This window comes from Panthera uncia, assembly GCF_023721935.1.
Source record: "Panthera uncia isolate 11264 chromosome A1 unlocalized genomic scaffold, Puncia_PCG_1.0 HiC_scaffold_17, whole genome shotgun sequence".
Classification (NCBI taxonomy): domain Eukaryota; kingdom Metazoa; phylum Chordata; class Mammalia; order Carnivora; family Felidae; genus Panthera; species Panthera uncia.
The window spans coordinates 102,281,209-102,425,387 of record NW_026057577.1 but is presented as its reverse complement, the minus strand read 5'-3'; the positions used below and the strand labels follow the sequence as shown (position 1 = coordinate 102,425,387).

Genomic DNA, 144,179 nt, shown 5'->3' with positions numbered 1-144,179 from the left:
GAAAACAGGTCCTCTTTACTTGGACCTCCCAACTGGCAGCAAAGCAGTCCTGCTTAATCCTCTCCAGCCACCCAAACATTACTAGGTCATTGTCACCACTGAGACATGCATGGGAATGCATCTGCCAACCGAAGTAAAGAGGCAAGTGGCTTGGCAAGATGGGGTAAGAGTTAATCCTCCAGATCTACGTTCAAAGCCCACCTCTGCCATTTAGTAGCTATGTGACCTTGGGCAGCTCACATCACAGGTGTAAACCTCAGTTTCCTTAACTCTAAAATAAGGATAATAATAGTACTTACCTCAGAGGGACATTAGGCAGATCGAATGAGATCATGAGTATAAATCAACACTATGTCAGTCACTTGGAAACATCCAATGAACTATAGCTACTCTTAGCAAAGGTATTAACTATTCAATACCTCGATGTATGACATTTAGAAAACCTGAATTCATGAACAAAGAAAACAAATTCAGTGTTATTCATCAGAGTCCAGTGTTTTAGGACTCAGGGTCCACCTTGAAGAAGAAAGACACAAGTTTATAATGGAGCAAAAGAATTTTGTATGCTACAGCAGGAAGAAACATGTTACTCAAAGAGGAGAACAGCCCAAGTTTGAAAGGAAAAATGAAATTCAATAAAAGTTATAGAACATTCCAGGGTGACAGAGCCAGAATGGGTGCACGAGAGAAGGCCGGATGTCTTAGGGATTGTGCATCCTGTGATGGGAGGTGGGGCGGGAACAGTGGGTGGCTGGGGGCACACAGAGCTGTGTTCAAGGCTCAGCTCTACTACCTGAACCAGGTACCTTGGCGTCCCTGAGGCCAACCGTCTTGTATGTAAATTGAGAATATGGTTAGCACGTACCCCACAAGTTGGGGATAAAACAAAACATGAAAGAGCTTGGCTCAGAGCAGGCACTATTTTTAGTGTCTGTGTGTGACCTTGTATATCCCCATTCCAGCAGCTTCCCCTTTTCCTGCATCAGCAGCTCCTTTAAGAATCTGATGAAGGAGTGCCTGGGTGGCTCAGTCGGTTAAGCGTTCGACTTTCGGTTTTGGCTCAGGTCATGATCTCACAATTCATGTGTTCTGGCCCGCATTGGGCTCTGCAGTGACAGTGCGGAGTCTGCTTGGGATTATCTCTCTCTCCCTCTCTTTGTCTCTCTCTCTCTCTCTCTTTCTCAAAATAAATAAATAAACTTTAAAAAAAAAAGAATCTGATGAAAACTTGGGGCACCTGGGTGGCTCAGTCAGTTAAGCATCGGGCTCTTGATTTCGGCTCAGGTCATGATCTCACGGTTCATGAGTTCAAACTTCGCATCGGGCTCTACACCAACAGTGGGGAGCCTGCTTGAGATTCTCTTGTGTGTGTGCTCTCTCTTTCTGCCCTTCCCCTGCTTGCATGCTCCCTCTCTGTTTCTCAAAATAAAAAAGCAAATAAACTTAAAAAAAAAAAAAAAAAAGAATCTGATGAAAACCAGAGAAGAGTGTACCAGTCCAAGTTTCACCTACCATTCATGCCCCAAATCTCCCAATGTACACATGGAACCCAGATTATAAACTTCTCAACAGATTCAACTTCCCCAATTTATAGAAGTGGTCGAATCCGGAGACAGGTACACACAGAGATGAATGTCTTCTCTCTCAGGGAGTCAACCCAGCTGACAGGTGGGCAGGCCACCCACCAGGCAGTCCCATTTGAGTGTGTAACAGGAGTCAGGGATCCAGCACCTTCCTCACTTGGTGAGACCCTGAGTGTCAGGTTCCACTTTCCATCTGGAGCTTAGCGGTGATGGTTAGGTTCTTGGAAGGGGTTTGGATGGCACTTGGGCAAAGCATTGAGCATCACTCCTCCTGATGAAGAACTGACCTTATCCTGGCTGCTGTCAGCCTCTTGGTGACAAGAAATAGAACAGCAACCACTCCTCACCTCAGATTCAGGGTCAACTTCCTCCTGGCCCCGGAAGCAGACATGGCGGCCTCTAGCCACCCTACCTCCTCTCAGCAGGTCCCTTCAGGACCCTCTCCATTCTACCTCACCAGCCCAGGGAGACTTTATTTAGTCTGGCTGAGGGTGCGGGGAGTATATGGAGGGAGGTCTGCATCAATGTGGAAGAACTTGCATCCTTCTGCAGTGTTCCCATCTTCTACCTGGCCCTGCCTTCTGAATATTAAAAGCCAAGAATTTGACACTGTTTTCTTCGGCTTTCCCTAGAAAACCTTCCCATAGGTGGCAATGGGCGGCTTACTCCTAGCTGGCTTGGCTAGAGTCAGAGTCTCAGTTTGCAAGTTAATTTGCTGAAGTATGGGTGTTGGGACGTGAGACAGGGCACAGGGGTGCAACTGCTCCCCTTTTGTCTCCTTCTCCCCCTGCACCTTTCCCCATTCTTCCCTCCCCTGAAGCCAGGCTGCCTCTGCCATTCCTCAAGTTGGGGGAGCCCACCTCCTCACTCAGGGCTTCTGCACTTCTGGTCCTCTGACTAAAGTCCCGTCCTCCCTCACCTCCCTCACATCTGTGCTCAAGTGTCACTTCTCATTGGCCATCTGATTTCTCTGACCGTCCTATTAGAAACCGACCTTCCCACTGCCAATGCCTCCCAGCACACCGTGTAGCCCCTCCCACTGTATTTTTCTCTATAGCACTTGCCACTACTTAGCATGTTATATATTTCATCGGTTTATATGTTTGTCTCCTCACACACACACTAGAAATGCATACTTCACGGGGGTGGAGGTTTTTGTCAACTTGTTCACCATTGCAGTCTCAGCCTCTAAAGTGGTGCCTGACACACAGTAGGTGCTCAAATATTTTTGAATGAATGAGTATATATATCCCTAGCATGAGTATGGATGTCTATAATAGGAGTAGAACAGGGAACTAGGGGGGCTCATGGCAGGGACCCCTACCTGATGATGGAGGAAGGGGCACTTCTGATCCCTTCCTGCAGGAAGGTCCCCTGCAGGAAGTGGCAGCTGAAGAGTGTCATGGGCCCCCACCGCCCAACACCCAATGTGCTTCCATTGTTAGTGTTCTCACACGCCCCTCAGTGGAGATGAGAACCTGAAGGCCGGGCCCCCCGTCCCCACTTCTTTCTAGGCCTCTGTCCTCAGACTGCTGCTCAGGAACACTGATCCAGAGACGAGCTGGCCAAGCCCTGCCAGTCTGTGCCTCCAGCTTTTGTTTTCCCCCAATGCACAGTCCTCAGGGACAAGCTGCTTTTGGAGACAACTTTATCGGGACTAGTAAGACAAACAGCTTTGGTTCTTGCTAATGGCCTCATTCAGAGAAGTGACATCTTTATAAGAGGACTGCTTGGGAGAAGAGGAAAGCACTAAAATCTGGTGACTGTCCTCCTGTGTCATGTCAACCACTACAGTCAGAAGCATATTATGTCTCCATCAAGTGTCACCTGAGCCAGCAACCACGTACGCCTGTCGCCTCCACATGCTCCTGCCTCCTGCGCATTATGCTCTCAGTTATTTGTTCTTCCATTTACTCCACAAAAGATCATTGAGCACCTACACAAAGAGGAAGAAAACCCAGCTCTGCCCTCATGAAAACTTCAGGCTAGAAGAGGAAAGTGGACTCAAAATGATGTATACGTCGTGTAGAAAGAGGTCCCTGTGACACAAGAGTTAAGTGTAAGGACCACAGAGCCAGACAGAACCAGGTGAGGACTTTTATTCCCCCATTTATCAGTTTTGTCTACTTGGGAAAATCACCTACTGTCTCTGAGGGGCAGTTTTCATGATCTGTAGAATCGGAGAATCCTACCTGTCTTCGAGGGGTGTTGTGAAAATCAGTTTCAATAGGCCATGTGGTATGTTTAGTACAGTGCCTGGTAGAGGGTTATTGGTCAATAAATGGCAACTGTGATTACTAATATGCCACTGGAGCCATGGAAATAAAGGGTTCAGGAATTTGAGGGAGAAAGGGTTCACATCCACATGCGCAGAATCAGAAACGCTTCATGGAGGAAGCGGCATCTGAGCTGGGTCTGAAAATGTGGCTAAGTAGAGATGAGCAAGAAGCAGGAGCAGAGGAACCCATCTGCTGTTCTGTAAGGAAGCTGAGGCCACATGTAGATGTTTCTGCCAACTGAGGGCCCAGCCAACAGCCAGCCTCAACCACCAGACTGTAAGTGATTCTTGAGTGAGAGCCACTCGACTGAGCCCCATCAACCCCCAGAATCGTGACAGATAATAATAAACCACTGCTTCTGTTTTCCACCACAAGTTTCTTACACAACAACAGATGACTAGAAAGGAAAGAAGTTCTCAGATTTCCACTCAGGCCATCTGACCCTGGAACCCCTGCTCATAACCATTACCCCTAGCATCTAACCAGTGCCCAAAACATGTTCGTGTTCTCTTGACACAGCTAATGAAATGCTGAGCCAGATTTCAGATCTGGCACCTCCTGATCTTGACTTGCCAAGGAGACAGAGGATGATAGGGAAGACTAGGAAATTAGGTCAGGAAGGGATGTGCTTTGTGGTTTGATTCTTTTTCCCCAGATTCATTGAGATACGATTAACAAATAAAAATTGTATGAATTTAAGGTGGACAACTTGATGTTTTGATACATGTATGCATTGTGAAATGGGATTACCCCCCTCAAGCTAATTAACATACCCATCACCTCATGTAGTTTACCTTTTATGTAGATGTGTCAAGAACACTTAAGACCTACTCTCAGCAAATTTCAAGTATATGATGCAGTATTAGTAACTATAGTTACCATGCTCTACGTTAGATCTCCAGAACTTACTCATCCTGCATATCTGGAACTTTGTACCCTTTGGCCAACTTCACCCTTTTCCCCCTACCCGCCCCCAACTGGCAACCACCCTTCTACTCTCCATTTTTATGACTCCAACTTTTGAGATTCCACATACAAGTGAGATCATACGGTATTTGTCTTTCTGTGTCTGGCTTATTTCACTTGGCACGATGTCCTCCAGGTTCATCCATATTGTTTCAAATGGCAGGATTTCTCTCTTTTTTAAGGCTAAATAATATTCTTCTGCATACATCTACCTGGTTTTATTTTTTCCCCAACTAAATTAGGGGAGGTAGATATGTGCTCCCCAACCTCAAGGATCTCCAAAGTTTATTTACTATTGTATTAGTTTTCTAGGGCTGCCATAACAAAGTACAGAAATTTCTTTCCCATAGTCCCGGAGGCTAGAAATGTAAGATCAAGGTGTCAGCAGGGTTGATTTTCTCTGAGGCCTCTCTCCTTGGCTTGTAGATGGACGTCCTCTCCCTGTGTCCTCCCATGGTCCTTCCTCCATGTAGGTCTATGTCCAAATGTCCTCTTCTTATGAGGACACCAGCCATATTGGGTTAGAGCCCATCCTAACAATCTCATTTACATTATTTAACCTCTTTAAAGACCGTATGTCCAAATATAGTCACATTCTGAAGTACTGGAAGTTAGGACTTCAACATGAGTTTGGAGTGGGAGGGATACAAGTCAGCTCACAACAAGCAACCCAGAACCTTAGGACTAAAATCGTAATGCTACAAGAACACATCAATGGGGGTGCCTGGGTGGCTCAGTCAGTTGGGTGTCAGACTTCGGCTTGGGTCATGATCTTGCGGTTTGTGAGTTCGAGCCCTGTGTCAGTCAGTCTCTGTGCTAACAGCTCAGAACCTGGAGCCTGCTTTGGATTCTGTGTCTCTCTCTCTCTCTGCCCCTCCCCTGCTCATGCTCTGTCTCTCAATAATAAATAAACATTATATATATATAAAAAAAGAACACATCAATGAAGTGGGCATTATAATTGTCTCATTTTTAGGCTTAGAGAAGTTTAAGTTGTCCAAAAGGATGTGGCCCCCAGGAGGCAGAGGCAGGATTTGAATCAAGAAGCCTACTATCTTACTCTGCGCATGCCCAGCCTGCAGAAACCCCCTTTGTATGTGGGAAGAAGTTCTTCTCACCCTTCTGCTTCTCCAAGTTCCTTTCTCTTGCCCCCAATTCTGCCCTCTCTCTGGTCTGGGGCTTTCAGAAAACAAAGCCAGGAAACCTTGCATGCTGTTTCTGCTTCCCCCCACCCCCCACGCCTCATGTGAGGGAGGGAAGCACAGAACCTGCTGCCTGCTTGAACGTAAGGAGAGGGATGGGTGGGGCAGAGATGTGGATGAACATCACAAATTATCATCCGTCACTCACTACCCAGATGTCCAAGCCATCACCATCCAAAGGGTGAACCCAGCTGCGAAGATGTTCTGCATGTGTATGTGCACACGTATGAAGGACCAAGCATGCTGACTCGGCCAGGTGTGCAGGGGTCCGGCCCACACAACTAACCCAGCCCAAGGCCATGGCTCTCCAGCTTCTGCAGAGCAGGGCTTGATAAGGAAGTATCTGTTGCAGCTTTCAGAGTGGAAGCAGCCTCTTTCCTTCCCTCCTCACCTGATCCCAGGATGAGCTTGGCAGATTTCTCAGGAAGGGGCTCCAAAGCTAGAAGCTAGTGGCTCCCCGGACACAACAGAGTCTGCAGGGCTTCCCCCAGAGAGCCCCAGGAGTGGGCCAGCCCCCGGCTGTGACCTCTCCAAGGAAACACCTTGGAAGGTCTTCCCTCTCCCCCCCAGCACCGGGAACTACCTGCAGGGAGATGCCAGGGGGCCCAAATGCCTGCTTTCAGGATCTTCCTCATGGCAAGGTTCAAGCTCCAGGTATTCCAGCACGGGTGTGCTGGACCTTCAGCATCGTTCCTAAGGTCCCCAGGGACAGGTATTTTTCAACACCGTTCACCATATACTGCTGAGGGCCTCCTCCAAGCCAGACATGCTCGAGGTATGGTGATGAACTAGACGGAACCACCCAGCCCCTCAGCCTCGGTGATGGGAATGTGGCAGGAGTTGCAGTCAAACCGAATCTGGGATCCATGGTGTGATTGGGCCCACCACACTGGTGGTGGTCCAGGGGCCCTCCCAAGCGTCTGATTGCATAACTTGGCATGCACAGAATCAAAGGAGTCTGCAAGAAGGCCAATTATGTAGGTGGGCATTTAGGGGCAGAGGGACAATAATCCCTTTTGTTCCAGCATCCCCAGTCTTTACCTTTCTCTCTCTGTTGACCCCCAACCCCCGCCTCCCAGCTACCAACCTTCTTCGTTATTTCCCTTTTGTGCTTACATCCATGTCTCCACTCTGTGCCCCACGTTCCCTCTTTACCAGCTACAAGGCTGATTACCAGCATGTCTTTCCAATTTTGCATTCAGTGACATCACACTGGTAGCTTCAAGTCTGCTGCCATGGGAATATTCTACAGAAATCAGCAAACACTACCGATCGGGGCTTTGGTTTTCGTTTTTGGAAGGCAGTCTACCTGCACACCACTTTTCATCTCTGAAGAAGCTCTTTCCTCAAAGGACTGGGGGGCACCTGGGAACCTGAACAATGCTGCCCCTGGGCCGTGGCAACAACACCTGAGCCAGAAACAGGGGCATTCTGCTTGGAACAAAGCATGGCTGGGGCACTGTGAGACCCAAAGGGAAGACACTTCCAGCAGGCCCTTGAAGATTTGCAGCTTTGAGAGGGCTGGGACATAGCCCCAAGGGAGAGAGCTTCGTGGGAAACACCAGGAAACTGAGCTCCAGTGGTTACACTTGTGGTTCCTCTTTCAGGCAGCTTGCAGGAAGCAGTTAGTTATTAAGGAGGTGGTGGGAGATGAGGAATTCACAAGAGCCCCCAGAAATATTTGAGAAGACATTTTAAGAGGGCCCAAGGTTTGGGGCACCTGGGTGGCTCAGTTGGTTAAGCCTCCGACTTCAGCTCAGGTCATGATCTCGCCATTCATGGACTTGAGCCCCACATTGGTCTCTGTGCTGACAGCTCAGAACCTGGAACCTGCTTCGGATTCTGTGTTTCTCTCTCTCCCTGCCCCTTGCCCACTCATTCTCTCTCTCTCTCTCTCTCTTCAAAAATAAATAAGACATTTTAAAAAAATTTTTTAATTAAAAAATTTTGGGGGCGCCTGGGTGGCTCAGTCGGTTAAGCGGCCGACTACAGCTCAGGTCATGATCTCGCAGTCCGTGAGTTCGAGCCCCATGTCGGGCTCTGTGCTGACAGCTCAGAGCCTGGAGCCTGTTTCAGATTCTGTGTCTCCCTCTCTCTGACCCTCCCCCATTCATGCTCTGTCTCTCTCTGTCTCAAAAATAAATAAACGTTAGAAAAAAAAATTTTTTTTTAAGAAAAGAAAAAAAAAAGAAAAATTTTGGGGGCACTTCGGTGGCTCAGTTGGTTGGGCATCTGACTTCGGCTCAGGTCATGATCTTGCGGTCTGGGAGTTCAAGCACCGCATCGGACTCTGCTGACAGCTCAGAGCCTGGAGCCTGCTTTGGATTCTACGACTCCCTCTCTCTGCCCCTCCCCTGCTTGTACTCTGTCTCTCTCTCCCTCCCTCCCTCTCTCTCTCTCTCTCTCTCTCAAAAATAAATAAATGTTAAAAAAAATTTAATTTTAAAAAGAGGGCCTGAGGTTTGATAGGTGGGGACTAGACAAGAACATTGACTCTTCACACTCATGTGGCCTAATTTGCACCCTCCCAAGGTGGGACTAGAGCTAGTCACTTTGCAAGGGGAAGGGTGCTCAGAGGCTGGCTTTTATAGCTAAACTGTCTGCTTTGGGTATCAAGAGCTGGGGCATGGTTCTCAAACTCAGAGTAGAAGAACCACTCAGGGGCTTAATGAGAATACAGACAGACTCACCCCTGGCCTCCTCCCACTGATTTAGTAGGTGACGGTAAAGCCCAGTAATCTGCATTTTCAGCAAACGTCCTGGGTAGTCATTTTGAGAAGCACTGCATGCACCCCCACAGTAAAAGACTAGCTTTTGCTCCCTCAAGATCCCCTACAGGGTCTCCAGTCTTCTGGGAACCACTTGCTAAACACGGAGTTGAAGGAGCAAATTCCTCTCTCCCCAGGCCCTGATAGGGCAGCTTCCAGTACTGACTTGCCTGCCATCTGCCTTAAACTCAGGATGGCTTCAGAGACGGTAAGACTTCCATCTGACCCAGAAGTTTAAAATGGTTGACCTCCTCACCCCTGCCTCCAAGCGAGGAAGGAGCCAGGCCTGGGGGCAAAAGGGCAGTGTTGTTAAGAAGCTCCGGAAACCCATTTCCAGAAATCAAACAGCAGTTGTTCTCACGCTTTAGTTTCAATCATGCCGAGAGGTTTCAATTTCCTCCTTTTGCAGTCTCACAAATATTTGGCATTGGGTTTCTGCGAGTTCTGTGACTGCCTGGAGATCTGACCACTGCCCTCCCCACCCCACGCCCTACCCCCGAGAGAGGTGCGAGGGTCTCTCCTCCGGGCGCCCTGGAGTCTCCAGCTGCACTCAGCAAAGAAGACGAAGCCTCCCTGGGCTTCTCCTTGCGGCCCAGAGCCGGGCATCCTTCCTCCCTACGTGCAGAGACTGGGAAACAGTTCTTTAGACACTGCAGTGACCGCGACCGCTCCACTCTCCCCTCCCCTGAGCAGGTGCTTGGAACCGGGCAAGTTCGGCGTTGAGGAGGACCCCGGCGCCACCTGCCGTCCACCGCGCCTAAGCGACGGAGTGTAAAAGAACAACGCTGCAATTCAGTTTGCACTGCTCTGCCCACTTCCTCTGAGTCCCCATTGGTGGTTCGGCTGCAGCCAGACATTCTAGAAATCTGAGTTAGGACAGAGAGAAAGACATTTGAAGATGCCACACAGCTGACTTTGAAGATGAAGAGAAGGGGACTAAGAGTGGGGAGACATAGGCTGCCTTTGGAAGCTGGAAAGGACACAGAAACTGTTTCTTCTAGAGCCTCCAGAAAGAACTGCGACACCTTGACGTTAACCCAGTGAAACTTATTTCAGACTTCCAACCTCCAGAAATGTAAGAGAACACATTTGTGTTGTTTTATGCCAGTGACTTTGTAGTGACTTGTTACAACAGGAATAGGAAACTCACGTGCATCTTAGCAGGTATCACACCCTCAAAGCGGTTAGAGACTTCATACTCACAGTCCTTTGCAACGCCGAGGGTCTCTATATGACTGGTCCTTCCCCTCTCCAGGAGGAGACAAGTCAAAGAGGCAGAAAGTGCAAGTTAACACCGATTTACTGTACTTCTCCCTTGTGCTAGAGAGCTAAGTCCACATCCGAACCCCTTTCCTGGAGAGCTTTGAGACTAGGCGGGAAGATAAAGCCCAGGCCGCATTTTCCTACCTGGGTTATAGGGAGACGTGCCAGGGACTCCACACCGCTGTAGGGTAAACGCCGGGCAGCTCCTGGAGCAGCGATTTCCTGGACAAGACCAGGTTTGAAACATGTCTAATATAAATCTAGAATTTAAGATAAAACAAGGGACTTCAAAGAAATTTTCCTCTTCTTTAGCCATCTGAAACTGTGTTTCCCAGATATGCATTCACTCTGACCTGCGGTTAGGGACATTTTGGTGGACAAATCCAAAAAGTTATAACCTAAGGACAGGTGATGTTGAACCAATGGTGGAAAGTGCAGTTAGATGAACCTCGACTACACAGCGACCTCCAGGCAGAGGCTGAGGCAGGAGCATATGAGGAGAGGGAACTGCAGCCCACCTCGAAGGATGTGAGAAGGCAAACGGTAGGGGAAGGGAAGGTTTTCCTGGAGGGAGAGACACCCACAAAACAACCCCGCTGTTTGGCTACTGTGTCATTAGAAAAACCATGTGTTGGGTGCCTGGGTGGCTCAGTTGGTTAAGCGTCCGACTCTTGATTTTGGCTCAGGTCGTGATCTCATGTTGCGTGAGTTCGAGCCCCACATCGGGCACCACACTGACTGTGTGGAGCCTGCTTGGGATTCTGTCTCCTTTCTCTGCCTCTCTCTCTCTCTCTCTCTCTCTCTCTCTCAAAGGAAAGAAAGAAAGAAAGAAAGAAAGAAAGAAAGAAAGATACATGTGCAGAGTGGCCTGGGTTCTGAACGACTCTAAAATTACAGCAGGAAATTTTTTTTCATTGACTATCTATTGAGAGTGTAGAGACAGAGGCAACCTCATACAGTGCTAGGGGGTGGTGTGAAGGCACCTCCAAACATTTTGGAGGGCAATTTGACAATGTCTAAAACATTTTTTAAAATTTTTTTAAATGTTTATTTATTTTTAAGAGAGAGAAAAAGGCAGAGCACTAGCGGGGGGGGGGGGAGGGGGGAGGGCAGAGAGAGAGGGAGACACAGAATCTGAAGCAGGCTCCAGCCTCTGAGATGTCAGCGCAGGGCCCGATGCGGGGATCGAACCCATGATCTGTGAGATCGTGACCTGAACCAAAGTTGGACACCTAACCAACTGAGCCACCCAAGTGCCCCTAGTGGCTAAAACTTTTGAAGCAAACACCCTTCAGCAGAGTACATGTAGGCCTCCCACCACGGACATAGTGCTCTAAGAGCACAACAATGTACAAGGGTGTTGCTGCGGCATTGTCTGTAGGAGAGAGAAACAGAGCGATAAACCATCTATCCTCATCTCTCCTCAGCTGTGCAAGAAGGAAGCCGATGCCTGTTATGTTCTTCTGGTCCTAACTTTTTAAGATGCCATAATTGCTCAGGTGATGTGCTTTGCACTGGGCCTACTTCATGATGATTTAAGGGGAAACACTGAATGGGCCATAATACTGAACCTCAGAAATGGCAAAAATCATGATGGGGATATGCTAATGATTGTACTTTGGGAGATGGTAAGTACACTGTTCAATTACTTCTGTTAATTCTCGGGAACTATAGCCCATCAAACCTTTAGAAATTATAGGCTGTGAACAAGGTTCTGGTTTAGACTCAGATTGTACCAGCCCCCATTCATTCACCCCCACACTGTCACTGTAATGGAGCCAGTGGAGTGAGCCAGGGAGGCCTGTGGTTTGGAAATTAAAGCTGAGCAGACAGGAGTTGGCTTCTGGTCCAAGGCTTTTTGAGCTGACCCTGAAGGTAGTTGGGGACTCTGCTGTGATTCCATAGCAGAAATCCTCAGCAGGAGGAGGGATGGCAGTTGGCAAAAATAATGCCTGGTCAATCTCACTGCCTCCAGAATCCCACCTTATCTTCCAGAAGTGAAAGGATCTTCTAGAAATAGGTCTTCATGAGTTGTGCTCTCACTGCTAGCCTAGTTATCTTCCCAAGAGGATGCCACTGGCAGGGTCAGTCTCCAGGGAGAAGTGAGGTCAAGATATTTCTCCAAGCACTCAAAATTTTTCTCGTCATGCATCCTATTCCAAGAGCCCTCAGGGCAGTGATTACTAAGAAGCCCCAAAATGAACACCATCTCTAAATCTAAGATCCAAAGGGCTGTTCATTTTAAGGTGTAACAAAAACAACTGTCTGTGCTTTAACCGTTAGAAAAATCTTCCTAGATAAGACAAAGCATTATGAAGGGTTCCCAATGTCCTTCAGACTGATGCCTTGAAAGCCTGGGATTTTAGAGTAGACAGCTGGATTCAGTAGACAACCAGCTATGTAGCTTCCTGGGGGAAGGGGATGATCTGTAAGAAATGCTAATGCATCACTGGGATAAATTAGTGGAAAAGCTAATTGGTCTCATTACTGCTCCAGAAGACAGTTTTTCCGCGGGGAGATTAAAAAAAATAATAATCCACTCTTTCCTAACACAGACCTAACTCTGTACATGTTCGGTCGGAGTCAACAAAACATTGGTAATCATAGTGAAAAGCATATTTCTTATAGTTCTATTCTGACTGTGTTTGGAAACATTCTCCTACAAATGCTTCTACTCCCTTCATTTTTCTTTTAAAGTTTATTTATTTATTTTGAGAGAGAGAGAAAGACAGTGCATGCATGCTAGCAGGGGAGGAGCAGAGAACGAGGGAGAGGGAGAGAGAATCCCAAGCAGGATCTGCACTGTCAGTGCAGAGCTTGACAAGGGGCTCAATCCCACGAACCATGAGATCAGGACCTGAGCCAAAATCAGAAGTCGGATGCTTAACAGACTGAGCCACCCAGGCTACCCTACCCCCTTTAAAAATAAACTTAAAAAGTAGGTGTTCAAATACTGATTATACTTTGGCTCAAAACGTGTCTCAAATCAAAATACAACTTTGTGCAACCCCCTAGCAGAGCCCGGCCAAAAGAAAGCCCTCATTAATTGAACTCAGCTCCTAGGATAGAATAGCCCTGCTTACAAATGTGGAAGAGATGGGCAGTTAGAAGCTGGTTCCAGGCTGAGGGACAAGACTGGGAATGCAGGCATGGAGGGTCCTTGTCATACCCTGGTACGCTGCTGTGTGTAATCATGGTTGTCATAGCCAACCCCGTCCTCGGTTCTCCCAGACATGGAGAGGGGAATCCAAGTTCTGAACACTGATCCAGCAGGAGCCGCTAACTTTGGATGAGAAAACTCCATCTAAAAAATAGGCACCACTTGGGGCACCTAGGTGGCTCAGTCTGTTAAGCATCCGACTCCTGATTTCACCTCAGGTCATGATCTCGTGGTCCATGGGTTCGAGCCCTGCATCAGACTCTGTGCTGACAGATCAGAACCGGGAGCCTGCTTCAGATTCTGTGTCTCCCTCTCCCTCTGCCCCTCTCCCGCTCATGCTCAAGCTGTCTCGATCTCTCAAATATAAATAAACGTTAAGAAAAAATTTTTTAAAAAATAGGCACCAATCCATGGATCTCTTCTGCTCTAAAGTCAGAAGAATGAAACATAAATAGTTGATGCCATTTTTTGCTGTTCCTTCTTGTCCACACCAGAAAATAATGCAGTTTTCTTCCCAAGTGCCTGCTGGTAAGGGGTGATTAATTCATCTGAACCATGTGGGTGGGCTAGAACAAGAACATGCTGAAAACAATTGACGTTAGGCTCACAAAGTCAATGGGTGCTTCGCAGTAGCTGAAATTCTGAAACTAAATAATGCGTACTGTGGGCCTGTTGCTGGGGAGTGGGTGATTTATGTAATTACATTAATTTTGCACCCTTTAACCTGCTTTCCCAAAAGTTATCTGGTTCAGAGAAACCACAAACGAGACTTAAAGAGAGAATACGTCCATAGAACAACAAGAGATGCTCTCTTGAATTTTTTCTTGGAACGTAAATTCTGCTTTACTAGTGGACGGAGGCACTACTCGGTGATTCATGTCTCCCTGAATTTTTATTTGTGGAACATCAGTTCTTCCTCATCCTCACTAAACAAAATCTGAAGGGCAAAGTTTGACAATTCGCTTTCAGGGTGAATGTGGGCAAACAAATATTTTCATGTAGTACTCATGGGAATGGAAACAAGACTTCTTAAGAGAAGGTACACATTAGCTACCCCCAGGCCAAGGAATTGCAAAAGCTGATTGCCTAACTGGTAAAAGGAGGAAGGGGAAACTATAGAGGGGAAGCACAATGTAACACTTTGATAAATTGTCCTCCTGGTTTATTTATATAATTAAGTCAGTGTATTAGCTAGCTCATGCTGCCATAACAAAATATCACAAACTGGGTGGCTTAAACAAAAGAAATTTATTTTCTCACAGTTCTGAAGGCTCAAAGTTCAAGATCAACATGTCAGCGTGGTTGGTTTCTGCAAAGCCTCTCTCTTTGCCTTGCAGATGGCTGCCTTCTTGCATGTCCTCACGTGGCCTCTTCTCTGACAGTGTGCATCCCTGGTGTCTCTTCCTCCTCTTATTAAGGCCATCAGTCCTTCTGGAGCGAGGCCCCACCCCTGCAGTCTCATTTAAGCTTTATTACCTCCTTTAGGCCCTATTGCCAAATACAGTCCCATTGGGAGTTAGAGCTTCAACATAGGAATTGGGGGAGCATGTAATTCAGTCCATAACAGTGTATTGAAATCTTTTGGAAGGATACACAGCACACTGATGTTAATGTGACTTTGGGGGAATGACACTGGGAATCCAAGTTGGGCCTGTTCTTCTACTGAATTTTTAAAATGGAATTATGTTAAAAGATGTTGGTGATAAAGGGATATTAATTGGAAGGGATGTCAAGTTTTAGCCCTCCCAGTACCTCTCCAGAGGTCCCACTCAGCCCTGAGTTTTGACAGCCATGTGCCTCACTTCTAAGCCCCATGGAGAAGGAAGTCTACTTCAGCAGGCATTAGCATCCCATGTGGTCCCCAGGGACCCATCAGTGAAAAGGGAAGGAAAAGGACCCCGTGGAAAAATAGCATTGTCCTGTGACGCGTCTGTAGGCCAAGCGCATCTTTGGGACCCCGCACTGTATCTTCACCCTTTGGCCCCTTCTAAAGCCTGTGGGCTTCTGCAGGCTGTCACCACCCACAGGGTTCCAGCTCTGATAGCAGAAGGTCCAGCAGAGTGGCCACTGGAGCAGGGCATGGAGTGTGGGGGGTGGGGGGGGCGTTTGGTGTTGAAAGGTCCTTCACAGCCTCCACAACCTCTCCAGTCACTTCTCATGCCACATTCTTCCTATAAAGTCAGCACTGCTAGCAGAAGTCCCTCTCGAGCACTTATGCAAGAAATCTGAGGAATGCAGAGCAGTGGCTTTAGTCCCTGAATTTATATAAACCACCAATTGCCTGTGGTTGTTAGCCGCTAATTATTAGGTGTTTTGTCCCTGTCAGCATTTTCATAAACTGTTCCTTTCTGTGAGACATGATAAGCATTTAATCAACGCTGAATTGGAGGCATGTGTACCAGAGCCGTGGTGAGCGGGTGGGGGAGGGGGGGACTGTGAGGCTGTGTGTGGTTTTGAAGCTAGGAGCCAATCTGGTACTAAGCACACTGCATTGTGAGACACTGAAACAGTAAAGGTAGTAACAGCTGCCTTTTTGTGTGCACTTGAAATTGGGCCAGGCACGGCGTTTAAATCCTCTATATCCTCTATCCCTTGCCAAAAAACCTTGAATGGGGCTGTTATAGAGGAGGGGCTCAGAGAGGCTCAGTCATCCAGCCAGAGAGAGGACTGTGTCAGTGAGGGAGTGAGTTTGGCTGCACATAAGACAACACAAGTAATGGTGGCTTGGACAATCAGAAGATTTTGTTTTTCTCTCATGTAGGAAGTTTGGAGGTAGGCAGTCCAAGGATGGTGTGGCCACCCCATACTGCCAGGAAAGGCCCATGTCCCTCCTAGAGTTTGCCTGTACCATCCTTCTAATGTGGCCATAATGTCCCTCTTCCACTCCCAAAGAGGAAAGGGAGCAGGGCAAAGGCACATTCAGCTGATTCTGTCCCCCTTTTAAGGAGATTTCCAGAAAGTTCCATCTGTGTACTTCTACTGTGTCACATGGGCACTCTTTTCTGCAAGATGGCTATCATGCATCTGATATTGTGGAAAGTATTTACGTGTATTATTCTGTTTATTCCTCATAACAGCTCTTTAAGGAAGGCCTTTTCAACCCCTGGATCCTAGTTTATTTTTTTTAAGTAGGCTCCATATCCAACATGGGGCTTAAACTCACAACCCTGAAATCAAGAGTTGCATGTGACTGAGCCAGCCAGTAGCCCCCCCGCCCCCAACTGCCTGGATTCTAGTTTAATCCCTGCTGTTAAATGCCTAACTCATCCCAGATAAATCTCTTTCCCTCTCTGGCCCTCAGTTTCCCTTCTCATATGTTTATGAGGGATTAGACCAGAGTTAGGAGTTCTTACTTGGGGTCTACAGACCCCACAAGGCCATGGATAACATTCAGGGTGGCGGGGTGTGGGGGGAGGTGGGGCACCTGGATGGCTCAGTCAGTTGAGCGTCTGACTCTTGATTTCAGCTCAGATCATGACCTCATGGTTTTGTGAGATGGTGCCCCACATCAGACTCTGCACCGACAGCACAGAGCCTGCTTGGGATTCTCTCTCTCCCTCTCTTTCTGCCCCTTCCTCACTCAGGCTCGTGCTCTCTCTCTCTCTCTCTCTCAAAATAAATAAATAAAAATTTAAAACAAAATCAGTGGGGAGGGGCATGAATTTGAATGGGGAAAAATATTACATTCTTATTTTCACTGACCTCTAGTTGAAATTTAGCTGCTGCTTCTATTGTAATTGTAGGCAACAGACCACAGTAATATTGGCAGAATCTGTGACTTTTTCACCAAAAAAAAAAAAAAAAAAAAAAAAATCACAGGACTTTTATAGCATGTTATAGTTGTTTTAGATATGTTAAAATATTGTCTATGTTCATCACTACAAAATTATGGTAGCTATTATACCTACCATATTTAATGTGTTAATTATATACATACATATAATAAATGTGATCTATATTACAAAAATATATGTTTTAATAATCCAGTAACTGTATTTCAATATGATTTATTTTGTTCATAATCCTGCGTATTTTGCTTAATGCACTTAAAAACATTTTTCTGAAAGGGCGGTCCATAGGATCAGCAGATCCCCAAAGAAGTTCATAGAACAAATAAAATGAAGAACCCCTGAAGTATGCAACCTCTGCGCCCTTCTGGCTATAAATGAAACTCTGCCACGAGCTATCACGGTCACCCTGAACAAGTCCCCTCAGTTTTCTCTTCTGTGGAATGGTAATAATATATGCATTGCCTAGCTTAGAGCTCTAGGAGAACCAAAGTAATCTACGTAAAGCACACTCAACTGCAAAGCTCATGCATGTTCAGTTACACAGGGTTACCTGCTGAAATGCTAACTAAATGCTGAGTGTTGTCAAATTATCCAACTTTAGACCTATTTTCCAAAGATACTGATATTTTTCTGTCATCTCTGGGGGAGTGTCCTGCTATGGCATATATTTTCTATTGCCGGATTGGGACCAAACTAGTATAAAATTCAATAATAATGAGGGAAGTGCACCTTAAGTGCACCTGGTTGAAGCTACTTAAGACCACAAGGAGATAAAATGAGATTTCACCACTAAGTCGTATAGCTGTAATTATACTTAGACTTTTTGAAAAATTTGAGCCAACATACCATGGTTTAAAGAAAGTCATGGATCACCAGTCATTTCCTTTGGAATCTCAAAACATAGGGATAGTTGGACAAGTGATAGGAATGTTTGGGAAGTTGGTTTCTTTCGTAATCTGTGACTTTAAAATATCTGTGAATACTTATTACATATTTATTCATCCAAGAAGTCTTCCAAGGTGACCATAATTAATGTTTTAAAAGCAAAGTAAAGATCTACAAATATCTTGTTAAGTTATATTCTAGAACGGACCTCAAATTATGTTTGGGACATTACTGAGTGCTTTCACAGTCTTGAACTCAAAAACAAAAGGTACTGTGAGGTAGTCAACTTGGCCAAGAAAGATGCTTCCTAAACAAGCTAGTGTTTTGATAAATTTCCCCAAGGATTTATGCAAGTATGTGCTCTGAGATGTTTTTATTGGGGAGAATATTTGGTTTGCATAATGGAAGCTGCCTTTTCTTCTGGCTTTCAGAGAATTTTAGTCTGATACTGGGGTTTGAGCTATATAGAGAACCCAGCTAAAAGTTAGACTTGGGGAAGATTTTTATGGTGCTAAAAAAGAAAAAGAAAAACTTTATATTTTTTAAAAAACCAGCAGAGAATAAACCCTGGTTTTTTTTAAATCATGAGACTAACAAGAGATCATTCATTCATTCACTCATTCATTTCTTGACAAGTGTTTCCTGACTGCTTACTTTTTCAAGGCACTGTGCCAAGCATTCAGCACACAACTGATGTGGCCCCTGCCCTTGTGAAACTTAAACGCTAACGTTGATGACATTAAACATTTTTAAAGACCCACTCTGTTCTAAGTACTTTACATATGCTAATTTATTTATACTTCCCAATCGCCCTAGAAGGAAAATACTGTTATTATCCCCATGTTATAGTTGGGAATATGAACTTTATTGAAGTTAAGGGGTTTGTCCAAGTTTACAGGACTAGCAGGGGCTGAGTTGCTATTCAGTCTTGCCCAGTATGATGCTACAATCTGTGCTCTAAAACACAGGTCAGCAAACTACAGCCTTCCAGCCACGTCCAGCCTGATACCTGTTAATAAAGTTTTATTGGAACATAAAAATTCTCATTCTTTTACATGGTGTCTATGACTGCTTTCATGTGACAACAGTAGTCCAGCAGTTGCAGCAGAGACCGTATGACCCAGAGGGTCTAAAATATTTACTCCCTGGCCATTTACAGAAAAAGTTTGCCAACTCCTGCTCTAATACTCTGCTATACTTCCTCTTTAGGAAAGGGGGGGGGGGAATAAGAGGTAATTAAAATACTTGAAAATATTTTTTAATGTTTATTTATTTTTGAGACAGAGAGAGAGCATGAACGAGGGAGGGTCAGAGAGAGAGGGGGACACAGAATCCAAAGCAGACTCCAGGCTCTGACCTGTCAGCAGAGCCTGACGCAGGGCTCGAACTCACGGACCATGAGATCATGACCTGAGCCGAAGTCGGACGCTTAACCGACTGAGCCACCCAGGCGCCCCTTGAAAATAATTTTTTAACGTGAATTTCACTCCACTGTGAAATGGAGTGCTGTGAGAGAATAACTGGAGGGAGAAGAGGAAGTTAGAGGCATCCTCTTTAAAATGTGAGCCCCAGAGTAGGGGCCTCACAAGCGGAGATCTGAATCCTGGGATAGAGCTTCTTGCTGAGGAATTTGTACACTATTTAGCTGTCCAAATATCCACTGTTTCTACTTTGACCTGAGCAGAGGATGATAAAGGAACAGTCCCCTTTCCGGAGTGCAAAGGTTTCTTTCTCCTTCAAAGGGAGCCTGGGAGGATTCAGTGACAGATGAAAATGTTCAGCACAGTGCTTGACACCCAGCTGGCACTCCACAAACGTCCCCTTCTTCTTCCTTCTGACACCTGTCCTTGCCACCTGCTGGACCAAAATTGGCCCTCTGAACTTGCAAAGGTTTGTACAGCATGAACACAATGCTTTATGCTTTAAGATGGACATTGACATTTAATATAGCAAAGTGAGGTTGAAAGTGTGGTTGCTAACTCAGAATAAATTATTTGGTCCAGCTGATGAGTCCCAGGGGAAAAATGTGCTAGGTCAGTCATTCCATTTGTAGTTGGGGCACAAATACCCTTTCTTCATCCAAATGACCACGGCTGTAGGCATAAGGAGGTTGGACAGTCAGGCAAGTGGATGTGGGATGCTTGCCTTGGCGGTTTTCTGGATGACTCACCCAAGATATTCAGTCTCCATTTTATATGGGACCTTCATCCATCCATCACAAGCATTAAAGGCCTCATCTTTAACCAGGCTCTGAGCCATTTGCTTGCCACTAAAAAAAACTTATGAGTTTTCCTGCCAAGTGTATATCCACATATATTTTTATACATATAAATCACCTTCAAAACCACTCATTTTTGCATTTAAGGTTACTATATCTGCCCACTCCTTTTGTTCTTTAGAAAAACATACACTTTGTGGTTAGACCTAGCCTTATGTCCTTGTTCTGTTCTACTAGCTGGGTGACCTTGGGGAAAAATTTTAACCTCTTTGAGCCTCAGTCTTATTTGTAATAATAATACTTACCAATGTAATCCATTTATACAATATTTGATTGTCTATTGAGTGCCAGGCTCTGTGCTAGGCTCTAGGAATTTCACAGCAAAAAAAGACAGACAAATCTCTTGTGGCTGTTACAGCCATAAAGGGAGTCATAATACTCAAGTAAGTACTCAAGATCATTACAATGTTATTAAATGATCTAAAGGAAATGTACAGGGTGAAGTATTAGAGTGAAATACATAAGTGATATTAAGGCAAGACCTGAAGAATGAGAATTGTGCAAAGCATAGGAAGCTCTCTTAATGTCTTCAGGCAGAGGGAACATTGAGTACAAAGGTCTGGAGGTGGGGCAGATACTGTTGTGTTTTAGAACAGAAAGTAGTATTGTATCCAAAAGGGAAAGTGGTACAAGAGGAGGTCAGTGAGATGAGTAGAGACCAGATATCATGGGCCTTATGAGTCATGATAAGGAATTTTGGGTTTTATTCTAATCAGAGTGGGAAGTCAATGAAAATGGTTAAGACTTGTACAGGATTCAGGGCACCTGAGTGGCTCAGTTGGTTAAGTGTCCGACTTCAGCTCAGGTCATGATCTCACAGTTCGTGAGTTCAAGCTCAGCATTGGGCTCTGCACTGACAGCTCAGAGCCTGGAGCCTGCTTTGGATTCTGTGTGCGTCTCTTTCTCTCTGACCCTCCCCTGCTTGTGTTTCTCTCTCTCTCTCAAAAATAAACATTTTTTAAAAAGTCTTGGACAGGATTCATGTTTTTAAAGATGAGTCTGGCTACTGCATGGTAAAGGAATGAAGGAATTATAAGAAACAACAGCAAAGGGAGGCCAGGATCATTGCAAGGATTACCTACAATTACAAATGTAAAATAATGAGCACAACCCATGACACATATAAGTTCTTTACGAAAGTTAGTTGGCTGGTGTTCTAGAAAGTTTAAGCCTCATACAGTAGACACTAATCTCATGTGGCTATTGAGCATTTGAAATGTGGCTAGTGCAATCATGGACTTAAATATCTCATTTTATTTTAATAAGAGGAATTTTAAAAATTAATATCTAATTCAGTCATTGGGAAGTATTTTTGAAAAAATTTAGATGTATGTATCTATTTAACCATAATTTTTATGAAATCTGAGTACAGATTCAGGTATTTTCAATGAAAACTTAATGTCTAAATTGAGATGTGCCCTAACAGTGAAATATATATATAATCCCAAAGACTTAGTGTGAAAAAAAGAATGTATAGTATTCTCTTAATTTTTATATTAGTTACATGCTCAAATGAGAATATTTTGGACACATTTTGTTAAAGAAAATATTGCTTAAATTAATTTCACCTCTTTTACTGTTTTTAATGCTGCTACTAGAAAATTTAAAGTTACATATGTGGCAGTCACATTTTATCACTATTAGACATGCTGATCTAAGGGAAAACAGAAATCCAGGAATTTAAATGCACAGAATGTTAGCTTTTGGTTATGTCTCCTATCAGAAATCTCAATTTGAAGATTGGAACTAGGAAAAAATAAAAAGCAATAGCACCTTTTGGAAACACTATAGGACTATAAGATCTACATCTTAATTTTGTATTTTATGTGATATATCTCATCCTCAAGGAATTCTTGTGGCATCCCTGGCTATTCCTGGATGTTGGACCTTGCTTTGGCAAGTTCATGCACCCCAACTCTGGGGAAATGTGGAGAATAGAGCTCAGGACTTAGAAGATCCCAGAGCAGGAAGCTTTATCTTCAAAGCTGGGCTCAGTAAGCCCCATAGTATGAATATATTCGCTCTGGGCACAGAAAAAAACTGAGTCAATACAGCATAAATATCTAGCTCCAGGGAGAGTAGATGCACAGAGCCTCCCAAAAGTTTAGCACAGTGCATACATAACAAGTCATCAGGGGAGGTAGAAGTGATTCCCATCTCTTCCTGAAGATTCTCCACAAAGCAACTTATGTTAAAGTTTGTATGAAAGTCTATAGGAAGTGCTTTAGGTTTGTTATTTTATTTAAGCTTCATGAAACCTTATGAGGTAGGTATCAAGGTTCAGTGACTTCTCTAACATCAGATCACATAGATGCTGAGAGGCTGGGCAGAGAGATTCAGACCAAGGAAGTCTGACTCCAGAGCCCACACTCTTCCACCATACTCAACAGCAATCCTATTGTCATGCCAGTGACCCAAAAGATCACCTTGAGCATAAGACTCCTTCTCTTGTATCATTCCATGCCACCGAGAAATCACCCAGCTGCTCCCCCAGAAAGAAAAGGAAAGAGAAAATGGCTCCTTTGCTATTCTCCTGATTCATTATGTACATGCCACAGGGTCTACTATGATGCCTAGCATTCATTCATTATTCATTCATTCATTCACTCATTCATGTTCAGCTTCCATTCTTTCAACAAATTTAGGGGCTCAATCCTCTGTCTGGGGAGTGTTAATGAAAGCTTCATAAATATTATCACTATTAATATTGATGATCATGAGTAACCCTAGTAAAAATCAAGTACTATTAGTAATTGACCATAATATTGATAATACTGTGAGAACATCATTAATAATAATGATTACAATAACGGCAAATGTTTATTGAGCACTTACTATGTTAAGGGCTGTTACAATTAAAGTATTTTTTTCTATATTGAGCACTTCACTTGTGTTTTAGATAAGACATGACCATTTAATTCTTACAATAATCCTACAAGATAATTCCAGAAGTCTCAAAACCTCTTTATACAACTCATCAGAGCACCAGATTACGCATTGTTTTAGCCATAAATTCTTTTTTTTAATTAATTTATTTTTTGATTTACATCCAAGTTAGTTATCCATAAATTCTTGGAAGAGAACCATTCACCCATGTGATAACAGGATGTTCACTGATCCCTTACAACTGACAACAAGACAGACATGGTCTCTGCCTCAGGAAAATAATAACAGAACGGACTTCTCAATGAAAAACATTTCTTTTCCTTTTATAATAGTGGCTGTAAGCACAAAGACAAAATTTCCACAGTTCCAGGATCTGATTAGTAGGCTTCCATTTGTAAAAATTTGTTTCTTGCTTTGTACTCTATAGCAACATCCAGCTACTTGTCGTTTCCAAAAATAGTCCTGATATTTTTATGATGTCCTTCAGCCTTTCCTGTTTTTTTTTCCTTTTAATTAACTAGTACTCTTTCAACAGCATAACTCAAATATCTTATTAGTGAAGAATTGCTAAAGTGGGCCAATTGGGTGTTGGCCCTTGGTTAAAAAAAAAAAAAAAAAGACTGAGGGGCACCTGGGTGGCTCAGTCAGGTAAGTATCCAACTTCAGCTGAGGTCATGATCTCACGGTTCATGGGTTCAAGCCCCATATCCGGCTCCGTGATGACAGCTCAGAGCCTGGAGCCTGCTTCGAATTCTGTGTCTCCTTCTCTCTCTGCCCCTCCCCTGCACATGCTCTGTTGCTGGCTCTCTCAAAAAAATAAACATTTTAAAAAAAATAAAAAAAAGAGTGGATTGCATCTTCCTTCAGGCTCAGTAGTGCTTTTATCTTATTTCCAGTCTCCCCTTCCCCGACTAGCCTATGCAGTCTTGGGAATGGGAAGGGCAGGGACAGTGTCTTATTAGGTTTCCTGTAACCAGCTACAGTCACAAGACCTGTCACATAATATTATTGTCTCTAACACTCATTAAACACTATGTGTGTGTCAAGCCCTGTTCTCCGAGATTTCACCATTTCTTTCTCCCAAAACTTAATGGTGAGGTATCATTGTTACCCAACCCAATTTTTATATTTGAGGGAAAATTTATATACTAAAGTTTAGAAGAAGCATTTGGGGCTCCTGGGTGGCTCAGTCAGTTAAGTATCCATCTTCGGCTCAGGTCATGATCTCTCCATTCTTGAGTTTGAGCCCCGCTTAGGATCCTCTGTCTTTCCCCTCTGCCTCTACCCCGCTCGCGCTGCACTTTCTCTCAAAAATAAATAAACATTAAAAAATAGAAAGTTTAGAGGCATTAAGTAATTTGCAGCAAAGTCATACAGCTAGTCAAATGGCAGAGCCAAATTAGAATTCAAATAATCAAATAATCCACCTAAAGCATTTTTCACAGCATGTGACACTTAATAAACACATAATAAATGTTAGTTACGAGAATTATAATTCAAAGTTGGACAGCTAGTAAAGTAAAAGAGCTGATATTGTGACTCAAGTTTATTTTATGTATTTTACTTATTTATTTTGCTCCAAAATTCATAGCTTTTCAATTACACCAGAATTTAATTAACAGGACTTATTTTTTTATTATTATTGAAGTATAGTTGACATACAATGTCATATTAGTTTCAGGTGTACGGCATAATGATTCTACAATTCTGTACATTACTCAATGCTTACATAACTGTAGTCACTGTTACCAGATAAAATTATTGCAATATTATTAAGTATATTCCCTATGCTGTACCCTTCATCTCTGTGACTTATTTACTTTATAACTGGAAGTTTGTATCTCTTTGCACCTAAGAAGACTTCTTAAAGGTCATAAAAGGCCTAACTACCAAACAGTTTTTTAGTTCCTGCCATATTAAAAAAAAATTTTAATATTAAAAGGTTTCCAAAATCTGGACAATTCTAAAATTGTCTATTCTATTCTGGAATAGAATTCTAAAAATTCTATTTTTAATGGTTTTTGTATATTAAAGCTTTTGATGTACACAAAAATACGAGGGTATGCATAACTTCATTTAGACACAAATTCAAAAAACAGGTTAGATATCCTTCCTGATAAAGTCCCTCCCAGCTATCTCTGCAATAGGTTCTGTGAGTTAAAGAAAACTAAGTAATCTCTGCTGTTATTACTGATTACCTGTCTGGCTACCTTGAAGGATATTTCAATTCTGTATTCCCAGCATAATGTGTGGGGGTCTAATAAACATTTAGTAAACATTTCTTGAAAGAATGCATTGGACAACAGTTCCCTTTGATTCCAGGACCCCTTTAACACTCAATATTAATGAGGACCACAAAAAGCTTTTATGTGGCTTATACTTACCAATATTTACTATACTAGAAATTAGAACTGAAAAATATTTAGTATTTGTTAATTTAAGATAACAATACACCTATTATATGCCAACATAAATTATCTTGTTATAAATCATTATATTTTCCAAAACAAAAAATGCTATAGTGAAGAGTGGCATTGTTTTATTTATGCAAGTCTCTTGCTTAACAGAAGACTACTGGATTCTCAGAACTCCTTCTGCATTCAAGCCGTTGAGCGATCACATGACACAGCCTCTGGAAAACACTGTATATTCATGAAAGAAGTGTGGGAAAGGCAAATTTAGTGTTATTATGAAAACCGTTTTGATCTAGCAATGGACCCCTTGAAAGGCACAGTTTGAGAATCATTGGAGAGAAAATTTTATTTTGGACAGGGTTTATGCTTCAGGATTCCTTTATACATTGTTAGCATAAGAGGTCAGAGTGACGGAGTAAATGGAACAGCTTGGAGACAACCTTTTTGCCGCAGGTGCTGAGTAATGTGGACTCTCGCCGTAACCCAAGATGGTAACTTCCGCCTGCATTTCAGTCCGTACAATGGCGTCACACACCGCGATAGCGACGTGCTTTCTCCCTGAGGGTGCCACTACATTTCCCAGGATGCTTTGCCAACAGTGATGCCATTGGTTGGCTCCGACGGAAGTGCACTTGGGTGAACGGAAATAGAAGATTTTAGAGGCTGGGAAGGTGAGGACGAGAGGAGCTGGGGAGCTGTGAGTGCCACCTGGGGCTGTCCGCTTAAGGCGTTGGGGGACTCAGAGAACAAACTGTTGGGAAGCGTAGGGTGGCCTCTTCTTAACCCCGGGGACTCAAACTCCTGCATTCTTCCACTAGACCTGGAAGCAGGGGAAACAAAACATTGTGTGGAGGCTAAGTCTTAGTATTAAGGTCTTGTTTTTTTGAAGTTGTCTTGGGACGAGCTGGGACGAATTCGGGCTCTTGTCGCGACACAAGGGGCTTTGGCGTGATTTTGCTGTGACCAGAGGGGTGAGGGGTGGAGCTGCTGACGGTCTGACTCAGCTTCTACAGCAGTGGTTCTCAATTGGCTGTACATTAGAATCACCTGGAATGCCTTTTTTAAAAAATACGAGTATCCTGGGCCTACGCCAGACGCCAAAATCAGAATCTGTGGAGGATAAGATCTGGGTAGCAGTACTTGCTAAAGCGTCCCAAGTATTGTGTTTAGCCAAGGTTGAGAGCCACTCTTTTCGTGCCTGAGTCCTGATGAGGACCAGCTGCGCCACGATTTCCTTTACAGTATAACCTGCGTGGGCTCTACAGCGCGCACTTGGGTGAATTTGACAATCGATGTTTTGGCACTGACTGCATTTTAAGCACCGTCAGATACTTATTCTTGAGCTTCATATCATGGTGCTGGAAAGGCCCGTATTTTTATTTTTATATTTTTATTTATTTATTTTTTTTTTTACGACCTGGCTATTCGTTCTGAATAAAGGTTAGGGGCGTTTCATTTTTCTTACTTTTGTTTTAGCTTATGCCTATTTTTTACAACCCTGACAAAATGTGAGCAGTGGAAAAAGGAAGAGTCACATTAAAATCGTTCTCTTTTGTTGCTTATATGAAGTTCTGAAAGGGGTGTCAGTTAAAATGATGTTTGGCATTATTTATGGGCTTATAACCAAATTTTTCTTTATAATAATTTCAATGAAAGGAAGTTAAGGTGTGTTTTGGGGTTTTGAGGTACAAATTTGTTTAGGTGTAATAGGTAGGATCTTTTTTTAATACAGGTTTCCACTGCTGTCTCAAAAGTTGAGCGTTTATCAAACCTTTCCTGAGCCAAAATGGCATAAAATAAAGATTATCCACACACCCACCACCCCCTGCTTTCCAAAAGGTCGAGTTATACCAGTTTGCTTTTACAAAGACCTGCATTAATATTTACATGTTTTCACTAAAAGAAATCTGAAGGGGATTTTCACTTTTATGAAAAGAGCTATTGCCATGCTAATGTACCATGCTAATGTTAAAAGCGAAGTGGCATAAGGCAGACTTTTGGAAAGTGGTGGATACCTGTATAAGCACCATTACCTAACATATTTTCTCTTTTCCCAGAACTTCAGCTTCACCTTCCTCACTGATCCAGCATGGGGGAGAAGTCAGAAAACTGTAGGGTTCCAGAGGATCTTTTCAATGGTTTGAAAGTTACAGATCCCCAGGAAGCAGAGTGTGCTAGCCCTCCAGTTTCTAATACCAAAGATCACCATTTCCAGAGCAAGTTGCTGAAGGATGTTGAAGCCCATCCCCAGGAGGACCAGGGAGAAGAGGAGTGTTTTCATGACCCTAGCACCTCATTTGAAAAGGAGGAGCCAGGAGTGGACAGGGTTGAGAACAAACCTGATGATAATGTGAATTCCTCTGAACTAGATGAAGAATACCTAATAGAACTGGAAAAAAACATGCCAGATGAAGAGAAACAGGTAAATATTTATTGTGCACTATCTGCCACGATAAACTGCTTTTTAAAATGAATAAATGTGTTTGATACTGTATCACAGATTGGGTCATCTGTGCTGAAAGAGTTACTTGCCCATCTGTGTCCTTATTGCTTTAGTAGTGACAGAGCTGAGATAAATCAGTAGCACGGAGTGTGTCTGCTTAACAGATTTCCTTTTTTTTTTTTTCCTTTTTTTTTTTTTTTTGGTCAACTTTGAGTTCTTCTGTTTGCCTCATATAATTTTATAACATCTGTATATACCTTTTAGCTTTTTTTTTTTTAAAAAATGGCCTTATTGGTGGTTGGCTGCTGAAATTCCTGTAAGGGACGTTTTTTGGTTAGACTTTAGAATTATGGTATGCTGCTTATTTGTATTAATCCCTTGATAGCAAAAAAAAAAAAAAAAAAAAAATATGACTGCCTGAATATTCTGGTGGTGGTTTGGTTGCAGAGGGCAATGACTGGGCCCTGTATTGTTTACATAACATTCTTGAGAAATAGACTTGTATATGATAGTAGTTATCATTTGTTAAGCACCTATAATTTGCCAGCTACTAAACTTAGAAAGTTGTGTTTTCATGTGATCTTTACAACACACCTATGAAACATATACTGTTAGCATTTCCCATAAGAGAACAGAATTTAGTAACTTGCCCAAGATCACATGTGTAATAAATGGCAGAACTGATTCTCAAACCCAGGTCTGATTCCAAAGTATAATGTAGCATTTAATAACAAAAACAGCTGTCTTTCTACAAAGCAAATACACTAAAACAATGTACATTTTCCTGCTTCTTTGCCCCTGGGCCACATCCTTAACTGGGCAAGCCTTCACTTTTGGAGACAGAAGTCTTGGTATCGTCCACATATCCTTCCTTCTCATCTCCTAATCGAGGTCATCTGAATAGTTACCATAATATCTGAGTTCCTTGTCTGCAAGGAACTTGAATGAGATTTGTATCTTAGGCTTCTGAACAACTCACTCACTGAGCAGGTTATGATACATTGGTAATGGGCAGGGATTCTGAATGTGCACTGTAACGGGAATTGGGAAGTAATGTGACATGGAGCATCTTGTCTCTCCTTGGGCATTTTTCATTATTAAGCCTATTGGTTTTATTTTATTTTTTATTTTTTTGAGAGAGAGCACATGCACACCCATGCAAGTGGGGAACAGGGCAGAGAGAATCTTAAGCAGTCTCCATGCTGTCAGAGCCTGATATGGGGTTCCATCCCACAACCGTGAGATTGTGACCTGAGCCAAAATCAAGAGTCGGACGCTTAACCGCCTGAGCCACCCACACACCCCAAGTCTATTAGTTTTAACGTGCATGGTTAGCTTTTGTACTAGTGTGATACGATAAAATAACAATGGCTTAGAAGAGAAGGACAAAGGGCAAAATGAACCAATTTCATAAACTACCTCAGCAGAAATGGCTCAGAAAATTAAATCACATACTGTTCAATAATTAGGGAAATGATTTTCCAGAAAGTGTTTGATTCATATCACAGGTGCAGGCTTTTTAGAAGCATTGATTAAATGTCTGTGTTAAAACGTTAGCAATGCCTTTCTGATACCTTAATGTGTTTTACCCTGATGGTGAATTTTCTACTGTGCCATTGGTTTGACAGTTGTGTGATTTGACTCGAGATGTTACATACTCTGCCTCCCATTCCCAATTTAGTAAAACTTTGTGTCTCCTGGCCAGGAATCACATTTTAAGTTCTATAAATATTTAAAACAATTACTTTTATTGCCTCTAAGTTGAATATTCTAAATGGCACAATGACTTTTAAACTTTTTTCTTCCTTTTAAAAGTTAAGATATAACTTACATATAGTGAAACTGTTTACATTCTGTGTACAGTTCAGTGAGTCTTGACAACTGTATGCACCTGTGTAACTCACACCCTTATTAGGATCCAGAACATAACCATCGTTCCAGAAACTCCCATTGTGTGCATCACCACTCATTTTGTCCCTGCACCCCCACCAACCCAGGGACCCACTGCTCTGATTCCTATTCCATAGGTTGGTTTTTTCCTATTCTAGACTTTTGTGTAAATATAATCACTTTTCAGATATAAACATTTTGTATTTTATATTTGTGTATCAACTTGTATGTTTTTGTAGCTTAATTTGAAAATTTGTAACAATATCTCTTAGAAACAACATGCTGTGGTGATAGCCATTGTTATTTTGTAGAAATGTAAACCATTAATTCCACTAAGGAAACAACCTCCAAGAGTGCAGACTACCTTTACCTAATTGTGGTACTACTCTCTTGGGTATTTTTCTGGTGTTTTGATAAATATCTTTATGAAATTATTAGGAAACCAACAAAACAGATGAAGAAATCTCTCTTCACTGCACACATGGTTTGCTTTTATAGGTCACTAGGAACAGGATACCTTTAAACTTGATTCTTTTAAAATAGAGTTGAGATAATTCAACAACAACAAAATAAACACAAATTGCCAAAAAATGTGAACAGATTTTTAGCCTCACTAATAGTGTTTAAGTGCAGATTAAAACATTACGTCTCGATTTATCTGATGTCAGCAATGAGAGGACACAAAGAGTGCTTGTGCTAATTTTGGGAGTTTAAAGTGCTATGTCATTTCTGTGGGATATAGGTATCACATTTTTAATATGAATATTTCTTTAGACCAAGGCTATCAATAGAACCTTTTGCAGTGATGGGAATGTTCTATGTATACTCTGTTTAGTATGGTAGCTACTGGCCATGATCAACCACATTTTAATAGTCATCAGCTGTGGAGCATTTGAAATGTGGCTAGTAGAGATGAGGAACTGAATTTTACAATTTTTAGTCATTTATTTTAAGGAAGTTATTAGAGATGTGTACAGATGTCTACATAAAGATGTGTCACAACATCATTCATAATTTTGAACATTAGAAATGATGTTCAACAGAGGGTATATTACTTTAAACAGTTTTGCCATTTTTATGCAGTAGCATGTAATGCAGTCATTAAAAAGAAAGATAAATCTTAATATTGATGTGGAAAAAATACCTGTTAATTGAATTAAGCAGGTGTGAAATATGGCTTATAATAACAATTATGTACTTGGGTTTGTCCCAGTTCCTAGCAGAGTTCCTAAACCCTTGGAATTTCCTAATAAGAAATAAGGGTGTGTTTTGTTATTTATAACCAGCCCCTTTCAACCACACACATAGGAGCTTTCCAAAAATCACCTCAAGAATGAGGTCTGGTTGTCAGAGTTTGGAGCTTTCAGCCCCACCTCTGGGGAGGGGACAGAGGCTGGAGGTTGAGTTAATCACTAGTGACCAATGATTTGACCAGTGGTGCTTATGTACTGAAACCTACATTAAAACCCCAGGGGCGCCTGGGTGGCTCAGTCAGTTAAGCGCTCAGGTCATGATCTCACAGGTTGTGAGTTCGAGCCCTGCGTTGGGCTCTGTGCTCACATTGCGAAGCCTGGAGCCCACTTCGAGTTCTGTGTCTCCCTCTCTCTCTGCCCTCTGTCATCCTCTCTGTCTGTCTCTCAAAAATAAATATTTTTTAAAAATTAAAAAATCCATTTTAGTACTATGAGTGTGCAGATAGAATTGAAGTCTGCCTTAAATCTTCAGGAAAAGACCATCTAATTCTAAAAGTAGCATGCATTATCAGTCATAGTAACAGCCATGTGCTAAACTAAATAAAATACCCTAATATTGTGCACTTACCAAAGTACTCAGCTAGTTTTGTTCTTCTTCTTCTTCTTTTTTTTTTTTTTTTTTTTTTTTTTTTAATGTTTATACTTTTGAGAAAGGCAGAGCACAAGCAGGGGAGGGCAGAGAGGGAGGGACACACGGAATCCGAAGCAGACTCCAGGCTCAGAGCTGTCAGCACAGAGCCTGGCACAGGGCTCAAATCCCCAAACCATAAGATCATGACCTGAGCTGAAGTCAGACGCCTAACTGACTGAGCCACCCAAGAGCTCCTGTTTTGTTTTGTTCTTTGATCCTAGGTATCTAATTCTTGTCTTCATAGAACATTAAAGAAAATCTATGTTTTGCTGTCAGCAGAAATGAATGTGTTCACACTAAAATATAAGTTACTAACCTTCATTATATAACAACACTAAACAGTGGGGGAAATTTGGAGGGACTTAACAATGGAAGTTACTTCATTTGATTTTATAAATATTAAAATATTTGGGTATCTTTTAAGCTTGATGATACAAATTTCTATGCTGTTCACTCAGTTCAACCTCATTTGAAAGTATTTAAATCAGAGTACATTTAAATATTTATTTTCATTATTTGGTTCATAGACACTTGAGTTTTCCTCTTACCCCCTTTTTCTTAGGAAAAGAACCTCAAGCAATTAGCAAATTCTAAATCCTGTTGATGAAAAGTTGGGCTTTCTATGATGTAGTAAGAGATATGAGATATCTGTTTATGGCTGGGTAGGACCAGAAATGCACTTTTGCAGAATGTTTAAACCTGTTTGCTATAATATGGAACAGAAACAGGTATCCTTCTTAGTCTGTCTAGCACTGGTTAAAGTTTTTCTCAGGAAGTCTTTCATATTATAACTGTTCACTATCTTTTCCTTATAGCATCATAATTTTCCTTTTTGTGGAGTGAAAATTGGAGTAGCTACTAAATGTATTAAGGGTAATCCTCCAGAAATGCACTAGGAGATGTTATAGTCACAACAACTTCCATTTGGTTTTGGAAGTTGCTAACATAGCATAATCGATGTTTTTAAATCAAACAAAGTGATGGGGTGCCTGGATGGCTCAGTCGGTTGAGCATCCAACTTCAGCTCAGGTCATGATCTCGCGGTCTGTGAGTTTGAGCCCCACGTCGGGGTCTGTGCTGACAGCTCAGAGCTTGGAGCCTGCTTCAGATTCTGTCTCCCTCTCTCTCTACCCCTCCCCCGCTCATGCTCTGTTTCTCACTCTGTCAAAAATAAATAAACATTAAAAAATAAATAAACAAACTGAGTATAACTACGATTTGTACTTGAAACTTATGTTTTGGCATTTGAATAAAACAAAAGTACTCAATGAAAAAACAAATTTAAACAAAAGGGTTCAGAGAGCTTCTGAATTGGGTGAACATGTAGAGGTGCAAGGAGGGTGACATACTCAGAGAGCATGGAAGCTCAGTGCCCCTTCCTGCATACCGTCTCTTCTGTCTGCCTGTGCCCAGAGTTACAGTCTTTTTTTTTTTTTAATTTTTTTTAATGTTTATTTATTTTTGAAGGGGAGAGAGAGCATGAGCAGGGGAGGGGCAGAGAAAGAGGGAGACACAGAATTCAAAGCAGGCTCCAGGCTGTGAGCTGTCAGCACAGAGACTGACTCGGGGCTTGAACTCATGAGCCGTGAGATCATGACCTGAGCCGAAGTCAGACGCTTAACCGACTGAGCCACCCAGGGGCCCCAGAGTTACAACTTTAGAATAAAACAGTAATCTAGTAAGTGAACTGGTTTCTTGAGTTCTGGGAGTCTCTTTAGCAAATTAATTGCAACTGAGGAGGAAGTCATGGGAACTTCCCGTTTATAGCCCAAGGGTCAAAAGCAGAGGTGACAACCTTGACTGGCAGTTGGCATCTGAAGTAGGGGTGGGGTTGGGAGCAAGTCCTTAATTTGTAGGATCTGATGCATCTCCAGGTGGAGTGTGTCCAAAGTGAGTGAAAACGCAGGGCAGCATCTAGTGTCTGCTGTAGAGTTGGAGTTGTTGGTGCAGGGGAAACTCCCACACGTCTGGTCACAGAAGTGTTCGGTGTGTTGGTAGGAGAGGAGACACGCAAGAGGTGTGTTCCCTTTACAGCAGGTTATAGAATAGTCCATGATGATTCCTTTTGAGTTAAAAACTTGTGTAAAAATGTGTTCAGACATGAAAGTTTGGAAAGATACGGGGTGTGATTATTGGGAAACTTTTATTTATGTTTAATATACTTTTTTGAAGTATAGTTGACATACAGAGTTCTATTAGGTTTAGGTGGACAGCATAGTGATTTAACAGTTCCATACATTACTCAGTTCTTGCCATGGTAGTGCTTACCGGTAAGTCTGTCAGCATACAAAGTTATTACGGTATTATTGACTGTATTCCCTATGCTGTGCTTTTCATCCCTGTGACATATTTTATAACTGGAAGTTTGAACCTCTTAATCGCCTTCCCCTGTTTTATTCTCTACTTTTTTTTTATACAGTAAGTGCACATCACATTTATAATCAACAACACAAGTAATTCCATTTTGAGAATATAAATAAAAATTGATTCTTTACCACCAGCATGGATTTTTTACCAGAGCACAGAAAGCTGACCTTTGAGGATTTGGAAAGAAATGCTATTATAGGATCTGTGTATGTTTCTCTTCAGGTAGAATCAAGTATCAATAGCTAAAGCCTGTTATTCAAGCAGACTTGACTTGCCCTGTGGCTGAGCAGATAATCCAGGCTCAATTGGAGTTCCAGTTCTCAGCAGAACTCCTAAATCAGTAATGGAGAAGGGGAGGGAGAGGAGGCAAAAACAAGAGTAATGGAGGAAGAAGGCAGCTAAGATTTTTAAAAACAGGCAAAATCTTTTAAGGAAAGCACTGTGTGTGTGTGTGTGTGTGTGTGTTTCAGCAGTATATCTTAAGTATTTGTGAAAACCTAAATGTTGACATGACTATCCAGAGGAATGGGATTTTAGCAAACATTTGAGGTGTACTGGAACTGTGAAGCAAATAAGTGCTTCTCAAAGGTGTGGCTGATGTAAAGGACAAATCTGGTAGCAGATGAGAATTGTTGTTTTGAAATTATGATACAAAGATGCTTTATAGTATCAGAACCTATAGAACATACTGCATAGGGCTGATCCTGTGAGAAAATCACCTTTTCTGGGGTACTTGTCACAGTGGAGTTTAGTCGTATGTAAATTCCCTAGATAATTCTTATGCGCTCACTGAAGTTTGAAGACCACTGTCTTAAGGCCTTGCACATCATCTTCCTTCACTCAATAGCTGTTGAATAAATACTATGATTATCTCTCCTGTGAAGGTCAGTAATTGATCTTACGAGTTACAGAGAGTTTATCTCATTCATTTATTTATTCCAGAAATACTTGGATTTCTTCCACATACCACGAATTGTTTGAAGCCCTTAAGGATACAGTGGTAAACAGGATGAGAGGGTTTCTCTTCTCTCCTAGCTGCTATATGCTAGTTGGGAGGTATAAAAAATTTTTAAGATGAAGTAATGTAGGGGTGGGGTTGGAAGGATGGGGAGGACTACTTTAGATTGGCTGGTCAGGAAAAGCCTTCTCTGGAGAGGTTGTAGATCAGCAAAGACTTGGAGGGAAAGTCAAATGTGTGACAATCAGAGAGGGAAATGTTCCATGCAATGGGGCAAAGTAGTATACAGCATGATTTCTTAGCTTCAGCTACTGGGTGGATGGTGATTCCATTTACAAATATGGAGAAGATGGAGGGACTTAGAGTTCATCAGGGCTCTAGTGATATAATTCTTGCTATAAATGAAAAGTTTATTTGTAAGCCAAAGTGCAGATGTAGTTACTTTAATGGGTTGGCTCCCTCCTACCAGTTGTTTGCCCATGGTATTCATTTGTAAATAGGTACACCCATAGATCCATTTAAGTACAGAAGTCTGTGTTTGGTAAATGTGGACTCAGAGCACAAGATTTCTGGGATTTTAAGGTGTATTTTGAGAGGAAGAGAAAGAGAGTGAGCGAGAGAGCTCTTGGGGGATGGGGGTGGGGCAGAGAGAGAATACGAAGCAGGCTCCATGCTGCCTGACATGGGGCTTGAACTCACGAACCATGAGATCATGACCTGAGCTGAAACCAAGAGTCAGGTGCTTAACCGACTGAGCCACCCAGGCACCCCAAGATTTCTGGGATTTTAAAACATTTTCCTTAGGCTCTGAAGACATAAAGGATTATTCTTTCCTTCAAGACTTTATCTCTAGCCAGGGACCATTATTGAAGTATTGTTTGGAACAGAAGTTCTTCATCAGTTATTTCCCTCTCATTTTTCCTTAATCTCACAGTACTTAATCCTTTTGATTTCCATGTTTCTGCCTTCTCATTGCGTTATTTTCATAATTGTTATCAATGCTGCTGTAGCAGTGGGCCTGTTTGCAGGGAACATTCTTCTGGTTGCTTCCAGAAAGTTTTCAGTAACTTTTCTATAGTGCCCTGTATATTCTGTTAACCTTATGACAAAACTCTTTCTGATTTGTTTTTTCCTTTTTAATGGGCATCCTTTTGAATTAAGGTTGCCATATTTATTAATTTCTTAAAGTTTACTAGTATTGGATTTAACGAACACTGTTAACAAATGATTAAATAAAATCCTAGAATTTAAGAATTGGAAAGACCTTAGATTTCTGATCCTGAGTTTAAGTCGGGAAATAACTTTTCCAAAATTTTTACTCCCAAAACATTTGGAAGTTAGTGGGATAATTTTAGATTCTTTGCTGATGAAACAGTTAAAGTGGCATTCAGTGTTCCTTGTGTTTATTAAGGAAGATCACTTTATGTAGATCAATGGTTCTCAAACTGTATAGTGCCTAAGAGTCACAGGAAATTTATTAATCATGCAAAGCCCTGAGAAGTGTCTGATAGCACAGACTTGTGAGGTAGCAGCCAGGAATCTGCTTTAACAAACATCTCCAGGTCATTTTGTTATAGGTAGAACTGTGGTCACTCTTTGGGAGACAGAAAGCCAGATTGACAAATATGACCAAGCTTCCAAAACGCAAGTATAACCAGTATACTGACTGCATCTCACATCAGAAGAGTTGACTCATGGGATGTTTTTCTTTTATCTTCCTCTTTGCTCAGGTTCTATAAAAGGTTTGTTGGGCTGAATTTAAACAGTACTAAAATAAGGAAATTTATTTCTATTAAATTGAATTTTGGGAAATAGAACTTTCTGAACTAAGAAACAAGGAAATATTTCCAAGATTAGTTCCTTATAGGTCAGTCATCTATCCTGAGAAAGATAAGACTTAGTGAGAGGTCAGATTCTCACTACAGCTCAAATCCAGAGAACCTCCCTCCAGACTCCCTAGAAGACTTCTAAAAGTAACTTGTGGAAAAAACAAATATGTCTGTATGTGTAAAGCAAATGATGTCTGATTTCAAAGAAAATAAAACTGAAGCTTGTCTTTTTAATGATAAAGGAATTCCCTTCAGGATCATTTGTAGGATGGGTGTCTTCAGTCCTTTCAGTGTGTAGTTGTTCCACCCCACCTAGATAAGACTGAAGCAGCAATGGTACTTGTGCCTCCATTTTCCAACCCTTTAGTAAGTGTGTGGCTTTTTTAACCTTCTCTTTGACCATTAAGTGATCTTTGAACACAGTGCTTGACTTAAAAGTTTATTTTATAGCAATTACTTTACAAAACTGCAGGGGGAAGCAGAGACCTGCTGATAGATTTACAATATGGAAATTAACCTGCTGGTGTGAATCTCTTGATTTTCTCCTTTTTATGTATTAAATCTATGATCATTGCAGGATTGTTAAATGATTTTTTTAAATGTATTTAATGCAAGTTTTTTATCATTTAATGATAGAAGGAGTATACATTTATAAGCTCCAAATTGTTTCTTTTGTATTCACTGATCTTTTTTTTTTTTTTTTTTTTTTTTTTTAATTTTTTTTTTCAACATTTATTTATTTTTGGGACAGAGAGAGACAGAGCATGAACGGGGGAGGGGCAGAGAGAGAGGGAGACAGAATCGGAAACAGGCTCCAGGCTCTGAGCCATCAGCCCAGAGCCTGACGCGGGGCTCGAACTCACGGAGTGCGAGATCGTGACCTGGCTGAAGTCGGACGCCCAACCGACTGCGCCACCCAGGCGCCCCTGTATTCACTGATCTTAAGAATAGGGAATATTCCTAGCTAGCACTGAAAAGGTGGTTGTTTCATGATTAATAAGGGAATTAAGGAGCACCTTCTGACATTTGCCAGTTTACACCAAAATTAAAGTTGTATCAACTTCAATTCTCTAGGATTTGAGGTACAGTTGGAAAGCTATTCCTCACACTGAGATTAAAGAGGAATTCACCTATATCTTCTTCCAATACTTATATGGTTTCACTTTTTATATTTAGATCTCCAGTCTACTTGGAGTTTGCTCTTGTGTAAGATGCAACATATATTCTAGTTTTATCTTTTTCCAAATGACTACCAAGTTGTCCCAGCACCATTTTTAAAAGTCTACTCTTGCTTCAATGATTTGATTAAATTTTAATATCAACTCAGACTGAGTTTGTATTTTTTTTTCCAAATGCTCACCTTCCATCTGTTAAATTATCAGTTAAAACCTAACTTAGTTTATAGTGGTATCATTAATCAAAGTAACCACATTTAGACATGGGTTAGATCACCGTTGAATGATCTCAGTAGCAATTTTTTTTTTAATTTTTTTAATGTTTATTTATTTTTGAGAGAGAGAGAGCAGGGGAGTGGTAGAGAGAGAGGGAGATACAGAATCCAAAGCAGGCTCCAGGCTCTTAGCTGTCAGCACAGAGCCCAACGCGGGGCTCGAACCCACGAACCATGAGATCATGACCTGAGCTGAAGTCAGACGCTTCATGGACTGAGCCACCCGGGCGCCCCTCAGTGGTGATGAAATTTATAAATAACTGGAGAGCAGTACCTGGGTGGCTCAGTCTGTGAACTGTCTGACTTGATTTTTGGCTCAGGTCATGATCTCACGATCATGAGATCGAGCCCTGTGTTGGGCTCCGTGATGGGCGTGGAGCCTGCTTAAGATTCTCTCTCTCCTTCTCCCTCTGCTCCTCCCTACCTCAAAAAATAAGAAATAACTAGATAATTGATTAGTTTAAAAGTATAGAAATGTTTGTTGGGGTCGTGTTTTGCAATATAATACTTCAAAGTTGTTTTGTCTTTAAGAAAATACAGTTCTCTCTATTCTGTGAAATTCTTTTACCCTATAATCCAAGAACATTGTTCCCTGGAAAATAGAATAAAATAAGATCCTAGCATACCTATGTTTGTGAAGGCAAAGAATAGATGTTAAACATTTGCAAACTGAATTGGTCTGTCTGCAAAGAACTCATTTTGCTAATTCAGTGGAAAATGGCCTTGGGTTACCTATAGAAAAACAACTGAAGATCTGTGGTGCGAGTCCCTGATTCAGTGAGGTAGAGGTTTATTGTTTGTTTGTTTATTTATTTATTTATTTATTTTTAATGTTTGTTTATTTTGAAAGAGAGCACATGCCTATGAGCAGGGGGAGGGGCAGAGAGAGGAGAGAGAGAACTCCCAAGCTGACTTCTGCTGTCAGTGTAGAACCTGTCATTGGGCCCAGACTCATGAACCATGACATCGTGGCCTGATCCAGAATCAAGAGTCAGATGCTCAACCAACAGCCACCTAGGTGCCCAGTAAAGGTTTATTTTTAACATAGTTCTCAAAACAACTCGAAGTGAGTTCTCTGGGACTGGATGACATGTTCTAAAGCACTGTCATCCTCTTTACAAGTGTCTTAATTCTTGATAGCAAGGGGATTAAAAATATTTTAAAATTTAAATTTAATTTTTAAAAATTAAAATAGTGCCTTTTATGTTAGATAATTTTTTAGTGTACCATTGTAATATTTCTAATATTTAAACTGTTTCTTAGCTAAATTTATTTAGTGGTTGCTGTATAGATTTATATTATGCATCTTATTAGAGTCTAGTTTAGTTTAATACTTTGTAATTCCAGTAAAATATAGAAATTTTGCTTCAGGATAACTGTTTCTTCTTCCTTGGTGCCACCATTGTCATATACATTATATCAATTATATGTTGTAAACTCATCCACAAAGTATTGTAATTAGTCTTTTTTGTCTTTTAAAGAAATTGAGAAAATAATGTATTTCTAGAACCATTTCTAAATTTTTTTAACGTTTGTTTATTTTTGAGAGAGAGCACGAGAAGGGGAGGGTCAGAGAGAGAGGGAGACACAGAACAGAATCCGAAGCAGGCTCCAGGCTGTGAACTGACAGCACAGAGCCCAATGTGGGGCTCAAACTCACAGACTGTGAGATCATGACCTGAGCCAAAGTTGGAAGCTTAACTGACTGAGCCAACCACCCAGGTCTCCCTATAGAACCATTTCTAAAGCTTTTCATTTCTCCATGTCGATTTGAGTTACCGTCTGGTATCATTTCCTTCCAGTCCAAAGGATTTCCTTTAGTATGTCTTGTAAGGGAGGTTTGGTAGCACTATTTCTGTCTTTATCTGTGAATGTTTTTATTTTGCCTTCATTTTGAGGTACGGTCTTGCTGCATATCTAATTCTTGGTTGACAGTTTTTTTCTTTCAACATTTTGAGTATGTCATCACACTGATTTCTTTGGCGAGAAATCAGATAATAATAATAGTGTTGTTGTTCTGAACCTGATAAGTTGTTTTCCTTCTGTTCGTTCAGATTTTCTCTTTGTCTTTCAACATTTTGACTCTGGTGGTTCTAGATATGGATCTATGTACTTGGGGTTCATTGAGCTGCTTGGATCTTTAGATTAACATTTTTCATCAACATTTTAAAGACTTCAGCCATTATTTCTTCAACTATTTCTTCTGTCCCCTTTCTGGGACTCTCAACACATGTATTGTGAGGGCTCTTCATTTTTCACCATCTTTTTTCTGCTCTCAGTTCTTCAGATTGGGTGTCTATTGCTCTACCTTGAATTTTATTTAATTTTCATGCCAGTTCAAATCTCCTTTCTATGAATTTTTCATTTCAGTTATTGGACTTTTCAACTTTTTCCTTTTAAATAATTTTTGTCCTTTTGTCATGGTTCTCTTTTTTTATTTTTTTTATATTTTATTTTATTTTATTTTATTATTTTATTTTATTTTATTTTCAGTATATGAAATTTATTGTCAAATTGGTTTCCATACAACACCCAGTGCTCATCCCAAAAGGTGCCCTCCTCAATACCCATCCCCCACCCTCCCCTCCCTCCCACCCACCATCAACCCTCAGTTTGTTCTCAGTTTTTAAGAGTCTCTTATGCTTTGGCTCTCTCCCACTCTAACCTCTTTTTTTTTTTTCCTTCCCCTCCCCCATGGGTTTCTGTTAAGTTTCTCAGGATCCACCTAAGAGTGAAAACATATGGTATCTGTCTTACTCTGTATGGCTTATTTCACTTAGCATAACACTCTCCAGTTCCATCCACATTGCTATAAAGGGCCATACTTCATTCTTTCTCGTTGCCACGTAGTACTCCATTGTGTATATAAACCACAATTTCTTTATCCATTCATCAGTTGATGGACATTTAGGCTCTTTCCATAGTTTGGCTATTGTTGAGAGTGCTGCTATAAACATTGGGGTACAAGTGCCCCTATGCATCAGTACTCCTGTATCCCTTGGGTAAATTCCTAGCAGTGCTATTTCTGGGTCGTAGGGTAGATCTATTTTTAATTTTTTGAGGAACCTCCACACTGTTTTCCAGAGCGGCTGCACCAGTTTGCATTCCCACCAACAGTGCAAGAGGGTTCCCGTTTCTCCACATCCTCTCCAGCATCTATAGTCTCCTGATTTGTTCATTTTGGCCACTCTGACTGGCGTGAGGTGATATCTGAGTGTGGTTTTGATTCGTATTTCCCTGATGAGGAGCGACGTTGAGCATCTTTTCATGTGCCTGTTGGCCATCCGGATGTCTTCTTAGAGAAGTGTCTATTCATGTTTTCTGCCCATTTCTTCACTGGGTTATTTGTTTTTCGGGTGTGGAGTTTGGTGAGCTCTTTATAGATTTTGGATACTAGCCCTTTGTCCTATATGTCATTTGCAAATATCTTTTCCCATTCCGTTGGTTGCCTTTTAGTTTTGTTGGTTGTTTCCTTTGCTGTGCAGAAGCTTTTTATCTTCATAAGGTCCCAGTAGTTCATTTTTGCTTTTAATTCTCTTGCCTTTGGGGATGTGTCAAGTAAGAAATTGCTACGGCTGAGGTCAGAGAGGTCTTTTCCTGCTTTCTCCTCTAGGGTTTTGATGGTTTCCTGTCTCACATTCAGGTCCTTTATCCATTTTGAGTTTATTTTTGTGAATGGTGTGAGAAAGTGGTCTAGTTTCAATCTTCTGCATGTTGCCGTCCAGTTCTCCCATTTGTTAAAGAGACTGTCTTTTTTCCATTGGATGTTCTTCCCTGCTTTGTCAAAGATTAGTTGGCCATATGTTTGTGGGTCTAGTTCTGGGGTTTCTATTCTATTCCATTGGTCTATGTGTCTGTTTTTGTGCCAGTGGTTCTCTTTTTTTAATCATTGTCATGCTTTCATTTAAGTCTTTAAACACAATTTTCTTTAGTTCTTTGAACATGTTTATAGCTGCTTTCAAGTCTTTGCTAGATCTAAAATCGGTGATATTCAGATATTTCTGTTTACTGCTCTTTTTGTTTTGTTTTTTTTTCCTGGTTGTGGGTCAAATTTTTCTGTCTCTTTGTATACTTTACAATTTTTTGTTAAAACTGGACGTTTTAAGTAGGGATGTAACAGCTCTGGATTCTGTCCTCTACCACCACCTTCCCTGCTTGCATTATTTTTCCTGTTGCTTTTTTGCAACTGTTGCTTTTTACCTAGTCTCAAGCTGTACAGTCAATTTCTCCTGGTGTCTGTGTGGCCACTGACAGCTCTGCTCAGCTGGGTTTTGTTTTTGTCCTTTTCTTGCTGGTAGTTTTAAATATGACTTTCTTGGGGTTGCTCTTGTTTCTGTACAGCTTAGTGGTCAGCCGATAACTGGTCAGAGATTATGTTCAAACAGCTCAAACCAACAAGGCTTCCACCTACTGATCTGTGTGTGGATTTAGAAGTGTATTACAATTTTAGGAAATTTTCAGGTCAGCCCAGCTGGACCCTCTTGTGTCTCCTCAGCATAGGTGCACAGGTTCCTGATAGGACAAGTGTGAATGAATAGCTTTGGTGCTCTTCATTGCTACCAGGCATGCGCACCATCTCCAGTCCATTAGGGGTACAAGGAGAGCTTATCAGGTACCTCTGTGACTGCCTCTTCTGTCTCCCTGTTACATTTCTGCTTGGTCCATGGGTCCCTTATTTGCCCAGCCAGGGCCACAACCACAAATTAGTAGGACCCCTGACCTTCCCGGTTTGCTTACCACTCAGATTGCTGCTTATTTCTGACAGTACCACTGGGCATGGATTATTTCACCTCCAGTTTGAATCAGCTCAGCCTCCTCAAGCAGTGGTACTGCTGGTTCTTCATGGCCTTCCTTGCTTTATTAGAACTACGGTGTCAAATGATGGGAGGAAGAAGGGGAGCAGGTCCTTGCAAGGAAGCCACAGATTTCACGGCTATTTTCTGAAGTTCAGTAGTTTTTCACTAGTGTTACTCACTTTGCTGTAAGCTTTTAGTCAATTTTTAGGACACTGAAACGGCTGCTGTTAATCATTTTGTCCAGTTTATAGTTATTTTTTACGTTTGCCACATCAGAAGTCCCATCCAGTATTGAGTTTTGACCTGTTCAAATATTTATACATTAAAATTAAACCAGAAAGGATGAGGAAAAAATTAAGCCTTAAAATGGATTAATGAAATTAATGTGATCAAATTGATCACATAGAAAAGATGATTCCAGTAACGTTAAGCACAGTACTCTGGCTGTTCACCCTTAGTAGGATATATTTTAAAGTTACAAAGAACTGCAATGAGGGGTGCCTGGGTGGCTCAGTAGGTTCAGCATGCAAGTCTTGATTTCTCTCATGGTTGTGAGATCGAGCTCTGTGTCAGGCTCTGCGCTGAGCTCGGAGCCTGTTTGGGATTCTCTCTCTCCCTCTGTGCCCCTTCCCTGCTTGTGCACATGCTCTTTCTTTCTCTCTCTAAAATAAAAAATTAATTTAAAAAATTGTTTTAAAGAACTACAATGAAATCTTGAACTTTACATAGTAGGTTCATCATAGGTACTGATATTCATATAGTAACTTCAGAACTTTTCTGTTAATTTTAGGATAGAGCAAATGAGTAAATATATTGCTGTTACTGGGAACCAGAGTTTTCGGTGTGGGAGAAAGTGAGGAAGAATCAGGTGGTGTTCACTTGTCTGACTGCATACAAGATTTCATGTTTATGTATTCTTTGACTTGTGGCGTTTTTGTTTTTTTATTTTTTAAAGTTGTATCTCCTGGATTTCTTACTGAGAGGACCTAAAAACAATGACTTGCTAGTAACAGGGAACGTACTAGCATCCAGATCTTGGTTTCTAAATACCATTCCCCATCAAAAGGATCCAGGACTCCTTGGAAAAATGGCTGATTCCAAGGCTGGAGCACGCGTAGTACAAAGTATCCTATCTGGAACACAGTATGCACTGGCAGCAAAGTCCACCCATAGGAACCCCTGGAAGTGAGCTGGGAGATTTAGGAGCCTGGTCTAAATCCTGGAGCCCCTTGGGAGGAAAGGTGCAATCAGCCAAGGGCCTGGACAGGGGCCCTGGACAGGGCCCCTCTTGCCTTGGTCTGAAGGCTGCACAATGTTTTATTACCCATTGAAGCATGAAGTAACATTCCAAATATTCTGCAGTGTTTGTACACATATGTATTATATAATTATAATTATATAGTTATGTAATATATACCAAATTAGAGGTGACAAGGTACAGTGCATTCACAGAAAGGTCACGCAGGGAAGGAAGCGAAAGGTGGCTGTGCTTGTGTGACTTTGAAAACCCAGAAAATTTTGTTTTTGGGAAAACAGTTGGGAAGAAAATACGGAAGAGAAACAAGTGCATTCCAAGGTGGGGATGCATATACAAAGGAATGGAATGAAGGATAAAAGATAAGCGTGGTAGGTGTTGAGAGACAGTGAAGAGATCAGACTGTCTAAAGGAAGGACTTGTGTTGGGTGGTAATGAGAGGTAAGGTGGAGTAGATTGGAATACAAGTTTGATGTAGTTTAAAAAAAATAGAAAACCAAGAGATATCTGATCTTGATTTTCTTACCTGTAAAATGGGTCATTTAATACTTTCATGCTCACATCTGAGAATTGCCCTGCAAAAAGCAAATGAGCTAATGTACGTGACTGCAGATTTTAAGAAGTAACGTGCTATATCCTGATACAAGTTATATTAAATTTTGAACACCAGGCTGAAAAGTTTGCAGTTGGGGTAATAACTGCTGAAATAAACTCCATTCATCACGAGCATTATCTCTTTGGGGTTTTCCTTGACAGCTCCTGTGATGATTTACAATGCAGAATAATGTCACTGTTTCTTCCTGAGTTTTCCATGATGGGGAGGAGTACTGAGTAAAGAGCTCTGTAAAATTTATTTGGTTTCCATTGTTATGGAAATAAAATTCTAGAGCAGATATTTCTCTGTGAACCCTCTGGAATGTGTTAAAAGACCTTGTGGAAGGGCACCTACCTGGCTGGCTCAATCAGTAGAGTATGCGACTGTTGATCTCTGGGGTCGTGAATGTAAGCCCCACATTGGATATAAAGTTTACTTTAAGGGACCCCTGGGTGGTTCAGTTAGTTAAGCGTCCAAGTTAGGTGGTGATCTCACATTTTGTGAGTTCGAGCCCCTCCGCTTTGGGCTCTGCACTGATAGTTCGGAGCCGGGAACCTGCTTTGGATTCTGTCTGTCTGTCTCGCTGGCTGGCTGTCTGTCGCTCTCTCTCTCAAAAAAAAAAAAAAAAGTGCATTGTAGACACATATGACAGGGCTCCTAACCACATTATACGTTATACCAGAACCTGATAATTTGAACCTGATAATGCTGCTGAATGTCAACACCACCAGCTCATTTATGTGTGTATGTTCTTGGCATTTAGCATGCTAAATAAGACTCCTGATACAATCTGTGCTTGGATTCCAGTAATATTACAGTATGCGTGCCGTCTTTTGGAGAAAGAGAATGTTCTGGCAGCAGCATAAACCCTAGTCTTTGTACTGGGATCAAGATAGTCCCTTGGCACAGCTGGGAGTAGTGCAGCTTTCTCCTAAATGTACTATTTTTAGCTGTTTCCAAGGAGATATTCAGCATGATAGTGATAATTGCATTAATCCTCAATTTACACAATCTGTGGAAACAGCAGCTCTTTTCCAGTGTTTACTACTTAATGGGTCACTGAGTTGTGATTTGTCAGCTGAAAAAATAAAATGCCTTCCTTTGAATAATTGGCTTCAGAAATATGATCTGGATCTCTTCCCTCTGCCAGTTCAACCTTTAGTCCTGGTTACAGAGACACTGAACATAGCATAATGTTTAAACTTGTGGAATCACTATGTTGTGCACCTGAAACTTAATGTAACACTGTGTGTTAGCTACACTCAAGTAAAAAAATATAGTTTGAAAAAAGACACTGTGAGCTTTTCCCAGACTGCCTGCTCAGGCTTGCCATCATCATTAATTCCTTCTGGTATACCTTGGATCTAAGTTTTGCCTACTGGTATGTCAGTGTTCTAAATTTACCAAAGAGTGATTAAACTCTTAACATACGCGCGCGTGCGAGTGCACACACACGCACACACACAACACCCCACACGAGTCTGATCTGGCAGTCTGAGTGATTCATCTGTGTTCATAAAACATTCCTGATGAGTTTGCAATGGAGAACAGATTATAGCTTAGAAAGTAGCTTGAAATTAGAGTTAAAACAGAGGAGACTGAAAGTTCAGAATGGATATTAAACTCTAGTAACTTGATGAGTTGTTCTTCTCTAAAGAATTTTTGTTTTTGCAATAGCCTTTTAAAATATATTAAAGACCTTTAGGACCTATGATGATGTATACCATACCATATTCGTACGATTATGTAATTTTCTCTTTTAACTTATTAATATGCTACCTTACATTAATATGTATTCTAATGTCAAACTTTTCACCGTTAGAACCTAATTGGCCAGTTATGCATTTTGTGTGTATGAATTTAAAACTGACCATGAATTTGCTATTATTTATAGGGCTGTAATTTTACCTTAATTAAAGTTGTTTTCTAATCTTTTTTTCATACCCCCTTCACTCATGTCTCCCACCCCCTAACCCCACCTTTGGCAATTGCCAATCTATTCTCTGTTTCTATGAGCTTGGGATTTTTTTGTGTTTTATTGTTTAGATTCCACATATAAGAAAAATCGTATTTATCTTTTCCTTCATTTAGGGTAATGCCCTCAAGATCAATTTATGTTATTGCAGATGGCAAGATTCCATCTTTTTATGGCTGAATAATATTCAGTTGTGTGTATATATACATCACAATTTCTTTTTCTTCTTGTTTTTTTGTTTGTTTTGTTTTTACTAGGCAAAGAACTTTATTAACCTTGTTTCAAACTTTATCCCCAGGCTTCTTCAGCTTAATTCACTGCAAAGAATGAATTGCGTATGAGCAAAAACTAAAAAGAGCTGCATTGTCCCAGAGGCTTGGGCTTAAACATATTAGAGATCCATGAACAGAATTTTAAAAAGCAGTCATAAAATAGCAGCTCCCAGTAACTTCTTCAAGTTTTATCTTCTCCAGAAGCTGACTCAGTTCAGTTTGCTTCATTCTTGGAAGCTTCATCAAAAACTTTCCACAGGATCTGGAACTTCATCCTCCTCCTCCTCTCTGGTAGCTAGTGGTTCTTCGCCATCCGCAGATCGTGCGGGCAAAGCTTTAGCCCGTCTCTTCTTAAACTAGTCAGACCATCTGCACCGCGCTGGTTCAAGATCCTGGGGAGCATTTCTGTCAGCTCCTTTGTCTCAGCATGCCCTGTGATGTTGAAAAGTGTTCACTGCCAAGAATGGCTGGACTTTAGGGTTGTCAAAGTGGATCACTATACCTTGGTTTGTGAACGTATTCACTTCTTCAATACCAGAGATACTGTTTACCCCCAACTTCTTTAAGGAGAACTGAAGTTTTTCATCATCTGTCGCCATTCCGTGGTCCCCCTTCTTTCAGTGAGCTGCACACTCTGCTTGCAGTTTGGCAAGTTTACCCTGGTTCGTGATAGTTTCTTTCATCTTTTGGGGGCAGAAATGGAACCGAGCAGGGGACTAGGGTTAGCGCTCAGGGAGTCTTGGGCAGAGCAGCTGAGATAAGGTGGTCACACGTGGGGGTGCAAGGTGGCAGCTAGAAGGAGACTGGAATGAGGCCCAATCCACAATTTATCCCTTCATCCGTTGACTGACACTTAGGTTGTTTCCGTATCTTGGCTATTGTAAATAATGCTGCAGTGAGCATAAGGGTGCATATATCTCTTCAAGTTAGTGCTTTCATTTTCTTTGGCTAAATACCCCGAAGTGGAATTGCTGGGTCATATGGTAATTCCATTTTTAATTTTTTAAGGAAACTCCATACAATTTTCCATAGTGATTGTGCCAGTTTACATTCCCACCAACAGTGCATAAGGGTTCTTTTCTCCACATCCTCAACATTTGTTTCTTGTTTTTGTTTTTGTTTTTTTTAAGTAATAACCATTCTAGCAAGTGTGAGTGGTATTTCATTGTGGTTTTTATTTGCATTTCCCTGATGATTAATGATGTTGAACATCTTTTCATGTACTTATTGGCCATCTGTATGTCTTTGGAAAAAAGTCTGTTCACATCTTCTGCCCATTTTTTAATCTGATTGGTTTTGCTATTAAGTTGTATGAGTTGTTTATATAGTTTGGATATTAACCCTTTATTAGATATATGATTTGCCAACATTTTCTCCCATTCAGTAGGTTGCCTTTTCATTTTGTTCATGGTTTCCTTTGCTGAGCAGAAGATTTTTCAGTTTGATATGGCCCCACTTGTTTATTTTTGCTTTTTTTGCCTTCGCTTTTGGTGTCAGGTTCAGAAAATCATCAGCAAGATCTATGTCAAGGAACTTACTGCCTGTATGCTCTTCTAGAAATTTTTTATGGTTTCAGGTGTTACATTAAAGTCTTAATCCATTGTGAGTTAATTTTTGTGTAGAATGTGAGATAGTGGTCCAGTTTCATTCTTTCACAATGTGGCTGTCCAGTTTTCCCAACACCATCTATTGAAGAGACTGTCCTTTCCCCATTGTATATTCTTGGCTCTTTTGTCATAAATTAATTGACTGCATATGCATGCATTTATTTCTTGCCTCTGCGTTCCATTGATCTATGCGTCAGTTTTTATGCTAATACCATACTATTTTAATTAGTATAGCTTTGTAATATAGCTTGAAATCGGACCATGATGCCTCCAGCTTTGTTCTTCTTTGTCAGGGTTGCTTTGGCTCTTCAGGGTGGAAATAACTTTTTTTGAGTATAGTTGACACACTATGTTACGTTAGTTTCAGGTGTACAACATAGTGATCCACCAAGTTTATACATTATGCTATCTATGTTCACCACAATTGTAGCTACCATCTGTCTCCACATATTGCTATTATAATATCATTGACTATGTTCCTTATGCTGTGCCCTTTAATCCTGTGACTTATTCATTCCATAATTGGAAGCCTGTATTTCCCTCTGCCCTTGACCTGTTTTGCCCAACCCCCTACACCCCTCCTCACTGGTAGCTGCCAGTTCTCTGTATTTATAGGTCTGATTCTGCTTTTTGTTTGTTGATTCATTTATTTTTGTTTGTTTAGGTTCCACTTATGACTGAAATCATATGGTATTTGTCTTCCTCTGTCTGACTTATACCACTTAGCATAATACCTGCTAGGTCCATCAACATTGTCTCAAATGGCACTATTTCATCCTTTTTATGGCTGCATAATATTCCACTGTGTCTATATAACATATCTTCCTCATCTATTCATTTAGGTTGCTTCCATATCATGGCTGTTTTTTGAAAACCTCCACACTGGCTGTGCCAATTTACATTCCCACCAACAGTGTACAAGGGTTCCTTTTCTTCACATGTTATTTCTTATCTTTTTGATTTTAGCCATTCTAGCAGGTGTAAGATGATGTCTCGTTTTGATTTACATTTCCCTGATGATTAGTAATGTTGAGCATCTTTTATGTGTCTGTTGGCCATCTGTATGTCTTCTTGAAAAAACTTTTAGCCGAATTTGTTATGGAGTTTTCTTTGCTTCCAGCATCCAACTCCCCTTCCTAGCTGGAAGAATTCTTCTGCATTGTAGTCTTGTTCAGTGGCCTTACCCCGTGTTCCTCATTCTATTCTCTGACAGCTAAGGCATGTGAGCTATGCTTGGCTTATTGGATGCTCCTAAGCAATACTTTGAATTTCGATTGGGGCAAAGAAAAGGAAATAGTTAGGGTTTATTTGCCCCTATTACAGCCCTTCCACTAAAAGACAGTTAGGGAAGCCTAACTGAGCCTGGGTGGCTCAGACAGTTAAGCGTCTGTCTCTTGCTTTCGGCTCGGGTCATGGTCTTGTGGTTCGTGGGTTCAGGCCCACATCGGGCTCTGTGCTGATGATGTGGAGCCTGCTTGGGATTCTCTCTCTCACTCTCGCTCTGTGCTCCCCCCCCCCCCCCCCGGAAAATAAATAAATAAATAAATAGACAGTTAATGCTTTCTTGCTTCTTGACTTAACAGAGCTGCCTTGAATCCTGCCCATTTTCTAAGCCTGTGTTTTTAGGCCTCCCAGTGATTCTGTGAGTACCAGTATCTTTCCAGTGAATCTTCCCTCTTTAAAATTTTTTTTACCTGGGGCGCCTGGGTGGCTTAGTTGGTTGAGCATCCGACTTCAGCTCAGGTCATGATCTCACATTCTGTGAGTTCGAGCCCTGCATCAGGCTCTGTGCTGACAGCTCAGAACCTGGAGCCCGCTTCAGATTCTGTGTCACCCCCTCTCTCTGCCCCTGCCCCCTGCTCATGCTCTGTCTCTCTCTCTCTCTCTCAAAAATAAATAGAAACATTCAATTTTTTTTTACCTAAGATACAGTCTTTTTTGCTTGCATCCATAAATTGTGATACCATAGAGAACATTATGACCTCTCTCCTAGGTAATACTAGGTAACGAAGTGTGACCATATTCTTATATTTTGATTCCCATCACCATCACCCATATTATTTTCTTGTATTCCCTTAGAATAGCCCTGTTCCAGATATGTTATATTTTAGAATGAATTACTGTATCTGTCGTGTATCTGACACATAGTAGATACCATAAAAATGAGATTGATTTTATACTCATCTTTTAGTTTCTTTACTGAGCTTCATCATCTAGAGTATAATAATGTATTTGGGAAGCACCCTGGTCTCAACAGTGTATTTACAAATCTATAGACATATTTTTACTTTGGTTCCTAATCTTTTTTTATATATACATTTTTTAAAGCATTTATGTATGTATGTATGTATGTATGTATATATGTATTTATTGTGAGGGCCAGGGGGGAATGAGAGAGAATGGGTATCCCAAGCAGGCTTCACGCTGCAGCACACAGCCCAACACAGGGCTCCATCTCATGAACCGTGAGATCATGACCTGTGATGAAATACAGAGCTAGACACTTAACTGACTGAGCCAGCCAGGTGCCCCTCTTCGGTTCCTAATCTGAAGAGTCCTAGTTGTTTAGGCTCCATGCTTTTCCTGTGCATGAAATAAGCTGCTAACTGTATTTCCTCCCTTTGAAGTTTTTATTTAGTCAGGAGCTCTCGTCATGATCCCAGAGTCATGGGTTCAAGCTCTGTGTCAGGCTTTGTGCTGAGCAGAGAGCCTGCTTAAGATTCTTTCTCTCTCTCCCTCTGCCCCTCTCCCTCAGTTGCATGTGTGCACTTGCTCGCTCTCTCTCTCTCTCTCTCTCTCTCAAGCTCTTTCAGAAGGTGGCAGGCAGTCACTTCTGCCAGTTCTGCTTGTGCCGACCGTATTGCTAAGATGTTTAGGGCTGGAAGCAAAGCACATGGGGATAGCATGTGCCATCTTTGCAGAATAACGTTCACTCTGCCTTTGAGTATGATGGGTGCTTGGCCATCTGTGTGAATTTCTGAGTTGTTAGAAGCAGCTCAGAAACTAAAGATTTATTTATCTCGGTTTCTTCAGACTTCTTTGTGTTATCCTGTTAACAGAATATTGCCCTGACCCTGCAGATGGGCTTTGTTCCCTGTAACACACTCTACCAGCATTCTGTAGGTCATCTTTATCACGTAAACCACACTTGTAGTTCAGTATATATTAAATTACTTATTTTGCAGAAAAGTAATAGCTCGTATTTATTGTGCCCTTATTTGCCAGGCAGTGTATTGGGTGCTTTATGCACCTTATCACTTTAATCCATAAAACTATAAAGCCTCATTCTTTAGAGGAAGAAACTAAGGCTTAGAAGGATCGGGAACTTGTCCAAAATACATTTAATAAGTAGCAGATTCAGAATTTGAATTTGCAGAGGTGTGCATGCCAGTGGGTATGTTGTTTAGTTTTATTTTGAGTAAAGAGAAATTAAATGATACCTAAATTACTATTCCATGCAAAATATTTAAAAACCGGAAACCCAGGTTTTGTGTTTTAAATATCAAGAATGCAATTGATGATTTGCCAGATGGTCAGGTGTTTTTCTGTATCTGTTTGAGATTTAGATAAAACTGACCCAGTTTTCAAAAGTCAAGCTGAAAAAACAAAATCAGTTACTTCCTGTTGAAAGCCTAATGAAAACTAACCTTTTTGCTCACTTATAACGTTGTGAGAAATGATGTAATTGATCTCTTGCAGAAGAGAAGAGAAGAGAGCACTAGACTAAAGGAGGAGGGGAACGCGCAGTTTAAGAAAGGAGGTAAGGTCGGGTGACTGGGTGGCTCAGTCGGTTAAGCATCTGACTCTTGGTTTTGGTTCAGGTCATGATCTCACAGTTCATGGGATTGAGCCCTGCGTTGGGCTCTGCACTGACAGCACAGAGCTTCCTTCGGATTTTCTCAACCCCCTCCCTCTTTCTCCTTTTCAAAATAAATAATAAACATTTAAAAAAAAAAAAAAAAGAAAGGAGGTAAGGCACCGATGTCTAATCATTTGCGTCCTCATTCTGTTTCAGAGTGTGAAGAAACACCGGAGAACATTTGGGAACACCTAGCAGACCTAAACTACTAACAATACAGTGTTGCTTCCCAGCACCTTGAAATTTTGTTTTTCACCAGGTCCAGATCATTCTCACCTGATAGTGATCAATTACCACATGTCTCTTGGCACAGGCATACTTTTTCTTTTCTGTAATCCACTATAGATCTAAAAGTTAGGAGGGCAGACTCTTCAAATGATGCATTGGAAAACTATCCTGCAAGGTTAAAAGGCTGCTGCCTTCATTAATGTAAAAACAGGATCCCTGTTCCTCAATTGTAATGATGCTGTAAAAACTGGCCCCGTGGTTCCAGTGTGGCCTAGGGAAGTATTTTGCTTATACTTTGGCTGGTCTTTCATGTGCCCTTTTCTTTGGCTGCCTTAAGTAGAGAGATGTTCTCCATGTCCTTCTGCATTTTTTACATTTGCTTAGGAATAACTTGGGTTCATTCGGATATTTTGGGGGAACTATGTGACCTTACAGTAGTATTCTATCACATGTAAAATGTGTATGCTTTAGAAAACTAGGAGTAGTAACATTTTCCTCTCTAGTTATTTTTAAAGTTAAATTTTGTTTTCTTTCTGTTTAGTCATCATCACTTTTTTTTTCTAAGAGAACTAATGTTTCTAATTTTGAAAGCATATCTCTTTGTATTTTAGTGTTAAATATTTCCAACCTGAGAAAGGAGTGAACAATTTTCTTTTAGTGCCCTGACCATGTAATTCTGTGCATAGCAGTGAATAAATGAATTTATCACCATTTTCTCTTTAGGTCTTTAGTCAACCACTGATTTTTACATTGTTGCTTTTAGCTCCATAAAATGTGTCTCCAAGCATTTCAGAGAAGCAGTTTTGGCTGGTGACTCCATAAAAGCACAATGTCTTTAATGAAGATACATACAGAGAATTTTTTTTATCTTAAACCATTAATCCCAACTTTAGTCTCTTTCATCTGTCCAGTTCTCTAATCCCCTTTCAACATTCCTTACTAAATGGGTAAGCCAAATGAAAGTTAAACATACAAAACATTCTGTTTGAGACTTTTGTTCTGTGAATGGAAAGCTATGCATTCTGAGATACTATGGCATACAGTAATAGCAGGGACAAAATCTTAATGACCTCTTTTACCTTATCTTCAGATTATATAGAAGCTGAGAGTTCTTATAGTCAAGCCCTTCAGATGTGCCCATCCTGCTTCCAGAAAGACAGGTCTATTCTGTTTTCAAATAGAGCTGCTGCAAGGATGAAACAGGTATGTGTTTTTAACCCTTTTTTTTTTCTTTTTTCTTTTTAAAAGTTTTTATTTATTTATTTTGAGAGAGAGAGCATATGCACACAAAGATGGGGCAGAGAGAAGGAAAGAGAATGCCAAGCAGGCACTGCACTATCAGTGTGGAGCCCGACCCAGCATGAGGCTCGAACTCAGGAACAATGAGATCATGACCTGAATCGAGATAAAGAGTTGGACACTTAACCAACTGAGCCACCCAGCTGCCCCCTGACCATTTCTTTTTAAGAAGTACATGAACTTGCAGTGTTTCATAGGGTAGCTTTTGTTCCGAAACTAGCATGGGGGCTACAACTCTTGATCTCAGGGTTGTGAGTTCGAACCCCACCTTGGATGTAGAGATTACTAAAAAATAAAATCTTTAAAAAAAAAAAAAAAAAAACGAACAACTAACACAGGGGCTTAAAGTTGCCTCCCTTGTCCTGCCCATGTATTTCCCTGATGTAAAGGGCACAGGGAAGATAGAAAAGTATCTGGGAGTGCCTGGGAGGCTCAGTCAGTTGAGCATCTGACTCTTGATTTCGGTTCAGGTCATGATCTCATGGTCATGGAATCGAGCCACGTGTCCAGCTCCACGCTTAGCATGGAGCCTGCTTGGGATTCTCTCTCCCCCTTTCTCTCTGCCCCTCCCGGGCTCGCATGTGTTCATTCTCTCTCTCTCCCCCTCCCTCCCTCCCTCCCTCCCTCCCTCCCTCCCTCTCCCTCTCTCTCAAAATAAATGTTTTTGTTTGTTTGTTTAAAGGAAAACACTTGAGTCAGATTACTCTTAACATTCCTTGTTGGAGAGGTTGATCGAATGCTTTCATGGGAGGAACACTGACAAATTCTCCACCAAACTAGGGCAGGTTACTCAAGCAAAAAACCAAGTAATGTATATCCTGGAATAGCTGCAGCTGTTTATTTTAGGCCTCTGGAATTCTAGATAAAGACTCAAAGGGACAGGGAAACACTGATTAAAACTCTACACTTCAAAATGCTTATTCCTAGGATTCTGATTTTCTGTCAAAAGTATGGACACAGGCAGAAATCCAACAGTTAAGATGAGAGGCCCCTAAAGTGTAAAGTAAGTGTCCGGGAAAGTTCAAATGCATTTTGTATCTCCAGCGGTTTGAGAACTTCGAACCACAAGAGTGTAGAGAAGAATACAGTTCTATTTGTTTTGTGTTATATTGGTATTAAAAGTTAGATTTCTTGTTGATTTATCTGCTATTACTGTTTAGTCAACATAGTCTATTTTAGTGGATTGAAATGATGTGAGAGTTTTGAAAAAAGCCATACCGATTATTTAAAATTCTGGCTATTTATATCCAAAGCTCAAAGAGCGGGTTATTTAGCATACCTTTAAGCAACCACAAAACATGGTCAGGATTGGCTTAAGTAGTTTTTTGTTTGTTTAGATCAGGTATCTATGTCACTTTATCTTGTTGCCAGAAATTCTCCAGTGCCTCTACCAAAGTCACTTCAGATGAGTAAGGGTGTTTGTTTTTTTTTTTTTTTTTTTAAGGGGGTAGGGTGGGGATTACTTCAGTAATTAGACATGAAAAAAGGTGGGGGGTTTTTGGTATGTTTAAACCTGTATGTTTGATTAGTGGATTCAATTTCCAAGGTGATTTTAGAGTGATTCATGTGGCATGGGAAAAGAAAGAATTCTAGAGTATGCAGACATTTTTTGTTCGAAGAAATAAAATAATTTAGTTTACTTAGAACAGTATTCATTCATATATTTCTACCATTGACCTGAATTCACACCTAACAGTTTTTACTCTTAGCTGGAAAAATCTTTTGCTTTTGCTTCCTGGAGACATCTTGCCACATTCTCAGACTGGAAATTGTCATTGTGAAATAACATCAGGGTTATCTTGAATTTCAGAGAAAAGGCATCATACCCATTTGGCTCCTGAGATTTGGAATTCTTTGTTTCCACAGTTGCCAAGTTACTAATACTGCCTAGGTTGAACTAGTATCATTGACCAGGTTCATGGAATTAGGAAAAGGTATGGTCTTGCTAGTCTTTTGTCTGTCACATCTGAGAAGAACTCAAAAGAGAGTTGTTCTGTGACTGTTTCCTGTACAAAGGATAGCTTTGTTAGCACAGTTGTTTATTCTTTTAAGTTGTACTCTTAATATTTTACGATTCTAAAATTAGAAACATGAAAACTTCCAGGATTAATGCACTGGAAGTGATATAAGGAGCATATTCTGAGTTTTTCAAGAAGTGGTGGGTTAACTGCTTTTAGGATTTCTGAAAGGTAGGCTCAGCATCGCTGACTGAACAACACTGACCAGGCTTTACATTTCACATCTGGTGAGTAAAGGCCAGCTGGAGTTAGGGCAGAGTTTCAGCTCTAGGCCTGGCTACACAAGAGCAGACAAAGCCCTACATTTTTAAAACTGTCCTTATATACAATGTGGTGTGTGTGTGTGTGTGTGTGTGTGTGTGTGTGTGTGTGACTTATGTAAGTTATGAAACGATGGCAAATAGGTTCTGAGTATTTAATTGCATGGCACTTAAAACAATTTTTTTTTTAATATTTATTTTATTTTTGAGAGAGACAGAGACAAATTGTGATTGGAGGAGGGGCAAAGAGATGGAGACACAGAATCTGAAATAGGCTCCAGGCTCTGAGCTGTCAGCACAGAGCCCCATGTGGGGCCTGAACCCACAAACCGTGAGATCGTGGTCTGAAGTCAGATGCTTAACTGACTAAGCTACCCAGGCGCCCCTAATACACAACACCTTGGACTGCCACTCTTAGCAGCAGACAATACCTGGGTGCCCTGAGGTGTTAGTAGACTATAAGCCTCAAACAAAGGATTCCAGAGTAAAATGCCATAATTCCTTGATCTGCAGGGGCTGGTTATTGATAAGGTGCATTGCCACTTAGCGGTTTTTTAGGGGCACAAAGAATACCACCAATATACACATAAGTTGTAAAGATTTACTCCTATTTTAGAAACTTTAAAATATGAAATTGTGGGGGCGCCTGGGTGGCTCAGTTGGTTAAGCGTCCGACTTCAGCTCAGGTCATGATCTCACAGTCTGTGAGTTCGAGCCCCGCGTCAGGCTCTGTGCTGACAGCTCAGAGCCTGGAGCCTGCTTCAGATTCTGTGTCTCCCTCTCTCTCTGCCCCTCCCCTGCTCATGTTCTGTCTCCCTCTGTCTCAAAAAAAAATAAAAACATTAAAAAAAAATTTTTTTTAAGGGTGCCTGGGTGGCTCAGTCGATTGAGCTTCCAACTTCAGTTCAGGTCATGATCTCACAGTCTGTGAGTTCAAGCCCCACGTCGGGCTCTGTGCTGATGGCTCGGAGCCTGGAGCCTGCTTCGGATTCTGTGTCTCCCTCTCTCTCTGCCCCTAACCCACTCACAGCCTGTCTCTGTCTCTCTCAAAAATAAAAAAACATTTAAGATTAAAAAAAAAAAATTTAATATGAAATTGTGTGTTTTAGATTTATGCAAATATGGTGAGTTAGGGAAATACTGACTTACACAAAAGTATACAGATATCTTTACTACGGGACTTCATAGAGCTTTTAATATGTAAATTGTTACGATGAACATTGGAAGAGAGATAATATAGTTAGGGACTCCCAGATGACTCTGAAACCTTTTTTGTTCCTTGTGGGTAAAATGCAAAATAACATAAAACTGACCATTTTAACCATTTTAAACTGTACAATTCAGTATGATTAAATATATACACAATATTATGTAACCATCACCACTGTCTGGTTCCAGAACTTCTTTGTGACCCCAAAAGGAAATCCGGTACCGATTAGGCAGTCACTCCCCACTCCTGGAATTGTTTTTGATTGAATTCTGAAACCCAGTTCAATAGAAATTGCTCTGAAATATTGTGTAAAATATTTAGTGTTTTCTCCAATAGCCATTATAGGAAGTATTGAACATTTATTTGAATTAAAATTTCTGAAATATTGTAGAAAACTTCTGATTTGGGGAAAATAGACATTGCTTGAAGAGTTAAATAGGTTAGTGTCAGAGCTGGATTTCCAGTCTAGTTCTTTTGACATCCAGTATTCTTTCCACTATGCCATTCTTCTAGATTCAGCAAGTTTAATTAGTTAGATATCTTATTTCATGAATTGTTTTGTATTTTTATTTCATCAGTGGATAAATTAAGATTTACAACCGAGACTAACGATAAGCCACAGTGTGTGTCCATAATGCATACTTTCTGGAAGATACCACTTTGGGTGTGAGAATACAACAGCTAGCCAAAGAGGAGGGTTATTAATAGTTATTCATATGTCAATCGTTTACCCTGCTCATTGATCACAACCTTTTCTCAATATCAGCATTCTAATGTGAAGTGCCTTGCAAATATAATAGGTCAATTGCAACAATCTTTAAAGGTGTTAGGAAGAAACTATGAATAATTTGTTGCTAGACAAATCTTTTACATCAGAGCTGTCACCATTAGTTTGAATTTTAGCTTGGAAATATCATGCATGTTTTCACATGATGTCTTTGAAGAGTATTGTGCATCTCCACAAGCAGTTATTAATGATCAGTGTATGTTATTGACTCTTTGAACTATTAAGATAGAACTAGAGTGACACATTAATGTTTTGTTTACTTTTAGGACAAGAAAGAGATGGCCATCGGTGACTGCAACAAAGGTACAACTTTTTAGTCTTGTTGTATGTTAACATATGAGAGCATTAATTACCTCAGCTGAACAAATAGAGTCAGTCAGATATGTGTAGTTGACCCTTGAACAACACAGGTTTGAACTGCATGGGTCTACTTATACGTGGAGTTTTTTCAATAAATACAGTAAAGTGCTCTAAATGTATTTTCTCTTATGATATCTTAATACTTTCTTCTGTTTAGCTTTCCATTGCTGTGAGAATACAGTATATAACATATATACATAGTATGTGTTAATCATCTGTTTGTTACTGGTAAGGCTTCTGGTAAACAGGTCAGCACCCCTGACCCCCACGTTATTCAAAGGTCAACTGTACTTGTACATGTGTGTACCCTTATTCTGGGACCTTTAAAAGAAGAAGCTTTATAGTTCAGCCTTCTTGCAGGTACTATATAGCAGTCACCTTAGTATACATGCTTTTGAATAGATAGTTCTGTCAGTTTATCCTGTGTTAGTAAATATGTGAAGAAAAATTCAAAGAGCTACCTTGGCAACAGAAACCCATGGAACAGGATTCACTTCTGTAGTGTCTAAATTACTTTCTGAGATTGAAATTGAAGATTTTAACTGCTGCTAGGGCATCTGGATATGTGTATTTGTGGAGAGAGAGGCAGCACAGTGGGGGGCAGCTTCTATTGGGGAACTGGTACTCTCTTCACTTGTAATAATTCCTCCAAACCTATTTGCCATCATTTTAATTACATTTTCAGATTCTACACAGTGAACCGAGACTTTACTGTCTGCTACCTGGGTTCCATTATGGTCTTTTCATCTCACCAACATATAGACACACTCCCAGCCATAGGATCACTATTGGGTTGTTGGTTGGTTGGTTGGTTTTTGTTTTTGTTTCAAAAATTTCCTAATAGTCCAGACAGTTGGTTTGGAGAATACACATGATCGCTTTTCCTTGCATCCTACTACTCTCATGAGTTTCTAGGTAATTACTAATTTGGGAAATTTTTTCAGTTTTCCATATTTGGATAGTATTTTCTTTTAGAGAATTGAAGAGTTAGAAGGAAGCTTGTATGTTATCTAGTCCCACTCATGCTCAGCATGAATTCCTCTCTTTTTTTTCTTCACATTAATTAATCACCTTCTTTACTGGCTTTCTTTTCTTTATACTTAGTATTTCTGTATACTTAGTATTTCCTTCTTAATATACTGAAGGAAAGTGTTACTACTTTGAATCTAGCAAAGTACTTTCGACCTATTACTGTGTTGGGCTAGAACTAATTCTGAATATGCTGTTTTGTTTGGAGGAAGGTATTTAACCTTAATTTGTGTGAGATGTGTGGGTTAGAAGGATTTAAATTAGGAACAGTTTGCTGATGTTCAGATCTCCTTTTTCTGTAACCACTCCACCTTTCAAATGGCTGGCTTCCCTCAGATATTCCCTTTTCATAGTCTTTGAGCACTCTCTGAAGTTACCTTATTTTCCTCCCTTCACTTATCTACTAGAATAGCTTAAAGCTTCATGTGAAGGATCTTGTCTGCTTGTTTACCACTATACTCTAGAGAAAATACTACATGAAGTGCATATATTTGGTACTAAAGAAATAGTTACTAAAAGCATGAATGAGTAAAAGTTGAGTATATTACTTGAAGAGAAAAAAGTTCTAGAGCCATGACATTGCTTTCTAACAGAAAAAGAAACAAAAGAATAGGAGAAAGACAGTATATAGTTGATCCAAAACATGGGCAGAGGATTTTTCAAAGGGCAATTGTTGTTGGATAAAGGAAAGGGTGTAATGGGGCACCTGGGTGGCACAGTCGGTTGAGCGTCCGACTTCAGCTCAGGTCATGATCTCACAGCTCGTGAGTTGGAGCCCCATGTTGAACTCTGTGCTGACAGCTCGGAGCCTGGAGCCTGCTTCGGATTCTGTGTCTCCCTCTCTCTCTGCCCCTAACCCACTCACATTCTATCTCTGTCTCTCTCAAAAATAAACATTTAAAAAAATTAAAAAAAAAAAAAAAAAAAAAAAGGAAAGGGTGTTATGCACCAGTGACCTAAAGGTGTTGGAACACAAGTTTGAAGGAACAATGGGGGTTTAGCTAAACATGTAGCCTCAGTAGTTAAGGCGTAACCTCAGTCAATTGAGGCCTAGAAAAAAGGATCATAGCAGAATCTGCCACCAAACTGTTCCTTCAACTCTTTCATTTGTACCTTCAGATTCTTGCTCACTTTGGCACTGTGCACATGGGCTCTGTGTTCTGGCCTGTTCTGAACTAGATGAAGGACAGGTATGTGAAAACAGGACTTTGGGTATAGACCAGGGTTTAGTAAACTATAATCATCAAGCCAAATCCAGCCTGCCACCTGCGTGTGTACGGCCCATGAGCTAAGAATGGCTTTTACATTCTTAAGTGGTTAGAAATCAGAAGGGAAATATTTTGTGATATATGAAAATTATGAAATGCAAATTTCAATGTCCATAAACAAAGGTTTATGGGAACACAGCCATTTATTTATTTATAATAAATATATTTATACATTGTCGTTTCTTTTGTGTTACAGTCACAGAGTTGAGTAGTTGCAAAAAAGATGGTCTGTCCCATAGAGCCTGAGATATTTACTGTCTTGCCCTTTATAAGAAAAAGTTTGCCTGTGCCAGGTGTTGCCTTTGACAAATGATTCTTCCTTTTAGACCTTCGGAGGATGGTTAATAAAGAAACATGATATAGCTAAGGATGTGCAGGCCCTTTTTCCTCATGGTAACAATGATTTCTTCTCTTTTTACAGCTATTCAGTTAAACCCCAGCTATATCAGGGCAATATTGAGGAGAGCGGAGTTGTATGAGAAGACTGATAAGCTAGATGAAGCCCTGGAGGACTATAAATCCATATTAGAAAAAGATCCATCAATACATCAAGCAAGAGAAGCTTGCATGGTAAACCAATTTTTTTAATTTATTTTATTTATTTTGAGAGAGAGATAGCAAGTGGGGGAGGGACAGAGAGGGAGGGAGAGAGAGGGAATCCCAGGCAGGCTCTGTGCTGTCAGCACAGAGCCCAGTGCGGGGTTCAAACTCACGAACCATGAGATCATGACCTGAGCCAAAGTCAGGAGTCAGACGCTTAAGTGACTGAGCCACCCAGGTATCCTGGTAAACCTAATTTTTTTAAGTGGTTTTTTTTTTTTTTTCTGTTCTGTGTATTGCTACTCATTGAATCTTAAAATAATCCTTTGGGACCCAACTACCTTCTGTTTTTTATATATTTATATTATATATATTTTTTCACACTTTTGTCATTTTATTCACCAATCACAAATACGATCTAAGGAGTCAAAGTGATCATGAATAATGGACTAGCACCTGGAACAAAATATATGGGAGATCTAACTTTGTGACCATGTGCCATTTAATCCCCATTCTGTTCATCTGTAGGGTTAATAAGAACTCAGTTTCATTGTTGGACTAGGCAGATCTTGTCCACTGTAGTTGTACAGTTTAGTCCAAAATGAATCTTAGTGTTATAGATCATAAACTCTGGTTTTCTGTCCATCTTTTTCAGTCACTGAGTTTCTAGTTATTATATGGCCAGCATGTTTCCAATTAAATATATTCCAAATTAGCCTCCTTATCTTTCTTAAAATTACTCTTATTCTTGTCCATGGCACCGTAGATCCTTTTGCTTCTAATAAACATCACAGTATTTTTAGGTCAGTTGTCAATTAGCTCCATATTACTGGAGTTCTCCCCTTAAAAATAACCTTGGATCTGTGCCTTTACCTTTAACACCGCTCTTGGTCTCTAATGTGCAGAGCAGTACACCCTCTAACACACGTGCTGCAGAGTTGGATGTGTCTGTATTATCGCCCTCCCAGATAACAGATGTTCAGATACATTTGAGAAACACTGACTTCATTAAACAGTCTTCTTCGCTGCCAAACTTCCCAGCTGGCCACGAGGACAGAGAGGTCTGTCGTGTGCACCAGCACACAGCACAGGTTGCAGGCCTCCAGGAGATGAGACGGCAGGGACGTTTTTTTCATCAAAGGCAGCATTTTAAAATGGGAAGGTTTAGATGAAAATCTAAGTCAGACCCCTCTTAAAAATTGGGAGGTGTGGACATACTGGATCTTTCTTGAATTCCTGTGTCTTGGCATTCGGCTGGAACTCTTCAGTTCCTTGCTGACTATGCTGCTCTCTATTGCCTTACACTGATTGATTTCCTAGGTTACATTTCCTGTCTGGATGCTGAGAGCATTTGAGCAGGGCCCCGCCATGTAGGACTTCCCACTCATTTCACGAGATCATTATTCCACCAAGCAGACCTGAGAGATGTTGACCGATCTCCCTGCATTAATGTCCTAGGTGGTTTGGGTTTTGTTTTGCTTTGTGTTTTTGCACCCTCGAGATGAATTCCTTCAGTAATAACAAATTTTTTATTTATCTAAAAATGGAGCAATGAGAAAAAGACTGATTCGGATCATTAAAATACATAAGTAAATTTGACGCCACTTTTAGTGCTTTATGTGACTTTTAACATCTCTGGTGGTAGTATTGACTTAATTTGACATGGAGAAAAGGAATAGAGTTCTTAAAATCTTGGCTAAATTCTTGGTAGCCTTTATCCTTGGCAAATTAGGTTTAAACCATCTGTAAAAGGAAGCCTTTTATATTAGCTGTCATATGCATAAAGAATATATTTTATTTTGAATTATTATGACTGGGTTATCGCAGAATACTTAGGGCCGATCATAGAGCTAAAAGCAGCCATCTGAGACTCTGATCTAGATCAGTGATTTTCAGCTGGCATGATTTGGGATGGGTTGCCAGGGACATGTGGCAATGTCTGAAGATACTTTGGTTGTCATGACCAGGATGGTACTCTTGGCATCTAGTGGCCAGGGATGCTCTAAACATCCTGCACAAGATGCACAAGACAACCCCCACAACAAAGAATTACGTAGTCCAGGATATCATGTTGCCAAGATTGAAAAAACCTGAGCGAGTTGATCATTTAGGAACATCCAATATTGATCTGACCCCTTCTTAGCAAATTAGATTATATTAATAAAGGACTTCAAGTTAAAAAATATAAATGAACCAAAAAAAATTTTTTTAATATATAAACTATAATCCTACCACCTAAATATTACCACTGTAAACATCTGGTATGTGTTCTTTCAGAAATTTTTTTATGTGTATATTCACCAAATTTTTATTGAGATTCTTCCCAGGCCACTGGGCCAAGAACTGGGAGTATAGCAGTGAACCAGACAAAACTCCTTTGTGTAGCTCACCCACAAATATTTGTGGGTTTTTTTTCTGTATTTAACAGGATCATATATATGTACATCACCTGCTCTGACTTTCACATTAAGTGTGTGTTGCTCAATTTCAAAACAAAGCCAGAAGATTTTTCACCAGCTCTTCTTGTTTCTCCTCTTTTCCCCTCAGAGATTACCTAAGCAGATTGAAGAACGTAATGAAAAGCTAAAGGCAGAGATGTTAGGTAAGTTTGCGCCCCTTACTTTCCCACGGCCCTGGTAGCTGGGAGGCAGGATGCGGGACAGCAGGATTTGGTACTTGCTGGAGGAGAATACAACAGTGAGAAATAGCTCTGGGGCCCTTCATTTGTTGTGTGAGCCAAACCATGGCCCTAGTGAGTTTGAGCTGTTTTGGACTCCAGGAGGTTTAGAGTGGTTTAGAGAGGGTGTCAGCTTTTCAAAAACTAAACTTCTATTTAGTTTTCCTGCCTTCAAGAATGTAAAATGTGATTCAACCTGGCATCCCACTAACAACTATTTCAGATCATGAATTTCATGAAAAGAGTTGAATTTCTTCATGGAGTAAATGACTTATGTTTTTCATTTCATTAGAGTATAGTCACTACCAGCCGATACTGTGTCAGAACTAAGGGAATTTTTGTTTTGAAAATGGCATGAGAGTCCCTTCAGTGTTTGAGAAGACATGAGAAGTCAGGAATGAGGAATAAATGGTGAGGAGAACAAAGGAGTGTGAGTGAAGCATACGTCAAATGGATTCATGGTTTATTTCTCTTATTTGCCGAAGCATTTTATAGTTGGGGTCAGAGAAGCCGTCCCATGAACAGCCTATTTGACTCAAGGGAGTCAAGTTTCCTAGACAGAGAGCTCTCCAGCACATTCTGCTTATAACCTGTCTTGTATTTCCCTGCTCAAGATCTGCTTTGTGTTTTACCTTATGAATATTTTCTAAATCTACTATGTGAATTGAATTTAATATATTGCCATCAGGTGGGCCTAAACGAAAAATCTTAAAATAAATTGGACTTGGCCATTTATGGCCACTGCATAGGTGTCAGTATCCAGAGAATGAGAACATAGTTTCCAAAGGATCAGTCTGATAGCAGAACTGATTGAGAACAAGCCATTAAACCTGGACAATCCAAAACCTCTCGCTCCTGCTAAGAACTGTTTTAGAGTTGGGGACACTTCTGGAGCATTCCCCAGAAAAGGCTCTTTCTTTCCCTAATTTACACCTACTTGACAGTTTTCCCTAATTGACACCTTGTTTGAGCAAAAAAAAAATTATTTTAGAGGTACTCTTTCTTCAAAGAAAAGGGAAAAGAGAATTTTTCACCTATTCTAACAGTGACTCTTTGTTTTAGAAAAAAGCTAGTATCTGTACTTAGCTGAGCCAGATTCAGGCTGGAGGAGATTTGGGGTGGCCACAGTGCACTTGGAAAAGACCCTTGTTGTTCTTCGGATCTGTTTCTTTGAGCCAGTTTGAAACCGTGAAGGGATGGATGTAGATGGAATCTTATAGCCATTGTCAACTCCCGATGGAATCAAAACTTCCATTTCTCCTTGCCTGGCTGGCTGAGTCCCTCTAGATTCTCATGAGCCAAAATTTCTGTCTCTGTAGCTTTGGGTTTTACCTATATTGTCCCCTTCGTTTGAAATATTCAAGTTGAATTCATTCTCAGTTGCTTCTGTCATGACTTCTCCCCTCATCGGATTTCAGCAGTTTAAGTTGCTTGGTAAATCATATGTCAGTTTGTTGTTAAACATGAAAAGTATGAATAACTAGACTCCTTTACCTTCTTACTCAGTAGAAGGATCATGAATAAGATACTGCCTCTAGGTGTTCCCCACTGTAGGAGAGCCTAAAAGGGAGAGAGCACTCTTCAAGTGGAATCACAGCCCCACAAGAGCATTCCGGACTTCTTCCCTCCCCCTTACAGGTGCCATGGCTGTGCTTCCTCTGCTGGGGGGTCCTCGGGAGCCACTCACGGCAGAATAATCTCACCCCTAGACATTCTGAGCAAGCTTCTGCAGTGGACCACACAATTTTTAGTGCTGGTTTCTCTAGAATGCTGGCTTCTGCTAAAAACTGGCAGTTAAAGATTTTAAAAGCCTGCTCAATACCACTTGTCATTGGCATTTACAAAGTGAGGTCATTATTTAACAAAATGAGCTTTTTTATTTAAGGTTGCTCAGTTATCTCTGACTTTTTCTTTTCTTTTTCTTTTGTCAGTAAGTTGACTGCCTTTTTGTTAGAAAAAAGAGCCATAAAGCTGCCTCCGTGAAGGAAAAAATCCTAATTGGACTAATGAAAGGGTGAACATCCTTGCTTCTCCCTTTCTAGCCTGTTATTGAGAAAATTATTAGAAAAAAAAGTACATAAATCATTAGAACAACCCCAGTAATGCTTCCCTCTCATAGGCACCTGCGGCTGCTTCCTGCCCAGCCACTGTGGCACACCGCCTGGGCCTTGTTCCCATCCAGCCCAGCTCTTCCACTCATACCATCACCTCCTTACACCCTCTTGGAACATATTTCTGCTCTCCTGATTCCTGAAGCTTCTCAGGTGTTCACTCCTGGCCACTAGCAACCTAACGAGTGCACATTTGTGAACTGAATTAAGAACACCATCTTGTATGATGCCGTGATCAAGAGCTACATAAGGTCACTTAGAAGTAACCTGTCCGTTGTCTTTGCAAAGATTTGACACGTTCTTTTGGCTCTTTCCGTGCATTAGGTGCTTCTCTGCTCTGCATAGTAGAGGGTCCTAGAACCAGCTCCCTCACCCAACGTCATAAGAAAGCCTTGACGTTGTCACTGTCTCTTAAAACTGCTGAAGTCATAGGGGCGCCTGGGTGGCTCAGTTGGTTGAGCGTCCAACTTCGGCTCAGGTCATGATTTCACGGTTTGTGAGTTTGAGCACCACGTCAGGCTCTGGTGCTGACAGCCCAGAGCCTGGAGCCTGCTTTGGATTCTGTGTCCCCCTTTCCACCCCACCCCTGCTTGTGCTCTGTCTCTCTCTGTCTTTCAAAAATGAATAAACATTAAAAAAAAAACAAACTGCTGAAGTCCTACATGTGAGTATGGAAATCCAGGGTCGTTTTTTCATATTTCTTTTCATGCCACTCTGCCTGATGCTCGTTAGAGACTCCACATGCAGTGTGCTCTGGCCACATGAGTGTCTCTAAACCAATCCCTTGCTGTCATTATTCCCTCAGAGAGTATCAGTTTGTAGATTTTCACTGCCCTGCTTTCTGCCTCATTCCCTGGTTGCTGCTTCTCCAGCTCCTCTCAAGAGAGTCACTCCTGGGGCGCCTGGCTGGCCCAGTCGGTTAAGTGTCTGACTTCGGCTCAGGTCATGATCTCACGGTTTGTGAGTACGAGCCCCCCATCCAGCTCTCTGCTGTTAGCACAGAGCCCACTTCAGGTCCTCTGTCCCCTTCTTGTTCTGCCCCTCCCCCACTTGCATTCTCTCTGTCTCTTTAAATAAGTAAACTTTAAAGAAAAAAAAAAAAAAGTCACTCCTGCTTCTTTGACAGTTCTTGGGAAGGCTTATTTCAGCCTCCGCTTTCACCCAAAAGCTAATGTAGGTATTTAATTTGGCTGTGAATTATTTTATCTTCCATATTCTGTGCTTGATTTGCCTTTTGCTCAAAGGAAAGCAAGAGGCAGCTGCATGGCTTAGTTTTCCTGCCTCATAAGAGGAAATGCAGTGAGTGGGGATTCAGTTGTGTCCTGCTGGGCCCAAACCCCAGCTGTCTTTAAGGAAGTGAAAACAAATGGCATTCCTGGCCCTCCTCAGGGTGAATGGACTGCCACACAGTATCTCCAAGGAGAAGTTATGTGTAAGAGTCCATTGGGTTATTGTGACACAGTGTTGCTTGGAGGCATAGAAACTAACACTTATCAGATCTGGATCCAGTGACAAGCGTTGATCTCTAGTCATAAACATTCCTGTCTGAGCACAAGCAATTTGGGACTCTTCTCTTTGCCTGCAGTTAGTCTAATAGATGAGATCCTAACACGGACATGTTGACACGTCCCAGCTGAGTGATGGTGCCAGATCTGCTCCAAGTGGAAATAAGAAAATCTGACTGATTACTGCCTAGATAGGGAAGGCGTACAATTTGGCAGCCAGTGGAAAGGGTGGCAGATAGGCTAATGTGGCAGATCCTGTCCGAGAGGCCAGGAAGCTGCATTAGTCTCTGAGCATCCAACCGGACTCTAAACAGCAGCAGGGAAACTCCTGAGGGTGAGTGTGAGTATATTTATGAGCATGATCTCTACCGAAGGTGCTTCTTCTCTACTGTAACCATAAACAGCAAAAGATGCATTTTTCAATCATCTTTCAACCAAAAAATCATTGGTTCTACCATAATGTTTTGCTCTGTTCCCTTATATTCTCACTGGCCTCAGTCTGATTTCAGAGCTTTTTTTCTTCTTCCTTTTTAAGATTTTATTTTTAAGTAATCTGTATACCCAGTGTGGGTCTCAAACTCGCAACCCCGCGATCAAGAGTTGTACGTTCCACCAACTGAGCCAGCCTTGCACCCCTCAGAACTTCTTTACCCAGCATTATAGGCATTCAGATATTTGTTCAGTGAATAAATAAATGGCTGCTTTCCCAGAATGTTGCACTAACTTTCTGTCAGGACCACCTCCAGGCTCTCCTTTTCATTCTTCCTTTGCCACAGCATTATTAACCCTTAAAGCTCAGTTCTCAAATCTTCAGTGGCCTTCCCCGTGGCACAAGAACCATAGACTCTGGCCTGGCTCATAAGAACCTGCCCGAGCCCACTGGACACATTGCTTGCCCTTGCCCACCCCTCTCTATACATTTATCCAAACCATTTTGCCAGCCCTGCCCGCTCCCTCTGTCTCAAATGACTACAGTCCTGTCTGTCCTCTGATGATGATTCCCATGGACACTCTTACACGAGAAGCTCTGGCAGGGCTCCCCCCTCCCCACCCCCAGGAAGGAATCTTCTTACTGACTCTCCTGGCACTCATATCTCAGCTTCCCTGTGAACTGGCTTATGTGTGTGTGTGTGTGTCTTGTCTTCCCCATCGTATCTCAGCTTATTCTGGTGAAGTGACTGTCTCCTGTCTCTGCCTCCCTACCACACAGCGAGATGCCACACTTGTGAACTTAGGACTGTTGGTCAGATTCAAGTCTGGGAACCTCAGGTCGTCTCTAACATGGAGACTTTTTCATCGTGTCTTTATCAGGTGTCTCAAGCACTTTGTGTGCATTGTCTCACGTAGCAGGCAGAACTTCCCACATTCTCATCTGGAGATCACATAGTAAAACTATTGCGGAATGTTAGAAAGGCCGAGAACGGAAGGAAGGAGAATGATAGCCTGTGTGCAGGCTGAGTCCTCAGAGAAACAGAAGCAGGATCGGATTAGATGTACAAGAAACCCATCGGGGAAACACCTGGAAGGGGAAGTGGGGCAGAGGGGTGGGAGCTGTCAGATGGCTGTGGAGGATAGAGGGAAGCGGAGTAGGAAGTCTCACCCAGCATGTAGTGCTCAGAAAGTTCCAGCAAAGCCATTGGGGAGCCCCACTCACCTGTCAGAGCACCTGGTCTGCCCCTACCGAGCTCAGTCGGTCATTGACTGGGACATGCAGGTGTCGGCAGAGGGCATCTGGGGAAGCACGTTTTCATGAATGCCGTCCAGAGAATCAGTTAAGCTAAAAGTGCAAGGCTCACTGTGGTGGGCACCTTCTTCAGCAGGGCAAGCAAAGTGAGAACCTGCAGAAGGCCCTAATTGTCCCTCTCCATCTGCAGTTTAAAGTCCTGTCCCCTTGCCATCCACGGAACACAGTGGCATGCCAGCGTCCTGCCCCTCTCAGTTCTTCAGCGCGCTGCAGTGTAGTCTCTCTTGAGGTGCCTCTCACCCCCGCACAGGCGGAGAGCTCTTCCCCCGGGGCTCGGGGCGCACCTCGCTCCTGTGTCTGCCTCCCCACTAGACCGAGAGCATCTCCGAAGTCTGTAGTTCCCATTGCATCACATGGCAGAGCCCGTACAGTTGGCGCTCTCACGGGTTGCTGTGCAGTGAGATGGGCTTGCAGCAAGACCTCCATCCAGGGGGCACCCGGGGCTCAGTCGCCAGTCCAGAGTGGCCCTCTAACAGAGGAGGCTGCCAGATGGCGCTGCTGCTTTTGGGAAGCGTGGTGTGACCATCCCTTGAGATTCATTCTCCTTTCATTCACTCCATGTCAGAAGAGCCAAGGGTTGTGCCAGCAGTGACCTTTTAGTTGGCTTCTTTAAATGTGTGTTTCCCCCCTGCCCTCCTTCCTCAACCCCAGGACAGACCGCCGAGGTCCTGGGTGACTCATGCTTACCTGAGGATGCCCCCTCCTTTGTTTGTTGTGGCCCCTACCTGGGCATCCATCCACTTGAGGCTGTGCTCTGGACGGCACCTGGGTGTGGGGATGGGCTGCCAGTGCCTCTCCTCAAACAGGCGTACTCAGCATGTGTGATCCAGGTTTAAGTTTGGGAAGCCTGTCTGGAGACTGGTCAGCCTGGGTCTGGGAGCTTCCGGGGGATAAGTCTTAGACTGAGACCAAAAGTTCTTTCAACGAGTTACTAGAAAAGGCCTTGACATGTGAAGGCCATGCATCTGTAAGTTCTCTGCTTGGGCTTTGCCTCAAGGTGGGAGGCCTCAGAGAGAGAAAGCTGCTAACAAGTGGGACGGTGGGAAGGAACCCGTAGCTCTGACAGTTAGGGGCTTCTTCCCCTTTACCCCCACACTCCTCTCCATTGGAAGTGTACCTGCAAGAACAATTGTTCAGAAAGAGTTGAAACTGTGTATTCACCTGTTCCAGCCAAAGATTTTCCAAAATGCTCCTACCTTCAAATATTCCATCCCATTGCCCCATAAGTCCCTATAAATCTCCAGCTGTTGACATACAAACTCTGTGGCACTCTTATATGTAGAATCCACATAAAACTCCTTGTTTATACCACGTGTCTCAATTTTGGTTTTTGAAACGTGAATGCACCTGTGATTAATGAGTAAAGCCCGAATCTTAGGGAGAAGAGACTGGACTATTGAGGTGGGTGGTGCCATCAAAGGAATAAGAACCCCTGTTTCCTGAGAAGCAGCGAGTTTGGTGTAGAAGCTAAGGCTTTCCCTAGTAAAGCAGGAAGCTCTTCAGTGTGAACCCTGGCTCAGTAGAAGTCTGCTGAGTGGAATTGGATGCAGCAGGTGGCTGCTGCTTTTTCCACAGAGAACAGACTTGGAGGGGCCACCACCCTTAGCACCAGGCCCTGGGGCTCGGCAGTATGCTTTCAGCCCCCCTGGGAGCAGCAGTCGCTTTGGCCATCACTCATCCCAGGGCCTGTGTCCTTTGTTGGTCCTGGCCTGTTTGGACAGGAAGATCATCTACAAAGTACAGGCTTAGGGGTGGTGCCTGGGTGGCTCAGTCGGTTAGGTGTCCAACTTCAGCTCAGGTCACGATCTCACGGTTCATGAGTTCGAACCCCACATCGGGCTCTGTGCTGACAGCTCAGAGCCTGGATCCTGCTCTGGAATCTGTGTCTCCCTCTCTCTCTCTCTCTCCCCCCCCTCCCCCACTTGCTCTCTCCAAATAAACTTAAAAAAAAAAAAAAAAGGCTTGGGGATGGGTGGCCCTAAAGTGTGACCACACTGCTGAGGGGGCTAAAGTTTTCATAATTTTAAAAGCGGGAGTTTCTTTAACTGAAGAGAGATGTTCTTTATATTTTGTAATCAGATAGGAAGGCAGGATCAGTCGAGGTCTTCCTGCATCTGTTTATTCCCCATATTTATTTGAATTTCCACTTTTACATTGCAGGTAAACTAAAAGATCTTGGAAACTTGGTTCTTCGACCTTTTGGACTCTCCACCGAAAATTTCCAGATCAAACAGGATTCCTCTACTGGTTCCTACTCCATCAATTTTGTTCAAAATCCAAATAATAACAGATAACAAAGTTTACAGTAGCTTTTAAAGCTGGCTTGGAGATTGTATGCTGCTCGCTGTTAGCAAGGGGGAAGGCTCTGCCAATATTTAACTTTCAAAAGCATCTTATCTCAAAGACAGGCTATCTGCTAGGGCCCAGTGCTCCCTTCTCCCTCTTGTTTTATGATCCAGGTCAAATGCACTTCTGATGTAATAAGCCTAATTTGATTTCCGTTTTAAGGTGGTGTCTATGCATCTGTTACCCTTGATTCTGGCTGACCTTTGCTTTGTCCGGGCAGAAGCCTGCTTGTCAAAGCTGACCTCCCCGAGCTATACACACAAGCCCAGCCAAAGTGTCTCCTGGCCCGAGCCAGGTTCAGAGACTACCCAGACATGATTCATGAGGCTCCCGCCTGCTGCCCCCTCTCCCTGATTACTCACATTGCTCAGGCCGCCGGGCATGGGCTCCAGCATCTCCTGGTTTCCTCTGTGGTAATAAACGCTTTCTTTGACGGTCTGAGCTGGCTTGTGAATTTTGTCCCCATAATGACAGCTAAAGCAGAAGGCTCCTCTGGCTTCAGGCTCAGTGTTGCTGAATGTTACCAGCATCCACAGATCTGCCCACAGTCTTAGTTGTCACCTCGAAGATGATCTTGAAGAACTGACCATTCCGCCAGGTACTAGAATGCAGAAACCACCTCACACAGTGTCTTGGGCCTCTTCATGTTTGTGCAGATCATGATGAGATCAGTGTTTTTGCCCAAGCATCAGTCTTAACAGTTTCAACTTAAAGTAGCTCCATTCAAGAAGAGCGGTATGTGAATCCCAGACAAAACCATATTCTTTTAGACTACACGAACCCAGAGGTTTCAAAGGTAGGTTTGGGCTTTCTTAGTCATCACTGATTGTTGGTGAAAGCTTTCAGTTCTGGTTTGAGTGTCAAAGGCAGTGACTTGCAGGTTTCATCTCAGAACTGAAGTGCCCATATAATTCTGTAAGTGACATTGCAGCAGTCCTGCTCCGTGTCCACATGTGCCACAGCTCTGATCTGTTCCTCAGAGCTCCTTAGAGTGCAGTGCGTTGGTCGGTCGCAGAATGATGTGCAGTGTTAACTCTGTGCTATGCTAAGCCTCTCTTCCAGATTTTGAAATGGAATTAAGGGGGAAAGGAGAGGGGGAAAGCGCGTGGTTACTTTTGCTTTGCTGTCTTTATGATAAATCTGGCATCTGAAGTTCTCAAAAAAGTGTGTGTGAGGAATCACAGCGATTGTGCAGGAGCTTTGGCCAAAAGGCCTGTGTCCGGCTCTCGGTGGTGATGGCGTCCTGTGCAGCCGTTTTGCCAGAGCAGCGATTCCCAGGTCGCTCACCTCAGGACCCTCACACTCCAGAGCGTTTGAAGAGTGTTTGGGGTTATGTGGATTTTATCCATTGATGTTTACCAGATGAGAAATTAAAACTGAGAAGTCCCTTAAATACTTAGTTAATTCCTTTAAAAATAGCAAATATATTTCTTGTTTATATATATATATTTTTTTTTTAAAAACAATATTTTTAGAAAACTGTCTTCCAAAACAAAAACATGACATCATTTTACATTTCTGTAAATCTCTTTCACGTGTGGCTTAGTAGAGGCTAGCAGGATTCAGATCTGCTTCTGCACTCAGGTTGTCACAGTATCCCGTCACGTAGCCTGGCGAATCCTACACCGTGCACACCCATGACAGTGTGACAGTGAGAAAAGCAGTTGACCTACCTCTTAGTATTAGCGAAGATAGCTTTGACTTCTTGGAGACCTGAAAGGGTCTCAGGAATTCCTGGAAGGCCTCAGGGCACTTTTTTTCTTCTTTAATAGAGCTCTACACCCAACATGGGGTTTGAATCACAACCCCAAGATCAAGAGTCGCATGCTCTACCAACTGAGCCAGCCAGGCTCCCCTCAGACCACATTTTGAGAGCTACTTTGCCAGATTCTGACTTTGGGCTCAACAGCTGAGACTCAGCCAAGGTCGGAGCTGAGATTCCTGAGCACCTGTCTGAACCTCCAGGGAGTGAGGAAATAGACATGTTTGCCTAGATACAGCCTTCCTTAAGACATTGTCATTGCCACAGCCTCCAGAGGTTTTTGTTTTGTTTTGTTTTGTTTTTGTTTTTGTTTTTTTAGTCTGTTTTCAGAGAGCACGAGCATGAGCAATGGAGGGGCAGGGAAAGAGGGAGAGAGAGAATCCCAAGCAGGCTCCGCACTTGGGACCAGTGCGGAGGCTCCGCACTCCGAACCAGACGCAGGGCTTGAACTCACAAACCATGAGATCATGACCTGAGCTGAAATCAAGAGCCGGACACTCAACTGACTGAGCTACTCAGGTGCCCAGGTTTTGCTTCTTAGGCCTTCCTCTCTGCTTCCTCTCCCTTCTCCACCACCTCCACCCTGCTGAAATCTCACAATGAATCTTGAAAGAAAAGAAAGAGAATCTAACTAGGTGTGAAATTTTTTTTTTTAATTTTTTTAACGTTTATTTTTGAGAGAGTGCAAGCAGTGGAGGGACAGAGAGAGAAGGAGACACAGAATCCGAAGCAGGCTCCAGGCTGAGCTGTCAGTGCAGAGCCCGATGCGGGACTCAAACCCATGAACTGTGAGATCATGACCCGAGCCGAAGTCAGACACTCAACCGACTGAGCCACCCACACACCCCTAAGTGTGAAATTTGGAGGTTTTTTTTTTTTTTAATCAACCACAATTATTTCTCTGTTTACAAATCTGGAAGAAAAAATAGATTCAACCTTTTGAAAATAGTTGACATTAGAATGAATGGAATAGAATTGAAGCATTTGATTCTGTATATGTTCTTATTCCGACAATATCATGATGGATCAAAATAATTTTGGATCTCCTTCAACAGTTTCCTTGAAGACTATTAAGATACATTTTATTTAAATAGTATCTATTCCCTGCCTCCATGAGCTCCTGGAAGGTAAGGGCCATGTTTATTTTTTTAATAGCACCAACACCTACCGCTCTACCAGAAACCCAGTTAATTGGTATTAAAGAGCATTCTATAAGAAGTGTTTTCAATGTGAATAACCATCACAATCCAGAAGTCTCCAGTATCTGTACCCTTTGATTAGTACCTGATTTTTAAAATGTCTCCTTTACTAACCGTTATATGTTATCTCAAGGTAAGTAGAAACTAGTCATTTCCTCAAAATCTTAAGATCCAGCAAGTGTTTTTAATGTCATTCAGGTTTATGTGCTATTTTTCACCTTCCAAAGAATATGGTGGGAGGCAATGAAAGATAATAGCTTGGTTTCACCTAGTCGAGACCAGTGGATTGATCTGGGACTTCCCTGTGTATTGCCCAGAATGGCCTTAACACCCTACAGTTAATGGTCCCAGAACTTTCTACAGTAGTGTTTTTATTTGGATAGGTGTGCAGTTCTGGCTAATTTAGAGGGCTCAGCTAGGATTTCTCAACAGTGAATCCAGTACTTATACACTGTGAAGCTTAAAAAGACACTTTGTAAAGAAAGTCACTTTAAGCCAGTGGGGAGCCCATCTTGTGCAGCCATGTAAAATGTCCTGAGATGTTGAGCATTCAGTCTGGCTTGTAAGCATATGTCTTCTCATCTGTAAATTTTCATTTTTGCATCTTTGTCTTGAGACTTTCAGAAATCCCCACCTTGTTCTGTAGTTTCAGCCTCCCCACCCTCTCCCAGATCACATTTCCACTGAATCTTGTGTTCTCTGTATTTCCATACTATGTCTTAACCACCCCTCTAACTTTGACATGAGCGACTTTTCTGTTCACAGGAGGCTCACCCAGGAAACTGGGACTATTCCTACAACAAAGTCCTACTCATCTAGTGCTTTTTCTGTGGAGTGCACTGTAGATTAGTTCCTTTTCCTCATGTCATGCATCTGAGCTATGGTTATATTCTGTTCTTAAGATCCAACCTCTTTTCCTAAGAACTCTGACTTTCTGTATATGATTCCCTTCCATCAGAAGCACTGCCCCTGGGTTCCCTTCCCCCCACCCTTTTGCCCCTTGTCTCACCCCCCAGAACTCCATATCTTATTACAAGTTATTGTGCTTGTAGGAATAGAGAATATTACACCATGCCGAGATGTGGAGGCTGGGGAGTGGCTGAGCCTACTAGCTAATGACCTGAACATCGTGGCACTGGGCCTACATTTGAACTTCAGTAAAATGGCAAGACCTCACACATTGGACCTTCAGAGTTAACTCAGGTATAGTCAAAGGCATGAATGCTTGTTCAGTCTTAAATGACGAAAGTCCCTATTTCTCGCAACATTTTGTGTCGTTAAAAGTAGGGAACTGCTCTTGGAAATGTTGTTGGGCCTGGTGATTATTTCTGGTGCTGTGGGTCGCTGAGCTGGCCTCCGAGCCTACTGGAAATGTAATTGAATTCCTTTTACACAGCTCTGAAGCTGGAATCCAGACTGATTTAGAAAGACAGAGGGAGGGATTTTACTGAGTAAAATATCATGGGCTAGAGAACTGGCAGCAGGTATTAAATGTAAACCTGATTGGGAGACGTATTTGCCGAGTTGTCTGTCTGATCCTAAGAGCTAACCAGACCTGTGAATCCTGTCTTTTACAACCTGTTTAGCAAAAATTGAAATGTCAAAGGGGAAGATCAAGGAGGATGGGAACAGCTGTGCAGGTGAATGGCTGCTTTAATATCCTTAAGGTCTTTAAAGGGCAAGGTCCAGTAACCCTCTAAGACCAGGGTGCCAATCTGAGAAACCTCCTAGGACAGGAAGAATAAGTGCTTTAAGCCTCTGTCCCTTTTCCTCTGTTATCTGAACTTTCCCTTAAGCTTGCTGTTGGCCTACAAGGCAGCATAGAGTTGCTGGAGCTCAGTCTTCCAGGGGCAGCCCTGGGGGTCACTGCCAGCTCGGCTGTTGCCTGTTCTGTGTCTGTGTTGCTGTGATCACTTCCTGTCGTAAGCCAGCCTTTCCCTTCATCGCCCCCTCATTTCTGAAGGCATTGAACTCTTCCTCTAATATGTCTTTTGGGGTGTACTGCGTGCTTGATACCCCCAAACCCTGGTAAAAATCTTGGAACACTTTTAGCGAGGTGTGTATGCTCCTTTTCACCCTGCAACCCACTCCCCCCCCGCCCCTCCCCCCTACTTCAATAGTTATGAGCTTAGTTAGTCCTTCTATCACCTGCATTTCCTTTAAAAGAGGAAGCATGTGCACATTGTACCAGAAGGGGCTAGGAAGTCTGTACCTTCAGGAAACTGTACAGTTAAAAGCCGGACAGAAAAAGGAGGTGATCGTTTCCATTTGCTTCCTGCTGTCTGCCAAGAGCTGCCCTGAGTCCCCACTAGAACAAGCCCATTAGTGCTTCTGAAAGTGAGCAATGGACTGCTTGCTACCAGTCAACCCGAGAGGTGGGGCTAAAATAACCCTAGAGTATCAGAACAATTGCTTCAAACCCTTCAAGGGGAGTCAAGAAACTAGTAACATGAGTATATGAAAACTAGTCAGCATGGCCCTCATACTTCAGAGCATTAAACGTTTCAGTCCTCCTGGCTACAAGCTGCTAATTGTTGAAACTAGGGTTGGATACATGGGGTTTGTTAGTTATGCTAGTCTACTTTACAGATGTTTAGAATATTCTATAATAAGAATTTTCCAACTCTGTGAGGTCTGCAAACTAGGAATAAACTCCATCACATAGGAGTTAAGCTCTATCAGCCAGAACTAGAAATATGACTCCTTACCTTCTTTTTGCTTTCACTCAGGAGGCAACTTTGGAAGCCCACACTTCCCTCTTAGCTAAAGCACGGCACGGCCTGCTGTCCCATTGCCCAGGAAGCGCATAGCTAACCACTCTCAGCCATGATTTGGTCCCAGCTCCTAGAGCTCTGGCTTGCTGAAAAAATACAGCCCAACCAGATGGGAACTCCTGCCTGGCACTGGGGCTTCTAAGCCATCAGGCATCATGGCGGATGTGAAGGGAACCAACTCAGAAGCCTCTCCGGGAAATCAGTGCCAAAGGTGAGGAGCTAGATATGAAGATACTGGAAGCTTGTTGTCCCCCTGTGGGATGCTGTCAGGTGGATGTCTACATCAGGCACCCTACCTGAACACCCACCTGGCAGCCACCTAAGGCCACCTGAGCACCCAAGTGCCCTCCAATTCCCCAAATGTAACAAGTTAGAAATCCACAGATGGTAAAGTCTTCAGGCAGACTAAAGACAGAAGTCCTCAGGGAGGCCAGGAATGGGAAGCAAGGGAATGGAGTGAAGTAGGGAGAACAGTGTTTACATTTCAAAGAATGTAGGCTTTGGTGGACGGTCTCTGGTACTTGGTCTGACGTACACAACATTGTTTTGTGGAATAGTTTGACTAGCCCAAAATAGAATACGCTATTTACAACTTTATTTCACGAAGTTAACTGGGAGAGAAGGTCGGGTGATTTCCTGAGGCAGCATGACATTGATGAGGTCCTGCCTTGGCAGCGCTGACATCAGAGGTCAAGAGTAACTGCCTTGTTTTCTACAGGTGTTAGAGCAGCTTCATTTAAACATGTGAAGGACCCCCAGCCCCATCCCTGTCTTCCACAAGGTTGCTTTGTGTCTTACTGAAGCCCCTGGCTGTGCTTTTCTGGAACAGTGACACAGCAGACACTCCTTTACCTCAAGGTACTTCAGACTGATGATATGGTTCACCTGCTTTAGATCACAGATCTGAGCTGTCCACTCAGGAATCACACACTGAGCTTAGAATTCAGAAGCACAAAATTATAGACTAGTTCACTCAAGGGAAAAAAATTCCATCTTCCATGGTTTTGGCCAGTGAGGTTACCGTGTGAGTCTTCTGTCAGGAAGGTGACTGGTAGACCTTAGATTAGAATCCGAACCTGTAAAGCAGGTTATCTGTATAGAAACATCTTCTTAATGTCACCATCTCACTTTGCCTCCCTTGCGTCAGAAGGTTGCTTCTACAAATGTGCTTCACAAAGGAATCGGGAAAGGACTAATCCCAGAAGTATGCTTAAGTACGGTGACCTAGCAGCTTGGGTTTGGCCAGCTCTTTCTTCCTCTGACACAGTATTCCTGACGTATACTCTTTCCTTCCAGGTTCATTACCTTCTTGATATGATACCTACTTGTTTAGGCCATGAAATTTCACTGTGAATAAGCAAAGATTTGGCAGGATGTTCACCACTAGAGCAAGGTATGCTTAAAGAAAACACAGCTCTATTCAAAGCACTGAGGGAAGAATCATTACTTGAAAGAAGAAAAATGAGTTCTTAGGTATAAAAGCAGGAAAACAGCTTAATTTTATCTGTAGGGCATATTTGCAGTGACATACCCAGCATGTCCATGGAGGTACTGGTACATTCTATACAGGATTCCCGGGCATGAATCCAAACTTACATTTCCTTATATGAAGACCAGAAAGGTCCTGAGTTGTATCCATGGGTTTCATCACTCATCCCCTCTCCTTTGTTAAGAGGGGCGTCTGTAAACATACTGACACATGTATATAACACGATCTGGACTGTATTGGGGCGGGGTGGATGTCATGTGGCGGCCTTCCAGATGATGTGTGCATGGCTTCTTTACCTTGGTTCTCTCTAGTTCCATTTCCATTAGTAGGAAACTTCAGGGGGGGATACAAAATATAAACAGAGCCATAATCCAGTGGCCTCGTCTTTACACTTACATAAACTGAAATGGGAGAATATTTGAGCCTAAAGATTCTGTATATACTCTGGAATAACAGGCAGCCTTCTAAAGAATTGCTTATCTCAAATGAGGGGGTGAGACACAGTAACTTAAGTTTTTGGGTCTGAAAAATCTCAGCTCTCTGGTAGGCTTTAAAAGGCTAATTTTTTCCTGAAAACGAGTGTTTCTGCTCAAACACATTGGACATGCTAGGCCTTTTATTTTTTTAAGTTTATTTTGAGAGAGAAAGAGAGATCACAAGTGGGGGAGGGTCAGAGAGAAGGAGAGACGGAATCTCAAGCAGGCTCTGCACCATCAGTGCAGAGCCCGATGTGGGGCCCGAACCCACAAAGCGTGAGATCATGACCTGAACCGAGATCAAGAGTCGGACGCTTAACCGACTGCGCCATCCAGGTGCCCCAGACATGCTGGGCTTTTAAAGAAGCAACCATTTATCCATAAGGGCAGGACTTCTTAAAATTAAACCTACCAGTAGATACTTAATCACATCCAACTCTGAATGGTAGTAAATTTGTTTCCATCAGAAAAGAAAACCGTATACTCCTGAAAACAATATTACAGTATATGTCAACTAGAATTTGAAGAAAACCAGTAATGTCTATGTACAGGGTCCTAATTAAACTATTCACCCTTCTTCTATCCTTTGGTCATAGAGGGTCCCATAAAATCTCCCGGTGATTAAATAAAAACTTACAGGCTGTTCGCCTAAGGAGGCAGTGATACTTAAAACAGCTCCATAAAGAACAACAGTGGTTGAGTCCTAATAGTTAAAAAAAAATCTAACTCTTAAAAAGTAAACAAAAGTTTTTAGATAACTAAATTTTAAAAAATCAAGACTTTATTGGATAAATGTTACACAACATTCTTTAACATTGAAGTCTTAGCATACTTTAGATGAGAAACAATTTTTGTCATTCAAGTCTACAAAATGAAATAGGCTTGTGAAGATTTGAAATACAAAGGTAGCATGAAGCAAAGCTTAAATATTAAGCAACTAAAGCAATGAAAAGTGAAATAGCAACATGGTATGTCTAGGTTTTAAACACCACCAAATTTCATTTATTAAAAAATGAAAATGTGGTTTATAACAAAATGCCTTTGAGAGTTTTGTCATGAGAAAAAATAGATACTTAAAAAGAATTGGGAGAGATCAGGTTTTGCCTTTGTATTATTTCTTGGTCATTTCCATCACTGCGCAAAGAATTCTAAAGCTTAATTACAAATCCTTATTGTGCAACCCACCATGGCTTAGAGTTCTCTGGTTCTTAAAGTGAGCCTGAAAGGTACTGCTGGTGTTCAACATCTGAAAGAACAAGATGGACCCAAGTCTAAGAGGGCGCCACAGAAGTACATGTAATCTTTAGAACTCCCTGCTGCTAGCTAGTTCCTGAGCTTTTTCAGATTTGATCAAACGTGTGTAATGACTTCATGGAAGAACTTTCCAAAAAGACTTTAGAATGCACTCCAAACTTAATTATTTGCAGTGTAATCAAAATTTGTTTAAGCTCACTAGAAGACTGTTCACCTTTTCTTCTTGAGTTGTAAAACAAGTCCTAGTCAAGTATATTAAATGTTTCCCAACTCTTACCCAGACCCTTTTCTTAATCCTGAGTGTGGGGTTAAGTAATTCCAAACCTATACAGTAAGATTATGGAAAGTCTGAACACTGGAGCCAAATGTTCAGTTATGTTCCTTCAAATGAATTTTGTATTTTATTTTTTGGCATTTTTCCCTTTTTTTTGTATTAAGTAATCAATATGGATTATCTTGTAAAAAATAAATCAGCATTGCCACTAAAAAACTTCAGTATTATTAAAAGTACGGCACCATCAAATATAAAATGCCTTAAAAATGTAGTAGTAATAGGTCCATCTGGTTTTCTCATGTTTTCTCCATTCATTAAAAAGAAAAATTAAAGTTTTTCATAATATGTATTTTCCAAAGACCAAAACAACAGTATGGTCTCCATTAATAAGAATTCATTTTCCATGCGTGAAAGCTCTTTATGGGTCTGTTCCTACTACGTGTTCCCAGGGTCAAGTCCCACCTGACACCTGGGAGAATGAGTATCTTGCACTTGGAAGGGCTCTCCATGAGAGAGGTCCACATCACAATTCAGGGCAAAAGCCTTTCCACCTCAGTAGGATTAAGAACTAGCTCTTAGAGTATACATTTTCACTCTAAGATCAACACTAGCCTATCCACTTTGAGTCAGAATTTAAAAGGTAAGAATGCTGTTATGAAAATGTGCACAAATGTTAAATACTGGTGGCAAATAAATACATCTTAATATGTTCTAACAAGCAAACGTATATTCAAGATAATACAGCCCTGCTTTATTAAAGAAAGAAAAAGGTCCAAAATCTCTTTGCTGGGTGGAGTGGGGCACTTTGCCATCCTTTTAGCAGGATGTTAGATCATCTTTTCTGTTGTTTCCACCAGCACCTGAAGGAAACCTTGGCCTCACCTCGGCATATGTGACTATTGCTGTTTCACAGGAGATCCATTCTAGAAATGCCTTTGCTCATAGCTGAACTGATTAACAAAACCTTGAAGAAAGCACAAAGTTTTAGTTCAAAAAATAATCCAGCTTCTCTGTCATCATCCCTTGCCTTCTTAGGCCTGTCCAAACTGTACTGGTAAGAACTTCACATTCAAAAAAAGTTACGGTCAGTGATTCTTCATACATAAAATTCAAGTGATTTCCTTGCGTGTTTCGTATCACTTTTCTCCTCCTCTCATGCATAACTTACTGCAATGGTTTATTTTTTTATAAAACATTCCCCTAATGCCTTGTCTTCGGTTTAATATAGCACAATTTGCAAGTGCCCCTTTATAGACTGTTGGGTTTTAACCACTGCCTTAACATTTACTTCTTAGTGCAGCTTTAAAAATCTGAATCTCCAATTTCATTCAGTCCTGATGCTCTGGTGTTCTGTGTCACTGTGGTACAGGTCCATGAAACCAGCAGCCTGCTAATGTCTTTGTGCTGAAATACAGTAAAGAAAAGGAAGAAAAGGTAGTTAAGCACAAGTAAATAGGAGAAAAATTATGTCCTTGTTGTTTAAATTCAGCCCTGCATAGATTATAGGATCATACTTTTTTCTTTTAAATCAGCTAAACTTAACCAACATTTGAGAAAACAATTTACTTCCACTTTAAACCAGCAGAAGCGTTCATTTTATTTCCAAGGTACATCTGGCCAAATTCCAACACAAAACTTGTCACCTTCACACAATCTGCACTTGAGTATATTTTTTAAAATACCTGATGAACATTTGCCTAATAAAGGGGGGATTTTCGCTTTGTTCTTTGTGCGGCTTTATGTTCTTTACCTCACCAGAAACAATACTAAACTCTGTGAATCCTCAGCTGCTGTGGACTGCTCTGAAGCACTAGAGGCCTTCCTCTAGCACAGGCTGCCTACACACGGGAGCAAATTTATATAACAAATCAAGCTACGTGCAAGTCAGCTGCACAGCATACTGTCTACATATGTATAAAGAGCAAAAAAGGGGGGTGGAGGGTGCCTTCCCAAAGCTACACACAGCACATCAGAAGGCATCAAGAGCGCCATTTCGCTACTCAAAGGCCACTTATGTACACTCATTAGATACAGCGTCCCTTATCACACCAGATCATGAGCAGAGGCCCTCTTCACCATACCTCCAAAAAAAAGCAAGCCTGAGCAAAACATTTATAAAGGGCAAAGCTTATAAAAATGATTGCCAGGAAGCACGACCAGAATTTCTGCCCAACATTATCAACTTCCCTTTAATACCAAGTGGTAAGAACCCCATTGAAACCCTCTATAATCCCTGGTTAACGCCTCTCAAGCCTGGGAGACTAGTACCAATAAGAGCCTCAATTCCAAAAGAGGTGATTGTGGAGAGAATGACGACTTTTTGGTCAAATGTACTTTTAAGCCAAAGGTCTATGGTGTTTTCAGTGGAATAATAACTGACAAAACAAACACAGAATGCAGGAAAGGAAAGAAAAACCACCCCCATCCTTCCCAATGTTTAACTTCCAGATATTTCAAAGTAGGTGTCTTTCCCACTCTTTGCTAGCACTCTTGCTCTTATGTTAAGCTTCCCAGTGCTGCCTCACTGACTTACTAGATCAAGGCCTATAAAATAAACTTACAGGGCATTCTATCATGCTTTTTCGCAAGCAATGAAAAATGGCTTCTACACTGCACACATCAGAATGGAAGGTGAATGTAGTCTTTGCTTCTAAAGAAACAATGATTAACACTTTTAGAACTGACATTGAACTAAGAAAAGTTCATCTGTTAAAACCAACAATCGTAATACTATTTAGACCCACACAGAACTCTGGAAGTAAACTGAAAGAGAAGAAAAAAGTAAACAGTCAATCCCATATACAATTTCATTTCCTTCTATTTATGACTCAATGTTTGGCTTCAACCTTAGGCCTAATCAGGTTGACAGGAAAGCCAAGGATTGAAGCATGTCTTATGATTCCTATGAGAGGTACAGAAAATTAAAACATGATTTTTCCTCAAGAAATCACCATAAGGGTAGCTACCATCCCTGCAATCCAGGTAAGAGTCCAAAATATCCCAGCCTCCATCTCTGATCCAAAATGTGCCATTGTGACTCAGCTTGCAAATTATAGCTTATCTGCAGTGATACAGCCCAATTACAGCTCACCACCAGCTGCACACACCAGAGGGTTAAACAGCCTTAATTCAAGGAAGCAAAAAGAGATCGTAAGTTCAGAAGCAGTACATCAGAAATCCTTAAACCTTCCCAGCTGTAGAAGAGTCCCAAATAAGCCGTTAAGGCGTTATCCAGAGAAGTTTCAATAAATGTACTTAAAAAGATTATGGCCACATTTCAGGATTATCTTTTGCCCCCCTCTGAATTTTGACTTTCCTTATGTAAATGACAATGGTTCTGAGGTTAGTTCGCTAAGAATATATATATGTTCATAGATGTATATATATATATTCTTATATATACACACATTAAGAGTGACTAAGAAGTTAAATGAATATAAAAGTGACAAAGACTGAGATAGTGAAAAGATAGAGAAATCCACTATTTGGCTTTCCACGGAGACTCTGTTGCTAGTTGACAGAATTCTACAACCTGATACTCAACTTTTACTGCCCTAGGAGAAACTCGTTTCACGGAAGCTCACAGGAGGCTGGCTCTACTTGTTTTTAGCACAGCTGGTAATACCAATTGAAAGTTACTTTCATTCAGTAAAACGGTCACCTATATGAGATACACCCAGCTACAAAGGTCAATGAAAACTCAGGAAAAAGAACTAATGAACTCTTTTATGTCTAGCCTAACCTACTTCAGAATGATCAAGTGGTGACATGATGCCCTCTTCACTTTGTGGCAGGGCTTAGCACAGACAGACCTGCCCGTTTCACTGTTAACTTCAATGCTCCCAGTCTGAATCCACAGTGGTCTGTCAGACACTGTAAGGGAGCAGCAGGACTCGTCACTGTCTGATGTAATAGCTGCCATTTGTTGAGACCTATGGTAGAAAAAACCAAGTTAACAAAAATAGAGCAGTCATTTGAGTTCTTTTAAATCCATTTTACAAAAAAAAAATTTTAAAAATAAAACCAAAATTCAGTTGAATTTTCATCATGAATGTATTCTGGATAACTTGCGGACTTCACAGGAAGTGAAGCTTGGATACTAAAAGAAAACAGATTTGAGGTGTGTACACACCAGTATTGGCCAGGAGAGGGCACTCTCCAGAACAAGTCAATTCAGCAGCAAGACGCCTTGGGCGCACACACTAAGATGCTGCCCTCCAATACTAGCTCCCATGTAATGTTCCTGCTAAAAAATTTCTTCTAGCCTACCCCTAACCTAGGGCTGGAGTAGTCCTGATCAGCGAGGGCCGAAGTTGTCATCCTTGTCCATGTTAACTTCATTAATGAGTTCAGAGACCCTATTTTGCAGAATGACCAAAAACTACCTGAATCCTTTTGTCCTTTTAATGTCCGTGACCTCCTATGTATACTACTCAGGACCTGGCATTCCTGTGTGAGTTAATACCTGCTCGAAAGAAGTCTGAGAAGATAAGCTTTCTCACTGGGGCTTTTAGAACAGAGATTTCAAATACAAAGAATAACTCAAATGAAGGATTGCTCTTCTAAGCCTTATTTTTAACATATTTATTTGTCTGCTTCCCTATTTTAAGTATAAATTCATCGCATCCATAAAGTCAACTCTAGGATCACTTATTTAGATGATTTTCAGTCCTTATAATGATTTTTAGAATGCTAAGGTACATCAGAAACAGTAACAATCAAAACTTTTAAAAAGGCTTTTCTGACATTGAAAAGGAGAAACCTCATACACCTGATCTATAATTACTTCTGAATTTTAACTCAAAGGAGAACAATTTTCTTAAATGAGATTTAATAAGGTTATGTGCCCTTTTGTTCATGGGAAACAAATATACTAAGTATGTTTTATATATTATTAATTGTAATCCAACAGCAATCACAGAAGAAAAAAAGGAGTCTTGAGTGCACAAAAGAATTTAACTTTGAACCTCTTCCTCCAGAAGTAAAACTTGTTAGGTTTTCAACCATCATTCTAAATCTCTTGGATTCTAGTTAAGAGAGTCAAGAAGCTCTATCAAAAAATGATCTCTTGCTGTGCATTTGCCCCTCCCACCCCCTGAAACACCATATAAAATATCAACACGCCAGTCCCAGTCCACAGAACCTGGCTAAGAAGTCTTTTGTGCTAATATTTAAGATGAGTTTCCCCTCAGTGCTTTTAGGGCCTTGGGTTTCTCTTTAGAAACGGACCACACATACATGATCCATTAGAAAAAGCCACGGAGCCCTAGCAGTGATACCCACATGAAAGGCAGCAATTTCACTTGAAATTACTTATTTTGTCCTTTAAGAAAAAGCTTATTTGCAACAATGGCAACTATTCCTGGGAGGCAGAACTATAAATGGGCAGATCAGAATGGGGGGAAGTCATGAAAGAAGGAAGTAGAGGTCATGCTCTTAGAGCAAAGTTCAGCATTAAAAACTAACGAATTAAGATTATATACTTGTACCTGTTATCTTGCTGAACACTCAATATAAGTTTTCTTTGAATATAGTGTAGTATCAGGGCACCTGGGTGGCTCAGTCGGTTAAGTGTCTGACTCTTGATCTTGGCTCAGGTCATAATCTCATGGTTTGTGCGAGAGAGCAAGCCCCGCATTGGGCTCTATACTGACAGCACACAGCCTACTTAGGATTCTCTCTCTCTCTGCCCCTCACCCACTCATTCATTCTCTCTCGCTCCCCCCCCCCCCCCCCAAAAACAACAACAACAAAAAACACACTGTAGAATCATGCAACATGAACAAATAGGAAAAGCACAGTGTCTCATTTTACAGTAGACATTCTGTTTTTCTAGCCTTGGTGCTGTTTTTCTAACCAGTTATAATAGGGTTTTCGACAAACTGCACACAGTTCTTCCCAGCATACCAGGACTCACACTAAGATGCCACTCCCAGCCAGATTCCCTACTAAAAACTAAATGGGGGGGGGGGGGGCAATCATAGGTTTGTAATTAACATCTCAAAATTGAGCCATGGGTAAAGATAACTACCTTCTGGAAAATATGGCCACAGCACACACAGATCAAGGCCTTGGAATGTGTGGTATTTCCCTCCTAAAAAGTGGAAACTATCTACTCAGTCATACCAGTAGCAATAAACAATAAAAAGGAATTTTCAAATTAACAGCCACTTTTTACCATTTGGCAAAAAATATTAAAACACCAGGGTCCCAAGGGAATATGGCATTTGTGCAAATCAGCTAACTGACTCACTTAAAAGCTGACATGCAAAGCTTTGTGGTTCTGATGCCTTTATAAAGCTCTCCTAGGAGGACCTCTACTCACTCCACTGAGCCCCACCAGTGCAGATAGTTCCCACACGTCTTTGAAATGATTTGGGATGTGCCAGGCTTCTGAGATGGTGATTGGTCATTAGTATATACCTGTCGGAACCAGAATTACTTTTCCTCATTCATTCACAAGTAGACATCATTTCTCCTTTGTCAGGCCCTGTGCTTGGCATAAAGGAGAGAAGTGGGAGAGGAACAGACTGGAATTTATGCAGTACGTAAGTGAATGAGGGGAGGGTTGAAATGCAAGGTTAATGCAGTTTTCCCTTCACTATAAATCCCTGTTGCTCCCCACAAATGCCTGTTAGAAATAGTTCAGCCTACTTCTAGATATTTATGGATGATCATACTATGATTGTTGAAATCTCAGGTAATAACACTGTTATTATAACAGTTTATAAATGAATGTATGTCGCACAAAGCTTATTTCAAAAGCTACCAGAAATGAAATTTCTATGCCATACACAGAAAGCAGTGGTTGTGGAAATGATAGCAAGTTATTTCTATAGGTCTTGTGCTAGGCACTTTATGGCTTTAAATTCTCACAATTACCTTCTGAGGAGGTACTATTTATTCTCCCCATATCACAGAGGATGACAGTAAGGTAACCTAAGATCACACAGCTAGCTTCTAAGGAACAGATCCATGCCTGCCATTGAATCCAGGAAGAAATCTGGCTCAAGACCCTGTACTTTCAGCCATGTCCCTGAAAAGTGAGAAAGAATGCTTCTTGGCTCTGGGGGTCTGGCCGGCTCAGTCAGGAGCATGCAACTCTTGATCTCAGGGTTGTGAGTTCGAACCCCATGTTGGGTGTGAAGGTTACTTAAAACCAAATAAAACTTAAAAAAAGAATGATTCTTTGCTCAATACAAGCCTGGTATAGAGCACTGCTGGTCACTGGCAAGTTATATACTCACAAGTATCCATTTCTATATTTTACACTCAACAGGATAACCCTCACATTCTTATAAAAACATTCTCTCCAGGCAAGCAAAAAACTGTTTTACTAGGGGAAAATTATATCCCTTCTAGACTTTTTCAGTAACTTTTAAGTGAATCTTTGTGTTATAATGAGTACATGTGTATAATGATATACATTATAATTACAACTTTTTTAGTTTATTTTTGAGGAAGAAAGAAGGAATGAGCAGGGTGGGGGGGGCAGAGAGAAAGGGGGATAGAGGGTCTGAAGCAGGTTCTGTGCTGACAGCACAAACCATGAGATCATGACCTGAGCCAAAGTCAGATGCTTAACAGAGTGAGCCACCCAGGTGCCCCACAATTTTTTTTAGTTTAAATGAAAAGGGAAAAAGTGTTATAATAACAGCCTAATGCTTTAGCTATGGCATAGGTAGTTTTCCTTCTAGATACAGGCACTAGGATAGAAAAAATTATGAGTTTTAAATCATAATTTCTGGTTAAGACTTAGATTTCTAAAGTAGTAAAAAGCAGCTACCTGTCACATTCTTATGATTACAAGGAAAATGCCATATAAATTATGGCTGTGTTTTCAACGTATTTTTAATGAGGCCTTATACAAATGTCAGGAATTTAAAGAAAAAAATTTTAATTCACATTTAAACCAAGTTTTAAGACTAGGTATTTTTAAACTGGTCTGTTTTGAACATCAAAGTTTTAAGAAATTGTTTTATAAACCAAAGTGTCCAATAGTAGAAGGCTATAAACTGGACAACATACACTATAAGCCATCAAACTTATTCAGTTAGAAAATAAGAATCTGACTCAGAAATTCAGTATTTTGATAAATCCTTGTAATTTTTGATTCTATGGTTTCTTTTCCTTTATACCTCCCTGTATCCAATCTTGTGCCACAATAACACAGAAATCTTTAAGAAAAATTCAAGTTCAGCAATTGCTTTTTTCAGAAATTAGATGCATTAAAATTTGACTCAATCCATCCCAAACTGGACTTAAAGGCAGGATATAAAAACTAATTTACTTTAGCATTTCCTACCAGAGTGTGGTACACAAAATCATCTTAGAATTTTAGAATTTTAATAGTATGTATGTCAAGGAGTATGTGTTTTTCATTAACTGTACTGACATAAAAAGTGTAAAAGTGGGGGTGCCTGGGTGGCTCTGTCGGTTGAGCGTCCAACTTCGGCTTAGGTCATGATCTCACAGTTTGCAAGTTGGAGCCCCGCATCGGTCTCTGTGCTGACAGCTCCAAGCCTGGAGCCTCCTTTGGATTGTGTGTCTCCCTCTCTCTCTGCTCCTCCCCTGCTCACGCTCTCTCTCTCTCTCACAAATAAAGATTCAAAAAAAAAAATTTTTTTAAGTGTCAAAGGGAGTAACAGTAAACAAATTTGAAAATATGGCAAAAAGTGTGATGGTATGTAAATAATTTAAGTTTTGGGGGCGCCTGGGTGGCTCAGTCGGTTGAGCGTCCGACTTCGGCTCAGGTCATGATCTCACGGTCCCTGGGTTCAGGGCCCTGCGTCGGGCTCTGTGCTGACAGCTCAGAGCCTGGAGCCTGTTTCAGATTCTGTGTCTCCCTCTTTCTCTGACCCTCTTCATGCTCTCTGTCTCAAAAATAAATAAATGTTAAAAAAGAATAATAATAATAATAATAATAATAATTTAAGTTTTGGAAGCTAATTAATTCCATTAGTAAAATAATTTCAATGATTTCCATGTTCATAAAATTGTCCAAAACAACTGTTTTTGTCACTGGGAGGGAATGGTTTTAACTTAAAACTTACCCTTAAGTGATTTTAATAGGCAAATGCAGTCACACTAACTCATCTAAAAATTTTACCACAAGGCAGTTACAGCTCTAGCACTAACCAGGCTGATCAGGAAGGAATCCTGGAAGCCAGGCACCAACGTGCATGTTCCAGTCATGGTGCTTGACCAAGAAAAACACTCCCGTGACTTACTGTTCTAGAAGCTATTTGGAAATTATCAGTCCAGATGTAAAAGATTTCGATCAAAATCCAAATTACAAGTGGAAAGATGGTGATGGGTACACAATGTGAATGTACTTAATGACACAGAGCCATACACTTTTTTAAAAAAACGGTTAAAATAAATTTTATGTGAGGTGTACTTAATTTTTAAAATACAAAACAAAACAAAAACCCTAACAAATTATAGTGTTCTGTGTATATGAAGGAAGAAAATAATTTCCACCAAAAGTCACAAGGAAAGGTAAAAAATCCTTGAGTCTATACTGGGGCTCCTGGGTGGCTCAGTTGGTTAAGCATCCGACTTCAGCTCAGGTCATGATCTCAGTCCATGGGTTCGAGCCTTGCATCGGGCTCTGTGCTGACAGCTCAGAGCCTGGAGCCTACTTTGGATTCTGTGTCTCCCTCTCTCTCTGCCCCTCTCCCGCTCATGCTCTGTCTCTCAAAAATAAGTAAATGTTCAAAAAAAAAAAAAAATCCTTGAGTCTATAAATATGAAGTCTCTTGAGTAGAGACTAAACAAGAAGACTTGCTTCTCTTCTTGGTACCAACTATCCATGGGAGAGACACTAAGACATCCTGGAAAACTAACCCTACAGAGACCATCTATATCACTATGACTTTAAACCTTCCATTCCTTTATTCAGAATAGCACAACAGAGCACATAAATTGCTAAAGCTTTCTTTCTTTAAATTCTATGCACTCTGTATAGTGAGGGCATACACGAACTGTAAACACAGACTATGAAGGGCCTATTAACTCCGTCAGAACCAGGTAAAAGTAAGTAATTCAGCTTAGCTGTTTTTATTTTCTCCTGGCAGTTGGCATGGCACCAGCTCCTCCTGGTTCTATTTCTGAATTCCCTGTATCAGGCATCTCAATCAGAGATGATCTTCACTGCCACCATCCTAATACCATCCCAAAGCAAACGCTAAATTTGCCCCAACTGAGGGTCTTCATTCTCTTCTAGCAAATCCCCTATGGAGGCCTTCACTGGGCCCAAATCCAAACAATATCCTGAATCAAAACATTATCAACTTTTCTAGACATTTGCCAGTCCCTTCTCTGCTAGGAGTACTAAACAAAAATGAACCAACACAGCAGAAACCATAGAAAAATTCACAAGTTAAAAGGAAAAATCTAATTTTAGATCCAAATTATAGATTTCTTAAGGTACAGGCATACCTCGTTTTATTGCGCTTCACTTTACTACGCTTCGCAGATACTGCTTTTTTTACAAATTGAAGGTTCAAGACTTCAGTGGAGGAAGTAACTGCAGATGTGGCAGAAATAGCAAGAGAACTAGAATTAGAAGTGGAGCCTGAAGATGGGACTGAGTTGCTGCAATCTCGTGATAAAACTTTAACAGATGAGGAGGTGCTTCTTATGGATGAGCAAAGAAAGTGTTTCTTGAGATGGAATCTACTCCTGGTGGAGACGCTGTGAAGAGTGTGGACACGACAACAAAAGATTTAGACTATGACATCAACGTAGCTGATAAACGGACTTTGAGAGGACTGACTCCAGTTTCGAAAGTTCTTCTGTGGGTAAAATGCCATCTAACAACATCACATGCCACAAAGAGATAAATCGTTCATGAAAAGCAGAGTCAATCGATGTGGCAAACTTCACTATTTTCTTATTTTAAGAAAATTGCCACAGCCACCCCAACCTTCAGCAACCACCACCCTGATCGGTCAGCAGCTATCCACATTGAACCCAGACCCTCCACACCAGGAAAAAGACCCACTGAAAGCTCAGATGGTTAGCAATTTTTGGCAATAAAGCTATTTTTTAAATTAAGATATACATTATTTAGACACAATGCTATTGCACACTTAACAGACTGTAACAGAATAGAAATAACTTGTATATATGCACTAAGAAACCAAAAAATTAATGACTCACTTTATTGGGTGGTCTGAACCGAACCCAGTATCTGAGGTAGGCCTGTTTTCTAATTCCCAATTCAGTTATTCTATATAAAGAACTTGTATATGTAGGTAAAGGAATGCAAATGTGTATCTTTCCTTCAACATAACCAACGTTAAGTATGACCTGTTCAAAATAGGGGTGCAAGTCAATATTTTTGTTAAGTCAGAAATTCAAACCCACTAATGAAGATACACATTTAGTTGATTTTGGTAGCACTTTCATTTTCTTTGCCTTCAGTCTGTCTTCATATCTATATTCTTGTCTATTCTACTTAGTATGAACTTAAAGTTACTATTCATAGATTTTTCCCTTCAAAAGCACATAGGACATACATGTCCATCCGGTCATATGAGTGGGCTCCAGACTAATGAATTCTACTTTCCCTATTTTGCTGATCTCTGGTTCCACATCTATAAATGAGTCGAAAAGATACCCCTTTTAGATTAACACTTGGCTGTTCTGGGAAACTAGAGAAAAATACTCTGATGCTTTAAATTTCTGACCAATTCTAGAAATAAAGATATCTTTTGCTGTTACACCTCTTATTTTTACTTGGTTTCTCCCCTTGTTAATCCTTTATTCTAAGCCACTTTTTTTTAGACCACTGGAGATGTGATTTGGCCTAAGCCTAGTTTTCTCTCTGCCAGGGGAAAAAAACACTTTTGGTTATCTCCATACAAAGAGTACATGCCTCCTTCTTGACCACTTTAAAGAAAAATGTAAAAGGAAAATGGCTACAATGATCCAATTCACCTCTATCTCCATCTCTACTGGATACATTAAGCTGTTTAAGAAATTTCTATTTGGTATAACGTACAGAGAAAATGAATCACTATGCTGTACACCTGAAACTAATGTAACACTGTGTGTCAACTATACTCAAAATTTTTTTCAATCTCCATTTGAATGAAACACTACTATGCAGCTGTTGGGTTAGTGTTTAGAATATACAGATTTTAAGATTAAGCAGTTCTTTAAAGCTTCTTCCCCTATGGAAACTTCAAATGAAATGTGCCACAGTTAAAACAGAGGGAGTATTTGGCAAGATAATTAGAGATCATGCACATTACTGATTATATTTGATTATATTTCAACATTTCCCTCAGTGGTACGGACTACATAAAATTCGATGTTATTTTACGCAACAACCAGGACTTTGTTACTCTTTTTCTCCATGGCTTCTGAAATAAATCAAATTCGGTTTATGCAACCAGAGCACATATGCCAAAGCTTCTGACTATTTATTAGCAATATCCATAGTCAAACCCACTGCGTTAAGATAAAACTCACCTGGATCATTACATGAAGCCTTGAAATTACATATTTTAAGGGACTTTTTGCTTTGCCCTGTTTAAATCTTTCTGAACCTTAGATTTCAAACTTTCAAAAATATCTGAATGAACAAGTTCATTAATCTGAAACAAATACCCAAAAAAATATTTTAATTCCTTAAAACCCCTCAATCACGCTATGAACGTCTTTCAACCTGTTATAATCAAAGAATTTTAAAAATAGTATAGTTGTTTCTGTTTGCAGGAAAGAATATGTTCTATTCAAGTGCAACATTGTTTTTTTCAATTGTGTGTTTATTATAATCAAAAAGCATTGACTGAGTTCCCCAGAAGAAATTCTACTTGCTTTTGCAGAAATCAGTGCATAAATCATAGAAGTCCATAACCTTAAGGAAGCTGACAGATTATGGATTTTAATCTCCATTAATTCCATAGGTAACTAAGAGATTTCAAATTGGATTACTTAGAATTACACAAAAAGTTGCTCTACTTAAAATTTTCAATTTTCCATGTCAAATTGATATTGCATCAAATTTAAAGGTAAGTTAGACACACACAAAAAAATGAAAGCAACTTGAAAAGTCTTGGGATAAACTTGCCTCCACAGGCAATCAGATCTATTTTTCACTAACAATGAAAAGCTAAAAATGGAAAGTTAAATCTACATGGACCATGTAGAAAAACAGTGATCTAAATTACTAGCCCCAAAAGCAAGGATACCTGAGGCAGAAGACCAGGTGGAAGAGAGACTGGTTGTAATTACAAGAACCATGTGATGAAATATTAAGGCTAAAAATGAGGAAAATTAAACCCACACGTTTATGAGAAATTGGCGGGAAGAGTGTCTCAAATCTAGAAGCACATCAGACCTATATGCTATAAAACTTCATTTTAAGATTATGAGGATCACTTACTTGAATTTCATCTATACTCAGATATTTTCTCTGATAGGACAAATACGAAAATAAAAGTTTGATTTTTTTCATCTCCTCTACACACTAACAAATAATTTTCTACCATCTTGAAATTTTTCAAAGCTTTTTGAGAAACACACACAAATAATTTGGATTTAGTCGATTTTATTTACAGCTTTTTTTTTTTTTTTTTACATTTCAGAGCATTACACAATTACATTTTCTCATTTTCTGACCTGCAAACAGATACCTTAAACGGAAATATCTTTTAAAAATTATCAAATTAGGTACATCCAAAATGCAACAATTACACATATGACAATTAATTCACAAAGTGTAATTTACCAGGACGTATCCTAAGAATTTAGGAACAGCCAGTCAGGAGAAATCTGACCAAATTTAGCAATCAACTATTTACACATCCAAAGACAAACCTACCTAAACTCCCAAACCAGAAATTTGAAAGTTTTTGTTAAATCCCCATTGGACAAAAGAGAGTGATGATTCAAAAACCTAGTCAGCCTTGAAAGTCTTAACCCCAAATACCGGGCTCTTTCCCCAGTCTGCAACTGAATAGCAAGCATCTCAGTCTGTCAAACACCTAAGTATCAAACTCTTGCGCCCATTATGCACATAGAAAGGCTAAGTGTTCATTAATTAAAAACAAGACGTCATTAAATATCCACACTATTACCACCCCCCGCCCCCAGCTCACCAGCCCTTACTGCAATCCCAAATATGCAACCTGTGTCACATAGTGACAGGCTCTATCTTATATATATATATACACACATACATATATATGTGTATGTGTGTATGTATGTATATATGTATGTATGCATATACACACATATATGTATGTGTGTGTATATATATAAATATACACACATACAGTACAAGGTACAAATGGCAATTAACAGTCCCTGCAAAAATTCATTTTCAGTTGAGGCTATGGCTCCTATGCCTTGGGATGGTTTGACTTCAAAACTGAAAAATACTGCTGAAATCTCACTTCCTTAAGACAAATTGATTGCTTGTTCAATTTTAGCTTCTCAGTCTAAAAATGGCTATAAGGTAAGTATAAAAAAGCAGCCAACTGAGTACAATTTCTCTCTCCGATTTGGCCAAGCTATTTTGTAGAAGTTACTCCTAACTAGACTAGAAAATCTGTGGCGCCTTCCGATGGTTCTTGCCTACCTTACTGTCCATGTTCACGTTTCAAACTGTGTCAACAGAGCCCGCACTTCAGGGGTCAGCTGCTTGGCAGCCTTAGCCGCCTCTGTGATAGCCTTGCGATACAGGCCCTTTCTCTTCTTATTAAAGCGTGACTGGAAGTTTTCTAAAAAGGGGGAGAGTTGCGAAAGAGCAAGAAAAGAGGTTGTTGGAGACCCAAACCATGAAATACGGGCCTCCTGTCGGACTAAAAGGCCGCTATCTTTCCGGCTCACAGTTATAGTAAGAATACGGGCTGGCCACCAAGGAAAGCCATAGATCTTGGCCCAAACAATGTCCCCTACACATATGGTCCTGCCATCTGGTGTGACGCATTTAGAGACGTTTTTGGAAAAGACTTTCATTTTCAAGGAATTACTGAGCTTTTTCTCTTCCTTTGAAGAGGAGGAAGTGGAGGAGGTGGAAGGTGCATGCATACTGCCTGGAGGAAAATCAAAGCTTTCAGAAGAACTACACTCAGAGTTGGAGGATTTCAAATCATCTGTGCTATCAATGCTACACACGGAAGCACTGGAAGAGTCAGGTTTCTTTTGATTTAGGGTCATGTAAACAGAGATACTGCTTTTGCTGCCCTTTTTGCCCAGTGTCTGTGGTTCATCCCGCTCACCAGGCACAAGCACGTCATTGGTGTCCTGAACCTCACTGCTGGCCTCTTCGGGGCCTTTTGAGGGACTCTGATTTTCTGAAGGGGCCTCACCTGCTGAGCGGGTGGAGGTGCAGCGAGACTGGGGCTTGGGTGCCATCTTGCCACTCCGCATTTTCTCAAGTCCTGTCTTCAAAGAAGAGTCATTCTCTTCGTTCCTGTACCTCTGTGGTTTTAAACGAACCCGGGGTGGAAGGGAACCTGAGCTAGGACTCTGATATCGACGTGTGAAATGGACTTTTGAGTGTGCATTTTTGGATGTAGAGGTTTCGCTCTGCTTCTTCTGTGCCTTTTCTTTGGCAATTTTCAACACTTCCCGAGCTTTTGCATGATCCATGTTCTTACTCTGGAGCACTTTTTTAGTACTTAACTGAGCTTTTGATGTATTTGCCTGAGCAGAAACTTTGACTACTCTGCCTCTGCTGTGAGCAATACTGGAAACCTTAACCACAGTATTTCTTCTCTGGCTTTCATTTTGGTTTTTCCCATCCACTTTATGGTCAGTTTTCAGTTTTTTGTTCACAGTAGTTACACTTTCGTTTTTCCGTTTCTTGTCTTCATATTTAGAAGAGTCACTTGCACTGCTACCTTTTCTAATTTCCTTTTTTTCAGCAACAACACTGTTTTTACATTTGTCACACAGGACTTGCCTGGGTCGTAGTTTAATAGCATTCATTATTGAAGTAGGCTCTTCCCTGTACATTTTTCGTTTGGGTCGCTTGATTTTCCGAGGAGGTGGCTGAGGTATTGACTGGTTATATGTGTCCCTGATAAACAAAGGGGGAGGATAAGGTGCTCCTTCATGGAAGAGAGGTGGTGGTTTGCAAGTCCACAGGCTTTCAGCCAGGCTCGGCTCGGGAGGCGAGACTGGAGAAGAGTCATCAGGAACAGCACCGCTCACTTCACGCTGGACTTCCGCCCCTTCTTGGAATGTATTACTTTGGAGCTGCATGGCTTCAGGTTTGTCCTTATATTCCCTTTTGGGAAATACTGTCACAGGGATCCCATGGGGCCCAAACCTTGGAAAGAAATGACAGAAAAAAAGAAGTCATTAAGTAAGGGTCTAAGATTCAGTTTCTTAAACTGCAACACCACCTAATGTTTGTTTGTATGGCTTTCCTGAAAACTATTTCATATTAAAGAATAAAAACAAATACCAACTGACCACCTCACCCCCAAAATCCCAAAGCCCTTCAATTTTTCATTGGTCCCATATCTTAGGGCTAAACAGATTCTATGTCTAGGTATAAACTCAAACGATTGTTCTAAGCAGTGCCAGAATAACTGAGATTATTTAAAATAGACCTTTCAGTCTTGGATCAGAAAGGCATTCACTCTATCAGATAGCTTAATATGAAATGACATTGGATATTACATTCGCTGGACTACGGACAAGTCTAGTAAATGCGACTATGAATCTGCAACATACATCTCTCTCTCTGGTTATATGAGCTTTCAAAAGCTTCACAAAACAAATTCAGCCTTAACTACCCCAAAACACTGAATCAGTAAAACCCCATCTCAACTTTGTTTAATCACTAAAGACTCAAAGACAGCTGTGCTCCTTTACTCATCTTGCACCCTAACTCTTCAGCCCTTCATCTACCTCCTGCCCCGCAAAATCATAAAAATATGAGACATTCAGATGCTCAAGTTAGCACACAAGCAGACAGGTATAGAGCTGTGGCTTTCTAACTGTTTAAAACACACATCACACATTAAAAAAGTATTTTCACACTGCAATCTAAAACATTTATGTATACATGCATGTATACATATATAAATAGACACTTATGCCACAGTTTCACTAAATACTTTTAACCTCATATTATGTGCTATGACACATTACATGGATTTTAAAACTGGTCCCGACCAAATTTGCAAAGCACTGGTACAGAACACGAATCTTTACAATTCTCCGTTTCTAATAAAACAGGGGTCAACATGACCTTGTTTCTCATGTAGACTTAGAAATCACTGTGGTTTAATCCTCCTGGGCTAAACATCAAGAACTCTTAAAGCTAAACTTGCCACACTCAGATTCCTGCACATAAAAATAAAGTCACACTACCAAAAAAACGTCATCATATACATGTTAACACATTACTTTTAAGCACTATTTGATGCTGTTTGAATACCAGTGAATACAATTCTAATGTCAATCCTTTAAGGCAGAGGTGCTTGGAACCCACGGACCGGCTTCAGGCAGCCTGAACTCATAAGATGCAAATGTTTTACATGTCTGTTTTTCATGAGAAGGAGTCTTGGTTCTCATACTCTCTACTCTCTAAAATGTCCTTATGTCCCCCAAAGGGTTCATAATATCTCTGTTGGGAAGAAATGTTGAGATTACATTCTTAGGACTATAAACACACCCAAACGCGGACAGGGATATAGTAAGAGCCAACACCACTAAGTTCTATCTGGTTCTAACACCCAAATCATTTTCTTCCTGAAGTCTTCTATTTGGTGACCACAAACCAACAGTTTGAGAGAAATACTTACAAACTACAAAGGAAGAGGAAAGCTTTTACCTAGGGTGGGACAAATTTGAATCTGGGCTAATCCACAAAGGACACTCTCCTCTATCAGACTCTGCCAAGTGGCTTTCTATTCTAGTATCTGGTACTTAATGTTGGCTTCCTATTTACTTGCAAGGCACTCTGGGCATTTAGCCTGTTCTCTTATATGCTCAATGACCACTTTTTCAAGATGACAGAACAAGACAGGTGATTCTTGGATTTTATCATAGAGCTATATAAAACAATGTAACTTATCTAAGGTGAGATCCACAATTGGTATTAGCAATAAAATTTCTACCACTTAAGAAGCTATCATTTTGCCCCCCTGCACTCTCACGTGGTGTTTTCACAGTGGAACAAAAAAAACATGCCATTCCTTTATTAGGCATAACTAAAACCATAATCATCCTAATGTCTGAGGTAAACTTTCACACCTGTTCTTACCAACTCTATATCCATAGGTGTTACTAAACCTCACTAGATAATAGTTTTTGTGTAAATGGGTAACACTATTTCCTACCACTAAGGATTCAGGTAAGGATTAACAGGAAAATGCCAGCCATTTTTCTTGACTAAAATTTACTTCATTTAATTAATTTGATCCTATTTTCAACTAATTTACTAGACTTAAGGAACATTTCTATAACCTTAATTTATAATCTCAAAGTGGGATGATCTAGCCAATTATTTTAGAACTTTATATCAAATAAGCTGTGGAATCTGATATTTTTCCTCAGAGAGTTTAATAAAAACATTAACTTCATACCTGGGGTTTTTCCCTCGCCTTTCCCTCTTAAGCATATAAAATACAAGCATTAAATGTTTTTTTTACTAACACAGGAAGGCACTTCATTGTGTAATATGGCACTGAAAGAGGGGGTGGGGGTGGGGGGAGCCAAGCTGGTAACTGTGAGTGGTGCAAGACTGGCAAAAGCAGAAAAATATTTGTTAAGGAAACTTTCTCAAAGGACCAGAAAGATTAAATCACTTTAAGAAGAAAAGGGGTATCAATGTACCACTCCATCTCAGTTGTCTCCCTAATATGTCTCCCTAACATGGGCAACACTTAGTAACTAAGGGTGGAGATGCTGGTTGAGATATCAATTTCTAGGATCACAACTATGATTTAAATTTTTAAAATCAGAGTGTAAATATATGAAACTGCAATGAATCCGTTTCATCTATGTATGTATATACAGATGCTCACATAAAATATATTTGTAACTATGCTCAAAAGTTTGAAAACCACTAATTTACGATACTGTAACCTTAATAAGAATATAAAGTAGCTACAAAACTATACCCTCTTGGGGCACCTGGCTGGCTCAGTCAGTAGAGCATGTGACTCTTGATCTCAGTCAGAGTCATGAGTTCAAGCCTCAGGTTGGGCATGGATTTAAAAAAAAAAAAAAAAAAAAAAAAAAAGGTCATGCCTTAAAAAAAAAAAAAAAAAATCACAAAATCTAATTTCTCAAAATCTGCAACATAATACTCTGTGGTGGTTGAAAATGGAGATTCCTAAGCCCTTGCCACAAGGCAATCCTAAGACCCTCCCCTAGGGTGGAAAGCAGAATTTAAATTTTTAACAAGAACTTTTGCTTTAGCTTTTTCTAAGGTGAAGGTATTTAGGTCTCCTTTGAGTGTTCAAAGGGTGACCTCAGCAGAGAAAGACTTCAATCACGGAGAGGTGAAGGCTGACTAACATCCCTTGCCTGAGCTTTTTCTAAAAGAACTTTTCACAAATACTTGAGTAATAAATAAGACACAAAGCATCTTTCCTCTTTTCCTCACCCCTTCTTTGTGCAGCACGAAGGTATTAATGTATCAGGGACTCATCCTAACCCTTACCTATTTTCAGTAATCTTTAACCACTACCCAAAAACTCTAAAGGAAAAATATTCAGGTATTATAGCTTAATTAAAAATAGCGCCTGGGTACCTTGGCTGGTTCAGTCAGTAAAGTATCCCAACTTTGGCTCAGCTCATGATCTCATGGCCTGTGAGTTCAAGCCCCTGCAGTGGGCTCTGTGCTGACAGCTGACAGCCTGGATTCTGCTTCAGGTTCTGTGTCTCCCTCTCTCTCTGCCCCTCCCCTGCTCGCTCGCTCTCTCTCGCTCTCAAAAATAAGTAAACCTTTAAAAAAAATTAAGAAAAAAAGAAAAAGCTACTGGGGCACCTGGCTGGCTCAGTTGGTGGAATATGTGACTTTGGATCTCAGGATTGTGAGTTTGAGCCTCATGTTGGGTACAGAGATTACTTTAAAAATCTTTTAAAGAAATTAATAGTAAAAATAAAAATAATCTTTTAAAGAGGTGCCTGGTGGCTCAGTCAGTTAGTTCAGCACCTAACTTTAGCTCAGGTCATGACCTCGTGGTTTGTGAGTTTGAGCCCCACATCGGGCTCTGCACTATCAGAGTCTGCTTGGGATTCTCTCTCTCCCTCTGCCCCTTCCCCACCTAAGCTGCCTCTCTCAAAATAAACTTTAAAAAAATTTGGTTTTTAATCTTTTAAAAACTTTTTTAAAAAATAAAAATAGCTTCCGAGGAAAACCAGGTGAAGTACACCAGAGACCTCTCTGAACTATCCTGGCAAATTCCTGTGAATCTATAAAATTAAGTTTTAAAACTAGTTATCTTCTTAATAATTTTGGAGTAATGAATGCCAAAATCTTGAGGAGGGAGAATACTGGTGCTTGTTATTTTGTGTCAAGGCAAGAAAGAAAGGAAAAGTATCCTCAGCTAATGTAAAGGTGAAACCAATGTAATTTTATAAAGTATTTAATACAGCAAAATTCAAAATGTGACTATTAGAGGAATGATAAGAATGTTTTCTAATATTTGGGTTCTACTTTAGAGGTCTGAATTCCATGGAGGATTCTAGCTTTGACTTAATGAAGCTCTTAATCACCCACTAATAAAATTATGATATTTGCTTGCTTAAGATTTCTAGCATTACCAATCAATCCTATACCTAAATTAGGCATCACTCCTTAGAGTAAAAATTATCATTCAAATTCCCTTTCCACAGGAACACTTCAAACAAAGCAAAAAATGTTTACCAACAACTCTTACCTCTTATTCTGAAAGTGTTTTTTAAATGCCGGTATTTTGTTTATCTGCATTAACTTCACAGCAACCTCAATCACCTCATCTCTGACCTAGGATTATACTCTTTTCCTTCCTGTTTACAACAGCTTAACAGTGCACAACTGATTCTCATTTTCTTCCTTCAAATTCTGGTTGCCAAGCTCCAACTGTAGGAGGAAATTCTTTTAAAAATATTGTACAGTAAAAATAAAGAAACAAAAAACTAAGGTATTACTATTTTAGGCAAGCAAACAGGGGTCCCGAGGAATTCAACACTCAGAAAATAATTCAGGAGGTTAGCTGAGACAGACCCCAGTGTTCTGGCTGAACCAGACCTCCCTCCAATAAACAGAAAACAAAAAGAAACTTTTCCTTCCCAGAATTATGTTCTCTTAAAGAATCTACAGTAGGGAAAAATTATATGCAGTTAACCACTTGAAAAATAATAATCCTGATTTATTTCAACTCAAGTAGATGTTTTCAAAAATTACTTCTTCCTTAAATTAGCAACAGGCTAACTCATAAAGGAGGAAACCATAAAGCACGATTTTGGTTCACATTACATCTCTGGAGATTGGTTATCATGTCAAAATTTAATCTTAGGACAAATGAAATTAATAAGCTGTACACAACAGAAAATTTTACAAAATAAAAATGTGCCTCTAAGCCCCCCAAAATTAAAACTTCACGCCTGTACACACAGTTCTGGGTATATATCCAAAATAACTGAAAACAGGGTCTCAAAGAGATAATTGCACACCCGTGTTCATAGCAGCATTATTCACAATAGCTAAGAAGTGGAAACAATCCAAGTGCCCATCAAAAGACAGATGGGTAAATAAATGCGGTATGTACATACAATGGAATATTATTCAGCCTTAAAATGTAAATTGTCACATGTTACAACATAGATAAAGATAAACCTTGACATTATGCTAAGTGCAGTAAGTCAAAACAGATACCATATGATTCCACTATAAGACATCTAAGTCAATCAAATTCAGAGAAACAAAGTAGAATGGTGGTTGTCAGGGGCTGGGGGAAGGGGAAATGGGAGTTATTTCATGGGTCTAGAGTTGTAGTTTTAGAAGACTGAAAAGTTCTGGAGATCTGTTTCACAACGATGTGAACCTACTTAACACTAGTTACGGAACTACACACTTAAAACTGGTTAGGATGGAACACAATATGCGCCTTTTAAAATTTAAAAAGAATTTTTAATTATATATCTACCTAATACAGAAGGGAAAAGTTTGATGAGCAGTATATTTTCATGGTAGTAATGGAATGATTAGTGCAAGGGAAAGAGTCACTACACTGAGGAATAACAGAACAATACCTTGACCTGAGGACAATCCAAGTGAACAGCACCAATGAGGGCAAATAAGGATTATGTGCCTGCAGACGTGGCGCCCTGAGAACACCGCCCTGCCTGTATAGCTTGAACCTCACGTAAGCAACTATCAGACAAACCAATATTGAGGAACAGTCCCTATTACATGTAGCCTATATTATATGGCAACTAAATACAATACATGGTCATTTACTGGAGGAGGAAAAAAGCTTTAAAGGACATTGGGAAAATTGACAAAATTAAATATGGGCTGCAAATTAAAGTCCTCTGTGAATGTTTCCTGGATTTGAAAACTATATTGATTTAAGAAATGAATGCACAAGTATTAAGAGGTAAAGGACAATGATGTATGCAACCTACTCTCAAAATAGTTCAAGAAAAAAATACATTGAAAGAATAATAAAGCAAACATGGCAAAATGCTAAAAAATTAGTGAATCTAGATAAAGGGCTTATAAGAGTTCTCTGCTGTGTTTGAAATTATTTTAAGATAAAAAGGTTTTAAAAATTAATTGGGGCACCTGGGTGGCTCAGTCGGTTAAGCGCCCGACTCCGGCTTAGGTCATGATCTCGCAGTTTGTGAGTTCGAGCCCCGCATCGGGCTGTGTGCAGACAGCTCAGAGCCTGGAGCCTGCTTCGGCTTCTGTGTCTCTCTCTCTCTGCCCCTTCCCCACTTGCGCTCTGTCTCTCAAAAATAAATAAACATTAAAAAAAATTTTTTAATTAGTTTTTAAAAGGTATAATCTTAAATTTAGTTCACCTCAACTCCACCAAAACATTTAAGCAAAGAAGGTACATAAAAAAGAAAAATTGGAGGCACCCGGCTGGCTCAGTCAGTAGAGCACTCAACTCTCGTTCTCAGGGTCATAAGTTCAAGCCTCACAGTGATTCGGAGCCTACTTAAAAAAAAAAAAAACTTGTCCTACTTAAGCAGAAATGCCAACAAATGCACTTCAAGTACCACTAAGCACAAAATCTATATTCAGATACAACTATGCTAATTATTCACAGTATAAAACCAAGCCTCAGTCCTAGAACCCAACTTCAGTAGGCAAGACCAGAATGTAATACTTGTTGCCAAAAGAAACTACAGACTTGAGAGGGAAGAAATCACAGTGGATTAGTGACCAGGCAATGAGCTTTGTAGGAAATGGCCTACACCGAGAAGGACCTAGACAGATTTACTGAAGAGTGAAACAGGGAGTGGTAAAAAGTGGTTACCCATTTGTGAATGCTGGTAACCAATTTAAGCTGGTTTAAAAAAGTGAAACACTGGGACGACTGGGTGGCTCAGTCGGTTAAGTGTCCATCTTCGGCTCAGGTCATGATCTCACAGCTGGTGGGTTTGAGCCCCAGGCCAGGCTCTGTGCTGACAACTCAGAGCCTGGAGCCTGCATCAGATTCTATGTCTCCCTCTTTCTCTCTCTGCCTCTCCCCCACTTGTTCTATCTCTCAAAAATGAAAGAAAGGAAGAGAAAGAAAGAAAGAAAGAAAGAAAGAAAGAAAGAAAGAAAAGAAAAGAAAGAAAGAAGAAAGAAACAGTGAACAGGTGTCACAAAAAAATCAGCAGATGGCAAGATGCACTAGGAGTCACCACAGAGCAACCTGATTCCCTATTCCATAGGAGAGAGGTAAGAATTCAGCTTACACAGGCAATAACAAAGATAATCCATCTGGCGGAAAGAGAATGCATGCCAGAGACACTGTGCATGAGGGAGGGCACTGCTATGAAAGTTCGGTGACAGGATGGTGAAGGGAGAAAACTAGTCACTTAAAACAAAACCAAGAAAGGGGCACCTGGATGGCTGAGTCCACTAAGCATCTGACTTTGGCTCAGGTCATGATCTTGAGGTTCCTGAGTTCCAGCCCTGAGTTGGGCTTTCTGCTGTCAGCATAGAGCCTGTTTTGGATCTCCTCTCTCTCTCTCTCTCTCTCTCTCTCTCTCTCTCTCTCTCACTCTGCCCCTCTCTCTTGCTCTCTGCCACTCCCCCACTCACACTCTCAAAACTAAACATTTTTTTTAATTGCCCCCCCCCCCCCCCCCCAAAAAGGACAAGACCAATGAAGGCTTCTGATTGTACAGTGATGGGATCAGAAGGGTCTCCATCATTTTGATAAAACTTTAGCTCAGAGACTACCTGGGTGGCTCAGTCAGTTAAGTAACTGACTGTTGGTTTCAGCTAGGGTCATGATCTCACAGTCACAGGACCAAGGTCCAGCTCTCCGCCCCCCCCACCCCACCTCTGCTCTTCCCCTGCTTGTGCTTTCCCTCTCTCAAACAAATTTTAAAAAATAAAAACAGGCTCAGCCATGCTAGTCTGGTTCTATCATTTAATAAGTGTAAAGAAAAGCACAAAATTATATTCTTTTCCCTCACTGAAATATGTCATTCTCAAAGCTAAGCCCTATTCAATGTTTTAAAAGCATATAGAGTAAGTAGAAACACTATAAGGACTAAATTTCTCTGAGACTGTAACTTTTTCTTCATGACAAAGCCCAAAATTTCCTCAAAAGCCATTTGCCCCAAGCGGCAGTGCGTAAAAAAAAAAAAAAAAAAAAAAAATACACGACACCATATATTTTGCAAGCATCTCCTACTTACTCATTCCCTAGTAAAATGTAAATGTCACTCTTCTTTATTAAAAAGGCCAAGTTATACGTCACAGATATCACCTGAAGCTTCTACGGTCCTTTTAAGGTGTTTTAAAGGTAAAGATTACACTGCAACATAACAGGATTTAGGGTGAGTGTCTAGTCAAGCAAACCCATATTGCTTACATCTGCCACTTAGTTAACACATATAGCACTTACTATATGCTAACAACTATTCTAATATATACTTATTTTCACTAATTGATTTCATCACCACAACGCTTTTAGTGAAGTGTTAGACCTGTCCCCATTTTAGACAGGGTTAAGTGATCTTCCCACGATCACACGGCCGGTACGTAGTAGAGCCAGTACATGAATCCATGCAGTTAACCAAAGTCAGGTTCCTCACTGCTGCTGCTACGACCACCACCTCCATTTCATCAAGTTACTTATCCTCTTTCTTCCACCTCCACTCCCCACTAAGGGAGTGGAGGAGCTGACAGCTCCATACGCTCTTTTCAGAACCCTGTGGAGATAGACAGGCTTCCCAGTTCAGAATTTTTCTGGTTTTTGAGATAACAAGCAGCCTATCATCAAGCATATTAATACTTCAGCAATGAAATGAAAGAAAATTCACACTAAATGGGATAAGTAGATGTAAAGGTTTGATAGATAAATAGATGAAACAGTCACCAAAAAAGTAACAAAAAAGTTCAGTTTTAAGAGCTTTTTCGATACTGGAACTGCAGTTAAGTAACTTCAAAGAACTGTCATCTAGATTGAGAATATGCATAATCGCTCACCTTAGGGCCTAGAACATAATAAGTAGGCACAATATATGGTAACTATTAAAGTTAAAATGTATTCATTTTATTAAATATAAGTGAATATGGATCATGTTTTTAATTAAAAACTACAAGTATTAAAAGAGCAATCTGCAGGGACTATGGGTACCCAAATGGGCAAGGAGGGAGGGAGGATGACTTTAGCAACAGAAAAACAAAACATGCACCAATTATGAACTAGAATCCCAGGAAATATCTTTTAAAATTAACTGGTAGGGAGAGAGGCTGCATAAAAATTTTTAAGTAACATCTAAATTAAAAAAATATACTCAATCTTTGAAAAGTCTATTCAACCCTCTTATAAAATATGGATAGCTTTTGGAGGGGTCAGGGAGTTAAACACTAATAATTTCGATTTTAAGCTCCCAATCATGTACCTTCAACCAATCCTCTAAAAACCTACCTGGATAACTAAGTTTGGAAATAAAGATGGAGAGAACTCTGGATAGACTTATGCTTCAGTCTTTTTTTTTTTTTTTTTTATTATTTTTTTTTATTGTTTATTTTTGAGAGAGAGAGAGAGAGACATAGTGCAAGCAGGGGAGCAGCAAAGAGAGGGAGACACAGAATCTGAAGCAGGCTCCAGGCTCTGAGCTGTCAGTACAGGGCCTGATGCAGGGCTCGAACCCACAAACTGCGAGATCATGACCTGAGCTGAAGTCAGAAGCTTAACTGACTGAGCCATCCGGGCGCCCCTATGCTTCAGTCTTTTTCAAAGTAAAAATAGTAATAAAATCTGTATGGTAGTCAAATTATTTAACTCCTTAATAGTAAACTCTTGATTTTTTTTTTAAATGTTTATTTTTGAGAGAGCGTGCACAAGCTGGGGAGAGAGACGGACAGAGGATTCGAAGCAGGCTCTGTGCTGACAGCAGGGAGCCCAGTGAAGGGCTCGGAACTCAGGAAGCATGTGTCAAGTCGGCTGCTCAACACCAGTCAAGAGCAGACAAATCTTGACTTCACTTTTATACATCACGTGGAGCAACACAGTTGACATTTTCCCAAGAAAATGAACACTGGTATCAAAGGATCCTTTTCATTAATGTGAACACTCATCAGTTTGCAAACTTTATATTATGAATTCTAAGTACTTTTAATATCTCTTTTGTATTATGTCTAATGGGGTCCACCACACAGAGGCCTAAATGATTTCTCAACAGACTTTTTTAAGACAATTTATTCAATTTATTTTTCTATTCGTATTTTACCAAAAACCGGCTGTTCAACAACTTACAATATTTTAGTCTTCAAATTATTTTCCAATTAAGCTATTCAGTAGTTGGCAAAACATCCCAGGACCATATATGAAGTAACCCCATTTCCAAAAATGCCCAAAGTATTCACTAAATTGGAGTGAAGAGCAATCCCGCCCCCCCTTTTTTTTTTAAGAGACAGAGCAAGCCAGGGAGAGGCGCAGGAGAGATGTAATTTCAAGAAGGCTCCACTCCACCCTCAGCTCGCAGCCTGATGTGAAGCCCTTGAACCCACAACCCTAAGATCACACCCCTAGGCGAAACCAAGAGTCAAACACTCAACCAAACCACCCAGGCGCTCCAAGCAATTCATTTTTTTTTTTTTTTTAAGTTTACTTATTTGAGAGAGAGAGCACACACGCACAAGCAGGAGAAGGGCAGAGCAAGAGGGAGAGACAATCCCAAGCAGGCCCTGTGCTGTCAGCACCGAGCCCCAACACGGGGCTCGAACTCACAAACCTGAACTGAAATCATGACCTGAGCCTAAATCAAGAGTCAGATGCTTAACTGACTGAGTTAAGTTAACTCAGTCTCAGTTAACTCAGATGCTTAACTGACTGAGCCACCTGGCACCACTCACCCCCCAGCAATTCATATTTTAAAAGCAAGCAACTATTGCCCGGTTGAGAGAAGAACAAGGAATCTATCATTTCTACCCACCCCATCAAAATCTTAAGCTAAATGGTAATGATAAAAACAGTGAAGTGTATTAGACTTAGACCATGATTGTTTTCCAATCTTAGAGAATTGCATATTGTTCAAAAAGGGCATCTGTAAACTACCTACTAATATCTACCACTTAGAATTTCAGGCAATTTACTTAATCTCTCTGTGCCTTAGTGTCTTTATCTGTGAAATGGGGATTAGCGGAATTTACTTCATTGGATTTTCCAGAGAGTCAAGTGAAAACAATGTATACAAAGTGCTTGGCCTAGGACCTAGTTTAAGAGTGGGAAATACATAGTGGCTACTGTTAATTACAGAAAGTAAAGATTGGCAACCTTCCTAGAAGATGGGAATATGCAGACAGTGAAATCAAATATTTCGGAGGTATGAGTTTTAAAAAGCTAAAAACCACTATTCTATTTTAAGGTGACTATATAAAACTGGTCCAAGGAAAAAAGATAAAAGTTATAGACTACTAAATTTCTAGTGATTAACCAGATTTAGGATACCTATTTGCCAGTTCTATACTAAGGATCTAGATTTGCCACCCAAGTGGCCCATCTCCACATGTACTGCTTACTTTGTAATTACATCCCAATCAAAATTAACCAGTAACTTTTAAAACAGGTTTAACAAATTTATGGTCCTACTATTTTGGCAAAACCACTCCTTAAATATTAGTTATCTCCAAATATGGTACAAGAATCACCTGCATCAGAATCATCTTGGTTAAAACTGCAAATTGGAGCTTAAGCACATTTGTTTGGAGAACCACTGCCCAACATGTTTAGCAAAAACATTCTTTTAAATCCACCCAGTGTAACTTAACCTCCACTTACTCTCTTGCAAGATCAGACACTAACTAGAGCAAGCTCTGTTCTGCTGGTAATGTGTGCCTGAATTAATCTGGAATTTAGGAAGAACAGGGCCAATATCAAGAAATAAGGATGTACTTCATAGGCACAAATAACTATGAAGAACTTTTTTTTTAATCAATGTGACATCAACTCAGCCATAACAGAGAAGATGAGCACATACTACACAAACTCTTTAATAGCTCCCCACAGAAAAACAGATCTTAGGAAGATTAAGCCGATTTTCATCAACAACTTTGCTTTAAAACAGTATATAGCGAAGTATGGTCTGTCTTACATATAAAAGGCTGAAAATTAGCCTCATTAGAAACCCCAAGTCCAATAAAACATGCCTGGCATAGTTTGTGTCTACATCTAGTTTATCTAGTTTATAAAATTTAGCTTTAAAATCTGTTTTTAATAGCATGATGTTACAGGATTCTTTACACTCAAACTAGGTTTTTAATGTCCAACAATTATCACCTCTTAAAAAGAAAATCCTTGCAGTCCAACATGCTATGGAAGAGCGCACTCTCAATACAACATATATATTGATTTAGTAGTGGGTGTCCTAAAACTGTCTGGGTCAGAAAGTAGTTGGCACTTGCCTCTGTGCTATCTTACTATGGGAACCTTTTATCAACACCTTGGGATATAAGCAGTATAATCACCAAAAAAAAATAAATAAAATAAAAATTTAAGTGTTTTAAATATGTACAACTCAACACAAGCATTCAAGCATACTACTTCAGGACCTAAATTCTCAACCTGGATGCTTAATATAAGCTACTAATACCACTACTCACTGCTTCACCAGAATGGCTGTATATTTTTCCCACCAAAAGTAGAGCTATTGCACCATACGTTTCATGGTCTCTGTAAAGAAAGAAAATCATTGTCTTGGTTTATATTTCCTTAAAAAAAAAACAAATAAATTTTCTACAAACTGTTTTAAGAACTTAGTGAAATCTGAAGTTTTTTAAAGAAATCACCTCAATTCTTTTTAATGCAACAGTACCCCATAGACACACACAAGTCAATATTTGTAAAAGGTCAAGTCTAAAATGTAACTAGCTGCAACTTTTAATAAGCATGTACCACAAAATTAAAATGCACAGGGTTTTTAGGCATAAACATTTACTTCATGACTCCTTAATTCATATCAGATCAAATAAAATAGAATTCAGAGAGATTTTTCAGGATTTCAAAGTAGCTTTAGAACTACTTTTTAAGATGTGGAGAGCAGTAATAAACAATTTAAATGATCCCTCTGTGTAGTTAGAAACCATAGGTCCCGGTATACACTGTTCCTTCAGGTAGGGATTGAGAAGGCTGAAACTATGTTTTCAGAAACTGGGGCTGCAGCCTTTTGCCCTCTGCAGAAAATCTTCACTGGTTAAATTTTTCTATATTTGGAGTTATTAAAGTTGGAAGTGTGTTTAAGCGATAGGTCTACAGTGTGCAAGCAGGCAAGTGATACCTGTATCATTTCTACTGACCCAAACTAGGGAAGAGAGGCTTTCGAAAGAGGTCCTCAGGGGACTCTGGCTGTTGCACCTTCAGTTTGCCCCTGAAGGAAAAGAACTACTTTTAAAAATCATGAAAATTCATCCAATGGGATGCAACTGCAAAAAAATCCAGAATGTGGAAAGTTCTGCCAAAGTCAACAGTTTAACAAATAAACTGCAAGGGAATAAATTGAAGAGAACTACCAAAGAAAAACTTATGAAACTCATCAACCAATTACTAAGTATAAACTTTATTTGGATTCTAATTTGAACAAAACTTAGATACTGAGATGTTAATTTTGAGATGCACTATGAAATTTTTACACTGACTGGCCACAGGATAATAGAAAGGAACTGCTGCCATTATTTGGGCTGTGGTAACAACAGTACAATTATGGTTTTAAAGTCCTTATCTTTTCAGAGATCTATACCAAAATTCTTATGGTAAAGAAATAGGTTTAGAATTTGCTTCAAAATAATCCAGTGGAGGTGGGCATATGATGAAAGGAGTGTGACTAAGAATTGATAAACGTCAAAGCAAGAATGATACGTACAAGGAGGTTCATTTCCCATAATAAAATACAAAACAAAATTATGGTACAACCACTGATTTATTATTCTGTCTAAAATAATCACTAAGACAGTTTAGCAACCTGAAGGAATGCTTATTATATAATGCTAAATGAAACAAATGTACTTATGTCAAAATTTCAAAAGCTTAAGGTAAGGTTAAGGAAGAAAAGGGAGTAAGAAAACCAAACTGAATTTGTGGGTTAGTTGATTATTTTTATCTGCTAGTATTAGATTATTGTCATTACATATTGCTAATGAAATCAGAAGTAGGCATGTAATTTAAACTACCTAAGAGAGCTGGGTATAAAACAACAGTGGAGGAACCTAGAATAAACTAAAGAATGCCTTAAAGGGTATTCAGTTTCATAAATCCTAAGCTACATAAAAGCAGTTTTTAACCAGATATTCAAGTATCTTCATTTTTAGGGTGACCATGTCATTTAAATAGTAGCCAAAGCAAGCTACTTTGAAGATATGAGGAGGAAGTAATCAAACTGGGGTGGTACAGGAAAACCAGACCTCCTGGTCACCCTATTTATTTTACAAAAATACATAAACTGAGGCATGAAGTTTGTTTAATGTTTGGGTTTGTGAACTGCCTAAAGTCAAAATGAATTAGCCTCACAGACTACAGACTGGAGCCCAAAGAAGCATAAAGATTTGCCCAAAGTTATAGTGTTAACTAGAAAGCCTGGCACCAGGAGTCAGACCCCAATTACTCTGACACTCTGCCCAGATCAATCTACTTTTCAGTAAGTGGTACTACCACTTTCTTTTTTCTTTTTCAATCACATGTGTCCTATTCCTTTTCTCCACAAAAAAGATTCTCCTCAAAAATGTGTTCTTCAATCAAATAACTAAAAATAAGGCAAAAAATAATACAATGACAGGAGGGTGAAGAACATCAAATGCTTACAAAAGCAGACTCCGGATCAATCCATATATATGAAAAGCTGTACACTAGGACTGAACACTTTTCTACACAGTGAACAACTCTTCCAACGTTAAAAGACATTTCTGTACCATTCATATGTCAGAATAAAATAATCAAAAGCATTAACTGGCCCTTTTAAAGATTGAAGAAAACCATGCACATACATTGAGGCACTTAGGAGTCTCCCAAATGTAATTCTTTCCTGACTGTCTCCTTGAACAAGAACCAAGACTTCAGAGACTGCTTTGTGTTCTGCAATTTACAGCTAAGGAAATGGGGAAGGTGCAGAGCAGAAGGGTCTCATGGCTATTACCTGACTGAAGAATCTGCTTGGCTCCAACACTCATACCCTCTGTATTATCCCATATAACTACTGAAATCAAGATAGGCACTAAATTTCAGAAATCTGCAATTCTTTACTTACTGTTTAAAAGAAAATTTGCCAGCCCAACTGTCTAATATGAAAATAGAAAATGTATAGGCTTCAGAATCAGATCAACCTACACTTGAATCCTTACTTTGCCATAGGCGCACTGACTGGCCAAATTAAATGAACTTCAATTTCCTCCTATATAAATGAAAAATACCACCAGAGTTATAAAGACTAAAGCAAGTGGTACAATGCCTGGTACATAATAAGCACTCAATAGGAAGTTCTTGTTATTTTTAGCCAAAGGTTTAATTAAACAGCCAATTCAAATAGGATACAAACTGTTTTTAAAGCAGCTGATTACTATAGTCATGGTATAATCTATGAACACTATCTCCTGGATCATCAGTTAACCCCAAACTGCACATGCAAGTATGCAATCAAGGTAAAGCACAGATTACAAAATATATGGACAGATCCATTTTTCCAAATTATATTATGAAAAAGAGATACCCAACTAGTCAATCATTTGTCCAATAATAATTCCTTCAAGTGCTAAATTTTAAAAACTCTGTTATTTCCTCACCAATTCCACAACGGCTACCTCCCATATATAAGCTTCCAGAAGGCAGGGACTGTATCTCATAACATTCAAAACACTAAGAGGTGCCTTAGTCACAGATGTGTTCAATAAGTATTTGTTGAAAGGTTGATATGGTTTCCTTAACGACCTTTTAAAAAAAAACTTCAATGACAGAATCCTTTCACTTTAAAACATTAAAATGCAAAAGGTTTGCAATAAAAATACCTCCTTCAAGCAAAGAAATTGCTGTCTATAAGAAGCATGGTTAGCAAAGTAGAACTCAAACAACAAATTGCAATTTCCTATCAAAGAAAATTTTTTTAAATAAAATACCAACACCATGAGCACCTCAACAGAGAAAAGCACTATCCATTCCATTGCCAGGAACAACTTACCTTTTTGCACCTTCCTTTTGCAGATTTGAAATCCAGATTCTCACACAATCACTGGCCTTCATTTCTGTTTGATTCAATAGCATACACACTACTGAGTCTCTCTCCACTATTAAACACATCAGTAGAAAGCACACTGGTCTTATTCTGCTTTCTAACTATGAAAACAAAAGTGCAAAAAGTCCTAATCCAAAATTCTCAAAAAAAGAAAAACCAAAAAAAAAAAAAAAAAAAAATTTGAGATTACACAATGTACAGAAGTAATTAATTGTAAAGGCTCCGGCTCCCATCTTCCCCCCTGCCCAAACACCCTACTTCAACATTTCTTTTTTTTTTTTTTTTTTTTTTACAAGCGCTTTCAGTATTTTAAATGGTTTTTTTTTTTTTCTCCCAAATAGGAAAAGGACTCTGGTATCTTGATGGGAGGACAAGAAATTTAAAATAAAACATATTAAAATAAGCCATTTCCAAACAGGTGAGATACCCATCAGAGTGTGTGCTGTTTCAGGAAACAGAATGGAGAGCCGTGAATGGGAGTCTCTGCACTTCATATCTGCAAAAGAAGAGAATAAAAAGATTAACTTTACTCTAGACTTAGAATACCTTCTTTACCTATTTAAAGCAATGCCCTTAAACATTTTAAATCAGAGATGAAAATGACTAAGACAAAGGCTTATGGGTGAACTCAACCTTCTTGCCCTTAATACATAAATTTATACTATATCTACAGTATTAGAAGTCAATATTTGAACAGTTTTATACCACACCATCTTGATATTACAGGGTAAAAAAAAAAATCTCTCTTCTTTAGGCTTTTCTTAAAACCATCACTTCAATTAGACAAATGTGCTTCCCTATTGCACAGTTATCTAGTGAGAATTAGTTCTAACAGTAAGAAAAACAGTCTGGAGGTTCATTTCTAACAAATACTCTTCCCCCTATAAGGAGTGACAGTTAACCTTCTGGGGACCCCAACGCACAACCCCTTTCTTCAACCTCGTTAAAGGTTAAGAAGAAAAGTGTCCCACAAGCAACGTCCCCCCACCCCCGCACCAGGTTCTCCGCAAAACTCCCGCATTTCGCGTTAACCCACCAGCCCCCAGAGGGGGTACACCAGGGCCACGTCAGGGACGGAGCTCGGGGGTGAGGGATGAGCTCCGCGAGCCCGTCAGGCACCCGCGTCCCCACCTGGTGACACACCTGCCCTCGCAGGCGCCCACCTGGGGCAGGGACCGCCCTCTCCCGGGCTCGCGCTGATGCCCCACTCGGAGCGCGCGCCCCGCGCCGCACGGGACCCGAGGGCGTGCAGGCGGCGGGAGCCGGGGATGCAGGGGTCGTCCCGGCTCGCTCCCTCCCTAGGGACCAAGCGGGCCTGGGGGCGTGCTGGGGCGGGCGCAGTACCTTTTGGACAGATCCATGAGGACACCGGAGAAGAGCTTCTCCCCTAGACGGAACGACACGACGAGCGCGTCCTCGATGATGTGGTCCAGCGTGACCCGCACCTCCGAGCCGGGAATCAGCTGCGACACCGCGGAGTCCCCGCCCGCCGGCGGCACGAGCGCCGGGGCTGCGGGCTGGGGCAGCGGCGGTTCCTGGCGCTCCTCGGGAGCGGGGGGCTGCTCGGGCTGCGGTGCAGGGGAAGGTGGAAGCTCGGGCCCTCCCTGAGGCGCGGCTGCCGCCGGCTCCGCCACCCGAGCGGGCAGCTTCTCCTCAGCTTCCAGCTCTGGCCCCGCCGCCTCCGGGCTGCGGGAGAGCTCCCCCGGCGGCGGCGGTGGCGGCGGGAGCGGCGGCTCGTCGGCCTGGGGAGAAGACTGCTGCCCGTCGGCCTCGCCGTCCGGCACAGATGCTTCAGTCGCCGTGACCGGGAGGGGGTCAGTGCCAGCCTCGCTGCCGGGGATGGGCTCCATCTCCGGCTCGGCCTCGCCGGCGCCCCCCTCCCCGGGGGACGCTGCAGTCGCTGCCGCCTCTGCAGCCACGGCCGCCATTTTCTTCCTGGCTTCTCCCTCCTCCAGCTCGGGCTGCAGCGGCGGCAGCAGCGCTGCTTGGTTCCCTGGGCCTTCCCCTCCCTCCCTTGAACAGTTTCGTCCCGCCCTTTTCTGCTGCTCGTTATTGGCACCGCGCCATTGGTTGCGCCCTATACCCCTCCCGCACTTGTGATACTCCATTGGCCAGGTGCAGGCGTCTATCACCCAGTCAGTCCCTCCCCTCCATGCAGAGTAGGAACTTCTCATTGGCGGGATGAGTTGTCAAATGTTGAATCTTAGAGGAGGAGTGAGGGGACGAGGGAAGTCACAAAAGCTGAGCCACATACTTGTCGCCTCTTTCTATTGGCTGGAAGAGGAACTAAAGTTTTATGGTTGGTCTACGCTCTTGCCCATTATCAGTCAGGCTTTCAGAGGTGGGATAAAGGAGAGAATCACGTAGCGTGCTAGTTCTTTCAAAGGCGACCGAGGGGAGGAGTAAGGGGAGTATGCGAGGGGAACAGCTTCCCAAGAATCCCTGCGCGGAGGCCCTTAGAATAAATGTTATTTCTAGGCGCGGACCTGCTTGCGGCCGCGTGTACGCACGACAAGCTTCTTTGGAAGGCCATCTAAAGTTTGAAAATAATTCTTCAAACATGTTTTGAGCTCCTACTAGGGTAGGAACCGTGCTAGGTGTTGGAGATAGAATGATGTCAAGACATTCTCCATAACCCCGTCACAGACACTCCAGCCCACACACAGGAGTGTTTTCCTTGACTTCTCTCCACTTTCTAGGAACAATGCACCTACTTATTTCAAAGTAGGAAAATGCTAATGAAAAGAGGAGGGACACCATGCACACTGTGTTCAGCTGATGAATGTTCCAAAGAGCAGTCCTGAGGCATTTAGGGGCTTACATGTGAACATTGTTTGCTGTCTCCAAATTCACTGGAAAGTGGACGCACCTGGTTCCTTGCTTAAACCTTTTTCTTTCCTGGTCTCTCTGCCACAGGCTCAAAAACTCTTTTCAGTGTCCTAATGCTCCCACCTTAACGCTCTTCCTGTTTTAAGTCTCTTCATTTGTTATGTCTAGAAGAATCTACTGAAGCCATTTATTTCAGATTGCACCTCAGAATCAGCCTATTCTCCAGAAGAGGTTGTAGGCACTGCGATTGCCAACAGAGGGAGGAAAGAAAAGTTGACAGTATTAAGGGGAGTAAAAAAATGAAATTCTAAATAATCATAGCTAACAATTATTGAGCACCTGTGTACCAGGCCCTAGTACAAACCCTTAATATAGCATCTCATTTAAGCCTTATGCTACTTCTATGAAGTAGGTACTATTACACCCATTTTAGAGATAAATTGAAGCACAAAGAGGTCACTCAGCTAGTAAATTTCAGGGACAAAATTCCAATTTTACATTGAAAAGGACCAAAAATGGAAAAAACTAAATATCACCATATGTTCTATTTCAAGTCACGGGGCTCTTGGGAAAAGCCAATAGGAAATCCTAGTCAGGGCAGGTTTAGCATCTCCAAAGTAGCAGAAGGAAATGAAATTACTGACTGTCCAGTCTGTGTCAGAGATTTTTCCCATAAGCTCTCATTTAAAATCCTGTGAATTAAATCCTCTCCCTCTTTTCCAGATGAGAAAACTGACCCTTAGCCAGGTTAAAGATCTCAGAGGTCACACGCCTAACAGCAGGTCCAATCTAACACACCTCTGCCAAGGTGCACGACTATTCCACTCACTCATTCATTGAACAAATAATTTATCTCCTGCAGGCCAGATGCCTGCAGTAAACAGACATGGATCCCACCTTACAGGGTTTTCACCATGACCACTTGGTCTATAATTCACTATAGTCAATTAAGTATTACATATAATTCTATAAAACTCCTAGATCCATGCTGAGTTCCCACACTGTATAACCTCTCAGAAGAAAAAAAATGCAGCTCAGGTCCTAGGACCTGATTAACTCTTACAGTAATTCATCGCAAGATGCTGCAGTGAATCGCTTAAATTAAGCATTTATGGCAGACTGCCGCATACCAAGTCCTCCCTCTAAATCACCGTTTTCATCCTGCAACCCAAGAGCCTCTACTGGGTCTCTATGTTCACATCAAGCGTAACCCCTTCTGCTTGTCTGTCAAGGCCCTCTCTGTTCCTCCTCTATCTTTCAGGTTTGTTTTGTAGTACTCCTCAAGCTTGTTAATACTGGGAAGATCTTTCATCCATTTATTCAACAAATAAATATTGAAGACCTACTATGTGCCAGTTACTGGGCTTACCAGGCCGAAGGCATGTAGAAAGAACATAAGAAACTTAATGCCTGGCCTCCTGGGGCTTATTTTTCTAATTAGGGAGTTAGAAAATAAGCAATGAGTAAACAAGATGATTACAGATTGTGAGAAATGCCATAAAAAAAACAGGATGAGTGATAAGCAATCATTTCTAGCAGGGGGCAGAGAGTGTCTTCTTTAGATAAGGTGGTCAGAAAAAGTCCCTCTGGTGATAAGACATTTTAACTAAAATGCAAAGGATAAGACAGAGCCAGTTATTGACTGTTGTATGACTTCAGCAATTGCTGAAGTCCTTAGGCCAAAGGGGGCTTAATTCATTCCAGAAACAGAAAGAGACCAGTGTTGTTGAAGAGGAATGAGCAAGAACATAGCTTGGTGAAATAAGATTGGAAAGGAATACAGAGCCAAATCATATTTTATGTACTGAAGATATAAAAACAAGAGATTCTACCCTCAGGGAGTTTCAAGTCTATTGGGAACCTAAGCTGTTGTATCCTAGTCAACCCTGCATTCAGCCTCTTCCTGGCATAGAATCAGCATAGAAGAAGCCCTTGGTGTTTATGGAATGGATAGCCACATGGTATCTGAGATTAGATGGATGGTTAGATGAATGGATGAGGGTTGGATGGATGGTTGAAAGGTTGGATGATGTCTTAATCCATTCAGTCTTCTAGAACAAAATGCCACAGACTGGGTAGCTTACAAACAACAGAAATGTATTTCCTACAGTTCTGGAGACTGGAAGTACAAGCTCAGGGTGCCACCATGGTTTGGGTGATAGCCCTCTTCCAGGTTGCAGACTTCTGATATACTCGCATGGTAGGAAGGGACAAGGGAGCTCTCTTGGGCCTCTTTTACTTCTCTCATTCATGAGGGTCCCACCCTCATGACCTAATCACCTTCCAAAGACCCCCATCTGTTAATACCATCAACATGAGGGTTTAGGATTTCAACATATGAATTTTGGAGGGACACAAACATTCAGACCATAGCAGGTAGATAAATGGTGATTAAACAGATCACTGAATGGATGGACAGATAAATGGCAGGGATAAGGAACATAGCTGACTACTCAAGTGGATCTTCACTGTCACAAGAAGACTTTGATCTTGAGCTCTGTGGGGTACTACAGTTCAGTAGCTAAAAACTCAAAGTGGAAGTGAATGAAACTGTATGTGACTCCCCAGTTGGCCTCTGACTAGCTATATGATCTGGGCATGATCTTAGGCTAGTTGATTAATCTCTGTTTCCTCATTTACAAAATATCTAAATAATAACTACATAAGGGTGTGCTTGTTTTTAAGTGATATATGTAAAGTGTTTAACATAGAACCTAAATCATAGTAAGCACACTGCCATTATTATTAGCAACTAGATCTAGAAATTCAGTCTTTTTTTAAAAGCATTATTTATTTTCTTTAGTAATCTCTGTACACAATGTGGGACTCAAATTTACAACCCCAAGATTAAGAGTTGGATGCTCTTCCAACTGAGCCAGCCAGGTGCCCTTAGATATTCAGTCTTATTACATCTGGTGTTAATCATATTCTAGGGGCTCTGACTCCCACTAACCAACCTTGTGAAAGACTAAATAAAACCCCAAACACTGGGGTGTTGGTTCATGGAGAGTTTTAAATATGGCTAATTGTGGTTATTTTTTTCCGGGCTTGGTTTCTCAGGAAATCAAATTATAGACAAAAAATAGCATGGGGAGCAGAGACCCACCACAAAAGGAACTAACTCACTGAACATGGCTGCAAAACCATGGTCACTGAATGAATTGCTCCTCCTTTTCTAGAATGATTTCTGTCCAGTAACCAATATTTCTCTTCTAAAATCAAATCACCTACTCTCAGATCAAGACAGTGATTGATAACTAGTGACAAACATGTCAATCATTGGCTCTCTTTCCATGCATCTCAGTGGTTCTAAATGTATCAAGGGATCTGAGAATCTGCTCAAAAAAAGATATTTTACATATTGTATGACTCCATTCACATAAGGTACCAAAACAAGCAAAGCAAATGTATGCTCTCAGAAGTCAGGATAGAGGTTATTTTTGACCAGGGAAGGGGAACAGGACAGTTCAGCTAATGACTACTACAAGCTAATATGAGTAGGGTTTTCTAGGATTCTGATAAGTTTCTGTTTCTTCATCTACCTACTTGTTTCACAGGAATGTTCAGTTTATAAAAGTTCATCAAGCCATGCACTTATGTGTGCTTTTCTGTATATAGATTTATATTAGTTATCTATTACTGCTAGTGTCTTAAACATCATACATGTATTTTATCACAGTGCCTCTGGGCAGAAATTCAGGCATAGCTTAGTTGGATCCTTTGTTTAGGGTCTCTCTTAAAACGTAACCAAGATGCCAACAGGGGCTGCAATCTCACCTGAAAGCTAGATTAGGGAAGGGCCTACTTCCAAGCTCACTAACATGATTCTTGGAGGAGTCAATTCCTTCATTGCTGTTGGCTAGAGGCTGCCTTCACCTCTTTGTCACATGGGCCTGTCCATAGGACAGTTCATGATTTACAGTTTGCTTCATCAGAGAAAAATGGAGCAAGCAATAGAGAAGTCACAGTCATTTATAGCCTAATCTCAGAATAGGCATCTCATCACTTGTGCTATGGTCTATTCAGAAGCAAGTCTGTAGGTCAAGGGGTGCTTGGGTGACTCAGTGGGTTAAGCATCCAACTTTGGCTCAGATCATGATCTTGTGGTTCGTGGGTTTGAGCCCCGTGTCGGGCTCCGTGCTGACAGCTCAGGGTCTGGAGCCTGCTTCGGATTCTGTGTCCCCCCCCCCACTCTCTCTGCCCCACCCCCTCTCACGCCCTATCTCACTCTGTGTCTCCAAAAATGAATAAGTGTTTAAAAAAAAAAAAAAAGAAGCAAGTCAGTAGGTCAAGCCCAAACACTAGGAGAGAAGATTATGCAAGAGCATGAGTATCAAGAGGCAAGGATCACTGGGAGCTGATTACCACACAATTTAAAGATTTTTTTTTAATTTTTTTTAACGTTTATTTATTTTTGAGACAGGGAGAGACAAAGCATGAACTGGGGAGAGTCAGAGAGAGGGAGACACAGAATCTGAAACAGGCTCCAGTCTCTGAGCTGTCAGCACAGAGCCCGACGCGGGGCTCGAACTCACGGACCACGAGATCGTGACCTGAGCCAAAGTCGGCCGCTTAACCGACTGAGCCACCCAGGCGCCCTTTAAAGATTTTTAAAAATGACAGGTGCCCGGGTGGCTCAGTTGGTTAAGTGTCTGACTTCGGTTCAGGTCATGATCTCACGGTTTGTGAGTTCAAGCCCCGCGTCGGGCTCTGTGCTGACAGCTCCAAGCCTGGAGCCTGCTTCAGATTCTGTGTCTCCCTCTCCCTCTGCCCCTCCCCAGCTGGCACTCTGTCTCTGTCTCTGTCTCTGTCTCTCTCTCTCTCTCAAAAAATAAATAAACATTAAAAAAAAATTTTAAGATTTAAAAAAATGAAAATGAAAAATATTTGAGATATTTCCCTAAATCTTCCCCCACCCCACATACTCATCCACAGACTGTGTTAAAGCCTCTTGTTCTATGTAGATGCTGTACATCCCATACCACCAGCCCCTTAGTAACAGATGCACACCTCAGATAGGCAGGTGGAAGAGGCCATCATATTACAAAGGTCAATCCTAATATTGAGAACAGTCCCTATAAGGAGAGCCATCATTGATCTGTGAGTACCTCCTATGTGCCAGATGGAGACAGCAGCCAGGTAAGCCTGGGGAGGATAAGTACATCAAAGGTGGGTACTGTCCTGAGACATCTTCGTCTACAGTCTTGGGTGTTTTTTCACATGCTCCCCCTCCCTTCTTTGTATATTTTCAACAGCTGCCATGTCAACATAGTTCCTTAAAATTGCACTTCAAGGACACTGCTTTAGAGGGGGTGGTTCTATGTTGACCATCTTGGTTTGCCTGGACCGAAGGGTTTTCTGGAATGTAGGACATTCAGCTTAAAAGTGGGACAGTCCTGGGGCGCCTGGGTGGCTCAGTCGGTTAAGCGGCCGACTTCGGCTCAGGTCATGATCTCGCGGTCCGTGAGTTCGAGCCCCGCGTCGGGCTCTGTGCTGACAGCTCAGAGCCTGGAGCCTGTTTCAGATTCTGTGTCTCCCTCTCTCTGACCCTCCCCTGTTCATGCTCTGTCTCTCCTTGTCTCAAAAATAAATAAAACGTTAAAAAAAAATTAAAAAAAAAAAAAAAGTGGGACAGTCCTGGGCAAATGGAGATAGTTGGCCAGGATTCATGCTGGGTGTCTTGCAGAAATGAATGCTGATCCTTGCAAGAACCCAGAAGGAAAGGGAGCCTTGGAGAGGTCAAAGAAAACTTCTAAAGCTGGAAAATGGGATTAGGATGGGCACCAGGTCTCTGAGTCTCCAAAGATGTGCTCTTGGCAACTTTGATCTCTTGGCTATTTCTTCTATTTCCTTCACCATCCTCCAGGACAGGATTTTTGGATAAAAGGCATATCAGTGTGCATTTTTTGTCCAGCCTTCTAGTTGCAAGCCCACAAGTTAAACCTGACCTTAGATTCTACCTTGATTGTATCCACCCTCTCAAAAAAAATTCTAAGAACATTTATGTATTTGATTATTTCTCTCAGTTGGGTTCTTCTATCATTTTAAAGGTAGCAGGTCTTAGATTATGAGACTCTCTTTTTTTCAATGTTTATTTAAATTTTTTTTAAATGTTTATTTTTGACAGAGAGAGACAGAGCATGAGCGGGGGAGGGGGAGAGAGAGAGAGACAGAGAGAGACACAGAATCTGAAGCAGGCTCTAGGCTCTGAGCTATCAGCAGAGAGCCCGACGCGGGGCTCAAACCCACAAGCCACAAGATCATGACCAGGGCTGAAGTCAGACACTTAACAGACTGAGCCACCCAGGTGCCCCTTAGATTATGAGACTCTTAAAAAGATTTCATTTTATAGCTTCCTTAGACTAGTGCTTATCCAAGTAATGGTATTTAATCTCTATCATGTGCTTACTTCTTATCAGGCATGAAATCACTTAAACCATATTATATCCTAATTAGGTACATTCCATAATTATCACCATTACAGATTAGGATACTGAGGCACATCTAGGTATTGGATGGGGTGCCTGGATGGCTCAGTCAGAAGAGCATGCAACTCTTGATCTTGGGGTTGTGAGTTTGAGCCCCACATTGGGTGCAGAGATCACTAAAAAAATAAAAAAATAAAAAAAATAAAAATAGGCATCAGAGATCAATACCTATTTGCTCATTGATTACAAGGAGCTCCTGACCTTATGTGAAGATTTCTGAAAAACAGGTGGAAACGTCAGCTAAAGAGGTACATGTGATACGAGGGCCAATCTTGAGAAACCACAACCCCCAGATCATTTTGATAGAATTGCTCCTCTGTCCTCATTATTTACCTCTGTTTCAGTTTCCTCGTTTGTAATACAGGAATGATCATCATCATCTCTACCTCAAATAGCTGCTGTGAAGATTACATTAAATTGGATCATGTGGGGCACCTGGGTGGCTCAGTCGGTTAAGCGTCCGACTTCAGCTCAGGTCACGATCTCACGCTCCGTGAGTTCGAGCCCCGCGTCGGGCTCTGGGCCGATGGCTCGGAGCCTGGAGCCTGCTTCCGATTCTGTGTCTCCCTCTCTCTCTGCCCCTCCCCCATTCATGCTCTGTCTCTCTCTGTCTCAAAAATAAATAAGTGTTAAAATAAATAAATAAATAAATAATTGGATCATGTCTATAGGTGGTAACAGTTCTAATTATCCCTCCCAGAGGTCTGGAGGCCTGGGTGGAAGCATGGAAGTCATTTGGTTCATCCGAAGTAAATTCTGAGCCAGAAGCCAGGGACCAGGCACTAGTGTTAGCATTTATTTTAGGGCTATTCCAGTGTTTACCCCCAGCCAGTGCTCTGACTACATATGCAAATACAGGTCTAAACTGCTTTGGTACATTCTTATGCCAAATTCCTACTCTGTTTTATTTGTAGTTGTTTGTTTTAAAAACAGCCCACATGGTTTAGGAAGGAATGTGTGTCTAGCTATACCTAGGAAAAAAAAAAAAAAAGACCCTTGTGATGTCTGTCTTGTTCATCACTGCATCTCTCCCATGTGTAGCACAGTGCCTGGCACATGGCAGGCTTTCAAAAAACATTTGTAGAATTCATAAACAAATGACTAGGCAAGTGAATAGTTATTTCCAGGGGGTAGAATCAATGTGGGTTTTCTTTTCTTTTTGCTCATCTGCATGTCCCAGTTGTCCTAATTTTCTCGTTTTTCTATAATGCACATGTATTTAAGAAATGTTTAAATCCTTACTTCAGCAAATAAATATATAACTAAGTGAATTTTTTAAAAAAGGCTAGGATAGTCTTTTAATAGGAGGATTCCTTTTTTTGTTTGTTTTAATGTTTATTTGTTTATTTATTTTTTAGAGAGAGAGAGAGAGAGACAGAGTGCAAGCGGGGGAGGGGCAGAGAGAGAGACTGGCACAGAATCTGAAGCAGGTTCCAGGCTCCCAGCTGTCAGCACAGAGCCTTAGGTGGGCTGAAACTCACCAACTGGGGAATCAGGACCTGGGCCACCCAGGATGACCTGAGCCATCCTCCCTCCCAAACACGGAATCTCTGGACAGGGTGTGCAGAGCAGTAGGCCTGAGTGGGTTGCCCAGGAGCTAATGGGGAGGAGGGATAAGAGAGTCCGCATCCTAGATCCCAGAGGCTTCAGCAGCCTGCCCTTCTCCGTTGGGTCACAACACACAACATATTTTACTTTGGTGTGCATGCTGGGTGAAGGCGAGAAGCAAGTCCCAGAAGAGTTTTTCAGGGACTCTAAATGATTCATAAGGAGTTCTCCTCGGGAAACGGAGACCTGGGTGTTGGGTGCACTGAATTGGAGGTGGCATAGCTCCTGACCCCTCCCCACTCCACCAGGCAGTGAACCTTCAGAGGTGACCCCCTTCTGTAGGAGTTTTTGGCCCCTGTATCCAAATCCGAATTCCTTGCAGGCTTAGCCCACTCCCACCCTGGTCCGTGGTTGCTGACGAAGACGGGAATAGACAAGCCAATTTAGTTGTCGTTCTCTCTTTGTTCCCTTGACCTTGAGGCATCTAACGCAGCAGAGCCCGCGGTGCCGGGAGCCTGGCAGAGTTCTGGAATGAAAGGCAGGAGACCTTGGAGGGCTCTCGGAGCCCACACTCGTTTTCTCTGCTTTGGTCACCATAGTGACTTCTCTCTGAAGCCCCAATTCTGTGGGTTTTGCTAGATATTCATTCATAATAAGGCCACCCCTGCGTTTTCCGCCCACTGGGGAATAGAGCGCCGCGTGCATTTGTAGTCACGTGGCTCATGCGCTGGGCCTTTAAACTCTGCGTGCGTGTGTGTGTGTGTGTGTGTGCGCGCGCTCGCGCGCGCGCGTGAAGCGGCGGGGGGCGGGCGCGCGCACTGCGAGGTCCTCTTCTCTGTGGAGGGAAGGGTCAGAGCTGGGAAGGAATTCAGATCCCCTCTGGTCTTGTTCTCATTGTTTACAGAGAAAGGACCTGCCCAAAGTTTCCTAGCCTTGCGAGAGACGCCCCCACTAGAACAGAAGTGTCCTGACTCCTGGCCCAGTGCTCACTGCACTCCATCACACAGGGACGTGCAAGGCCCACGGGCTCATCCCAGATTTTCTAACTTCTTGGCCTTTTGTGCCAAGCACTGGAGTCACACTTCCTGACACCGTCACTAAAGGATCCAAAAATTTATGATAACCAGATCGTGAACCTCTCTAGTGAAAGGCCAAAACTAGAGCTCTGATAGTGAGACAAAGCACTTCCATTTCCAGTACAGATTTGCAAGTAAATTAGCTCATTTGATACTCTGGATTACCCTGCAAAGTGACTACTATTATTCCCTTTTAAATTGAGAAACTTGTGGCTTCAGATTGGTAGTATGAATCAACTAGGGAGTCAGAGGTGAATTTGAATCCTAACTCTGCAATTTGCTAATGATAAAGAATAGCATAAAAGCTCATCAATATAGACCCTGAGTTCAAATTCAATGAGATCCAGTGTCCCTGTCATTTCCCTGCTGTGTGACTTTAGGCAAGTTACTTAACTTCTCTGAGCTTCTATTTTCCATCTGTAAAAACAGCTTAATAGCACCTATTTCACACTGTCTTTGTGAGGATCAAATAAAGCAATACATGGAAATCACTTAGCACTGTACTGGATACTTAATAAGTGGTTTCTATTATTCCAAAATTAGAAAGTACTCTCCTACAAGAACTGCTGGTCACAGACAAAAAGAAAAAAATCTACATCCCACATCCAGGCTCACCCAGAGCCCAATACCTTCCTTTGTGTCAGCCAAGGAAATGAGTACTTGAAAAAAAGACATCCCAAAGAGAGGAAATGAATTTGAAAGATGTTTTTCATAGCTTGATTTTGCATTTCTAAAAGATTCAGACTTCGGAAGGGAAGGGAGGAATTGGATTCAGTGTTTCTCTATAGCTTTGCTTCCAATACTCTCCAAAACTATGCTGCCCAACAGGGTGGGCCCCCAGCCTCTTGTGGTTATTGAACACATTAAATACACCTGCTCCAGATTGAGATGTGCTGTAAGTATAAAATGCATCCCAGATCTTAAAGACTTAGTGGGAAAAATTTTAAAACACTTTTAGAATTAATTTCACCCATGTCTTTTGATGTTTCTAATATGGCTATCAGAAATTTTTCAGTTCTGTATGTGGCTCAACATTATGTTTCTGTAAGACAGAGCTGCTACAGGTAGAACACGGAATCCCAGCTCAGGCCATCTGTGTAGGGCACCTCCCGTGTCTCTCTCCTTTAATTCTTACAACAATATTGTCTGGAAGGTATTGTTATTTACATTCCACTCCTGAAGGGCAAATTTAGGGATGCCAACCCTTCGTTTTACCAGGTAAGGTCACCAAACCCACTATTACTATGTACTAATATCATTCCACAAGAGAGGGACTTCGTAATACCAACAACACTGAACATTTCAACTGCATCAAACAGTACATTGCCCCCTCAGTAATAAAAGTAGCTGGCATTTCTTAAGAGCTTATTATTTTAAAGGCACTGAGCTAATATATGCTTTAGCTTTTCAGTTCTGTAAAACCCATGAGGTCGGTTCCATTATCATCCCCATTTAAAAGATAAAGTGAGTGATAGGGCACCTGGGTGGCTCAGTCAGGCGCCACAAAATCAAAGACTCTTGATTTCGACTCAGGTTATGATGTCGTGGTTAGTGAGATGGAGCCCCATGGTTGGTGAGATCGAGACCCACGACAGGCTCCATGCTAACAGCACTGAACCTGCTTGGGATTCTCTCTCTCCCCCCGCCCTCCCCCTCAAAATAAATAAATAAACATTAAAAAAAAAAAAAAAAAAAGATAAGGAGACCAAGGCTCTGAGAGGCACGGGCTAATAAGTGGGGACTGTAGGATTTGAACTCACAAACGATAAACTCTAAAGCCTGTTCTCCATCAGTTGTGCCTGCCCATAATAGTCCCAGGAAGTGACTGAAGTTTGCATTTGGCTATAAATTTGATGAGGTGTTTTTGTTTTTGTTTTTAGAATTCTATTATACATTCATACCCTCTCCCTTTCAACTCCGCCCCAGTCTGTACTTGAATTTGGGAAAAGATAATTACAGTTGAAGTGACACGGGTATTTAAAAGGAAATCAACACATCTGCCTTCATCCTGCATGAATATGGAAGAGGATTTCTATCTAGCCAGCCCTTCTCGTGTTCTCTTTCAATGGAAAATGTCAGCAAGCTCCGGAGACCAAATTGAGCCCGCTGGGAAGGCCCTGGTGCCCCACGTCCAATGAGGACCAGGCTGTAGTCGGGCTGCTTGACTCCTTCTCATCCACAGCTTGATCTACACCTTCCACACAGTGGGAGCTCAGATGCTGCGAGGGGGTCATCGCTCTACTCCACCAATTTTCCACCTGATAGGGGATTTAGAACCGAGTTTCCCATGGCTGAGTTACAATTCATTTCTGACTTGGCCATCTCTCAGCTTTCAGCTTTCAGTAGCACAGCCCTCCTGGAGATCACGCCTGACTTCTAAAGCTGAGGGGAAACCTTCTCAGCATTAACCTTCTCCAAGTCGAAATTCAAATCCCTAAATTGTAGATTTGCAGGGTGGGGGATTAGGGAAGCTGGCATTTTGAAGCTACAGGATAAGGGGAGGCCATAATAATCACGTCTTTCAGTCATGTTGGGCTTTGTGACTATACTGACTATTACTTGCTAGGAGCTTTGCAGACATGGTATCACTCAGTCCTCATAGCAACCTACGAGGTCCATCTTAATCATCATACAAAGGGGAAAACGGAGGCTAAAAGAAGTGAAGTGACTTGCTCAAGGTCACACAGTTGCTAATGGCTGAGCCCTAAGACCCCAAACCTGGTCTCAGACTCTATAGCTTAGAACTGTGGACTAGTTTGGGGCACCTGGGTGACTCAGTCGGTTAAGCATCCGACTGCAGCTCAGGTCATGATCTCACGGTTTGTGAGCCCCGCATGGGGCTTTGCACTGATAATGCAGAGCCTGCTTGGGATTCTCTCTCTGCCCTTCCCCTCCCACTCTCTTTCAAAACAAATAAACTTAAAAAAAAAAAACAAAACATGTGGTTAGTTTGCTCAAGTTCACATCATAGCTGGTAAGTGATAGAGCCAAAATTCCAGTGAAGATAAAAATGAGAGAACATGCCCTTCCCAGCAATCTTGTAGAGATTTAAAAAAAGATAATACCAAAAATGAGTCAAGGTGAGGTGAGATGAGCATTCTTTCAAGCACTCAAACCTCTGCAATTTGATATTTCCCTTTTGAAAAGCAATTTGATAATTATACAAGGACCTTAATTTTTCTTTTTTATGTATTGCCCCCACCCCTGCACTTAGAACAGTCCCCGACAGTCGTAGTCCTCAATAAAGATTTGTAGAAGGAATAAATTCACTCCTACCCTGACATTCCCCTAAGGCCAAAGTGCTGTTAGGTTCACTTAAAATCAGTAAATTCAAAGAAGAGAAATGGAGAAGGGAAGGACAAGAACTTAATTTGAGATTATGTTTGATCCACCTGGCAGCCAGTATAAGAATCATTGCCAGCCAACAAAGGGTCAGGACACCCATAATAGATCATTCTCACTGCCAATCTTACCAAAAGAATATTCCACTGTTAGCCAAAAATGCTAATAAAAATAATTACCATATTTGGAATGTTTATATGCCAAGGACTCATGTATTAATATCATTTCGTCTTCATAATAGCCTTATAGATAGATAGTATTATTTTCATTGAAGAAACTGGGTCTCAGAGAGGTTAAATAAATTGCCCAGAGCCACCTAGAGGGTCGGTGATGGAGCCAGGATTCAGCCAGTACTAGGGTTTTCATTCCTGGCTAAGCATGAGAAAATGGAGATTTCTAGACCTCCCCTAAAGTCACCAACTTGGGACTTCCTGGATTGTGGCCCTGGGATGTATTGAAAAGTTTCCACAGATGACCTGAAACCTACCAAAAGTTAAAGACCTAGACCTAGTTCAGTCTTAACCCAAAACTCACCTTTTAACTTCTCACTGGCCTTGGATCCAGTACTAATCAGTCTGCCCCAGAAGAATCTTTACTTGGGAGAACCACTGATGGTCTTTGTGAAGGCTTTGGTCCAATGATCAGCTTTCAGGATGAGACTTTGTCCACAGAGTAATAGACAAAAGCACACAGGCTCAGAGGATTCTAACAAAAGGGCTTCAAAAAGTCAGGCAATCTAGTATCTTCTCACCCCAGGTACATGCCTTTCACTTACCCCGGAGCCCTGTGCCCTCCTCCTTGCCTCTTTGTTTCCATCCATTCATCTTTCGGATGGCAACTTCCTGCCTGATCATATGAACTATGTACCTCACACACAGCTCTTTCTGTTTATTTGTGTGATTATTTACTTGTTTCCCCTTGCATGAGACCAAAGAAAGCAGGGACCAGGCCTTGTTTTGCTCACCTTCAAACACTATCCCTAGGCCTAGCATGCAGTAGGCACTCAGTAAATAAGAGCTGACCTTTACAGGTCTCCTACCATGTACCAAGCTCTGTAGTGAGCACTTCGTATATATGAATCCTTACAACACCCTGATGCCACTTCACAGATGAACAAACGAAGGTATGGAAAGACTAAGTGGTCACTTAAATGTCTAAATGGCTGAAATACACCAAGTTAGTCTGTGGCAAAGCCCAGATTCAAACCTAAGCAGTAAAACTCCCAAGCTGAAACTCTTGATTAATTCATGTTCTGGTGGTTGACTGATTGATGGTTCATTAACGGCCTCTGGAGCCACCACACCCACAATTCATCTGCTGGAGACCAGAGCTAATGCCTGACCCCACAGGGCTGATCTGAGTATCCCAGCAACGTGGCCAGAGTACCAGCCCTCAGAGGTGCAAGGTATGCTGGGAGAGAACAGGCTTTGGGAGCAGCCTTGAGATTGCATCCTAGTTGCATTACTTGCCTCTCTGGGCCCCAGTTCTCCCATCTGCTGCATGGGTTAATAATTGCTGCCCTCAAGAATCTTATGAAGATGAGATGACCTAGTATACATGAAACAGCCTACCATGATGCATCATACCCAGCAGAGGGTCCACCACACATTTGTTTCCTTTCCTGAATCAATCTCTCTTTCTGTCATCTCAGCCTAAAGCCTATTCTAATAAGGCTCTAGCTTTTTCCAACAAACATTCTCCAGCTGAGATTCAGAGGCAGCTGTGTCCTCTGCTCCTGTCTGCCTGCTCCCTCACAGAACACTCCCCTGCTATTTCTAGCTCCTTTCTCATCAAGGTCCTTTCCCGTTTTCCAAGGTAGCTAGGATACAGACTTGTTAGGCCTGGCCCTGAATTCCCTGCGGAGGCTGGTGCAGGGCCTTTGGGCAGGTGGCCACATGGGGAAGCTGAAAAGGACAGAATCAATAGAAACAAATTTGTCCTGACAATGAGGGCAAGGCCCACCATGCCCTTTGCTTTGACAGCATCTCAGAATCAGAACGGGGAGAAAAAGTTCTTCTTTCTCTCTTTCTTCTTCCCTTCCTCCTCCCTCCCTCCCTTTTTCCCTTTCTTCCTCCCTTTCTCCATTCCTTGCTTCCTTCCTTTCTTCATTCTGTCTTTCCTTCCATCCTTCCTTTTCTTCTTCCTCCTTCCCTTCCTCCCTTGCTTTCTTTCTAGATAAAGGTCAGTGTTTTTAAAAGGACTGAAGGTTTGGGACTCCAGATGACCTGATATTGACGAGGACCCATGACAAACTAGGAAGAACAGTGTCTCGGGAGGAGCAGGCTATTATGGCATGTGTGAGCATAAGAAAACATCAGAATCAAAAGTAACTCCCCGGGGTGCCTGAGTGGCTCAGTAGGTTAAGCGCCTGACTCTAGATTTCAGCTCAGTTCATGATCTTGAGGTTTGTGGGATCAAGACCTACATCAGGCTCCATGGAGCCTGCTTGGGATTTTCCTTCCCTCTCTCTCTCTGCCCCTTCCCCACTCATGATCTCTCTCAAAATAAATAAACTTAAAAAACAAAGTAACTCCCCATGTGTCTTTGTTTGAGTAAACTTCCTGCTTGGCAATGAAGACAACTAGCAGAACCTGGCCTACTAGGGCAATGGACCACTTATTTCTGGAGTCCCTCCCGAGCACCAGTGAGAACGGAAGAATGGGTATAGAGAGAGCTCAGGCAAGGACCTAGATTCCAATATCCTCTCCTTATAGGCGGGCCTCCTGATTTCCTCTTCTTTTTCTTTTCTGATTAAAACATTTTTCTTTTTTTTTTAAAAATTTTTTTTAATGTTTTTTATTTATTTTTGAGACAGAGAGAGACAGAGCATGAACAGGGGAGGGGCAGAGAGAGAGGGAGACACAGAATCCGAAACAGGCTCCAGGCTCTGAGCTGTCAGCACAGAGCCCAACGCGGGGCTCGAACCCACGAACCATGAAATCATGACCTGAGCCGAAGTCGGACGCTTAACCGACTGAGCCACCCAGGCACCCCTTAAAACATTTTTCTAATGGACACATGTACATAATGAATAATTCAGACCACTCAGAAGAATAGAGGGAAAGATATGCCTTCTTTCCATCCCAGTTCTCAAGTTCTCGGGTACAACTATTGGTTTCTTCTTCTTCATCTTTTTTAAAGTAATTACTACACCCAACACAGGGATTGAACTCATGACCCTGAGATCAACAGTCGCATGCTCCACCAACTGAGCCAGCCAGGTGCCCCACAATAATTGTCTTCTTTCCCCCAGTGTATTACATACCTTCAGATCTCCTAGTCCAAGCATTTAACTTCTCATGAATAATGTCAATCACCAAATATGTATGGAGCTTCTTCCATGTGGCAGACACTGGACTAGACACTGAGGATACCATGATAAGTACAGTCCCTGGCCTCAGGGAGCCTACAGGCTAGTACATCAATAGACAGGTAATTTCATATGCATAATTATTGAACTATAATTGTGAGAAGCATCATAAAGGAAAATCACAAGCATATAATATGACTGGCCAAGGAAATGGCATTTAAGCTGGTTTCAGAAGGATGTGTAGGAGTTAAAACAAGAGGGAAAAAGTGTTCTTGCTAGTGGAAACAACATATGCAAAGGCCCTGCAGAGGGAAGGTGTTTGGCAGGAGGGACTGGGAGAAGGCAGGTGTGGCCTCACAGAGTGAGAGTGTTTGTGAGGTGAGGTTAAAGGGCAGGCAGGGCTGGCTCAGCCAAAGATCTAAAAGCTCTGGCAACCAGCCCAAAGCTTTCCTGAGTTGTCATCATAACAAGTCCCTGTGCCAAGCACTTTGGAGAAATCAAACACCTTCCAGAAATTATCTGAAAAAATAAAATAGAGACAAATGAAACGAAGGCCAACAGCCCTTGGAATTGGAGCCAGGTGGCAGAATAGTCCTCAGGTGGGCTAGGAGCTGGGCAGGAAGGTTTCATGAAGCTGGAAGTGGAGGGAATGTGGTTTTGGAATCAAGCAAAGATATCATGAGGTTGTGGAATAGGGGCTGACATGATGAGAACAATTTGCTCGATTTTTTTAAATTCAAATTTCTATTGAGATAACTGTAGATTAACATACAGTTAAGAAATAATACAGAAAAATCCTTTGTACACTTCAATGGTAGCATGTTACAAAACTATAGTATAGTTTTGTATACTATACAAAACTCTTGCTTTGACTCCTACTTATTCTTCAGACACCAGCTTCAATGCTATTTCTGTGGCCAGCCATGTTACATGCCTGTAATTTTCCTTTATGGCACTTTTCACGATTGTAGTTGAATAATCATGCATGTGCAATTACTTATCTATTGATGCTTTCTGTTGATGTCTAGTGAAAGGGTCTTAAAGAGATATTTGTACCACCCATGTTCATAACAACATTAATCACAATAGCCCAGAAGTAGAAGCAATCCAAATGTCCACTGATGGATGGATGGATAAACAAAATGTGGCATCCACACACAGTGGAATATTATTCAGCCTTAAAAATAAGGGGGCATTATACTAAGTGAAATAAGAGAGTCACAAAAAAGACAGATACTATACGATTCCACTTATATGAGGTTCCTAGAGTAGTCAAATTCAGAGAGACAGAAAGTAGAATGGTGGTTGCCAGGGGCTGGGGGGGGGAGGAGGCATAGGGTGTTATTCTTTAATAGGTACAGAATTTTGGTTCAGCAAGATGCAAAGCGCTCTGGGGATTGGTTGTATAACAGTGTGAATGAATGTACTTAACATTACTGAACTGTAAGCTTAAACATGGTTAAGATAGTAAATTTTTTAAAGCTATTTATTAAGTTTATTTTTGAGAAATTTATTTTTTTAAGTTTTTGAAATTTATTTATTTTGAGAGAGAGAGAGAAAGAGAGAGCAGGGGAAGGGCAGAGAGAGACAGGGAGAGAGAGAGAGAGAGAGAGAGAGAGAATCCCAAGCAGGGTCCACGCTGTCAGCGCAGAGCCTGATGCAGGACTCAAACCCACGAACCACAAGACAGTGACTTGAGCCGAAATCAAGAGTTGGACGCTCAACTAACTGAGCCACCCAGGTGCCCCTATTTATTTTGAGAGAGAGAGAGAGCAGGGGAGGCTCAGGGAGAGAGGAAGAGAGAATCCCAAGCTGACTCCATACTGTCAGTGCAGAGCCCTACGAGGGGCTCGAACTCAGGAACCATGAGATCATGACCTGTGCCGAAATCAAGAGTGAGATGCTTAACTGACTGAACCACGCAGGCACCCCAGTTGGTAAATTTTATATGTGTTTTACCACAATTAAAAAAAAACTATAGTATAATATCACTATCAGGATACTGCTCATTTTGTTTAGATTTCCCCAGTTTTACTTGTACTCTTATTTTGTGTTTGTGTATTAACTCTATACAGTGTATCACTTGTATAAACTCCTGTGTCCATACCACAGTCAAGATGCAAAGCATTCCATCACCACAAGTTTCCCTTGTGTTGCCCTATTGTAACCACACCCATCTCCTTTTCATCTCCCCTCTTCATCCCTCTATTCATTTGTCCTCCATTTCTAAAATTTTATCATTTCAAAATGTTACATAAATAGAATCATGCAGTATGCAATCTTTTGGAACTGATTTTTTTTCTCCTAAATTCCCTGGAATACATCCAGGCTGTTGCATGGATCAATAGTTTATTCCTTTATGTTATTACATAGTATTCCATGATGGGTATGTACTTCAGTTTGTTTGACTGTTCACCCCATTGAAGGACATCTAGGTTGATTCCAGTTTTTGTCTATTATGGATAATGTTGCCATGAGAACTTGTATATTGGCTTTTTGTGTAAACAAAAGGTTTTATTTCTTAGGGATAAATGTTTGGGAGTGCTATCGCTGGGTTATATGGTAGTTGAATGTTTTTATTATATTTTTATGAATCTGCTAAACTGTTTTCCACAGTCAGTATACCATTTACATTCCCACCACTAATGCAAGAGTCACCGGGATGCCCTGTATCCTCACCAGCATCTGATGTCATCACTATTTTTATTGTAGCCATTCTGATAGGTGTGTAGTGACATCTCATAACAATTTCAATTTGCATTTCTTAATAGTTAATGATGTTAAATATGAAATGTACTTGTCCCCTTGTATATACTTTTGATGAGCTTTTTCTTTACGGCTTTTACTTCTATTCTCATTGGCGGATTGCTTATTTTTTCACTACTGAGTTTGAGAGTTCTTTCTATATTTTAGGTATTAGTCCTTTGTCAGATACGTGGTTGCAAATATTTTCTTCTACTGGGTATTTTGTCTTTTCATTGTCTTCACATGGGCTTTTATATAGCAGAAGTTTTATATTCTAATGAGATCTAATGTGCCAGTTTTTCTTATTATGAATCATGCTTTTCTTTTTCCTAAAGTTTTATTTGTAAATAATCTCTACATCCAACATGGGACTAGAACTCACAACCCTGAGATCAAGAGTCACATTCTCTACTGACTGAGCCAGCAGGTACCCCATGAATCACACTTTTTTTTATGTCAAGTCTAAGAACTCCTTGTCTCACCCTAGATACTGAATTCTCACCTATTTTTGTTCTAAAAGTTTTATGGTTTTACATTTTACAGTTAAGTCTATGACCCATTTTGATTTAACTTTTGTATAAGCTATGAGGTTTACATTGAAGTTCATTTTTTAACCTATGAATCTCTGTTAGATTTGCTTGACTTTTTATAAGACACAATTATTCAGAGTCATGATCAGACTATTTACATTTAGCAATCAATAGATTGGTTGGATCAATGGATGCCAAAAAAAAAAAAAAATCTACATTAAAACCCTTCATTGCAATGCTCCACAGAGCAGAGACTAAAATAACCTGTTTTATACTTAGTCACAAATAGCACTTGATTTTTTTTTTGCCCATGCACATGAGTATTGTCTAAAACACGTCTTCTTCTTTGTAGCAGCCTTGTCACCACGATGGTTGGCTGCGTTCACAAATCTGTTGTAACCTGTAGCTTCCCTGTCACTTCTCTGGCTTCACCGCTGAACTTTACTTCTTGGCTGAAATTAAAACCTTCTGCCACTGTCACAGCTATTGCTGCTGCTGGAGCTACCATAGTCACCTTGGTTTTGTGGTTTGGCAAACTATTGGCCTCTACCAAGCTTTTACTTCCAAAGTTTCCTTCTTTCATGGGACCAAAATTTGATGATTAATTGTAATGGTCAAAATTATTTCAGCTTCTGCTACCTCCCAAATTCCTTCCATTATTACCAAATAAATATGTTGTAGCTATCCACACTGCCACCATATCCACCACCACCACCATGGCTGCTACCAAAGCCACCTCAGCCCCTGAAATTTCCTTCATGACCGAAGCTCTAATGCCTATCAAAACCACCACTGGGTCAGGGCGCCTGGGAGTCTCAGTCGGCTAAGCATCCAACTCTTGGTTTTGGCTCAGGACATGATCTCACGGTTTTGTGGGTTCGAGCCCCGCATTGCAAGTTCGGAGCCTCCTTGGGATTCTCTGTCTCTGTCTCTCTCTCTCTCTCTGCCACTCCCTGACTTGCTCTGTCTCTGTCTCTCTCAAAATAAATAAATAAACTTAAAAAAAGAAAAAACAGACTGGGGTGCCTAGGTAGCTCAGCCGGTTAAGTGTCTGACTTCAGCTCAGGTTATGATCTCATGGTTCTTGAGTTCAAGCCCTGCATCAGGGTCTGTGCTGACAGCTCAGAGCCTGGAGCCTGCTTTGGATTCTGTGTCACCCTCTCTCTCTGCCCTTCTCCTGTTTGTGCTCTCTCTCTCTCAAAAATAAATAAACATTTAAAAATGTAAAACAAAACAAAACAAAACAAAACCAGAAACACAAAAATCACCACTACAACCACCATCAAAGTTCCCACACTTACTTCAAGCTCTTTGGCTGAAGGAAACACTAGCCATCTCTTGATTATATAGGGTTACCTTACTTCATAGTTGTGGCCATTCACAGTATGGTATTTCTCTTTTTCTTCCAGCTTTCTTGAGATATAGTTGACAAATAACATTATGTAAGTTTAAGGTGTATTATGTGATGATTTGATATACATATATACTGTGAAATATATATTTACCACATTAAGGTTGGTTACCACATCCATCACCCCAAGTGTGTGTGTGTGTGTGTGTGTGTGTGCCAAGAACATTTAATTTCAATTTCAAATATATAACACAGTTCTGTAAACTAAAGTCACCATGCTGCACATTAGACCCCCTGAGTTTATTCATCTTATGACTGAAAGTTTGTGCCCTTTTCACAGTATGGTGCTCCTGAACGACAACCTTGCAGTTAGTTATGGTCCTCAAAAGTTCAAAAGCAAAGCCCCTCTTCTTGCCACTGCCTTGGTCAGTCATGATTTCAATCACTTTGATTTTCCCATTATTTTTTTTTCTTTTAAGTTTATTTATTTGGGTAAGCATGAGCCCTGCTTCTGGTCAAACATGAACTCCATGAGCCCCACTTCTCTCTCTCTCTCTGCCCCTCGCTCACCTGTGCCCTCTCTCTGTCTCTCTCTCAAAAAAAAGTTTATTTATTTATTTTGGGAGAGACAGACACAGAGACAGAGAGTGCAGAGGAGGGGCAGAGAGAGAGGGAGAGAGAGAGAATCCCAAGCAGGCGCCACACGGTCTCCAAAGAGCTCGATGCAGGGCTTGATCCCAGGAACCTGAAATCATGACCTGAGCCAAGATCAAGAGTCTGACACTTAACCAACTAAGCCACCCAGACGCCCTGATTTTCCCATTCTGTTTAAAAAACATCTCTTAGGTGATGGTCTTCAGTGTCTTTTTGAGTGCTGCCAATGAAAATCTTTTTCTCAGTTAAGTGGGCACCTTGCCTTTGAGAACCTTCTCTTAAGACAGTCCATTTTGGTTCTACAACACTTCCGTCCACCTCGTGTGGCCTCACATTCATATCTGCATTCACCTCTTCACAGTGACAACGCAGGTGTCAAACCCAACGCTCCCCGAGCGCTTCCTGAATGGGCCTCGCCCTACCACCGAGTCCCTGCATGGTCCCCACAACTCAAAATGGCTCCTCACACCCTCCTGAGTTGTTTCAAAACCCCGCCTCCCGTTAAGAGCTTCTGCAGCTGCGCTGTTCTGCTCTCCGGAGCCTCTGACTAAACAGCAGCAGGAAGGAGCCTTTAAGGATGCTCACTGGGCAGTGGCCACCGACAGAAAGTGGATTTGCTTGATTTCTAATTATCACCTCTCTCTTCCCCACTACTTATTCCCAACACACTGCTGTTCCCCTCCTCTGACTCCTTTAGAGCATGCAGGAGTAGGTTCAGATTTATCTAAAACAAATGTATTTTAACTCTGCTAAGAGATATTTACACAATTCGCTAGGTGTCCCCAAAACAAATTTGGGAACCATTGCACCAGAAGCCTTTGGGAGTTTGGTGTATTGTTGCTTTTCTGATTTATTTGTTGATGCTAGTTTATAATTAATGATGCTAGAAGTTACCATGTATGGTGTCCAGGCATGTGCCAATTACTTTGCACTATTCATCTCTTTTTATCTTCACAGTACGCCTGCAAGGGAAGTACTTTTATGCCTATTTTACTAATAAGGACATTGAAGATGAGAGAAGTTAAGTAACTTGCCTAAGAGGAGACCCAAATTTTGAACCCACTCTTTCTGATTTTAAAGCTCATGTTGAAAGTGAAAAACAACCCATAGAAGAGAAGAAAATTTTTGCAAATCACATGTCTGATTAGGGAGTTGTATCTAGAATATATAACACACTCTTAGAACTCAACAGTAAAAAGACAACCCAATTTAAAAATGGGCAAACACATTGAGTAAACATTTCTCCGAAAGGGTTATGCACATGGTCAATAAGCACAGAAAAGATGCTCAATGCCATCAGCCATCAGGTAAATGCAAAGTGAAACTACAAGATAACACTGATACCCACTAGAATGGCTTTAATACTTAAAAGACACAGAATATGGGGCACCTGGCTGGCATATGACTCTTGATCTCAAGGTTGTGAGTTCAAGCCCCTACTTTAAACACACACACACACACACACACACACACACACAGAATAATAGGTTTTGGTCAGGATGTGGAAACACTGGAACCCTCATACACTCTTCATGGGAATGTAACAAAGTACAGCTGCTTCGGAAAACAATCCGGTCATACCTCAAAAGTGTAAAACATGAGTTACCATATGACACAGTAATTCCAAGCCTAGGTAAATACCCAGGAGAAATGGAAACATATGTCTACACAAACGTTTGTATGTGAAAGATCATAGCGGCACTATTCCTAATCTCCAAAAAGTGGAAACAACTCAAATGTCTATCAACTGAAGAATGAATAAATAAAATGTGGTATATCTATACAATGGAATACTATTTGGCAATAAAAATAAATGAAGTATTCCATTTGCAGCGACATGGATAGAGCTAGAGGGTATAATGCTAGGCAAAACAAGTCAATCAAAGAAAGATAAATACCATGTGATTTCACTCATATGTGGAACTTAAGAAACAAACAAAAAAATGAGCAAAGGAAATAAAAAGAGACAAATCAAGATGCTAGCACTTAACCATAGATAGAGAACACACTGATGGTTACCAGTGGGGAGGTGGGTTGGGGGATGGATGAAATAGGTGATGGGGATTAAGGAGGGCACTGCTCCTTGATGAGCAGTGAGTGGTGTATGGAATTGTTGAATCACCGTATTATACACCTGAAATTAATATAACACTGTATGTTAACTATCCTGGAATTTAACATATACACATTCACACATTCATACATAAAGTACTGATACATGCTATAACCTGGATGGACCTTGAACACATTATGCTGACTGAAAGAGAAGTTAGTCACAAAGGACCACATATAGAAAGGCTTCATTTATATGAAATGTGCAGAATAGGCAAATGCATAGAGACAAAGCAGATTAATGGTTACCTAGGTCTGGGGGGAGGGGAGGGGTTGGGGGGAAAAGGCTAGTAACTGCTAATGAGTTGAGGTTTCTTTCTAAGATGAAAATATTCTAAAATTGATTTTGGTGATAGTCACATAGCTCTATGAATATACTAAAAAGCGCTAACCTGTATACTTTAAATGGATAAGTGGTACTTGAATTATATCTCAATAGAGCTGTTATAAAAAATAATAAGGTATGTGTTACCACATGGCTTCTCAGGGACTTAGTTCCTTATTCAGTCAGACCTTCAACAAATATTTATTAAATACCTACCATGTGCCAGGCACTGTTCTGGCCACTGAGGATACAGTGGTTTATAAGGTAGACAAGGGCCCTGACCTTAGAAGGCTTATATTCTAATGAAGAAAGCAGAATATAAACAAATAAATTTTAGAGATATTGATACATGCTATAAAGAAATTAATGGGAGTTTTAAGATAGAAAGTGACTGGGATAAAGAGGAAGTGAGCTATTTTATTTCTTTATTTTTAAATGCTTATTTATTTATCTTTGAGAGGGAGAGAGAGTGCGTGTGAGTGGGGGAGGGACAGAGAGAGAGAGAGAGAGGGAGACAGAGAATCTCAAGCAGGCTCTGCACTATCAGTAGCTGATGCAGGGCTCAAACTCATGAACTGGGAGACCATGACCTGAGCTGAAACTGAGAGTCAGATACCTAGCTGACTGAGCCACCCAGGTGCCCCGGTGAGGTATTTTAAATAGGATTGCCAAGCAAGGCTTCTTTGAGGAGGTGGGCTTTGATTGATTTATTTATGCATGCATTCAACAGACTCCTCCGAGCTCCCACAGGCACTATGATAGGAATTTCTTCCATTGTTAACTCAGCTTCAACCAATGCTTTTTCTGATTGAATGATCTGTTTTCTTGCTCTAGTCAGTGGGCACTGAGTTGTGAAATGTCTTTATGGCATCTTTCCCTTTCTCTGTCTGGTGGGAGGGAGGAAGGGAGGTAGTGAAATTACTTCCCCCTGGGACAACAATGAAGTAAAAATCAGCAGTTGCAGAGAAAACCAGAATATAAAGCCAAACATTTTCTCAAAGTCTGTGCCATGGACTAAACACATTGGTTTTGTTCAAATGCCTGGGAATTCCCCTCATTCTCCAACAAGCTGGTTGACAAATGAGAAATAGCCCCGAGGGGTAAAGCTTAGGGGGAGAATTGGTCAGGCTGTGACGTCTGTTCAGTCCCAGTGGGCCCTTTTGAACAGCTCTGTGTGAGTTCGTGGCTTTCCCTATCAGGAGTCTAATCCTAGTCCAATAGTGCATGTAGAACTGGGTACCCTGAGATCCCTGACCTCTGAAGGCTCACCACCAAGTTGAATGCCACCAGAAGTGCGTTTTTCTGAGCTTAGGTACAGCAAGCAGCTCCTTTGCCGGGATCTGAGGCCGGGGGCACAAAAAGCAGACTGACCTCAGAAGACAATGGGGAGAATTGGTTGCCCAAATTCTGGCCCTAGTTCTGCCACTGACTAACCCTGTATCTTACTTAAGTCCTACTACTTTGGGAGGTCCTAGTTTCTCCATTTGTGAAGTGAGGGGATTGGGCCAGTGTTCTGGGATAACTAAGACCAGATCTACATTCTGCCATACATACCCCTGTCATGGTGGACGTCACTCATCCATCATGGCCCTCTTGGGAATCAGTCTCAGAATCCTTTTCAACACAATATTCACCACCACCAATAGCTACCACCAATGGATCAGGGGTGGCACATAGTTTGGCACCTACTAGCCATGGCCTGAACTGGGTCACTTCTAAGGGCCTATCCAGCTCTGATATTCTGATGAGTTTGAACCCTTAGGTTTGTAATCACATCAGAAGTGAGGCATGGGAGTGGTAGGAAAGGGAGGGACATGGGCATTAGAATCAGAAAGTCCTGGGTTTGAATCCCAGCCATGCCACTTACTAGTGATGCAATCTTAGGTGAATTAGTTCTCTTTGAACTTGAGTTTACTTTTCTCTATAAAATGGAATCAGAGTCTCTAATAAATAAGGGGTCGTACAAATTAAATTAGATAATGCTTGTACTGTACCTTAACATAAACATAACACTAACATAAACATAAACAGACACACTCAGCGTATGTGCACACTGAGACACTTGACTTCTAGCCTGCTAGTGCTACTCTCCCCATCCCAGACAGCTGCATGACAAGTGGCTTCTGACTTGTGTCACCTAGCGTGCCCTCCTCCCAGGCCTGTCTTTTCTGCCATTGTCAGATTGTTCTCTGCCCTCCCAAAGCTCCCTGGGGCCTGCTGGCATGTCAGGGAACTCAGAGAAGCCTCCCAGTCTTCTGGGTGAGGTAGAACCATCAGAGAACCATCAGAGTGAGTGAACCGTGGGCTTTCCTCTTGGTTTTCATTCTTGGCCTCTGCTTAATGACAACAGGCATCAGATGTTGGATTCAGGTGGGAATATAGTTTCTTAGAAGCAGGGCTGTAGCTGGGCTGTTTTTTGTCATTTGGTATAGGTACAAGAGGCCACTGTGAGAAAACTTGGTTTGTAACTTCCCTAGACCCTAGATGGCAAATTCATGGCCCAAGAACCACAAAACCCTAGCTTCTACCCTCACCACCACCATGCTGTCTTCAACCTGGGTTCTCAGGGAAGTAGACTCTGAGACAGACATTTGCATGCAGGAGATTTACTGAGATGATGTCAGGAACAGCAGCTGTGGGGAGGGAGCAAAGCAGGATGGGGCAGGGGAGAAGTTGAATTAGGATGGAGCTCAGGAGCCAGAATGACCTATGCAGAGCTGTCTCTTATTGTGGACCCCCACATTAGCCAATGGGGTGGCACTTGTTCAGCCAAAGGCCAGTCCTGGAAAGGGGCTCATCTGAGTTGGCCCCAACAACACTCCAGCACTCCCAGGAGCTGAGCAAAAGAACAGTTCAGTCCTGGAACCATAGGCTTGCAGCACCCCCTCAGGATGCATCACATGAGCTCATCAGATAGTATATTCTTCCTTCTGGGCAATACAGGCCTTCAGAATTCTCCTCCAGACTGGGCTCCAGCCAGCCATCAGCAATCCACAAGGGCTGGCATGCCAGAGGAAACATCTTTGTCATCTCTATCCTAATCTTAATTCTTCATTTTACAGAGAAGGAAAGGCAGTCGCCCAAGGCCACACAGATGAGTTAAAGTCAGAGGCAGGACTGGAATCCAAGCACCTTGACTCTGAAACTAATGCTCTAGACCTGTCCAGATTTAGATTTAATCAGAGTTAAATAAAACAAAGAATTTAGTTCTTAATTTGCACTTGCCACATTTCAAGTGCTCAATAGCCACAAATGGCTGGTGGCTACTGTACTTGAAGAGTATAGGTTATTACAACAGTTCCATTATCATGGAAAATTCTGTTGGGTGGCACTGCCCTGGGCCCTACCCATGCCCTACCCATGCTGTCCCTTTGTTCTCAACTTCAAAAGTTAGAGCATCCCCCAAACACCTTTGTTTCCCTTAGCAACCCATCTGTCAATAGTTAGTGATGGCAAGTTATGATAAGGGATATCTAAACGTGGATGTTAACAAAAATATCTACCCAAGTGCAAGCTCTCCTGGGGCTACTGGAGACCCAGAGATGGATTGTTTTCCTCAAAAGGAAATCATTGTTTGTCAGGAGAGATGGGCAGCTCATATTTCATTTACTCACTCTTTCATCCAACACATTTTTATTGGGTTCATTATAGATAAAGCCAGGTACTGAGCTGGGTGCTGGGGATACCAAGATGGATTAGACATGGTCCTTACCCTCAGGATGTTCATAGTCTGGGGCGGGGT

The 144,179-nt window shown here is 41.3% G+C and overlaps 2 protein-coding genes across 18 annotated transcripts; one reads left to right on the top strand and one right to left on the bottom strand.

Moving 5' to 3' along the window:
- Positions 1–26,055: 26,055 nt before the first annotated feature.
- TTC1 (tetratricopeptide repeat domain 1) lies at positions 26,056–82,392 on the top strand. Of its 6 annotated transcripts, none has more exons than XM_049647866.1 (12): positions 26,102–26,172; positions 27,533–27,897; positions 52,496–52,556; positions 53,974–54,086; positions 58,724–58,760; positions 61,536–61,684; positions 64,202–64,256; positions 71,852–74,318; positions 76,051–76,201; positions 77,728–77,983; positions 79,069–79,165; positions 82,123–82,392. In XM_049647866.1, the coding sequence occupies exons 2-8, from the start codon at positions 27,565–27,567 to the stop codon at positions 71,983–71,985; spliced, it is 882 nt and encodes a 293-aa protein (XP_049503823.1). In that variant the 5' UTR covers positions 26,102–26,172; positions 27,533–27,564; the 3' UTR covers positions 71,986–74,318; positions 76,051–76,201; positions 77,728–77,983; positions 79,069–79,165; positions 82,123–82,392. The 6 variants fall into 6 exon arrangements, with proteins under 6 accessions (XP_049503824.1, XP_049503823.1, XP_049503821.1 ...); XM_049647864.1 differs by having other exon boundaries at positions 78,491–79,165; XM_049647865.1 differs by having other exon boundaries at positions 77,728–78,630.
- On the bottom strand, positions 80,497–121,135 carry PWWP2A (PWWP domain containing 2A). 12 transcript variants are annotated; one of them, XM_049647850.1, is made up of 5 exons: positions 115,472–121,135; positions 96,595–97,559; positions 91,709–91,796; positions 85,012–85,197; positions 80,497–82,669 (listed from the first exon to the last, which is right to left on the bottom strand). In XM_049647850.1, the coding sequence occupies exons 1-5, from the start codon at positions 116,299–116,301 to the stop codon at positions 82,621–82,623; spliced, it is 2,118 nt and encodes a 705-aa protein (XP_049503807.1). In that variant the 5' UTR covers positions 116,302–121,135; the 3' UTR covers positions 80,497–82,620. The 12 variants fall into 12 exon arrangements, with proteins under 12 accessions (XP_049503807.1, XP_049503808.1, XP_049503811.1 ...); XM_049647851.1 differs by having other exon boundaries at positions 85,078–85,197; XM_049647854.1 differs by lacking the exon at positions 91,709–91,796.
- Between the last annotated feature and the right edge of the window lie 23,044 nt (positions 121,136–144,179).

What these genes read in the sequence shown, in the direction of transcription:
- TTC1 (XM_049647867.1), top strand. Translation starts at nt 27,565, where the DNA reads ATGGGGGAGAAGTCAGAAAACTGTAGGGTTCCAGAGGATCTTTTCAAT. An exon ending in CGCGCAGTTTAAGAAAGGAG is followed by an intron (nt 52,557 to 53,973) that starts GTAAGGTCGGGT and finishes CCTTATCTTCAG; the next exon opens with ATTATATAGAAGCTGAGAGT. An exon ending in AAGCAAGAGAAGCTTGCATG is followed by an intron (nt 61,685 to 64,201) that starts GTAAACCAATTT and finishes TTTTCCCCTCAG; the next exon opens with AGATTACCTAAGCAGATTGA.
- PWWP2A (XM_049647848.1), bottom strand. Translation starts at nt 116,301, where the DNA reads ATGAGAAGTTCCTACTCTGCATGGAGGGGAGGGACTGACTGGGTGATA. An exon ending in CTCATGGATCTGTCCAAAAG is followed by an intron (nt 97,560 to 115,471) that starts GTACTGCGCCCG and finishes TTTCTTTCCAAG; the next exon opens with GTTTGGGCCCCATGGGATCC.